Genomic DNA, 108,835 nt, shown 5'->3' with positions numbered 1-108,835 from the left:
AAAGTCACCTCGGTAGTTGTCACGGCGTCGTCGTCCGAATGAGAGACGCGGACAGCGTGTCGCGCGACAGATCCAGGTTGTTTCCGCCTCGCGCGAGGAGACGCTTGTCACCGCAGTCGCCGCCAGTCTCTCTTTCTCTCTCTCTCTCCGAGTTCCTCTCGTTAACTGTTTACGCGCTCCTCTGCTCGGGCCTCAATCTCATCCAAGGTGAGGCGAGTGAGGTTTTATGGCGCGATCCTACCCGCATTTCACTTCTCCCCCCACCACCTCCGCACCTGTTTTTGTGTGCATCGTCGCGGTGGTATTTTTTTTCTTCTATGCGCTGCGGGAAGATGGATCTACGCTCTACGGCCTACTGAGAAATGGTTGGCCGGGCGGCTTCGAAGGGAGCGGAGGAGGTGGAGGAGATAGTATGGCGAATTAACCCACTGGCCCCGACTCGAGCGGCGTGCTAAGAACGGTGCCAGCGGTGGTGTGGGGGAGCGCCGGCGCGCGCGCGGTGCGGCCGCTGAGGAGCATGGGAATTACTTAGCGGCGGCGCGGCGGTGGGATGAAGGCGGCAAAGGTGCGCGGCTATGGAGGGGAAAGGGTGAAAGGCAAAACGTGCGGGAACTTCCACGTTGATGCGGGCGGGGAATGGGGAGGAGGGGGCAAGCGTGCTTTGAACGAGTGCATGTGACTAATGGGCAGAGATGGGAGGTGTACACGCATGTCGGACTTGGAAACGTCATTTGTGCGATAAGTGTCTTCCTAGACATTTTAGTGATCATTATCCTTTTATCTCAGGGTAATTTTACTCGCTCGGTACCCTGAGGAACATTTGTAGCATGGAATAGAGTGTAGCTACCGTACCATTAGTCTTCTTGGTGTCTCCTCTACGAGAACACTCATTTTCCCCTGCGCATGCATTTCTTAAGGCTGCTCCATTCGCTACATTTATGCCCGAAAGCAAAAAAGGAAATCTTGAGTGAGGGAAAACATACCGCTTAAAACGGCCGAAAGTATATAGGCTCGAGCGATGGACGACGCGACTGAAGTCGTAGGAACTTAAGTTCCGTTTATACGTCATTTATTTCGTTTGCAGATATGTAATAAATCGTTTACCGTGTAAAACAGACTTGAGAGAATGAGTTCTTGGGAAACTGAAATAAAATAGTACACCTTCTATACCGAAAACGTGAACAATCAAAGGAAAATAAGCTTTTCTTGAATCATTCTGCTTTAATTGCATCGTTAGCAATTGAAACGATAACTTAATTGTGAAATAATATATATTAAAGAGGTAGACCTACGTTTTCATGAAGTTAGATTCATCCCTGGGGTGGGGGAAGGACGAATATGACGGGCATACAAATATATGGATGTCTTTGAAAATGTTTCCCTCCTATTGAAAGTGAAAACGGTCTCTTTTGATCGAATATTAGCAATAAACCATTGCATATTTTTTACATGAAAATTTTTAATTCTCCTTCAAAATATCTATCTGGATATATAAAACGATAATTATTAAAGTATTGAATTGCTTCTTAATATAAGAGTCGTGATGAGAAAACACTGAAGGATATTTCATATGAATACATTTGTTTTGAGTTGTGCAGTCTAAGTGGAACCTCTTCCTCCATACCCGTGAGTGTTCAATATTATTTTTTTATTATCATTATCATTACATTGTTATAAGTAGGCCATTGGCTTGGAGGTAATATGAGCTTACGACGCAAAAGGAAATTGAAAACATCATAACGAAACTCTTGGTCACTACCTCTTCAACCGCTTTTTAAAAATGTCAATTTTTTGGGAAGGGCTCAAATTACTCTTATCTTTGCCAAGTAGGTATACATACTCTATAATGTCGTTTTCGCGTAATCACTGCAATTATTAGCAATTTTTGTATTTGAATTGTTATTGTTGTTGTTGACGATATGATTCTGAAGTCAACTGAGGTCTGTTTACTTTGAAATGTTAACATTGTGTGCACATTCAGGAGTGGCCACAGATAAGGTCCTGTGGGAGAGTGCCGAATTCTCTCCCGATTGAAATTTAGTGGCAGCGGGTGGCGCCATTACGGAAGGGAGCGGTCGTGACCCTTTCTTGTGGTTTCTCCACCCGCGCATCATCCTCCCAATCCCCCCTCCTCCCGTTAACTCTCGTCTTTTCAAAAGGTTACCAAATAGAGTCGCGGCGGGGAGCGGAAGCGAGTCTTGGGGCGGCGCAAAGGTTACGCGGCAAAGGGCACTTTGGGCGCCCACCGAATGTCGTTTTCGCGTACGCGGCCTTCTCCTCAAAAATTGCCGAGCAATCGCCTTGGAATTTCCTGCCTGGCGGATGAAAGAATTACTACGCAGGGATGACCTTGACGAAATAGCAGATCGTACAATATGCATGAGCTCTCACTCTTCTTCGTGTCGTTATTCAACCAAGTCTCGCACGAATTAGCGCTTCTGACTTGGAGGTAAGGTATAAGAACTGAGCAAAGAATGCGTTGAGTGCTCTTGATCATGGATAAACGTGACACCACATTCGTTACACGTTCTTCTGAGACTCTTGGATGGGATGGGTAGTGTCATCCTGCTTGTCCAAGCTGGTTGAGGAAGAATATTAGGTGTAAACTGCCATTATCTAAGGAATGGGATATTTAATGGAAGGGATGAGAGTATCTTTAGCAGCTTTCAGCTTATTCATAACAAAAAATGGCAAGAAAAGTGCGTTTCAAGTTCGATTTTGAAATGAATTTGCAATTCTTTTTAAGGAGCATAATACTTAAGATTACCTATATTTTCTTTGAATACGCTCATTCTCATTTCCTAACAATAAGTTCAGCTGGATTTAGAACTCGGATCTTACAGTGTATTCTTATAACCTTAGCACTTACACGTATGGGTAGGAAGCACTGAAGTCACCTCGTGAAACCAACCCGGTGGACCTTGCGCAACGGCCTCTCCTCTGTTTCCTACTTGAACATTACTCCCGTATACGTTCTTATACCAGCGTAGCTCGCAAGGAAAACAGGCGCATTCATGCAGCCTGTTCTACGCTTCGTAATTTCGCCCCACTCGCTATTTTCATTCCGCGTTTTGAATGCCAAGTGCTAATAACTGCTCACTTCATAGGCATCTCCCTTTTCATTTGTCGCGAAGTTAAAGTATGCTAAAATAATAGACAGAGAGTAAAACTAAAAAAATGGCAAACTATCCTGTCAGGAAATAACATAGCCAATATAATAGAAATTAAATGCATTTTCAGTGCTGTCAATGGATGCTGGTTTATCCTTCTGGCGTGCGCAAATTATGTTGTTTGACACTGAGTTTGGTTAATGGAAACAGTGTTCATGGACAAAAGGGAAGTGCCTCTCTTGAACCCCCGCTCTTGCTCTACTTCATGAGAAAAATTGCCTTCCTTAATGAAAACGTTCTTAAGTCTCCTATTTATGGCAGGCATTTTGCAACCTACCCTTTTCCCATTTGCTCTGTCACAGGCGGGTATAGCGCCTCGAGAGGATGCGGAGAACGTTTTTTTCTTTTTAATGGTTTGATTTCTCGCTAAGCGAGCTTAGTTTGTTCCCCACGGGGCATTTCCTCTCACGCCGCGGAGTGTGTAACTTGTGGGGGGTGGGGGGAGGAACGGAGAGGGAGGGGAGGTTGGCAACAGCGCTCGTATCCAAGCACTATATGCTCTTATGCACTCTCCCATCCGAACTTTTTTTTGTGTTCTCCCCCCGCGCGGTCGTCACGTGAATGCAATCCAAAGGCGAGCGCGATATATGCGCAACAATCAGGCCATTAGCGGAGGATGACGGGGAGGGCATTTCAATCGGAGCGGAGCGGGAAGAAAAGAGAAATAATGCATGCATGCGCATATATGCGAGGGGAGGACTGGTCGGAGACCGCCGGAGGCGAGCGTCGGCGCCGGGGAGACGCCGCGGCACATCCCCAGAGAGCGCGTGCCCGCTTCTCTCGTCCTTCCGCGTTCCCTCCGGAGTCAAGTGCACGGCGAGTGAAGGCAAAAGCGTGCCCCGAAGCGATGAAGGCTGGAATGGCTCGAAATGTGTCTCATGCCATTCCTCAGGGCATGAGGAACGCCTTATGAGCTCGTGTTTTGAGTGGAGACGCAACCATCCCTTAAGTTAAGACACCGACTGTTAGCGAGGTATTATCTCCACCCGCGATGAAATGGCGGTATCCAAAAGGCATATCTGCGCTGATAATTATGAGTTCAGTGCTAATAATTGGGACCTCTTTTCGATTAGCTGTAATGACCGCGTATGATTGGCATTTGAAAGGGTAAAGCTGCCAGTTCATCACTGTACGAAGTTCTCTCCTTAAAATGGGTTCATATTCATCATTTAGAACATCGAATTGAGTCGTTTTTGACTTTTCAGGATGAATATTAACCTAAATTTCATGAAATGCCAAGAAATACTGAGTATAGAGTAAGCCCCTTCTCTGTGACGGGAAAATATTAGACTTATGTTGTAAGTTACAACATAAGTCTAATATTGTAATAATAATACAACTTGTAACCCTCTATCGATGAAGTGATTCTCGCTCTTGATCCGCGTGTAGCTCAAAGGCAGGCTCTCCGATCTTACAATAAATTATTCCTGTCATATGAGAAATAAAAATAGCTTAAAGCGGTTCGTTGTATAGTGCACATTCCCCTCAGGTACACGAGCAAAATTAAAGCGAACCCTTTATATCAATGAGAATTCAATGCGCCTACTTAATTACTATCGTACTTGTGCGTATTGGTTTGGTTTTCTCTCAGATTTCGAAGTATACGGTTGATTAAGAACTTATATGAGTAGCACTTCATGAAATAACATAGATTGATGGAATTTCGTGTTAGTTTTCATCAGTCATTTTCCTGGGCATTCCTCGTCGACGAACGCATGTACGACGATTTGCGATGAGAAGTTATATCCACAAAAAAAGTAAAAATGCACACTTTAACTTGATCCTATTTTTACTTCGACTACAACTCCACGTCATATCCACGTATTCTGGAATATTCCGTAAATTTACTTTCGATAAATTTCGGCATTATGCCTGAAACAAGAGCCTTCCACGCGAGATTCGAACTTATAGCTTCAGAATCGTCTCCATTCCTTGATGCCGGAAAATTGAAAGAAAACATAGCGATGAAAATAGGGTTAATGGGGGTTGGGACCATAATTCTCGTCCACTCGAAGCGTGGATTGATTGCACTGTTCACGCTTTCAAATCCTTCCTTTGAAGTTGTGTTCAAAGTCGTTGGATCTCGATTTCCCTGTCTTTTCTCCGTCCTCACTCCCGACTAAATCCTTCTGCCTGCTTTCCTCATAAGAGACCGAGCCTTTCAATCCTCGTCAATCCACCACTCGGGAGTTGGAATGAGGACGTGTGCAAAGCCCTCTCTAGGCGCCATAGACTACTCGGTGCACTGCTGCGTGGGAGAGAGGAACGTTCAAAGAGGCCTCATTGCTTGCGGATGGCGATGTATGGCGACACAGCCACCGCTTGTGTTGTTGCGGGAGGAAGGGGGGCGGGGTGGAGGGGATCGAGAGGAGAGAGAGAGAATGTGTAAACCCTAAAGAGGTTGAATGGTAAGTGGCGGCAGGGAGGAGGGAAGGAGCCGAGAGACACCTTTCTCAACTGCTCGCGGGCCCCTCCGAACACTCTTCGGCGTAATCTTAGCGGACTAACTGAATGCGAAGGGAAGGGAGCGAGAGAGGCCCATGATACACAGCACAGTATTTAGGGCTAGCGGATTAATTTCATATTGTTTTTCTGTCTAACTGGGCACGAAGTGTTTATCGCCCATTTCGTGATGAAATCTTGGCATAAAATGAGAGGTAGTAAGTTTTCCAGAAGTGGAAAACATTACCAGCATTATCAGGTAATCAGGTCATTATCAGGTAATGAGGATGATAACGAAGGTTCTAAGGATTTCCAACCGCGTTGTAGTGTCTGTGGGCACCAACGTTTCGATGGCGTAGTCTGCCATCGCCATCATTGAAACAAAAAACACCGTTTCATTTTCGTCCTCATTATTTTCTTGATAACGATAACCGACTGAAACTATGGTGCCCACATACACTATTACCCGGTTGTAAACTCATGAAAATTTCATTTGCATCAAATTCCTGCTGATTTAAGTAATATCCAGATTTAAAATGCCTGGGGTATATTAACCAAGACAACATGATGACCGAGTTGAAGCCACTAGCCTCTAATTAATGCATCATAATATTGTAGCATTAGGCGCATTACGTGTTGGGCATGGATATTAGAGAGGGAGAGAATTCGAAAGGAGTATTTTGAGGAATGTTACGAGGAATGGCCGAGATAAGTAGTATCCTGAAGCTATGCAACTCATGCTGTCATTAAATGCCTCTGCGAAAGAACGAGTACCTGCACTATTGGTATGTTATGCCTCCGCTGCGTCTAGAAGCGTTATAGGAGACAAGCTCTCTCTGCTCTGGTACTCGTCTGTATATAAATAGAGAAGATTCTACATCATGTTCAGCCACTCGTACATTCGCTTAGGCGTCTAAAAGGTTTTCTATTCGTCTCCATTTCCTTGAAGCAAGCGTTTTTACTAAAGATTACTCAAAGATAAATTCATAAATGCCTTACAAGACCACCATCAGAGCTAGTCTTCCCACTAAACCTTTCACTTATCATTGTCTTGGGGGTCAAATATTATCATATGGTCTGCCCGCATGCTTATGAAATATCATGTTAATCACATTAATTTTCAACCATTTCACTACCTCGACTTCTACTTTCAGATTTTTCGAGTATTCATATAGCTCATGAAAAAAAATCCATTTTTTTGATTTACTTAAAAGTAAATAAGCTGAAGGTTGCGTGTTGTCTCTCAGTAGTTACGACAGGAATTGGCTTGTCTTTTTCACGGTCCAAAATAATCTTCTTGTTAGAAAGAGATAGATAACAATGAGATCATTTTTCTTCCAGTGATATTGCTCTTTTGAAAAGAGGCAATGTTGAAGACTTAGTGGTCATTCATTTTCTAGTTATCCCTCAAGCTATGAACTGTAAAGTATGATGTGTTTATGTAGCATTATACATTTTTTTAGAACCAATCACCTCCAAAATCACCGGTTATTTTCTTCTTGTATATTTGATTTATTTTTTAAGTAATGATTTTTAAATTCTTTAATTGTAAGTTTATCTTGTTATGTTAAAAAATAATTATTACACTCATTATAAATTTTCCACTGTAAGAAATAATTTTTATAAATAGGGGAACCCCGGGGCGGAACGAGGTGAGCTATTTTTAAGTGCAAAAAAAGGGGCAATGACTATAACTAGTCCAGATTAGTGTTGCTTTACTTATAAGCAACACCAATCTAGGCTAGATATTGCTATTGCCACTTGCGCAGCACCTTTTTTCGTACTTAAAAAAATCGCTTACCCCGTTCTGCCCCGGGTTCCCCTACCGATTCTTTGTTGCTTATTTTGATATTTGTTTTTGCATATTCCATGACAAGAACGTGCTAAGTTAAATTCCTAAGGTGAACACTGTTGCACTAATTGTATGATTGATGAACACTCCTCCACTAGCTATGGTGTTTTCACTATTATGTTGTCCATTGGGGAGAAAGAAGACTATTGGTTCTGATTTTGTTCCATTTATTTCCTTTACTTTAGACGCCTTCACAACACAAAGCAACAGTTACCAGCCTCGAGTTGCCACTCACGTTGAGATCCGAGTGGATCTTCATCAAGGTCAAATAGTTCAACCGGAAGAAAGTATTCTCATCAATCTCGAGTCCAGCCTCTGATTCCTAGGCGAACGTTATCGATTGCTGCATTTGCCAGCGACAAGTTATCCGGTCTCAATTGCTCCAACCTTCTTAAACGGGGCTGAGTTTCAGGTATGTACAGTGAAATGTGTTGTATCTTTTCATTCCCTGTAAAACAAGAGTTGACCTTGAACGTATAAATTCATCATATTGTGAGACCCTTGAAACTGAGTAATACGCCATTGTTCACATTCAAACCTCAGAACATCAAATCGCTGCAATATCAGCTGATCGCAAGCAGTACAAAAATTCATTTTGATTTTGGACCCGAAAGAAATCAATTCTTATTCTTAATAAAAGCTGTCTAAGCCTGTAGTTGGAAAAACTGTATGGTGCTGGTGAGATTCTATCATTTAAATTTCTATGAAAGCTGCAAGTGATTTTTGCGTTGTGTTTTTTGGGTAAACCTTCCTCAGCCGAAGTAGGAAGAGGGCTGTGATGAAAAGTGGTAGTTATCATTTTTTCATCCCATAATTTGTCTGTTGCTTAACGGAGCTATTGTTTATCAATGACTATGTGATTAATTCTTGGGAAGAAGGGCTGAAAGCATTCAGTATGTCACCCTCGGTATGGATTTTCATATCGTACGTTGTTGAATCGCAATTTTCTCTGTTATCTTGCACGCTCCAGCATCCAAAATAAATCCACATGACAGTGTTGTAAGCCAGAGATTGGGGCGGTTTATTTCGCTGCGGGTGTTCTTGTTTTAAAAATCGGTTCAGGCCCTCTTTCACTCGTCTGCCTGAACTCCTGTCCAATCATGGCTCTAGTTAGAAACATGGGCGTGTGGATAGAAGCGTATTCCGTCACTTTCGATGTACACCACCTCGCCCTTTACATTCCAATTTTGCACGACCTATCCTCAGATAGCCATTATCCTACGGCTTGACCACCGACCGGATTTGCCTATTGGTAGTATTTATTTGACCTCGACAGAACTCACGGGTGTAATTTCTCTGATTATCTCCGTTCCATTGGATGGGTCTTTAGAGTATAGGAGAAGCGAGTGATAGGAATTTATCATTGAAAAATTTTGCTCGGTAATACAAAAAACCACAAGAAGCGCTACATACAATTTATAGTCCATGGCGGACGCCCTTCCTTAAAGGCAAATGAGGCAATTAACCTCGCGAAAAAATTACTTTACTTGTTACGTAATTTCCATAATTGGTGTTAGTTTATTTAGTGTATCCAGAATTAGCTGCCATATTTGTTTACATTTCAACACATGCTAGTTACGGCAGCTTTATAATTAACGAACTATTTTAGATCGATTTAATTCACTTCGAAAATTTTAGGACAATGGTTTGGGTTTCGTTATGCTATTGCCATCGTTCCAAGGCCAAGCAAAAATTTACACGAAAATTCTTTTATCCCGCGTTTATTGTAAGAGGTTGATGTATAAGTAGGTATTTTCGCAATGTTCTCGGCATTTATTCACAGAATTGTCATATTGCATTTGTTTTTTTTATTGCCTTGAATCTTAAATCATCGCACGCCTTTCGCATATTCTGGTCAGAACGCCACCAACATTCTAGTACTAAACTGAACTTATGACCTACTATTGTAAATTGCTGCCCTAAGATTTACCCCTTCCAAAATTTGTGAGTTTTATAAATTTTATTGCCCAAATATTTTGATAGGAATTTTTTTTTGAACGACGCCCAGGCACGCAAGAGTACATTTACATGTTTTAAAAGTTCGAGGATATTCCCAAGGTTGGAGTGTTTACAATGGCTGTGACTCCGTCATCACTTTTTTTTGCCCCGCGCGCATCTCCCCCGAGGGAGTGGATTGCCAGGACTTGCTTGCTCTCGTCCTCGCCGAAGGGTTGCGCGAGCGGCGCGTGAAAAATGGAGCGTAGCCGTGTCCGCGTTCTCCCCTCCCCGCCCTCTTCTCGCTCGGCGCAGTGAAGGGGGAGGAGGGTGGGGCGCGTGGGTGGTAGGCAGTGTCTAGCACGTGGGCGAGGGAATGCAAATGCCGCTGCATGCACGCCGGGTCCTCGGCTGGAGGGCAGACGCCTGCACACCAACTGGCACTCTGGATTCGCAACGCCAAGCTCATAAGCTGCTCGCGACGCATCCGTTTTGATATTATATGATGCATATTGTACTTCCCCTTATCATCGGAATAAATAGAAATATATGCAATTGGAACGACGTAGCAAAAAATGGAAGCTACAGGGTTGTGAGACACAGTGGCGCAGCGAGGGGGGTGGGTTTTGGGGGATAAACCCCCCCCCCAAAGCTGAGAGAAACTTTCAAGTTTAATCTATTTTAGTTTATTTGATTAATATGCTTATAGAAGTGTGTAAGTATTAATAAAATATCCCTCAGAAAGCGATAAAACTCACCATTTTGAACCATTTATCTTAAAATTTTTCTAGCGGAGGGCCTCCGCACCTCCCGCTTATCCTGGCAGGTATACCACACACCCAAGGTCTAGTTGCGCCTAAAAGCCCCCCTAGCCTTAATTCCTAGCTGCGCCCCTGGTGAGACCTGAATTGAGCCATCAGCAGTTACTTTAAAAAATATGTCATTTTGGATGGCGTATAATGAAAGCAGTAAAAATTGCGCTATTTTTACATGAATAACTCAATTTAATTATTTGTTCAATGCTATTTTATGAATCGAGCTAGTTATTGACCGATGCCAGTCATTTCCTTGATGATTTATATTTTTATCATCATTCATTTTCAAGAGCCTAAAGATATTTTATGCGTACACAGCGGTCTATGCGTTATGGTCTATGCGTCTACAGCGGTTATGTGTAGACAGCGGTCTATGCATAAAATATCTTTAGGCTCATCTGCAATAAGCATACCCAGTTTCATTTTAATTTATATATTTTCATGCATGGTATTCAACTAAAATATATATTTTCACACTAATGAATCCTGAAAAGGCTATAATTTTTCAAACTTTTGTTGAATCAGTTATGCAATTGATGACCGTGCATTATCATTCAATGAATTAATCAGTAGTTTATGGGATAGGTTGGTAACAAACTCCATACTAAGTTAGGAAACACATTTTCAAAGTTCGTCTATATTTATATTTATTGTATAACCTGTATGTATATTTCTTGTATATTTGTTTAACTTCAAACTCCGTTCATTCGTTGGTTATTTCTCGCGGTAGACTTCATGGATGGTTTGAAATTTTAATCCTTCTTCACATATATATTTCGACCTTGCATTAAAATTTCGCGTTTAGGTGCCATAATTTTACTTTTTCACGCTTCCAACCGAACTAAATTATGACGCCGCCGCAGCGATTCGGGATGGTGTGTACGCATAACCACTTAGCGCATGACGTAATCGGATTATTAATTGTTGGGCGATTGGCGAGGACAGTTAGAGCTGTAGCTGTGAGGCCTATCAGCTTGAATTGTGACTGTATTTAGATGCCTTCCGGTGTAATAGACCCGGGTTCTTAGCTGGATAACGTGTTTGCCCACCGATTCTTCACATGAGAAGCTTGCTCCCCCGAACTACGCAGTTGTTCTTCTGAAGGGCATGGCCTTGGGTTTCTCCTTGCTGTGCAGATGTGACATTTTCAAATACCATTTCATCCACATTCCTCTGCTGGAAGGGAAAATGGAGGGTTATTATTATCGAGGTAGTTGGGCGTCGGGGAAGGGCGTACAGAAACGTGGCTCTCGCCAAAGTGGAAATTAATTAACTTAACTGCCGGACATAAAATGTCAACAACATGTAGTCAAGGATAATCATTAATGTAATGACTTCACTTTCTTCTCCTTGCTCTGGTATTTGAATTCACCGTGTGTTTGTTACTGGATAAAGGTAGACGTTGTACCTGTGTTGTAATTATTTGGGCCATAATACACATTCTTTCCTTGTAGTTAAATAATCACATTGGGTTTTTTTCTGACTTACTCGGCCCCTACCGTTCTCAGCCCCTTGAATCTCTGTTTTTGAGGTCATCATCTCACTGAGATAAAATGTGTGTAAGAATTAATTTCAATTTGTTACGGAAAATACAAGGGGAAATAGATTGTTTATATTGAAATGCCGCAGAAATAATTTGACATTGAAAAAGTAAGCTTATATGGCTATGGATTGTGTGATTTTTATCCAGAGTTTTCTTTTTTCAGACCATTAATTCTCTAAAGATTACATTCAAGATGGGTGGGTGTTAAATGGCCTAGGAGTCGGAATATATGAGGCCGAATTATAAGACCAGCGAAGCCGAACGAGTTACCAGGAGAGGTTGCCAAGTGGAGTAATTAAATTAAGAGCCAGGCGATGAGAAGCTTCATTGTAGTTTGTCGAGAAATAAAGAAAAAAGTGTGCTTCCGTAGGCTGGATTTGAATGATGATTATGAGATAGGTTGTTGCTTATTTTTTATTAATATTTATCTAATTAAAAGCTAAAACGAAAAAATTAAATCATAATCTATTTCAAATTTTAAACATTCTATCTGTAAATAAAATGAAATTAAAATACACAACCCTGGTAACTTTTCACTGGAAAACTATTTATTGGTACGACACGTTTCGACGCCGAGGCGTCATTCTCAAGTTCTCAAAAATTGCCCTTGTTGTGATTATTTAACTTCTATCGATTGACTTTTTTTGGAAGTCGTATTTTCTATATTTAATGGAGAAAAGGTTCTATCAAGGGATATGGCCTATCACTATCGCTAAAATTATTTTGTAGAGAAAGATAGCCTTATAGAGTACCTTCTGCCACGGATGCCTCCTCAGTGTGCCCGAAAATATTTCTAAACTCAACATTCCGCTGCTGAGGTATTTGGGTTGACGCTGTAGTTTCGGCAGGTGCCGAATTTTACGATGCCTTCGTTCTCAGCCCCTTCAACTCCTGTTTGAAGTCTGTTGCGCGTTCGTAAACAGAAGAGGTATCCATGATACTGTGGATGCGATACCTTGGGCTACATCGGCTCAATTTATTTCTTCCTGCACCTGGGATCGAGAAAAAGTTTTGCAACCACTGAGTGAGGACAGGTGAAGCAAATTTAGGTTTCAGCACAGATTTCAAAGATAGTTGACGTTTGCTTTGTTTTTATTCGTACAGGCGTAATTTTTTTCACCCGATCCTAGCTACTGTGTATCTCCATTGGACGATCTCCATCCTCAGTAGCAGATTTCCCATGAACACATGTCCGTTGGTAAGAAAGTAATAAAAATATTTCTTTTAGTTCTATTCTTTCTTCATTTCATGGAGGAGTCATCATCATGTCAAAGTCTTTAAGTCCCAAATTCTTACACGTGTCCTCGTTAGCATTGCTCATTCGAAACTAACAGGGAAGTTTATGGAATCCCTCCACGCAAACTAATTAATTAAATCCTAATTTAATTAATTTTAATTCCTAATTTAATTAATTAATTTTAATTAATTAAATCCTTCTTCTACTCTCTCTTATATCACACTATCCTATGGCTTATTAATTGAATCCCGAATGCCTATTGGGAAATAGTTTGGAAAGAGGGCGCCGTTAATATTTTTATGGACTTGCAGGACTCGTGAAGAAATAAAAGAAATTTCAATGAATAAGTGATTAAAAGTAACGGTTTATATCACTAAAAATATAGTTATTAATTGTGTACTACAGACCAAAATTTATGAAATTATCGTCATAAATAAAATTACAGGTGTACGATTACTTATAAATCGCAAAACATGAAGCAAGAATGTGGCGTTTGATTTTCGGGTTATTTGCTATTCAAATGTACTCTCTGCATTTAAAGTTAAGGTTGAGGTTTAGCAAACATCTTTGACCGTCGAGAAAGCCAGGAGGGTTGGCTTTCTAATTCACGTAGAGCAACGTAGTTCTTACTTACGTGCCGACATATTACGCTATCAAGCGCGATAAAAGCGCCGTGGAAATGAGGCGTAGCTCAGCTGCACCATCCCAGCTCCTCATTTCCCCGGTTAACCCTCCCTTCCATTTTCTTTCCCCACATCACAGCTCGCATTGCTCGGTCCGTCTTCCCGCCCTCGGCCGCCGAGTGTGAGGGACGCGTGTCCGTGACTCTCCGTCCGACATCCTCACAGTCCTCCCGCCACAAATCATCTCCACTCTCATGTTCTCCCACTTTCCCTAGAAGGAGAGGAAAGTCTCCTTTTCCCCCCTTACAATCCACCACCCCCCTACTCCCCGCCCCTGCCTCCCTCCACCCCCTCATGTGCACCACCTCCTACTCATCTCCTGGTCACCACATTCCCTCTCAGTCGCTGCGCGTGTCGCGCGGCGAAAATCGCAAGGTAACTGCAATCGCTTTTTTTTGGCTCGATTTCAGCTAATAGTGTTACATAAGCATTTTGAGGAAAAAATCAGTTGCATTTTTCCCACTAAAATCTTTGGGAGAGTGTAAGAGGTTGAATGTTCGTTAAATACTACAATATGATGACATATTAATTCCAGAAGTGGAAATATGTTAATATTATGTGAAATTCTCGCTAATTATACTTTAAATATACAAAATGATAGAAATTCCTACATTTATAAATCAATTATGCAATACTTTGCTCAGTAGGTGAACAAAAAATTTGATGTGTGGCCGTGCTCAAGAAGGGAAGAGTAAATTAAATATTTACTGTCTATCAAGACGCAGAAGGAGAATTACGAAGGAGTTTGTAAAGTTTTGTACGCGTTTGGTCGTGGAAATTCACATTGTAAAAGACCTGTGGCTACTATTCCGGAGTATCGCGTGCTTTTTTATCATCAAGATCATATTATGATATGTTTTATTTTAATTATCAGGAGGAATCCAAAATCTTTACTACTCGCTAAACTTTCAAAGAAATTCACGTGTTTCAAAACATAATTTTAATATGATACTCTATGTATTGGAGAGACAGCAGACAACATTGGATTTATATGGATGTACTTTGAAGTGAAGACAGCCGCCGTCACCAGGTGCCACTCCAACATACTGAAGTTCCATTACTCCAGGTTGAACACACATTTCTTCTTGATTAAGTTTCATCACAATCCGAATGATACACGAAATTAAAATATGAATATAACTTTGTGTTTTCCACTGGTCCATAATAAAATTCTACGAGTGGTTTCGGTTTTAACACCATCAAGTCTTAAGAGACTGAATGATGCTGTAAATTCTCTGATGACGGAGTAAAAACCGAAAACGGGCGTAGACTTTTTTGTTAGACCACTGGAAAACTCATAGTTGTTCTTATTTTGATATGGAAAGATCCCGCAAAGTTAGATCTACGTCGTAAGACTCACGGAGCATGACGCAGGAATACTGCCGATATTTTTCCCTGCAGTCACTACTCATCATACCCTCCCATCCCAGACCCGCCCAGCATCAGCCTCTCCCCACTCCCACTATATCCCCCTCAACTCTCATCATTTTCCTTTCGAAGCTGTGCCTCGTTCCCCTCTTCTCTCTCTGGTCCACCTCCTCTCCAATGAAGTCCCCTTCCTCCACTCCTGATCTCGGCGGGAAAATGAAGCGGGGGAGTTCCTTCACAGTTCTAGCATCCTCTACTCTTTATATGGCCAGGAGTTGGGATCGTGGAAAAAAAAAGAAGTGATCATCCCGTTTGCGAATGGAATTACGCTCCCTTCCTCGATTCTCTTTGTCTTCTGCGTCTTTTCTCCTCCCTCCCTTCTCACGCCCCCCACCCTTTGTCCCCCCACCAACCTCTTGCTTCCCTCCCCTTCGGTTGAAATAAAAGCGAAAGTGATTCTTTTCCACGCCCCTCCCCGCAGTCCTACAGCAAGGCAAAAGAAGAGCGTTTTGTGTCTCGCGTTCGCTAATTCCGCTTCGGTCTAAGTAGATATTCTCTATTTTCTCCTTGGCAAGATGGTTTCCCTCTCCCCCCGTTCACTCTCGGCGGGGGCCACGAAATAAATGGCTCGGAAGACCGCAGAATGTTAGCCGCTGCATCGGACCAAAAATATGCCAGTGTACGTCAAAGAAAACTATTCTCGGAACGAAGCTAATTTTACTGCCCGGAGTGGTGTATATATCTTCGTTTAAAAAAATTGCTTTAGTTGTTCTCGTGGCCGGAAACTGTGTCATAGCTGCGACTCGTAAAACTAGTGTATATATGCAATATATTTTTTCCAAGAAGACTCGTGCCCTATTCCTCGTGGTATCAGCTCTTCCGGCGTATTCATTTTGCTTCAATATCCCTATTTCTGCTGCCGATTACTCATGAGAAACATGGCAGGTCATCATACTGAACATGAGTACGGAATTATTTCACGGATGTAAAGATTGGGGGCTTACAATTTGTTGCAGAAATTTAAGATTTATTCGGTCCATGATAAATAATGGTCTCTCATTTTGCGATGAAATAACGAGTTTTATGAAATATAGTTTTTTTTCAATTACAAGTAGAATACAGTCAGTTTTCAATATAAAATCATGTCTGAGATATATGGAATGATTTTCGTGATTTGATGTAAGTTCAAAGTGCTTGTGAATATTGAATCTTTTCTCGACGGTGATAATCAGTTATTGAAATTGACCTGGCGCCTGACTTCATTCATTCGAATGAATAGAAATTAATTGAAAAAGAGGAAATCGTATTTTTTACCAATAATATTTAAATTTTCATCATTAGCGCACAGTAAAATTTACAATTATCAAACATACTCTGCAATCAAGTCCCTGTTTTAGTGTCCAGCTTCTTTATCATCTCATTTAGTACTGGCAGGTATTATTTACAGGATTAAAAAAAATATTTAAAAATTGAAGTTCATATTTAGGCCCCATTTGGTGCAATTAGGGTACATGAAGTAGATATCCGTATTAAAAGCACGTTTTATGACCAATGGGATTACGTTTAAGGTATAACATATGAATTTTATTGCCTTTTGTTCTCTCGTTTTCATTTCGAACATTTCAAATTCTACGAATATGCTGATCGTTATTTTTCTTGCTTGGAAGTGGCCCAGGCTCCGAGAGATGAATGGATGGCTGAAGCCTCCGGAAAGATTTACTTCGCATTCTCGAACATATTTCTTCCAGAGAGCCCATGCTTCTTGGCACGGAGGATGTGATCGAATAATAATATAGGCATTATTCGTGTTGAACTTGGTTGATATACGGAAGGTCCTCAGAATCGGCGGTTTATACTAAAATAAAATGAACACTTATGGAAAATGATAGGTTTGTTCTAGGATGTTTATCTATCCGGTAGGATACGCAATATCATCACGCAAGGAATTATTCTTACAATAAATAGAACTCTAAATTTAGATTTACAATGATCCACAATTAATTTATTTCTTATACCATGTTATTCAAAAGTGATTGAATTTTATGCTCTGCATCATTTCATTGGAGACCGCCCAGTTACCTTATTTCTTGATAAGACATGTTATTTATGTATGGTAGTATTTAAATGAAATGAATTGACTGTGGTTTTTTGTTTTGTTAATTTTTCTTTTTTGTTGGAACTAAATTTACAATGTTCTGACGCTCTAGCAAGAGATTGTAACGTAGTTAAACTGACCCATTTTATACGCATGTCTAACATATAGTAATTCCTGAATGATTTGAAGTAGTAATGAACGGAAATTTTGTGTCCGGTTTTTATTGTAGCAACTGTTTATGCCCATTTTTAGCTACTCTTTGCGGTGAAGGATTGATAGATATTACACATTCTTGGAGGCCAAGAAGCCATAGAGACCATTTATTTCTGAGTGGGTATTTAATTGATTGCTTTTAAGGCCGTTGGGAGAACGAATCCCTAAAGGGGAGAGTGATAGTGCGTGGCTAGTCCCGGTATACTTAAATTCGGAGAGTAATAGACTTAAGTCTCAATTAAAATGTCGTCTATCGCATCAGGGAAGGACCAATCTTGTAAAAGACTACTTGATCAGTTGAATTTTATCTCCCATGGGCTATTTTTTGTCGATACTGCTCTCGGAAAATGGGGCGTAAATCTTCAAAACTGGTGAATGAGTGCAAGAAACCTGTGCTTTTAAAACTGTTTCAACGGAAAACGAACGGCTGTTGAGAGTCTTCGATCCGCAGTATGAACCATTGGAGTCAGTCAAAGCCACCCATGGGAGCGATTGGATAGTCTTCATAGCGTTCTACATTTTCATCGCGTGCCAAAAAGTAGGGGTAGTTAATGTCGCCTATAATGTATCCCCTTCTCTTTCTCCTCCAAGAGTTGAAAAAAATCTTGGCTACTTGGATCCGAATTCCCCGAGACCAAAACCACTAATCCAGGTTAGACATCCACACGACTTGCTGCTCAAAAGCGACCGGTGCCCAACAAAGAGTATCGATAGAGATAAAAGTACGGGTAATGTTGTACCACCAAAAACACCTTCTGTTTGTAATTATATTCTTTCTTTTATTGAATGGAATAATATTTTATTGAGAATTTTATATATCGTAATGCATAAAATTTATGATATTACATGAATTTATTTATAAAATGTAATTTAATATATTTACCATATTTCAGTTAATCGGTGAATAAGAAGAAAATTTGAGGAAAGCATTCAAACAAATAATCTTCACTTTTATTTAGCTTTCGCTTGTGATATCCGTTTGTCTACAGTAAGATGCATGGATTTATTTATTTTCCCCCATTTACTACTCATATGTATAAATATTTCTACGGTCTACGACTATATTACTACCATATGTGGTTCTAAGACAGAAGGTGTAATACTTATAATACTGTGATCGAGTCAAGCCTCTTTTTATACATCCTGATGGTTGCACTCACTTTTGAGTCTTTATTGTTGTGCGACGTTACGTTTGAGTTATATAAATATGTAGTTATGCTATATCTCACCGACCCCGTGAGTAATTCCTGAGGTCGGTTTGTATAATGATAGCTCACCCCGAAATAGGGATCAGACTAGAGGGAACGATTCCTTTCCCTTGGCCTCCCACCTTGCACATTGAGGTTTCTGTTTGGGCGGGTGCGAAGGTTCATCCCGGAATTTGAACGCCTTATCTTTAGGTCAGATGCCAAGCGTCTTACCCATGAGGCCAGTGGCGGATCCATTAAGGGGGATATAGCCCCCCTTGGGTAGCCAATTTACACTGGATAGAATGGTATTTTTTTCCGACCCCCACTACTGCTGGAATTTTAACCCCCACTTAGCCCCCCCCCCCCCTTGTCCCTATCCTGGATCCGCCACTGCATGAGGCTACCACGATCATCAATACATGTGAGATCTAAATTATCCACAGTAGCAATTTCCCCGTCGGTCTTACCCGCCGCCCACAGCAGCCGACCCCTTAGCCAGGGTCATAACCACCACTCTTGTTGGACTCCTCTTTCCCGGAAGCTCGGTCGTGGTTCGATTGGAGAGCGGGTCACCTGGAGGGCGTGGGTGGCCATTTGAAAGCACTGGCCTCATTAAATACCCCCACTTGCAGTGCGAGGGATCCCAGCGGCCAACCCTCTGCTCTCAACCTACTTATCCCCCCGCCCCTCTCCCTTTGGTCGTATCAATTCTCATCCCCCGTGAGTGTCCGCAGAGGGTTGCAAAGCGGACGAAAAGCAGCACCCTCCCTCCCGCCCTCCTCGTGCGGTTAACCATTGCCACCACGCCCTCCAAACCGTGTCATCTCCGTTTTCTTCCCCTTCGTTGATTTAAATTCGCTGCTACCTCGGCTAACGAAGATAATTCATGGTTCCGGAATCTCATCCCGATATCTTCGTCGACCAGAACTTCAATTCAAACTATCTCCATTATTTATCGATACCGCATGCGATGCAGTACTCTCTAATTCTCGACTTATAGGTAAAGTGAACCACCATGTGCGGTAATGAATGTCAATCATTTTGGGCGATCAATAAAACAAACTAAAAACTGATAACATTTAGGTTTTAGAAAAAAAATGAAATGTAAACCCGAATATTCTTGCGAAACAGAGATTAATTTGTGCATTATCAAATAATTCAGTACAGGTTTCCAAATATAAAAAATGCTCATCAACCCCGGTTGTTATTTTGATGATGGCCTGAGGATGTGGAATTAAAAGTTCGGCTTGAAAAAAAGTTTTTTTTTATTTTGGGGGAAAATGAACTTAACTACAAAATTAGCAGATACACTTATACGTTAGTTTTCTGAATCTATTTGCGTCATTCATGAATGGAAGATTTATATAAAAAATCTTCCTTACCCCAAATATCAACGCTTGCTTCGGTTTCCATTGCATCATTGCATATCTTTGAGATCGATTGGGTCACATTTGGGATGGGGAATAAACTGACTATCCTAAGGGCCAGGGTTTCAATCTCGAATGTCACGTAGAATTTTCAGCTGTCTTTCTACCCTCACTTGAGGACTAGCATGTGGAGATCTTCTCTGTGGCAGTGCTCCATTCATTGCAAGAGATATTAAGGTGTGGCTTTACCTTTTTTTTCGTCCGATGATGGCGATTTATGGCATTTTTCTTATACCCCATCTCGAGTAACTAGTTAATCGTTTCCTGAAGAACCTACCTATATATCACTTGCCTTCACTCAAATCCCTTCTGGCACCATTACGGTTCTTTTCCTTTGCGTTATCGCTGGTGTTATCCATAGCGAGGCCTTACATTATCGCTTACTGGTTTCTCAAACTGTTCTAGGGGGATTCTAATTGGGAGCAAAGTAATTTAAAGTTGATGGAATTTGAGGAAAAGAACCCATGTTGAACACCAATCATAATTAATCTTTCCACTCACCTCGTCATCACTCCTCTTCTACGGTTTTAAAATTAAATTCGCTTAAAAGTTAAAAATTTAATTCACTTTTAAATCACTATTGATTTCATTAATCTCGGGAAACGATGGATGACAATAGAAGGGATAACTTGCGGAAAGCAGCCATAATGCGGCCATAGGTTTGTGCTTGAGGCTTTTGCAGTGCTGGATTGCAGTTCTCTCCATATTTTTCGGGTTGGCTGCGTCGAAGTTTTCTGGCAGATATCTGGAAATAAACTTCGACGCTGCTAACCCGAAAACTAACGAGAGAATCTACCTTAGTTTCCTGAATATTTGCAAGCCACGAAAGAAGATAAATTATAGTAGAAGTTGTCCGCGAATCCTTCTTGGACTTATCACCGAGTAAGTGTTTTAAGGATTTAATCGTCGCTAAACCTGAGAATCATTCACAAACATCATTCGCTGGGGAACACTACGATCTTGAAGAGAAGCTGTTTTTGAACATTGTTGGACTGAGATCCTACTTGTGATTTCTCTTTAATTAAGTAGTCAGCCGATTTTCTCTTCGGCTACATTTCCTGCTACGCACCGGGACTCCAAGTACGTACTAGATTGCTCTTCCGCGAGGGCCCGTAATTTATCCCACCCTCTTCCTTGCTTAGTCGCTGAAGTTTATCTCGCTCGTCTCCTTTATCTTCCTCGGCCAACTAACGCCCTCTCCTCCTCCTCCCATTCCCCCGCCTATTCTCGTCCTCTTTTGTCCTTACTTCGTCTCCTCTCTTCCGCGACGCCCTTCCCCATTCATTTTTTCCATCTCGCCAGTCTCCCATTCTCCATCCACGGCTGAAAGAGCTTTTGTCTCCCAACTGTCCTCCGACCGTTTCTTTTTTTATTTTGGACTCGGTAGAAGAATTCTGGGAGCTATTAAGTTCGTTTCTGGAATTTGATTTTGAATGCTTTCGGCTAATTCTGTCGCATTCCTCTGTCCTCGGTGGAAAACGTTGAAAAAAGCTGAATCAAAATCTTTTTTATGACACCATTTTTATATTTACGTTTAAAAATAAGCTAAAGCACTAAATAAGCCTTCCCTATCTGCGCTGGCTCTTGTTTTTTTCATGTTTTTATGTTTGAGGGAAGTCTTTTCTTGATCTCGTGGGATCGTGGCACCTAATAGGCATTAATCCAATTTAGAGTTGTGGATGAAACTAGAAAAATACTATCGAGGACACGATTGTGAAAAATCCACAACACAGACTACTTATGCCAAGTAAAATTTGACTGCGCGTTGAAAACTTTTGTGAATTATTCTCACGCTAAAAATTCCTAAATGTTTGGTCTTTGTTCAGTGAAACGAGTATCGTTCAATTAATTGAGTATTATAACTTATGTAGCCATGAGAAATATTTGGTAGGTTTTCTAATACTCCTCTAAATAAGTTTTTTAAGATCGTCAGAGCGTCAATTGCGCTCTTACACCTCTCCTTATTCCTTTTGAGTAAAGTTTTTGCTAGCCTTCCTTTTTCAACCCTAGCTCGTAACACCTGATATCGGGTTGTATAACGAGGAGACTTCTATTTTGAGGTTTATACTATACCTACCGATAAATTTTTTAAATATTTTCATGTACTCCTGAGGCCATTAGAACTCTTGAAGGTCACCATTTTTTCGTTCAGGGAATAATCTTCTTGACACGAAATTTTAGAACAGAGAACTCACCTTAAAGCTTTGCCCTCATTCTTTTTTTTCGAACTTTGCTCTCGGTGCCCCAGTTGTGAATGTAGGTGAAACGTCCTGCCCTGGTCGTTGGTTATTGTTTCAGAACCGCGCGACTTCCAAACGTTGTGTCGGTCGGGAGGGTGATTAATTTTTTCAGCCCGGAGATAAAGGGAGTAGAATTGGTCTCTTTCCACGAAGAGTAGGCAATAAAAAAAGACAGCCGTGTCGCTTCGCGCTATCTCGACGATAAACCCGTGAAGACGTAAATTTTCCTTTCGGCACGCGCGGAGGTCGTCCAATTGGATCGTCATTTGTTTTCCGCTCCGCGGCTTCGAGATCGTTGGGCCGAGTGACCTGAATTTTGTTGTCGGGTCACACTTTTCGGAGGATGCCTTGAACATGAGTCACCTGCGGCTGTCCTCTGCTATATTGTCTAATTAATATACACCTCAGCGACCTATTCTAAGAGAATGCACTCAAAAACCTTTTATCCTTTCCCTTGGTTCCATCTATGGTCATTCAGGGTGGTAAAGTCATAAATGTGGGCGGTCATTCAAGCATATGAGGTTACTTGGGAAAGATATTAAAGAAGTAAGGTGGGAGGACATTCCTGAATGGCTCACGAATTTAAACCTGTCGTTGGATCGCCGAGGATATCTAGACTTACTAACTACGCATAAATCAAGGATCGGAATTCCATTTTTTTAAATACCACCAGACCGCGAAGCATTCATCCACACCGGACTTGCTGGTGTAATACAGTTGGAACCTCTGTAAATATTAATGCCATTATCCTTTCAATGAGATTCTCTTCACTTCCTCATCTTCTCATCCCATGCGGAAGTTTCATAAGAAGGAAAAAGTGTACTACGGCCCGAGCGTAAAAACGCTGTATGAAGCCTTTGGAGAAGAATTCCATTAAGTGTCATCCTCATCCATCCTCTAAAAAGTTCACCAATATTCTCCTTCGATCCGCTCTCGACCCCGGGATCTCAGTCGCTACGCGGTGAGGTGCAACCGCTTGCCTACCCTTCCCTTTTTGCCAGCATCGCTCCATGGGCTCTAGCCTTCAGTTCCACCGAGAAGAGAAGAGAATTGTCATCTTCCAATGAATAAACACATATCTGCTTCCAATTTTTCTTTGCCAGCAATATTAAAATAACTGGGTTTTCCGTTTAAATGAAAATGGATCTAGTGTCAACACAAAGTGTGTGAAAAATTGTTGACCCATAAGACTTACCTGATTTTTTTCATTTTTTCTTAGGGGTACCGAAAAGTAACATGATAGTAGTATTTAAAATAAAATTTTTATCACCATAAACCGATCCCTATTCCATCGATATCGCTAGTAATTTATGGGTTTCATCCGTATTTCAACACGGCTGAAACATCTCCGAGAGAAATATTCATTAAATGTTTTTATTATTTTTTCCTTTTATTGATTTCGGTGATAAAATGGAACTCCAGCGACTCAAGCTTTACGTTATTTCTTATTTTGATGAATCAAGTACAATTTGTTTTTAAATGGCGCTGTTGTGGCCGAACCTTCTTAAGACTTCTTAACGTGTGGACCACGAGAGAAGGTCCACGTAGTGACTGAGCGACACTGAGCCCGTCCTTTAAGCTTCTTTCGCTCCAGCAATAACTCTGCGGGGCTATATCCAGGTCCTCCACCCACTCCGCCCTCTTGTCCGACTCTCCTGCGTCCTCACTCATCGCCGATGGACGATTGGACACGTTAATTGACGCGACAGAAGCGCTCCTTCCGTCCCCGGGGGGGAGGGAGTGAAAACGGGGGTGGTTATGCGGGAAGAAGGGTTTCGGGTGTCCCCTCGCGCTCATTTTTGACGTTCCTGGAGGTGACACCGGCGGGAGCGTGGGGGGGGGGGGCGTCAACTTCCTGGTCTATGAATAGTTGGGGCATCCTCCCCTTCCCCTCATTCTTCCCACGAACCCCACTCTTTCCTTCTCATCAGGCGGGCTTAATTGTTGCCCATCGCCCTTTGGAGGAATCAGCTGACGTTTGGCTTTCCCGTCGCGTTCTTCACGGACATCCCACCCCGCGTCTCGTTTGGGAGGTTAGATGAGAGGCGGTTGGGTTGAGTGTCGGTTTTCTGAAAAGCACGATGTATTCTTGGCGAGAATGTGGGGGATTTGGAGGGCTAATAAATTGGAAAAGCCACCCGAAAATGTGGTTTTAGGATGTCAAGGGGATGGGAGAATCACTGGAGAACTTCTTGTCGGTGGAGAATGGTGGGAGGGACATGAGTTGAGAGATGGGGGAGGAGGGAGGATGACAGCGACTGTGCAACGTCCGGCATCCTTTTTGAGTTATGTCCAAGTTTCCCAGCGACTCGATGTCAGGAGATATTAAGCTAATTATTTTTTTCGTGTGTGTGGAATATAAATAAGGAGAGGAAAATGATTGTAGAATTGACGCGAATTCGTAGTATTAGGTTTGGGGTTATGGGTGCGTCGACAGCTAAGGTCATTAGCACCACGCGCAATATAATTGTATCATAATCATATATTGCATTCCCAATTTAATCTGGCAGCAGTTGAAGATAGTAAAAATAAAAGTTTTACCAATTTAATGTCAATGATAAGGCCAGTTTTTTTCAAGGAATTGTATGACACGGCCTAGGAGATCAGGGTAATTTGACGCTAATTTTTTACCTCCTCATCGAGGTTATCATTCATAGACGAACTTTCGGCCAGGACTTAGGGCTGTCCGACATTCATTTCCGAGCCAATATGTTCTTTTGAACTCGATTTAATTACGGCTACTATATTTTTACTTCGTGCGCAAGTAACAGCTCTGCACTTGGTCGACGTATCTTCCCTGATGTTACAATGATAAAAATTCCAATTCCTTTCTCTTTAGAAAGACTCCTTTGTCCCGGTGAATGTCTGGCTAGCTTGCGAACTTGAGGTATGTGTCGCGAGGATTTCCATCGCTTTTTAATGTGAAAAACTTGGCCGTTAAATTGTGGAAAGTTGAATCGACGCTGACGACAGGAAATGAGGCAATGGGCTGAAAATTTAAGATTCTCAGTCGAGTTCTTTGGAACAAAGAGCCTTTGTCGGTGGAATATCCTCATTTATATAATTTAACCCGGTAATTTTTAAACAACGGAGATCAACGACAAGAGTTGCCTTTTTAATTTAAGACTGTTTTTGGAGATTCGAAACTCAGCTGAGGAAACACCACAGGTGTTTGTTCGGGGGACAAAGTGCTAAAAAATTTGAAAGCCCTCCAAGGGATTCTTGGCTTCGTCCACAAAGAGGAAGACGGGGAAGAGGAAGCTGTCAGTCGGACGAGGGAAAGAAGAGGGACGGAGTATATCAGGGGTATTTAGCCCTCTCCATCTCCCACCCCTATGGAGAGAATGCCCTGAGGCGACGGAACAGCTGAGGAACAGGCGGCCCATCATTCATAAAGCGATATCAAGTTCCTCGTCACGGAGAGGATAAGTCGTCAGCCGTTCGCGTGGTCACGGAGACTGAAATCACGGCAGCGGATGAGAAATTGGTTTGGATGCGAGAGCATCGGGATATGGTGCTTGTTGTCCTTTCGACGCCCCCCTCCCCTGTGAGTGAATGCGTGCTTTTTTAGACCTCTGCTCTCCTCTGCTCATTCGGTCATGAGGTTGTTTATTTTTTTCATTTCTTTTTGCTGGGAGATTTATGAAGCGAGACTCGACAAAAATTCCTTGGAAACCGCGAATGAATTACTGCGGTTATTAATATGCGGACCAATTCTTGTCACCTCTTGAAATAGATCTGCAAAAAATATTATGTATTTCATCTTAATTCCATTTTTCATGATTCATTCTTATTTTACTTCTTTAATCCTCACACATGTAAGCTATTCTTGTAATTTCGCTTACTAGCCACAGTTATTGCGAAGTGGTAAACAAAGAAATGTGTATTCCAAATTTGTGTGACAGTTGGCTTTTTATTAATTTTTTTCGTGGCCAAACATTCAATTTGATGGATAGCCCTTTCTTAAAATTTTTCATAATATTTTCTCACAACACAAAAATTTCATAATCATGATGGGAAAGCAGAGAACAAGAAGAAGGTTATTAGTGGTCAGTTCAATGCAATTAATACAAAGTCCCAACGGGTTATTAATTGCCCTCTTTCCTGTTTGTGTTTGCCATGCGTACGTTGACGTAACTGTGTCTGGAGGAGTAACTTTGTCTTCCTGTCCCTCGCCTGCTGAAAAGTCTCCAGGAATAATTGACTGAGGAGTCTAAGGATTCTCGAATTATGCTTATTTGCTTCGGTCGCTTGGGGAAGAGCGGAAACGTAATATATGAGCTGCCCGGGGCCTTGATATATATATTTCCTTGTATATTTATTTCCGCCTGACAGAAAAAAGCAATACTCCATTTCTCGGTCCTGATTTTTTTTTCGATCGTGACACACTTACATAAGGACGGTGATTGCACTCACGAAATTTAATGGAATGTGATGCGCGATCACTTGCGTCATCGGCGCCCAAGTTGGGATGAGACATGTCTGTGGTCCGGGGACAGAGTCCCACCCCCAAACCACTTCGGTAGGAGGGCGCAATGAAGAAAATCAACCTTCCCTCTCTCCCTCCGTAGAATACAACCGCTATTCCGCGCCGTAGCCATTACGGCTTGCGATGACTAGACGGCAAAAAGGAGAGGGCCGAAAAAGAAGGAGTTAAACTTTGGGTTTTCGAGTTTGTAAGTGGGGAGGAAGGGGGAAGGGGTTTCGCGTTTAGTGATCGGAATAGTGGTTTTGCCGTGATTTTCCCCCGTCTTTTGTTTCTAAGTGCGCCGGAGAGGTGATGTGGCAGTGAAGGCATTTAACGAGGAACCTCTGTGAAAATGAGAGAGTAAGACACGCCGAGAATCCTGGCAGAAGCCTCGACCTGTTCCATCCCTTTCCCGCCCTCTCTCCCTCCCCCTAACTCTCTCCCCTTCACCCGTCCGCGTATAATTCCGGGAAGTCACGCAGCATTACATGTTATCCAAAGGCTTTGATGGTGTTCATTCGAACACCTTGCCCCCGTCCTCGAGGGCATGTTTAATGTCATGGGGGTAATCTTTCCAGCGGCCCGCTAGAGGTGTGTTATTACTCGAAACCAGGATTTCCGTCGTGGCGCTTCCAAATTACACTCCCTTTTATGCGGGCGTCGTTCCATATCTTTTGCGAAGACATGGCAGGTGCTAGATTACTGTTTCAGTGCACATGGGATGAGTGTAGTCTTCATTCGTACTTACTAGCGATTTTGTTTCGCTGTTTCCTCATTAAGTTTCCCATAATTTGTCGCAAAAAATCCGCTGATATTAGCATAGATGTACTTGATCTCACCTGAAACGTTTTCTTTTCCTGGGAAATGATGATAGGGTTTATTAATACGAATTGTTGGAGACAAGCAGATACATTTCATGTCCTTGTTAAATTATAGCTTCTCGTGGACAGTGAAATTAGTAATTAATAAAATAGTACGAAAGTTATGTGGCCCAATAGTTTTTTTTTAGCTATGTGAAACTTTTGGCAGTATTTATTGACTCAACCGATACTACCTTAAAACAGTGTCCCATGGAGGTGCCTCCGATGTCTCTCATAACTTTATGAACCTTGTACAAATATTTACTGATTCAACCGATACCTTAAAACAATGTCTCATGGAATACATTTGATTCGGAATGAATTGTTTCTTATTTTTTCTACCTTGCCACCAAAAAAACAACTTTGCCAAAAAATATTGAACCGTTTCACATCCATGAAAATAAACAAATATTATTGATTACTTATGGATTTTAGCGTGCATTATTTAATTAATTTGTCATAAGACGAGGGAGCCGGCAAGGAAGAGTCGCGTGAAAAGTGATATCGAAAGGCAAAGAACTTGTTTTTGAAGTCTCATCGATTCAATGAATTATGGAAATTGACGCACTTCATATTTTAGGCGATGTTTTTGTCCGGTTCATTCGAATGACAAATGAACAGCCGAAGAGTTCACGTGTGACGAAAATAGGTTTACTCCTGCGAGCTTCATTCAGTGTTAGAACAGTCCTCAGCTTACGAGGACTCGAGGACGATCAGTTGGTGTAGAGGAATTATTTAAAGTTTCACTGCTACTCCCCACTGATAGCTGGCCTGCGGAGGGTTTCCTAATAGGATTCGACTCGGTAATGTAAGTATGTATATTTTTTAATTGGTTGTGTGCATTTCCAGTGAAGAATTTTTAGTAGATTTTTGGGTTAATTACATTGGACGTTATTTCTAGATTCATGTTTATACGCATTACCACCCTTCCATTGTTAAATGTGGTGTAACTATACCTAAAGGGAATAGGTTTACTTTGTTTTCGGAACAATATTTTTTGTTAAGCAATGTTGAAAACAAAACAATAATAAAGTCATTCTGAGACTATTGAATTCCATGCGTCACTGTTTTAAGGTATCAGTCGAATCAAGTCAATCTTTCACGAATGTTAACTTTCCCTCCGAGTAGGAACGGAGTAGGAACGTCAAAGTATCGTTGTCTAGCCTAATATATAGACATGCGTACCGTTATAATTCCTAAAATATTAAGGCAATGCCATCATCCTCTCGCGATGAGAAAGAATAGGCTGAAGGGAGTGGGTCGCATTCAACTGGTGGTCGTGGGGTAGCGAAGAGTGGGGAAACTTGTATGCGCGTGGATAAATGCTGCAGAAGATCCGAAAAAAGTAGGAATACCTGTTTTTTCCTCCCCTTTCGGAAGATCGGGCGAAATATTTCATTCGGGGGGGCTCTCTCGGAGACCCATCGCTCAGCCAGGCCATACTTGGAAGTCTGGCAGAAGAGGGAGCATTGATGCGCGAGCGAGTGGGTCGCTCGACTCCACTTGCCGGATTACATCAGGTATCGGTGGCGTCCCGAGGCGATGAGCCGTGGGGAACTGGGTCACGGCGTGGCAAGCCACGACCCCCGCCCCCCGAAAACCACGTCCACACATAACCGGCGTGCCATGGTTTGGGGAGGAGGAGTGGTATTGGAATGGGAGGGATGTCCCACCTGCCGCCTCGCCGAAAACATTTATTGTGAGCGTTGTTTGGTGGGTCAAACGTGTTGTCTTGTGGATGAACACAGGCCGGAAAGATTACTATTAAATCAAATGAAGGCTGTGAAAATCAAAGGGAACAATATAAAGAAAAACTATGACTAATGGTGTAAGTAGACCAAGTATTTTCTCAATACCTTGAGTAACACAGGAAATAATTTCAAATTAATGATTACAGTCTTTAATTTTTGAAGAGACATCGTCAAAACAGTTGTAAATTATGCAGTTCAACTTATGCAAAGTATTTTATAGTATCCCCATTGTTCTTTCTTGGAGTATCAGGTAATTTATTCCTTGTCTCATCACGAAGATTCACATACAAAGAAGATTCCGGTTTTGAATTTAAAACTTCATTTTGACCTCTTAAGTTCCCCGAGTTCAAGTGTCGATTCGCCCTTAAAAACTGAGTAGACAAGGTGCATTCAGATCTAGAACAGTCCGTAATGTTTCACCATAGATCATTCGTATTAGCGCAGGAAAATACAATGAATAAGTTTCATGCCAAGTGCTGTCGACTAAATATTTTCGGAATATTTTCATTAACCACATTAGTACAGATGTCCTTATCCGAGCGATATTCTAACAAGGCATGCAGAAGTTGCAAGCTTTATACATGATTTTGGCACAATTAGCGAGTAGCGGGATAGAAAAAGAAATTCTAATGAAATATCACTTTTTCCTATTCCCCCGGGGTAATGTGCGGAAGACAATGAAAAAGAGAACGGAGGAATAGAAAAAAATTCGCGTCGCTACCTTTTGCTGTTGGTTTGCGAGAGGGGAGGGCGTTCAGGAGACTACCGGTTCCTCTCCTCCCGGCCACGTTTTCGTCCGTCAGTCCGTGGGCGTCCACGCTCGACCTCCTCCTCACGATTCACACAACTAAATGCCGCCGCCTTGTCCCTCGTGGTTTGTTCAGCGCTCCCTGCGGCAGTGGGAAAAGTCCCTACTCCTCAGTCTCATTACTGCTCCTAACCTTTTTCCATCACCCGATCATCTCACGAACACGGCTTTATTTTATCTCCTGTACCAAATAGTTAGTTCCCGCAATTGGGCCTATATCGTCAATGGTCGTCGATATTTGACAACTGTCAGTGGTTGTCACTGAAGAGCATCTATGCGTGCGAGGGAAGCCCCTTAATTTTCGACGTTGGTTTTCGATTTTTGATCTTTGAAAGTTCAATATTTATTTTTTGATTCTTATTATTGAATTTAATTGTGGATTTGTTGATTGTTCATGTTTGAAGATAGCATTTTTAGGGTCGTTCACATTAACCTGTCGCAATGTATAGAAGCTATATAATTTTATGCTTGACATTTCAAATTTCATTTGGTTAAACGATCTTAAAATCAAACCCAAAACAAATGGCATTTCTTCATCGGAACCGCTGGAGTGGTGTTGAATGTCCTGTTAAGGCATATGTGATGTATTTATGGGTAAAAATACTCCATGCTAATTCAATGATTAAGATACGGGAGCGAGTGTGATAATGGGTCATTTTTTTGCATTCTAACAAGATCTTATTACATGAATAGGGTCTTGAGGAGTTCATTTATTATGCTGTCCGCCGGTATTTACGTGGTAATATTTCTTAGTTCATATTTACAACAAGGATCCTGTGGCAGTAACATTTTATGCTTCCGGATTTTTACATTGATTGCTAGGCTATTCTTGCTCCTCTCGCGGGCATATCGTCGCGTCGAGCTATATAATTCCACTAAGTCTTGAGTTGCGCCTCGGATCATCTAGTATTATATTGGTTAGGGAGGAGGACCCTTTGGCGTGACCTTTTGTACACAACCATCACCTCAAGGAGATTGTAGCGTACGCGAGGCGCTCCACCCCCGCCTCCACACATAATCGGATAACGGGGGAGAGGCGGAGGAGTTTGGGGGAGGATCGTGTGGCGGAAGAGAGAGGGGGGGGGGGGGGAGGGGAAGGCTGGGTCCGGAGGCTGCGAGTCTCCTCTTCTTCTAACTCGCTGGAGTTGTGGAGACGTCGATTGTGTTGCTACGGCCTTGCGGAGGGCTGGAAGAGTTGTCGCTCCCAGCCTCTGTCCCTCTGGGTCGAGATGGCCAGCGCTTTTGGCCCGCTGTCGATGTTTTTGAGGGGCAGCTAAGACACCGGCGTCTACGGTGACATAGACGGACCTTCATTGGACTGTGACTTGAGTTACAGTAGTGGCTCCTTACTGGGCGATGAATAAAAACCTTCCCAAAAATAATTTTTTTATGTGCCTCAAAAAACTGTTTTACTAAAGTCAGTTTGGTTTTAGCAATGGAATAGGCCCTAATGAAGGATACAAATGATAGGGGTAACGGTAGGGTTAGGGTAGTCCATACTTTATTTTATTTCCGGATGAGTGGTTTTACCTTATTTTATTTACGCTCTGACTTATTCTTGTGAAATTATTTATTCGAAAGAGAGTAAATGAAATTGAAATGAAGCATGAAGAAAAATGAAATTCTGGCGATTGACTAAAATTTTTTTCTCACATAATTACGTGTTGGGATTGATATTTGGAATAAAACGACACATGGTTCAAATACTAGCAACAATAAGTTTCTCTGCTAAAGCCTTGGTAAAGAGTGCATTACTCCTATATTCTTACGTATTTGCATATAATCACCGTGTAATATCGTATTTGAAGCGTATGCCTTGTTACATCTTTTAATATACCCCATTAGTTTTATTGGGCTATAGAACCTCTGGTCAGCTCCAATTCCCATAGTTTCCCGTAATGCCCCAGGGAGTAACGATGAGGAACCCTACTTGACAACCTTGTCAAGGTACGACCAGCCGTCATGAAAGTACCGGAAAATGCGAAACTTCTCACCGTTCCGAAAGGTACGCGGAGTATTTTTGAACGCAAACGGTACAATTTTACGGTTTCTTCGGTGCTGTCAGTTTGCCCTCGAAACCGTCTCGGAATTTGGATTGGGCACCGCAGTGTCCCCACATGTGCCCCTGCCCGAAGATGGCTTCTCAAGGTTACTTCTATCCTCGGATGACCATGCATTGCCTCAAGAATGCCACCGATCGAGCAAAGAAAGAAATGCGGAGCCGATGGCTTCCCTGTGATATCGGAGAAATTGAACCAACTGAAGTATCTGCCGCTCTGATCAAATAGCGGTGTGGCATTGGCAGGAGATCCGAAGACGATAGCTGGTCGCATCGCGCTCTCTGCTTCGTTGGCGAACACTACAATCAAAGTATCTATCCGTTCAGATCGATATAGTGAATGCTCTGCGGGAATCGTTACCGATTTAGGAAAATATTTTAGTTTAGGAACATGTGAATTCAAAATTTTCTATGGAATCCCACCGTCGATAAAATGTGAGATTTGAGAAGGCAATAAGTGCCTCGAGCAAAAATTGAATCCTGGTGATTTTAGGAAAAAACATCGAAGTCTTAGGAGCTCAATCATGTGGGGAATTACGAACTATGTATGTGTTATGAATGAAGAAGTATTATTTGTATGCTTAACGGGAAAGTTCGTTTACTCCTAAGTGTTGGTAAAGCAAAATGAGCGTGACGGTAGTGTAACTATTTTTTTGTAACAGTCATAATTGAAGAGATATTTAAATGTCGTATTTTGTAGATCACAACTATGGAAGAAATCACGTATGACTCTACTGTAATGTTTTCTCTGCTGGTGAGGTTATAACATCCAAAGTTGTCTGTATTGAGTCATTTTATTTATGGAGTTAATGGAAGGAGTTCCTAACCACGATGGAGGGAAGGATTTTGGATTAGCGAGGAATGTATTCAATTTCGAAAGGACAGACCACGATAATTATTTAAATTTCCTCACAATACCGGCTTCAACGGGAGCATTACGTTTTATTATATAAATAAAGCAATACCAGGTATACATTCTCGAAGCCAAGAAAATTCGCCAAAAAAACTGGCACTACTGTTGTCAAGGTGGGAGTCAAGATTCTTGACCGATTTGGAAGGTCTTCCTTAAACTTCGCATCGTCCATTCGCTCCGAATTCAGCCCAGGCGAAGGGTTAAGAGCAGAGCGTGTGTTGGGGGGTCTCGGAGGGTGCTCGAGGGATGGGGTCTTCCGAGAGAACGCGGAAAAACGTTGCGCTCGGATCGAGAGATCCGGGCCCCGGAGGAATTGCACGGCAGGAAAAGGTCTCCTCTCACCCTCCGGACGATGGGGGCAGCAGCGGGTATGCCCTCGGGTAATGTCGGGATTGCGAAATGGGACAAAGGCCTCGTCTCCGCCCCGTGATATTCCGGGGCGATAGCCATCTGTGCCCATTCCAACCCTTCCCTCCCCCCCCTCTTCCGTTCACTCTGTGACCCTCTTTCGCCCCTACGAAATACTCGGAGCCGAGGGCGCGCGAGAACTTGACGTCGAGTTCCCTTCCCTCCCCCCCTTCCTCCACTCACTGGGCCTTTTCTTTCTCTCTTTCGTCCAACCGGCCCTTCATCCCCCTCGGACACCTCCGAATATTGTGGACCCATTGCTTCATGATGGGTCTCTCTATGTCATGGCCCCTAAATGCTGGTGATTTGAATCCGGCTCGGTTTTGTTGCCATAACATTCCGACGACCCGATTTGGCCGATTACGCATTGTAAGCTCTTGAAAATATGAGCAAATTATTTTCGAAAACAAAATAAAACAGACATAAATCTGGTTCAGAGCGGGAGACTTATTTAGGGAAAAAAGAGTTTAGTAAAAGAAATTATGTAGACAGTTTTAATATTCAAGTGAAGAATTTTTGTACATCAACGGTACATTTTTACGGTTCCTTTGGTCCTGTCTGTCTTTTCTGGAATTTAGCATGGAATGTAGATTGAAAATCTCATTTTCCCGGTTTGGGACTGCACGAAGGTGGTTTGCCCAGAGGATTTTAACTATCTAGTTTAACGACGGAGGATGATGACGAGTAGTGCAGAAGAAATAATGAAAACAGACTAATACAGGGTGTTTATAAATGAATATCAGAGTTTTCACGCTTTATAATATTTATTACACTAAATTTACAGCTATAAATGATACATCAAATAAAAGAGCAACTCAAACAGTTTTGTTTGTTGGCAACAATGAGCATGTGCACTAGGCTGGCCCTTATTTTTCATAATTGCAAAAAGTTATGTTTTCCTGGTCTCAAAATGATCCAAATGGTGTTCATATTCATGTGTTAAAATTTGGTTACTTTAAAATAACGGCAACCCGTGCCCCAAGGGCCCTAAGTACTAAGGACCCTCAATTGAGTTTTTTGGGGCCGAAAAAGCACTATTTCTATGTAAAACGTAAAAGTAAAGCCCTTTAGGGCCGATTTTCTGTTTGTTTTGACCTATCTCTAAGCGTTTAGGAGATATCGTCCGTCGTAATGCAATCCCCCCCTTAGGGCGCCACCCTGCACCGCGGCGCCGCTGAGGTATGTCCCGCACCGCTTACTAGAGACTTCCCCTCAACCCCCTCCCCTACCTCGGCAAATACTTTGCACCTGATATCAAGATCTAGCCTCTGAAGAAATGTGCTTACCTTAGAAATAATTTAATTGCCATAACAATACTTCCAATCCAAGAGATCAATTTATTTTCACTCTATCCATGAATTTCGGCACATTAACCAAAATAAAATAGATTTTCATTGTGTTTCTAATTTTTCACTGACATCCTATATTTGGCAATGAAAGTGCCTTTCCGCACGTAAGGGTTGTATTGCGATGAAAAGTCACACTTATTGTTAGTAATAAATTTTGAAAGCTCTCCTCCTGCAACGTGACTGCCTAAAAATCTTGAATTAGTTTCACTCCTCTCGCTGCACAATCATTTCCCACTTGATGACCCCGAATAATTTGCAAATCGTTCTTGTATGTTCATCCCCTTCTCGTATGTTCACATCAAAGAAAGCAATGCATATTTACAATACATTAAATAGCTTTCTCGAATTAGTGGTGACAAAATTTGGTATAGATACCTTAGTCATGTCTTTACGTTTATAGAATGCCTTCTTCGGTGGATCATATTTTCCTACACAAGACCACATACGGTGTCTCACGTTTTTTTTCACACCTAGAAATGGATCCGTCAAAGAATGACAGGCCTACCAACTCCTCACTCATGTACCACAAGTGGTTTGAAAACCTCTTTTGTGCTGCTTTCGCTATGTCTAGGTTAACACTTTCGTAATTAACAAGTCTTTGTAGGAACTGTGGGTCACTGATGGGAGCTAATGCAACAAAAGGAGGGGAGAACCACATCTTTTCATTTCTTCTTGAATATATTGAAATCTATTCAACCAATAACCAACTAAATATTCCTCTTTATTTGCGTAAGAACTTTATTTCTTCAGCCCAAGCACATTTATCCGAGAGATTAACTGTACTTACCTCCTCGCGCGTCAGAAATTCAATGGTACCGCTCCTTGCAATGCCAAGCAAAACATCAAGTTTTGTTACGAAAGATTTTCTTCTCTTCATCTCCACTGTAGTTCGCGCTCTCTTTATGTCGTTGCACGTTCATCCATTCTTTGCGTCATTTTTCTAACTTTTCAATCGCCTTATTTTCCGTAACAACAGGAATTCTACTTTTATACTATGGATGAGACGCATTTCTCACGGTTTTTCTCGCACTAAGTCTTACAAATTTCGAACCCATTAGGTGATAGAGAAAACATATAGTACTTCTCTCACTGTCGGTAAATTTGAGCCGAGTTTTTCTTCACTTTCTTTTCCAACCAGTTCAATGCCTGGATTTATTCTTGATTACATGCCTTTCCTTGTTGGTCTATTCTTAAAATGAACGTCACGTTCATAATAAAGTATTTATTTCACCACTTTTCTCCTTGCATCCTAAAAACCTTAGCACTTCCTATCCTTTGCACACTGTACACAAGAACTATCTCTATCTATCCACAGTGATCTACATCCGTGAACTGACTGCCTCGTTTCTTCTTCCTTGAATATTTCTATCTACTGTTGGAGCCCTGGAAGCCCTGCTCATTCCCTTCATTCCTTTATTATTCATAGACACATTTCTATCACATGCTTTTAATATTTTGTACATAAAAAGCACTTTGAAACAAAGCCTGCTGGAATGGTTCTCGGCCGTTTGGCGGCAAAAAATCAAGGTTTAAGGGGTCGGTGCCCAGTACATAGGACGGCGTTGAAGGGTTAAAATTGACATTATAGGCTTTAACAACATTAATCATGACACAAGAGGAACAACCTATTCAATACTGTACCACTAGCATGTAAATCTTGCCATTAGGAGCAAAGTCTTTGCCAAGGGAGGGGAGGGGGTTGAGGGGAAGTCTCTAGTAAGTGGTGCGGGACATACCTCAGCGGCGCCGCGGTGCAGGGTGGCGCCCTAAGGGGGGGATTGCATTACGACGGACGATATCTCCTAAACGCTTAGAGATAGGTCAAAACAAACAGAAAATCGGCCCTAAAGGGCTTTACTTTTACGTTTTACATAGAAATAGTGCTTTTTCGGCCCCAAAAAACTCAATTGAGGGTCCTTAGTACTTAGGGCCCTTGGGGCACGGGTTGCCATTATTTTAAAGTAACCAAATTTTAACACGTGAATATGAACACCATTTGGATCATTTTGAGACCAGGAAAACATAACTTTTTGCAATTATGAAAAATAAGGGCCGGCCTAATGTGCACTCAGTTTTTCTGCCGCCATCCGTTAGAAAGCGCTAGTAGCGAAGATGGCGACCAATGAACAGTAAGATTTTTGTCTTCTACAGTTTGAAAGAATCTGTAGTTATTGTGCAACGTGTGTTCCATACTAAGTTCGGTTGTGATTCTTCAGGTGATAATAAAATCCGTTCCTCCACTGTAAGCTGACCATTCCAAATTAATGCAACCTGATTGAAGTAGCTGTTGCAACAATTACTCGAGAGACGTTTGGGAGGAACTCGCCTTTCGTCTTGATGTGTGCCATATGACGAACAGAGCAGACATTGAACATTTGTAGGCTATCATAGAAAACTGTTTGAGTAGCTCTTTCATTTGCTGTATGATGCATAGCTGTAAGTTAAGTGTTATAAATGTAAGAAAACGTTGAAACCCCGATATTCATTTAGAAACTCCCGGTATATTCGCCAGTAGGTTCTGGCGATGACTTTTATAAATTGAAGGCTTTGCGGAGGAAGTTATTTAGATAATTATCGGGTTTCTAACCTTGTTCTAAATGGGATCCTACGTATCTATCCCGGATTTAAACTCTATTAGCACATGTTCCATGATTTAGTAAGCTAAATGTTATTGAATAAGAAAACTATTGACGGTATCATAACGATAGCTTTTTATGTACCTAAGAATATCAAAATAGGCGCACTATTAATTTACAGATTACATTTGCAATTGATTGCCTTGAGACTTCATCTCGGCGTGAAGTCCATTCGTATAATGTTAGTTTACAGGTAAATTTCGCAACCCTTTAGTAGTTATATAGTCATCATGAAAGTAACTTTTATGGCAAAAATTAAAATTGGTAAATAATGGCTTCGCTAAAAAGTAGCCTGTTGTTTGAATCGTAATTTTGTTACCCCACAATTGTAAACCTTTCGAGGACTCTGTCAAGGAGAAATCAATGACTGAAAAAAAATCACCAAAATTGCCAAAAAAAAAGGAATTAAAATTTTGCGAATATGAAAAAAAAATATAAATTAAAACTTACAAAAAATTTAGAAGTACATTATTTTATACGCTTACATGCAAAAAAGATGTAAATTTCCCTCGGTCTGTGCTATTATTCTACGCACAATTGCTTTGTTATATTTATGAAGGGTTCTTCGGTCAAATCAGCTGGAAGAGATAATATTTCAGCGTACGTATGTGTTAGTGTGACAGCACTGGTAATTTTATTTTCAGAGGAGACTTTGAGCCATACATATTTTATTGAGTCATACATTTTAATTGCCTATATCTCATCTTATCTCCGGCATTTAAGTCGCAAATTTTACGCAAGTGGTTCAAGATCCTAAATAATTACCGCTTAACTAGTTTATATACCTTAGAAAACAAGTGACTGTGATATTTAATTCGCACGTGTTGCATGCATATCCGGTATTTTATTGATTGTTTGAAATGAGAGGTAAACAGCCATGGCGTTCGCGTGATATGCCATGAGCCTCAATGCAGGTGTCTTCATCTGATGCAATATTTAGGGTTTTCCTCACAGAAATATTAGCCAATGAAATCTGTTCGTGTCCTTTCCTTCGTGAGAAGCGGAATGTTGCACAACATGCCCTTTGCTAAAGCTCTTCCATATTACATGGATTATCTCATAGAATGGGCTTCCCTACATGATATCTTTGTGGTTTGGGGCACTGTGATTATTTCTCAGTCTTATCTGAGAATGATTGAGAGCTTGTACGCTTTAATTTGTCGAGTGCTTTCACAGATCTGCCTCAGCCAAGTGCATCAATTGCATCATTTTTTAGCCCACGTTGTAAATAATTGTTGGAGACTGCATTAATGGAATATAGTACACTAGGTACCTTGTTTCTGAAGGCCGTTTTACTCAACGAATTATTTAATTCAAGTGTCAATGCCAATGAAATTCAGGCCTTATGTAAATCTTCTGTTGGTGAAATTTGTCCATAATTTTTATTTTGTACATAGTTCGATTCATGAATGGTGTAAAACACTTGAAAACTTCAAATTGCCATTCGGCTGAATCACACAGGGGAAGCAATATATATGTCGTTCAGTTCATACTACGGAATAGATGTGCTAAACGAAATTAGACTGGCAAAATAATTGTCCACATCTCTATAACATTTTCATCACTATTTTGCGGTGGTCATAGCATTATGTGGAACTCAATAAATCAAAAAATGAATGTGATAGTGAACTTAAAACGTTTTTAAGTTTTATTGAATTACGTCATTTTTAAAGCTAAGCTCAACTAACTGGTGTGATGCGCGAGACTTTAATTTCTTTCTCACTCACGATTGCGTATCCATTATTATATAATAAATTAGCCAGAAGAAAGCATTATACCCACCTATACCCATTAATCATTAATTTACCCCCTTGAAGAGGGTGACAGCGGTCCTTCGGTCATTTTATCCTTTTTTCCAATGAGAAAGCTACTTCAGAGGAACCTTTTATGACACCAATGTCTCTCCTTTGTTCGTCAATCTTATTCATACCCATATTGCATTGGAATCAGCAGGATTTTTTGTTAGTTTTGCTCGAGAGGACCTTATAGATTTGAGAATGGACCGATTTTTTATCGAATTTACGGACATTAGAACAGTACTTCATTCAAATTATTTCAAGAGGATGCAAAAACCGGAAGTATTAGCACGGTTCGAAATCATTTTGCTCTTTGTTCTCCTTTCCCTCACTGTAGCCTGTCAAATAACATTTGTATTGACCCCTCGTGGACCGTGCGTGAGTGAATGAGGAGCGAATCAATGAGGACAATAGGGTGGTTTCCTATTATTTTTTTATTGCCTAAATCGAAAGCCTGGAGTACGTATTTCACGCTTTTAGATTTTTTAATGAAGACATCTATTTTTCGCGATTAAACGAAAAGTAAAAATTTTCAAGCGCGCGAAAACGCGACGGCTAAGTAGGAATGAAGGGAAAAGTCCGTGTGACGTCGTTCTGGTTCCCCCTGCCGCCTTGTGAGGTAACCTTGGGGCGAGGCTTGAGCGCTGATACGACGCAGGCTGCTAGCAGGTAGCTGAGTACCCTGCTGGCAGGTAGCGCTTGGCTTAAGTAAGGATTATTATAACCCTATCAAACGAAGGAAACTTTTCGAACTTAGGTATTTTTAATGTGTGATTATTAAGAGATATTTCCCTGAGCTCTGTTCCTCATGCATGAATTGGTAATCTCAGACGATGTAAAACTTTCGACTACTCGTATAGAATCTAGTTCCCTGTGACGTCACGTGGAGTGGCATGGCATCACATGGCCGCCAATCTGGCCTTTTTCAAATGAGGATAAAATTGACCATTGCCATTCGTCTAAACTGGGATTTCTAAAACCAAATAATTTGTATATTATGAATACACAAATGGTGGGTAAGGAATCGCAATCAATGTCTTTTGTTTTCTTTGATGAAGGAAACTACCCTATTCCATTAAAATTTCTTTACTTTTACCGTTATAACTCGAGCCAGACCTCAGTATTACGTCTAAAGTAGTTTTACGTTCTCTGGGGCGTAATATCGTATTATGCGTTTTTGAATGCTGTGTATCAGTTATATTTTCATCAAATTACACTTTTTTCGCCCCCCTTTCATACGTTAAACATAGATATATTGTTTTGAATGCTGTGTATGAGTTATATATTCATAAAATAACACTTTTTATTCGCCCTGAGGGTTAAACGTGTATTGTTGGGAGCTGAGCCTGCCCTTGCAATGCTTTTTTCAGGTCTATCCCCGTCTCTGCAACTCCAACTTTTCTGAGCCTCTTATCTTGTAAACTAAAGCTTTCCACATGCTTTGCATTGCTCACCGCTATCCCTCAAGCGCAGCAAAGCCGAAGGCGGCCTTCTTTTTGAAAGATTCCGCTCCCGTCTACCGCAATTGTAAAACAACCCCGCGGCTGTTGCTCCAACAACAAGAGAGGCGGTGCTGTCAGGAGTCGGCAAGCGGAAAACAGAAGGAAGTTAAATGCCAGTCATAGGGAGAGCGGAGGGAGGCGGCGGAGAGGAGGTTTATGGAAGAGTTCCTCCGTGAGGAAATCCATCTGCGAAAACATTTGAATACTCTGTTTTTTGCATCTGCGGTACCTTAAGCCGAGATCAAGGGTTTTCGCCCCAGAATTTTCGGAGGCTTTAGTCCAAATGCAGTCCTTCAAATATTCCCCCAGATTCTACCCTAAAAATATTTTCTAAATACGGTCTTGACGTGACGTGCAGAAAATTTGTGCCCATTTTTGTAACAATCCTATAAAATTCTACATATTTCTTCTTGCCACTGAATCACCAAATTTATAACTCAGTCACCAGCACGTACTGATTCAAGATGCAAACATATCTAATTTGTTTGATGTTGTATCATTCATTAAATTCCACAGTATTTAGAGCAAACGTCCGTTGTTTTTACGAATGTTCATGACTCCCAAATCCTTTAAACTCAATGCATTTGCTGAATTATGGTATGCATGACCTAAAGAGGGAAACTCATTCTTCTCCTTCCTCACCTAAGTGTCGATTCATGCATTTTGAATGGCGTGGATGAGTGTGCGTACGGATTCCGGAGGAGGGTTCGCTGGCGTCTCGTTTTCGAGTATTTCAGAATTTCAAGTCGGCGTGTGTGTGGCGGCGCATACCCGCGCTCCATACCCCGTTTCTCGAAATCCGGGTCGGACTGACCTCACCGACTGACTGACTGACTCCCTCCTCCTCCCCTTCCCCCTGCCACCTCCACCTCCCTCCTCTTGATGGCATTTGCCTGCCGTTCGGGTTTATCGCCAGTGCTGCTTCTCCTCTCCCGGCGGCGGACTCATGGGAGACGGAGATGCACAAGCCGGCCGGCCGGCGTTCGTACCAACGTAGTGCGTGGCGCTCACCAATCCATTGCATTAGAGTACTGCAAAGGCCCGTTTAGGCGGTACATTAGCTCGTATAAGTTAATGTCAAAATGTAATAACGCGATAATGAACGCCAAAATGCACCGTGTAACCAACCAACTTGGGCGAATGCATGAACTTAAAATAGAATCTGTTCGAATTCGATACATGCATTTGTACATGTTCCACTCCGGTCCACAAAAATCGTTCCTACGATAAGACATTAACTCGTACGCGTTAAGGCATTGCGTAAACAGGCCTTAATAAAAAGTATATTTGTCAGAAGTAAGTGCTGCTTATGAGTCACTGATACCTACCCTCACGTACTTCACGACAGTTATGAAAACACCCTTATACATAAAATAGAATAGAAAAAAACTAATCAGAGAACAGAATTAGCTACTTCGGCAGTCCTGAAGTTGATTTCAGTTTTCAATGGGAGCGATAAGATAAGCTAGGAGACATAAATTGAAAGTTTCAGGATCGCCTATGGGCAGTGGCTGATATTTGGAGGCTGGCGACGGGACCGCGACCGCATTATCATTTAAATCTTGGGGAAATAAAAACAAATGAAACAATTTGCCGGCCTCGGTGGCGGCGGGGTAAAGTCCTCGCCTGCCAAACATGCGGTCGCGGGTTCGAATCCCGCCTGGGTAAGTTTCACTTATCCAGGGCATTGTTGTTCGTGTACGTTTCATTGTTGAATTTGTGGAATACCCCGATTTAAAATGGCCTATGAGAGCTGTATTCGGAGGTTTTGTGAATAAAATAAAATAAAATAAATAATGACCGTGATTTTCCAACGGATGCATTTATTTTACCAGCTCAACATGCATTGGTCGTGCGTTCAGCGTGTGCGTTTCAAGTAAGTATATTAATTTTCCTCGTTATATGCACGCGAATCTTCGTTTGGTTTAGAGGTATTGCATACGACCCAGGCGCACCGAAAAGCAATGAACTTGCTCCCTTCCCGAAAACAGTGACCTTAACCCGACCCTGCCGATGAGCCGGCGGCGTCAAAAACTCCGTGTGGGTACTCGCGGTGGCAGTGTGACGAGGAGGCATTTGTGAGTTGTGCTGCCGGCGCCTCCGATGATGGATGGCAGTGGGTTTTTCACGACTCCGCGTCCGCGAGCCCGATGAAGGATGACGCTCGGCTCCCCGCCTCGCGATTGATCTCGGGGCGGGCGCGGCGACATGAAAGGGTGGGAGTGGTAGACCAAGGGGTGGTGATCCTCCAGAAGGAGAGATGCCGGTACGTATCGCTATAAATCAAGGAGAGGTCGGGGAACGGAAAAAATGCGACAAAACGCTAGAACGGGCTTACAAGAAATGTCACTTGAGGCGGAAAATGATAAAATCGTGCACGAAAAATGCGACCCAGTTTCCATTTACAAAAAAGTAGTGAGTGAATTCCTTTTGAAGATGCATTTATAAATTCTGCCTACATTGACTCAGACCTTTCCAGTGGATTGAGTTGGTTAAGGTCTCTTGGTTGGTTGGTTAAGGCTTCCAGTGACTCCAATGTTGACTTTGCGACGCTTAGTTTTGTTATCGATGGTCAAATTTAAAAGTGTCATAACGTCTACTCCGAAGAATCATAGCTATGTTTTTCACGAGGTTGACTAAAATTTTAAAGAATATTTCAACACATTATGTCAGAGAATGCGTGGATTTAAGCTGACGGATATTTGGTTAAGGATAAGTGGTTAATCTGAAATCTGAGGGGTATAATTAAGGTGTTTGTTCACGATTTCGTGAAGTTGTTCGGGTATCAATTCAGTATTTTTTCTTTTTTGATATCATGAATACAGTTGCTATAGAATGTAACTACTGTTAACAGGCCTTTTAAATTGGAATCAATACCTTGGTATAAATAGGTGAAATGCATTAAAAGGTGAATGAGCATTGCAGTTTTAAAAATGGAGTATTTATTCCCTCATTAAGTGGACTAATAACTAACGAGAAATGGAATTTATTCACGTAATAACTTCCTTGTTCAAAATATAAAATTTCACTCTACTTTATACATTCGATTGTTTTATAACAAAGCACAGCTCAGTGGAAAGAGTTGAAGCTGGAGCGAATTAGCTGCGACCTACGAGAGCCCTCTTAAGTGAGTGGAGCGAGGAAGGATAGGGGAGCACGACTTACCATAGGTTTTGGAGCAGCGGCAGATTACCCGGAGGCATCAGTTAAAGACCCCGTGTTTGGATTCTTCCTCTCCTGAGGAAGTTGAACCATTTACTGATGATGACATTAAATATCTCACGCGGGAAATGACCTCAGCTGCTGGGATATAAAAAAGTCTTAGGTACTTACAGGCCCTCCTTTGCGAAATGAGAGACCACAGCATGACTGGCGGCATTCTCACCCGGAAAAGTGTTTGCTTCGCGAATCATTTGACGAGATGGCTTGGAAGCAGATGGGATTCAGTTTTTTGCTCGCTGAGAAAGTAGGTTAAATTATAACTCCGTGATATATAACATTATCCATCCTAGAATAAGTTAGTCTATCTAGTTTTACACGGTTGAATAATAGAAATATTCTTGGAAAATTTTGTTGAATTTTAATGAGAATAAGCCTGAAAAAAAAAGTAAAGGAAGCTGTCAAACAAATGGCAGCGTCAAATATTTTTTTTGTTTTTATTGGTATTTGAATCGCAGAAAACAGTGACCGTTGTTTTAGAAAAATTTCAGCAATGAGTTTGTCCAAATTTTCCGTAGTATTTTTGAGTTCTCGAATTAATAATAGGTTTAACAAAGAGTTTCATGGATATTTGTTGCCTGTTATATTTAGTTGTTAAATCCGATTAACTTCGCTCCCGATTGAATAAGAATGTAATGAATTGAGAATGAATAAGGATATTTAAAATTGTGTGTCTTATTATTTAAACTTGATTTGATCGTCCTTTTGAATGGTGTTGTGACGGAGTCAATATTCTATTATTAGTGGAAACATTATATCAATCATCAATTTGGGTCCCACAGAATATAAAATATCCCCTAACTCTCATTTCCTTGATCAACTCCCCATGTACGTAATATTCCCGTCCTGAATTGTGATTCCTACGCCATTGGAAGCGCACCTAATGATTAAGCAGGATAATTTGAACCACGATAGTAATCAAACCCGCAAAAAACTGCAGAATCTTCGCTCGCACTTTTTTTTACAGAAAATGCCTTAATTTTTTATGAGCTCCATTCACGTTCGGAAAAATGCATCGCTGCTCGTTCAAATTCTTTTTTCCAGCCTTTATATCAACTCACCAACCTGTCTGTTTGTCTGTTTGTTTGTCTGTTTGTTTGTCTGTTTGTCTGGTACAAATCTTGTAACTCAAATTTGACTCACTTCCTGTGAAGCAAAAACGCTGAAATTTTGCACACTTCTTCATTTCCGATGACAATACATGAAAATATAACTTTTTCTCTCCAACCCCCCTTTAACCACCCCCCAGTCAACCTATAGCCCCCCAAAACATGTTTTTGATCTAAGAAGTTCCAAATGGTCGATTTTCGTGTTTTGCGACCACAGTAAAAGTTATCCACTTTAGGCATATCCACATAGTAGGCATTTAAAAGCATAGGGGTGGCATTTTGAAACATAGGGGGCTTACCATTCACTGAAAATTTAATAAATATAGTGACTTTTTTAATACGTCACTTTTGGTTTTTCGGGGTCACTGAGTTTTTTTGCTTTGTGTCATATATAAACGTTGCTCATCCCCTGTAATCTAAATATAAAGGCTGGTTTAAAAAAAAAAATTTTTATAAGAGCTTATTTATGATCACATCACGTGGACCATCTGGGAACTTTTTTCTGCGAAAGAAAGCGGTGGAGTTGGAATATGAACGGTGGATGAACGGATGGCAATATCATTTCAATCGGCTCTTGGGGGGCTCCATAATGGAACGATTCCGAAAATGAGGTGCAGTCGCCGGAGAGCGAACGGGTCTTCATTAGCGAGGGGGTGCCGCCACTGCCCTGCGGTTTTACCCCCCTCCACCACTGCCTCCCACCTACCTCCAACCCCAACCCCTCCCCCCTCCAGCCTCGTAAACACCACCACTTATCCGCCGCCGAAGCGCGCCCCCCCGCGGCCATGCCGGTTATATAACGAGGCTTCGTGCTCCCCGTGATCCAATGATCCACAGCCAAAGGTGCTGACCCATATTCGAAAACCTGATGAGTCACTATCACACACCGTCACCCAGTCACGTCAAATTTTCCCGCAAATCGCGCGCTCAAGCCGCGACCTTATTTCACGAAATTCCTCGTTCACCAATTTCAGTACTCAATGCCCATCTTCTTCAGCCCGTTTTACACGGGGCACGCACAACTTGCGCAATCTGACCTAAATGCGAGAGCGCATTTCAAATTGCAACGCGTAAAAGCGTTGAATTGCAAGAACGTTTGCGAGAATGCACGGACGCGATATGGCAGTGAAGGCCCTGTTCCGATTTCGTTCCTGCGCATTCGCGCAATTGCACGCCAGATTGAGAAAAGCATGCAGTTCTGAATTGAACAATTACGTGCTCCGGGTAAAATAGCCATTTCAGAGATGGGAGGGAGAGTATTGATTCTTGTTCATTTTTTTTACATTGGATATATTTATTGTGCATCGATATGATTCAGAATTCAAGTGCGTAGCACGAGTACCCTGACCGCCTGATAATAAATATTAAATCTCTGCTGACATTGACCCTCGAGATGCAGGTATGTAGTCCCGGTAAAATATCAAGGTAAATTTTTTTGCGACTAACGGAACCACGATTTTTAAGATTTCCTTTTCATATGAATTTTGGAACTTGCAGCTGGTATATCTATTTATGGCCATAGATAGCGCTATAGTCGGTATGCGAGGAAGAGAATCGGGGGCCTGTATGGCGGGGATAACGGTGTTTGTGTACGGCACCGGATGAAATTAGCTGCACAACAACGTTGGACGCCCAGTTTGTGTGTTTCGGAATGATTCAAAGGTCGCACCACCAATCCTAAACTCGAAGTCACAGAGGTATTTTCTCTTCATTTCCATCAACAGTTCAAGAATGGTGTGATCTTAGAAGATGGCGTTTAAAACTAAATGATTTAAATTATGTTTAGTTTACTTGCTCTTATTGTATAAGTTATTACTGTTCTACTACTTTATTTATTATTTTCTCGGCATATAAGCATGGTCAGCTATTGTAAACAAAGTCTAGAAGAGTGTATTCCGATTCTTCAGAAAAAAAATCGCAAAAATTCTTCTCTCTTTAAAGAAATATTGCCTTTAACTTTTTGATGGGATTTTCTCCTTTCAATCTCCATTCGTAAGATGGAAATGCCTTCGGTGGCCCCTTGGTTCGTATTCCTTCCCTCGTCTATGCCTACAAACATATTGCTCCTGCCACTGGTCGCTCCGTACACTGTGAGTTCATGCGCATTATCACCCTATGATATTCTCACTAGGAATGTTAGCGTTTAAGAGGCGTCCACAGTTTTCTGGGACGAGGGAAATTATTTGGAAAGATGGTTCAACCAGGCAAGGTGTTAGTTGGTAGCAATATATATATATATATTACGAGCCCATGGCTAGTGATCTATGGGGTCTTGAAATGAGTGGGGCGACTTGCCAGAGGCCTTGGAGCAGCAAACCATAGATCACCCGGAGGCATCAGTTAAAGACCCCGTGTTTGGGTTCTACCTCCACGGAAGAAGTTGAACATTTACAAATGGTGTCATCAAAGATCTCATGGGGTCATGCGCATATTCGAGCTCTTATATGTCTGCATTCATCTGTAGCTTTTTCTGGAAGAGTTCCATTGTGTGTCACGCCGAAATTCTTTGATAATACAGTAAACGAGAGTCCCTATTCTGTGGTAAATATTTCATTTTTAATGTATAAAAATAATTTTCCCAGTTATCGAGAGTTGCCATTTTTTTCACAATCAGGGTGATTATTTATTGATAATTCAATGGCATACATGCCCATTTTGTTCCGAAAGAATGATGAAATCCCTATACCTTTTGAGAGACGGTTCAAAGTGGTCTTCGCGCGCCAATCAATTATGCCCCAAAGGCGAGGAAGAATACTCGACACGGAAATCCAATTATCTTTTTGACGATTCAATTCTCCTCACTTAAACATCATCATGAGAATCAAAGCGGTGGAAATATATATGGATTTCCATCTTTTGAATCTCGATATTAAGATACGTTAAAACTGTTCATTCATAATGCTTCAACTTGATAAATCTGAGGGACGTTTTATTACCTAAATGGAATTTTTTGGAAGATGCTTAAGATGCTTATCTTTTCATCGACGTAAAGAAGCGTTGAGAAAGGAATTATGGATGAAAAATATACAATACAAAAAGTTAAAAAAATTTCATTCAATACTGAAGAGGCGCTAAATATACCGAAGAGGGGAGTTACATACCTTCAGGGGATTCCAGGGGATTCAGTTGGTTAGGGACTTTTCCAGGACTCCAAATTGTCTTTGCGACGCTTACGTTGTTATCTTTGCTTGAATGTGACGTAGTACCTGCTCCTAAGAATCGTAGTTGTGTTTTTCAGGCCACTATCTAATTTTTTAAAGGGATTTTCAACGTAGTAATTCAGAGAATTCGTGGATTCGAGTTGGATGGACATCATAAGAATAAGTGATTAGCCTGCAATCTGAGAGGTATAATTAAGGTATTTTTCACGATTTCGGGTATCGGTCGCTTCTTTACCCATTATTTTAGCTTTCTACCGAACCCGAGAAAACAGCATAACCCGAATGATAGCCGAAGTTATAGGGGAAATAATAGTATGGATAGTAATAGAGTGGTAAGTTCCACATAGATGAACGTTTCCAGCTGGAAGTCATCATTATATTTGCATTATTTTCTATTAATTCTGGATCGAAATTAAGGAGGTCTGAATCGAAAATTTTCAACTAGTCTTGTTCGGTGAAGGTCATTGTGGGTGCATGTCTCAAGTGGGAGGGGTCTTTAAAAAGACTCCTCAGCAAATAGCGTAGTAACGATTGGCGACGCCGTCCAAGAGCGAGAACGGCCTGCCCTTCTCTCCTTTAGCATTCCGAGTATTCCTAGAATCTCGGTCCGTCTCCAAATGCCTTTCGTTGCCCCTTGCTGGAGGAGTTGTTGCCAGTTGTCCTAGGCCGTTATTTTTGGATTGATGTGGGCAGAAGAAGCCTGTGCTATCGCAAATAAAGACCTCAACTTGACTTGTAAAAATCATGGTGACCGTTGAAAGGGCGTTGTGTGATCAAATTTATAAAAAAAGGAAAATGTTGTCAAATATTTACTGTTTTTAGACTGGGCAATGAAGTTTGGTGACAAATAAGTTTCGGCGATTGAGCCTGTTTGTGTCCGAAGATTAAATATTTCAAGCTAAAAATATCAATTGATTCCATTATTTATTTTTAAGATTAATATCGGTAACATCGATTCGTCTTGCTTTTTCAAAAAGGATGATTTGATAGTGTTTAATTTCATTCGATGGGGAAAAATAGAAACTATGAATGAAAGAATATGTGAACAGTCCAATAAGGAATCAGAATTGTTTCTTGAAATCAACGGATTATATGTTTTGAAGACTCGTATGGTCCCGTTTTTGTAATTTAAAAATATATTCACTTACTGCTTTTGCGTTGCCTGGGCCTGACAAAGCGGTTTAAAAGTCCCCGAGGAATCACATATCACGGGTCAATTTGTACGTATTTGAGCGTTGACGGACGGCATTAAGTGATTGAAGGGATATTGGATGATGGGAGCTCTTTGCATCCCTTAGCCTTCCTCCCAGTCCCTCAATCTTCACTGCGCTGTTATGATCCGTTCCCGCCCTCGCCAGCCGGGTAGATTTGTTGGTAATTCGCCCATTACCTTCTTTGGAGTGACAAACGAGAATCAGTCACGGAATGTTCTCGTTTAATGGCTCACTGCTCTTCCCGCCAGCCAGCCCTCCCGGCTTCTCTTTCTCATGCTCCCTCGAGTGAAAAATAATTAGGCTCAAATATGAAATTTCATGCCGACTCGAGCTTGATCGTTACGGATGATGACCCCCTAAATGTCTCAATTAGCGTTTGTTTTCTGCTTCTGTGCTGGAACTTCTATCTGATTTTTGTTTGCTTTTTTGACGTCTTCACCTCCCAAGGCTTTATTACTTGCTTATTTTTCCGCAATCATTTTGGTGCCCGGTAAAAATTGGTACGAGTCACTTATCAACCTGCTGTTCTCTCTTAAATGTTTTATATTACTTCCGAATTAAATTATTACTGCGTACGAATATTTTTTTTGCGCATATTTAAATAATTCTGGAAATTATAATTATTTCGCGGATAATATAGATAGTAAAAAATGGCTATTAATTTTCAAATCGGGGCTTCATGTTTAGAATTATTTATTTACTTTGACGTTTTGTTTCGAAAAATTAGATGATTGTGGAGAAACCATACACAATACTCCAAGTCATTGCTCACATAATTGGAATGCTCCATGCAAAAAATTATTAATTGAAATGGCATAAATCGCAGTATAAGGATGACAGGGATATTTTGTCAATTTCTTACAATGTGAACTCCTTTAATTTGGTTTAGTTTCTATTTGGGGCTTGGTTGAGATTAATTCGAGAAATATTAATGTAATAGGAACTATTTCACCATAATGATGTTCCAGCCTTGGCTTTTATATTGATTGTGAATTTAATATCCTACAATCGTAACATGTTAAATTTTGTCACAGTGCGTCCACCGTGTGGAATTCATGTTTCGAAATTTCTCTCTGTATTTTTTTACGTTGGAAAATTTCCAGATTTTGATATACCTCCATCCACGGATCACTCATTATGTGTTCCACGCAGTAAAGAATATTTAATTTATTGCTAATGCACTGCAAAACATTTTAGAAATGAAATACAGTGTCTTGTGGTACCATGGGTGGCAGTAATGGCCCACCGTCCGCTCATAAATCTTCTTCAACGCATTCCGACTTTGATTTATTTTTAACTATTCCTAAATGCATGTAAATCTCCCCTAGTGGTCGTAATGTTAACGTGTTTCTTTACTGCTCCACGTCAAAAACTGTGCACCCTTCTCTCTTCTCGCAAACACCTCAAGTAACCTCTATCCGCTCTAGGAATTCGAACTTGCATCGTATCTTTTCATGTTCTATTTAAATTAATGATTGGCCCCTTTTCTTGCCCATATTCCTCAACAATTTTCTCCTTCCTCAAGGATCTATAAATTATTTTTCTACCCCATGCTATTTTTTCTCCATTTCTTCTTTCTCGCCACTACTCGTAGCGATGAAGTTTTCGAAGCGAGGGTTTCCACCATTTAGGTCCACATCAATCAATATCCCTTGCTACTTCGACTTCGTGGAAGCCGGGAAAGTCATAATTTTATAAAACCTGTAATTTTGGTCTCTTGGATGGGGATTAGGCTACAAAAAGAACATTTTGGTGAGCATTTAGACTAACGGTGCGTTTTTTCCACTCGTAATATTTTCTATCTCTCATTATTTCGTCCGTTACTGAGATGGGAATTCCAAGGATATCTTGGTTCTTTCAGCCTCAAGGAAAATAATTATTTCCTCAAATTGTTGATTATATTTTAATTTCATTCATAAGTAGATACGCTGACAGTAATTTAACATTCGCCATCGTCGCATTGATTAAAAAAATCGGGAAGTGAAGTCTCATTTTGAAGTGAAATGGTGAATTTCAACTTGTTTGATTAGTTTTTATTTTTATACGAAGCTGTAACGAATGCTATTGAGCCTGTTTAGCAATAATGGCAGATAGCAGCTAATATTTTCCTTTAAATATGAATTAATGCTCTTTTCTGCTAATTAAAATTAAGATTCTTCCGATAAAAACCGAAGAACTTAGATCAGAAAAGCAACGATATGATTTGAGGGAATGAGGATAATTAATTTACATTGATATGATGAAGGAATCCAGAGAAACGATCAACTTTCAATCGCAATTGAAATCTCCGTGCATCTAATTTATGATATGAGAAGTGGTATATTGCAAAGGCTTTGGATTCATATTGTCGGGACGACGGAGAAATGCCAATACATTACGAAGTCTTCTGCACGTGAAACCGAACGAAATCAATCAATACTAATTCATTTTTCAAGGATTGCGTCCCGTTTTCGGCAGATAGCGTCGGTCGAAGGCATTATACCCTCTTTTCTGAAGCGGAAGGAAAAAAATATTGACCACCCGGCTGAAGCACTTGCGTTCAATCATTCAGATCGTCAGCGGAAATTCGAAAAAGAGACGGCGCAGCCCCCCCCCCCCCCACCCCCTGCGTTTGATACGGCTTAAGGCGGGGCGTGTGGGACTCGCTGTGCGATGGAGGTGCTTTCATTCCCTCTATCCGCGGAGGAAACTCAAGGTAGGTGAATCGGCGCAGCTCCTTTCGGGGGAAAAGGAGCGACTGGGAAATCCATCCCGAGGAAAAAATAAAATCGGGAGGAGAGTTGTGGACTCGCGTCGAAAAATTCCATTTCCTTAGCGGGAGCATTCTAAAAACGGGGGAAAAGGCGGGAAACAGCTGAGATCGGCGAAATGTACATATAAAAAAAAAACAGGCTAAGATTCGAAAAAAATGACGGTTGGGAAGCGAGTCTCGCGGAGGTAAAAGTCGTGATATGGAGATATCCGTGGCTGCGGGTGATGCAGTGGGAACCTATAGTTCCTGCCCCCGTTTCCCCGCATAACTTCCCTCTCTCCCCATTCGCCTCTCGTATCTGCGGCTGCGGACTTGGCCTTCCCCCGCTGGGTTTCTCGCCGTCCCGTTCGACTCGACTAAATTCACTCGCTCGCAGTGGTGTAGGAGTCGGTGGGAAGACGTCTTCTAACATTGGCATGGAACTTCAGCCGCGATGCTCGAGAGCGGCGACGACCCCAAACTGTCCTCTTAAGAGAGGTCTTAAGCATGGCATTCGGACGAGAGTGGGGTGGACGCGAGGGAGACCCGTGGGAATTATATCGAGCGTGATTGGTTGTCCGCGAGGTTCGCGAAATGTTGGCTGGGTTTCGTTTGTGAGTGTGAGCTGCAATCCGAGGCTAATTCCGCTCCAGCTGTGACAGTCCTGCCTAGCTAGGGCAAATTAAGAGGGACGTAATTGCTGGATTTAATTTAGCCATTGACGTGGTTTCCGATCTGGATTTTGTTTCACTATTCCAAAATGTGTTTTTTATGCCATCCAAGTATGCATGGGAGGATCTAAGCAAAGAGCGCTCCCTTTGATAGAATTGCATACCATCCAGGCGTCCCGAAAGAAAATAGTGAGCCCCCCTCTATCGTTATCAACGATTGCTCCTGACCTTAACCCCGGCCTAAAAGTTTATTAAATTAAAATTAAATTTTCTACAAGGAGATTTGAAAAGGTTTGAGAGATTTATTTTAATGATTAGCTCTCAGTCCAGTGTTTTTTCAGATGGACTTAATCCTTCTGTATCGTTTCCAAATACTAATTTTACACCTGGATCGACCTGTATATCCACCTTCGTGCCGTGATAATAGGTGCAGTTTATTTCAAATTTATTTTATGCGTTCAATTTTAATTCAAATCACAAAAAAAATTCTGTTTGCGATACTATTATTTGAGATGTATTTGACTTAAAATAGGTACTGTAATGTATGTTCAATAATATCAGTATCATCGGTAGAGAATTCTCTGCCATTAGCGAGAGATAATTTGACAGATTACGTTTTTATGATCTGTGTCAAATTCTTATTGGGCATCGCAAAATATTTTTTATGTATTCTTGATGACTAAAGAGTAAATAGATATAATGATTTAGTGAAAATCGTCCCTAGAATTCCCAAACTCCTTTTGTTGGTAAATTAATATCGAGGGTTTTCTAGCTCTTTCATGGTTATTAGGAGCATATATTGATTTCGGGTGCAACTGAGGAAATAGAGGCATCAACATATAGGTATCGAATCATGTTCTTTAAATGTTTACATATAAAATTATTTTCTTTTTGGATAAAGTCTCCTTACTCGATAAATATTGAGTGTGCTTTCTGTATGAATATTTAATATTCTTTCAGTGAGCCTATGGAAAGCCACGATCTCGGAATGAGTAATCTATTTAGATGCCAAACATTTCCCTTCCGCGGACCGGTAGGTCAGTTGCGTTTCATGCCAGGCAGCAAAAGGGAATTCCAATTGTTTACTCCAGGTGTTTCTGCATGGCAGAGTCTCGCGTGAGGCCTTTCCGATAGCGCTTCCTCGATGCACGCCTAGCGTTAGGCAATTAGGCCAAGTCTCGGCAAACAGTGTTACTCGTTACCAGCTGGGGAGAATTCTTCGAAAGAATGGAGAGGGCCTCCGGCTGCCCCAAGCTCTGCATACCAGTTCAACGGACAACTTGTGCTGTAAGTTCATGGCGCTTGTAATGAGCTTGCTAGGAAATGAGGAGAATGAGTGGGCTGTATTTTTCAACCTAATTCCATGTTTACTTTCGGAGACGCCATAGTCATTATCCTGTCAAATTAGCTCGTGGATTCGATGCCGATTCATTTATTTCTTGTATAAACCTGCGACGTTTTCTTCTCCTTTTCCGAAAAAAGAGTGATTCAGCTCCATAAATTTTCACGTAAATGACCCTATTACCATTGGAAGTGTGATTAAAAGAGCAGAATTTTGCAAGGGTGGGCCGCCAATATATTTCTTCTTCTTTTGAGATTTTTTTAAAGCCCACTCTGCTTTCAATATGTCGAAAGAAGCTATTTCCCTTTAGCTGCATAAATAACTTCAGAAAATTGTGCTTGCGCAGTTAAGTGTAGAATGAGCTTGAAAAAAGGCTTCGTGGTTGAATTCGCGATACGTTTAAAGATCCTCTAAGTAGAATTAGCTTGTGCAAAAGTCGAATTTGATACAAAATATAATATACTGAATTTGAAGGACAATCACATTAAGTGACATTTTGAGAGATTAAAAGTTACACGTATTTTTTCCTCCATGCCCTTTAGCCATGGTGCGCTGATTTTTTTTCCTATTTCCCCAATAGTTTTCATTCGAGGCCTTAGTTCGTGCCTCCACCAGGGTTATTTAGTTTCAGTTCCCCATCGAAGTCGGCATTCTTTCCATCATTCGTACGGAACACTGAACAGTGCTCCCCATGTAGAATTCATCTTTCTGCCTCTTATTGAAATGAAGACCGCAATAAAAGTTTCATAAAAAAACTAGTTTACCTTTTAAAAGAACGAACAGGAGTTTTCTGGTCGAGGAATAGAGTAAATCGATTATTTGCGAAGAGTATGAGATGAATATTTTTAGACTCGAGACTTTCATTTCTCAGTTCAGCATGGAATTTTCTTTTACCCGTAGAAATGGTTCTGTGCTCTGGATTGAAGAGTGTTGTTTTTCTCGTATTCCACCTCAATTCCGTTCGAGGCCCTTGTTCGCTTCAACACCGGGATCGTTAGGTTTAATTGGGACCGGAGCGAGATTTCTCCGCTTCCACGGGGAGAGGCAGAGGGAGAGAGAGGCAGGAAGATCCACGAAAATCCTCATCGTGGGTTTGCCCGCGAGGGAATGGCATTCTAGGGAAATGTCATGTCGCTGTGTTGGCGATTAAAAGAGGGAGGGGGAATTAGGTTGATTATAATTTTTCTGAGAGGGTCATGAAAGAAAGGTGGTTATATCATAGTGACGGCATTCCATTGATGGCTGGCCTGCGAAGTAATCAGGTACTTGCTCTCATATTCGCCGCAAGATGACATTTACGAGTGTTCATTTCTCTCAGTTGATTGAAAGCGGTTCCATTATTCACCTGTGAAAAGATCTACTGTACGTTCAGCTATGCCTTATCAGCAGCGCAGAATAATTTGTAAGTAATAATATGTGAAAAATTATGAAGCCTACTGCTCAAGGATTTCGAGTGAATTTTGTAAGAAATTGAACGATGTTTCATGATAATGAAAATTTTAAATTATTTAAAAAATAAAAGTTAGAGTAGGTTTTGAATTAGTGCACTATTTAAAGAATAGGGAGTGATGAAATTTTGAAGAGATAGTCCGTCATTTCGTCTGCCATATGGGACGTCATGACGTGGCCCCTCTGCCTTCTTCTTCTACCTCCCTTCAATCCACTCGACCCCCGTATGCTATATTTCTATACTCCTGTCCTCACGATCTTAGGTACCTACGATTTGCAGTTTGCTTTACTTTTATTTATTAAGTTATTCGTTTTATATTCTTGTAAAATTAAGATTTTTACAATTGAACTTTTGAGGGATGTAATCTTGAATTTGAAGTTCTTTTATGAAAGCAGTAAATTTATTGTTATTCCAAGCGCTCAGACTGCGCTGGATATTGAAAATCTCGACGTTCCTGCTGTTTATTCTAGGATTACAGAAACGAAATTTAAATATTCCTCATTCAGCTTCTGAATTTATTTTCTAGTTATTACAACTTGGCTACTCTAATCTAAAAGCAAATTCACAAATATTACCATTGAATAATATAATTAATAGTAAATACTGAATAATACAATTTAATTTCTTTACTCCACGAATTGGAAAAGTTCCGACATCCATTGTTCTCATTTTGTAGTACATACTGAATTGCTTTGCCATGTACTCATGTAAGGTGAATATAACGAAATTCGTATGTGAGGAGGAATCGTTGCTAAAGGTATTCCAAAACCTAACCTGATTTTGTCATATGTTGTGGATTATATAACTTTCTCAATCTAATGATGAAAAAGTTTTATCTCATTTCAAAATATAAGAAAAAAGTCACTCTAGTAATGATTTCAAGTATTTCATCCTTGAAAGTAATTTATTTCCATCTATAAGAAACGTCTACTGATATCACTTTGCTGAGCCAGTTACGAAACTTTATTGTTCCTAAACCAAATGCTTACTTATCAATTGGTAATTTAACCCTAAAAGCTTACAAACTTTTGTTTAAATTTTATCAAAAAAATCTATATATATTTATTTTTTAATTCAAAGGACGTCATAAAGGGTCGAATTATATTTTTCTTATGAATGCAGTTCTTCGAGTCGCAGGTTTAATCTTATGAGTGGTAGAATTGGGACAGATTTATCTCCTTCGTACTCCCAGAGGTGGATTCAGACATTAATTTGAGTGGGGACTTCGGGGGAGTTTAGGAATCATTCAGTACGTAAATGGGCGTTGAATGAAAATTTTAGGTCATCTAAGTAACAAACATTTTATTCTTAAAAATGAATTCACTATATTCTTAGATATGAACGACCTCTAACTGGGAATTGATTCGGCCGCTCGGAGTCAAAATGTCAAATTCCTCCAAAAGCTTCATCTTTGAGATTTGGGGAGGGGAGAGAATTCGTCTGGATCCGCCGCTGCTTGCTCCGAATAACCCAATACTCTCCCGCGCAAACTTAGACGCGATGGAGTAAATGACCTCGGTTGTCAGTGGCCTCTCGAACGGCCGAACAAGCGATGGAAACTGGGTGTCGGGCGTCTGAAGTGGAGGGGCGAATTGAAGGATCCGGGTCACGCGGACCCTGCCGCTTGACACGCGCCTCGCGGGACTTTGCGTGACCTCACCCCACCTCCTCCTCTGTTATTCATCCCACGCCCACCCCCCTCCCCCCAACGTGACTTCCCCTCGGCGTGCGTGCTCCACTGTCAACTCTCATCTCCCTCCAATCGGCCGCAGGAATTAAGCCTATGTTGAAAGGTGATGCCCCGCATCATGGACCTACCATTTAATCTCCCCGATGATTCGTTGTAAGCATTACATGTTGCAGTTCATTCTCTTTTAGCAACTTCCGATGCCACTCGTCTTTTTCATGTAACCCCGAGAATACTAATACGAATAATAATTGTACCACTTCTTACAAATATAATGGTACGTGCGTAGGTAGGTCACGCGTCCAGAAAATATTCGGGTAAATAATAATCTCAAGAAAATGAAAACGATACCCTTTCGCGTGCAGTAACTACCCTATTCGACGAATATTTTTCGTCGATGAAGAAAAAGATGACTTAATATAAACATTTTACAGTTTAAAATTCGAATTGTGTAGTGAATATACTATTTTAGATTTAGTGAAAATGTACAGTTAATATTTTTTCTTCGCAATCGTTATTAGCAGACCACATAATTGAATTTGACCACACTAGTTTTTTAATAACACGGTCTCAATGTCTTTATTAGAGTCCTTCGCAACCACTCATGCCCCAACAATTCATCTCCTTCCTGTGGGGTGTAAAGAGCTCGCAATGGCTGCCAATGGCGATGGACTCCGGGAGCTTGGCAGTCCAACTGCTGGGTCTTACCCCGGGCCAAGTATTGGTAATACTGACGTGCGCGCCCCAATAAATAATTAGTGGGCCTGTGCTTTTCGTCTCCCCTTCCCTCCACTCAGTGTGCCTGGGTCTGAGAAAGAGTGTTACGCTTGAAAAGCTGAAAAAATGCAAATGTGATTGTTTAGTGGCGAAGAGAAGGCTGAGGGGTAATGAGATGAAGATGCTTGGATGACCATTTGTTAAGGTTAAAGCAGCCGAGATAATGTTTGCCTGTATTGATCATATGTTCAAGGACGGATTCAGTGTAAAGGATCGAGAGAACTTTGAATCAGTATTTATTACTATATTTTTACTACACTAGGATTAATATGCTGTAGCCCTCAATTTCTCTCTGTTTCAAGCTGCTTCCTTCACTTCAGTGATGATTTTCTTTCTTTGGTCCTTCTTTATCTGCCCCATCCACCAGTCTATAGGTCTTTCTCTGGGGACTTTACTTTCAATTTTTTTCCTGCTTTATGTCCCTCATATAATTGTTATATCTTCTGACACGGCCTGTTCACTGGGTGTTTCTTTGGAGTATGATGTTCCATAGTTCCTCCGCTGTTCATATCAGTCTTTACCAACTCTAAGTAAGGTTGCCATGGATTCAGTTTATATAACTTTACTTCATAAGTAAATGAGTACGTAATTATTTACCATTTCATGGGTAGAGTTCGTTTGGATCTTCAGCCAAATGTTGCGCAATTAGGGATGGACGCCGTTTGGAATGGTCATTTCCATCGGCGTTATTTTGGTTCTGGGCCTGGCCCTTTCCGAAGAGGGTCCCATGGCGCATCGGTCATCGCCTTACTCTCCGCATGGACGTCACCTTCGACGGTCGCGAATACGCTCTCGGACATTCTGAGACGCCGAAGAAACGCGACCCAGTGTGCACTGTGCAATCCATATTAATGACTTTTGGATATAAACGGAGCGAGGGGCGCGGGACAGCGTGGCGGCGAGATGGCCGCGTGAATGAAGCCTGGCTTTCGCGGCTTGCTCCGCCACGTGCGTGGCGGACGGCAGATGGAGGACAAAATAAGAAGTGGAAAACGTGTGGGCTAATGAACGGCGTTGGGTGTGTGGCTTGAGGAAGAATTTCCGTAACTTTTTGTGCGAGGCTCCCCGAGCATGTACCATGTTTGTCCAAGATACGCGGGATTACCTTTTGGATTATCATGGACATACGTAGTTATAACGACAGCAAATAATATTTTATTCGCATAAAAGGAGGAAGAATTTGGCAATTCTTCCTTTTGTAATATTATTCATAGTATCATAACTGATAATAAATACTTTTCTTCAAATTTTAACGTACCTTGATTTTCATAAATTTAATTCCTAAATGGAGTTTCTGAAAGTTTAATCCCAGGTAATCAGGATAATTCCGCAAGACTTGCATTAATATGTATTGTAGGTTTGCAATAGGGAAGTGCACTAATTTTTTTTTATTGCTGAATTTGAAAGTTTAGCCTATAAAAGAAACATTAGTATAGTCACTTTTATTTTCTGCATCTGGGGTATGCACTTTAAAACGTTTTGAAAGTCGGAAAATTTCATGTTGCGCTGAAACACAGTGCCTCCATCTTGATTGAGATGTGACGTCACAAGGCAGTAGTCACCAGTGGAGTATCGCTGAATTCCGTCGCCTTCTTTAGCGCGGCGAGAGTTTCCGGGAATCGGTGGAGTTTGCTTCCTAAAAATGTCGTCTAGTACCGAAAACATGAATTCAAAATAGAATTATAAATGATTTTTTGTTCCAAATTTCATCTCGACGTCGAAACAAAAGCTTGGAGAAGATATTCATTCCCGTGCCTTAAGCACAAGCTATACGGAATAAATGGTTCAAGGCTGCTCCTGACTCTTACCTATCGATGATATTCTGTTTTGAAGATCATTTGAAGGTATTGTAAGATCAAATTGATATTTATATTATAATAATTTACTTAATAGGTACCTCAGTCACATCAGAAAGTGTGTTGAGTCAAAATATAGCATCTTCCGCGTAGACCTACGTAATTTATAAACAGAAAGTAGTTTGGTTAAAGAATTATGGCGCGACTTTTTTTACACGACCGGGCAAAATGCGTACTTTGCCCATGATATGTGCATATATGATAACAAACGATTTTTGTTAAAGTTAATCTTTATTTGTTGAAATTAGTACATTTATAGGTGATACAGATATTAAGGTACACGGCAGGTCGCGCGGCGTAATTTGTACTCCACTGGTGACGGGTTCATCTTGCTGATCCAAAAAATTAGCTACAATACCTCGAACTTTGAAAACTCGCAATATAGGCAGTCAAAGTACATTGTAAGAATACACGAGACCATTATAGCCCAGAATGTACGTACAATGTCGAAATCTTTGGTTTTCAAAGATTGACGTATTTTATACGCCAGCGCGCCCGGTCCAGGGTTATCAACTTTTATTTCATCCTATTTGTTAGTTGAAATTATATTTCAGAATGGTTCTTTTATCACTGCTACTGAGGTAAACTGGTAGGTACTGAGTACAAGGTACTGAGGTATGTACTGAGTAAGTAAACTCCCTTTGGAGTAATGTGAATTACGTGTTCGAGATATATGGCATTTTATATTCGCTTTGTGTTCTTATTAATTATGCCTGTACGCATATTGTTGCTTGCCGCGAGCCTTTAATGGTATGTGCTCTTGCAAGAGTGGTTTTCATTTTTAATGTGGAAGTTGGTCAGTATAAGCAAAGAAAAAATTAACATTTTAGCGCACACCAACCCTTGTAGTCATCGTATCTCTGCGTTTGTAATGACACTGCTAAAATACCTAAACGCCATAATGATGATAAAAAAATTGTCTTATGTCAATGATTGCTGCAATTATAATTATTGATAAACTTGATGCCGTATGATCACGATGAAGACAACAAAAAATAATGCCATGACGCAGTCTTGCACCACGGTCCTTCGGGAGAGGTCTATCCCATGAATCGTGCACGCTACCACTACCCCAACCGACCCATTAGAATGTAGTGGACATTTTAAATTTATATACATAACTTGTAAAAAGTAACGCATGAAAATTAATTAATTACAGCCTAACTAACGCCCTAATTGAAAAAGATGGAGCAAGGTACGCGGTCTCCCCTTGTTAGCCTTAACGTCTCGCATTTCTATGGAGCGTTGAACCTGTCCTCCTTATTCAGTAACCATAAATACATCAAAGTTTGGTATACCATTTATAAATCGTTGGAATTTTCCTTCTCCCAACCAAGATTATATTTTCTTGAACCCATCCTGGACAGCGAACCATTGCAACAACCAGCCAGCTCGGACATAAGGGCTAACATCCCATGATTCTAGTTGCGAAGGGCGAACGTTCCGGCCGGCGTGAATACATACGCAACGAATAAGTCTTGCAGCAAACGTCTGAAATAGGTTTATTAGTTTGACTCGGTTCTTACAAAAAAAGTTTTGGCATGATAAACGGCATTGTGTCAAAATATACCCAGCGAAAAATAAATGCCATCATGCATTTATTAAAGATTCAATGTGCTATTCGTACTACTCTTTCCAAACTTGAAGTTGACACGTAAATGAATATTAATATATTACGCAATGATGAAGTCGTTTACTCAAAAGAGAAGCAGCCACATATATATTCTGAAGATATTTTATGACAGCAAAAAACGGATACCCTCAAATTCTGTAATTTTTCTATGCAATAATAGTGGTAGAACTAAACGGTGTAGAAGCTGCCTTCTGCTACTGCCTTGTGACGTCACGGCCAATATTCAACATGGACACCCGTTTTCGCGGCCTTTGAATTTTTCCATATTTCAGACGGTCATCTTGAATAAAGTATTCACTATTAGGATTTAAACTGTGGTTTTACGACATTATGTTATTCTGAACTCTAATTTAAGAAATGTGTTTGGTGCATTTGAAACACTAGTGCACTTCCCTATTACGTTCAATATGTTCATTAATAATTAAGATCTATATTTACTGCATTAAATTTATCATTCTTTCTCTTAGTTGCAGATGAGCTTAAGTGCTATAAGAATTTATCTTGAAATATTTTCTCACTAATTAGCATAGCGGACACCTAGGATTGCCACGTCGGGTCCCAAGAGGTCCGTGGACCAGGGATACCAGAATGAATGGTGTGTGGTAATACCATAATGTGCCGTTAGGAATTCAAGTGTCACCGCGAAAAGGAACAATCGCAATGATAGAAATGCGAGAGTTGCAGTGAAAGATTTCTCCTCTGAAAAAATCATAAATCGAGGGCACATTGTTTCTTTGTCTTAAACTCTGCTCGAGGTCGAAGCGCAACTTTGTTTTCTGGAATTCGCATCAAAGTACTCCTAAATAATGCGCCTTCGTCGTGAGAGTGTCGGGCGAGGTCGCTGCGAGACTCCCATGGGAATGCACACTTGAAATGCAAAGCAGATTCAGGTCCCCGTCCGTCTCTCCGCGCGCGAGCTCTGCTTTCCGAAAAGGCTTCCCCGCGCGCAAGAGACGGATGAAGAATCGCGAGTGGATGAGACTTTCTCCAATGTTTAATTCTCTGGTTGAAGTTTCTCCCCGGGATGAGCTGAGGAGAAACGCGTCATGCGTGACTCGTGTCTTCGTTTGTCCCTCTCAAGACTCAGCTGTGTTGTTCGTTCCAAAAAATTCGTTTTTTTCTCATTGTCACAGTTTTTCTATCGGTGAATATGTGTCTACATCGAGCTAGGTACCATAATTTTACAAATAAACCGTACCTGCCCTCACGTAGACCTTTGCACTACCTCTTTCAGTTCTGGGTAGGGCCTTTTACCTTCCAACCAGCATTCCTCCCCTGAACACTTGTTTAACATCCTCTGTTTCTGTTTCTTTAGTTCACGTTCCATCCACCCCCGAAAATGCTTGCAAAATCAGGATAATTCCGCAAGACTTGCATTTTGCATCATAAGAAGTACCGTTTTCTTAAAATAAAAAGTTAGTTTCTGCGTAGGTTTCGATATCGCTTCTTTTAAGCCATAGCTGTCTCCATTTCTCTGAATATCGCGGTATTTTTTAATCAGCAGTTAACAACTGTTTCGCCAGGATGCCACCGGGCAACTTCTGGTCGAAATTTCACTAGAGAGGAACTGTGAATGTATGCAACGCATAGTATGCTACTATTACGAATATTAAATTAAGGTTTTATAAGGTTGTTCTTTTTGTTTCCGTTTCTTATTTCATCATTCTCCCCTATTTCAACGTAATCCTATTCATCAAAATCTCTTCAAATATATGTCATGCGCCACTTTTTCCCCATAGCAACTATTATTCTTCCTCTTATAATATTTATAACAGTTATCATTATTTTGGAGTCTTTCTTTCAAACCATGTAAGTCCTTCTTTCTGAAAATATTTATTTATTGTGCTGTCTATCATTGATACAACAATCATTTCTCCTCTGAAATTTATCGAGAAATATCCCAATGAAAATTAGGAAAAAATACTGCTAATATTATGTATCCTGGGTAAAAATACTCTGACGTAAAATCATTATGATACTTAAATATATCAGTAGGCCCAAAATATGGAAGTTGTCAGAGCGGCACAAAATAGAGCGGTTGTGAGTTAATTAAATGGGCTTCCTATACTAATTAAATATTAGACTTAGAACTAGAATGGCTAATATCAGCTGTGATGTATTTTCACCGCGTCTATTCTCGGTCCTCCTCTGAGGTTCTCTCACCATAGGGTAATTGACATCAGATATTCATTTGTTTCGATATTGTGCCATTCTTTTCACTTTCTCATTCATTAAATAGCGTGTCTCCTTTATTGGTTATCCAATTAACTCCACCCTCAGTTTATCCTCTGCCTTACGTATAATTCACAGCCGAAACTATGTAAAGATGCTTTTATTTTTTACAAGCATTGGCCGTTGCAACCTAAAATTGAAATTTGCTCCAAAATGTACATGAAGTTCGACGGAGAGGAAAATTAATTTGCATTTCTCTAGTATGAAATTCTCACCGATTCACACACAATAACCACTTGACTGTTAATCTTGGTATCTTAACTTGTCTCTACACTCGGTATAAATTCGAATGATCCTGGTTCGATTCCATACTTGAATCGTTCGTAATTAATTCCGATACGGAACCAAATACTAATACCCATGTAATAACGGTAATATCCTCAACCCTTATTACTTTGTTGTTGGGTGAGTCCTTGGTTACGCGATGGAATCAGTCTCGCACGATTCAAGCATACCCTTCTAGGTCTAGGAAAATGATTTTCCCTCCGTGGAATTTTCGCTCGTCGCGAAATCGTCGCGTCGCGAGGGAAGAAATCTCATCGTCCGACCCACATCCGTGCTCGGGGCGGCGATGCCCGCGGCGGCGGAGGAACGAGTCCGAGGCACGTGAAAGAGCGCACCCCTCGCGCTCATATTTACGCGCTCCTCGCATTCCTGTTGCGCGGCGCGCAGTCCCTCTCGCCGAAATGGAGAGAAGAGGCAGTAAATGAGGCGAGTAAGGGTCGATTGGAGCGGTGGTTTTGCCGACTCGTCGTCGACCGCGGGGCCCCCGGGCGCGCGCGTGCGAAGGCGCTGTCTGGCGAGGGCAAACAATGCTCCCTCGCAGCGTCGCCTGAGTAAACACAACATTAATTGGAAAAGTCCAAATGTGTTGAGGAAGACTCTTGAAGCCTTCCTTCCCCCCTCCCCGCGTTCCGCCTCGTGTTTGTTCTTATATCTGGCCTCTTTTTCCGCCTCCTCGAACCTGAGGCAACCGAGGAAACCTTATGGCAGACCGAGATTCTTCTGGAGAGGATAGGAGCTAGTTTGCATGCACGATTACTTGATTGTTTTTCTTTGTGTTCGCGCGGCTGACCTCAGAAATACCATAGTACCATATCATACTGATTGTGGAAGGATACGAAGATTGCTTTCATATAATATTCTCTCTCCTTATATAATTACCAGATTTGAATCATAAAATTAGTAGATTATAGCATAAAATTTCCTTTATCGCACGGGACTGAATTTTTCTTCCGAGAAATGTTTCTTTGTTGTTCGAAATTAGGAACGAGTTAAATTATATCGCCTATATTTTACCGAGTAGACATGGATTTGTGTTCAATTTATGATTGGTAATGATATCTGTTTAAATAATATTATCAATCAGTCAATCTTAAAAGAAGCTGTCATAAAAATGAAAAAAAACCACCACGCTAACTATCACAAGAGCAAGTAAAAGATATTTTGGGGTGAGCATTCCAATTACATTTATAAAAATCATGTGAGGCCTTAAAAAAAGATCTGATTAAATTATCTAACTGTCCCCAATAATCAACTTGTCTCCACCAGTTGGGCTCATGATATACTCCGGCAGCCTTTTCACCCTTTCAGCGAAGATGTTCCCGGAGTGGGGCGATGGGTTTGTTTCCTCATCGAGATTTTTATTATCTCGGAGGGTCGGATGCTTGCCTCCCTTCGAGAGTGTTCAAGAGGTTTTGCGATGGGAATGTTTCCACACAAGAGCCGTGACCTTTTTCTCTTTCTCGGATAGAGGAAAGAAATAAATGTCGCAGTTCCCAGAGACTATCTCGCTGTTATTGGTGGCGAGCCAAAGGTGGAGGGGAGGGGGCAAATATGATATTGTGCGGCCGCCGAGCTTCGTGTTGTCGTCTCGCGGGTCAAGGGGTCGCTTTCGGAGGCGACGGGTCATCCCTCTCCACCCTTCTCCTTTCTCTTCTCTCCGTCTGAACGAGCCAGTGTGTCTGGACAAAGACGAATGTCCGAGCTCCAGTTGCATGTACCACGGAGTGGGGAGGTCGACAATGAAAATAACTTCACTGGGATTGTTGTTATTTAATGCATGTTTCAAATAGTATTTCTGTTCATTATTAACTTATAATTTCTCAGACGCTGTTCTTATGGCTTTTAAGGGTGAGGATGTGTGATGGAAATGGGCTAAAATGCATTTTCAATTTCGAAAAAGTAGCATTTTTGGTTAATTATTCTGTTTATTCCGAGTTGTCAATGAAATGATCATATTGAACAGAAAAAGTAAATTTCGTTGATTTTAAGTGTTTCGAAATCAACATGTATGTATTTTATAAGTGTAATCGTTTACAGTGTTGACTATTACGATGAGAAAGTAAAGATTGAAGAATTGAAAACTCATCGATCAATTCCCGAGTATGAGAAAATAATCTGGCAAAACGCTGAGTACCATACAAAATAACTGACATTGTTTTTAGATCCGAATGATTTATGGAGTTCATGCATTTAAAGGATTTGAAAACAGCTTAACGTTCCTTGAAAAACAGTAAATGAGGGTTTCTGGAAAACTATTTTTTCGTAATAAACGGATTAGTGGGAGTGGTGACATGCAATGCGGACCTCAAACTTGCTATTCAATGCGAAAAACTCTCCTTTTCTCCGCAGCGGTTTTTTTCCGCGTGCTCCCCATAATGCGTTCTTGGATAAATTCCAAGAAGGGGGATGGAAAACATTATTGCTTGGATTCCCTCGGCCCAAAAACCATTCCTTTCTTCGGGAACGATCGCCAGAAATGGGAATGAGTGATGAGCTGTGGAAATGTACAGCCGCACGTATACAGTTGGAATGCAAATCAGGAATATTTTATCCATTGGAGAGTTCAAAAATGAGACAAACTTAGTGAAAGTCCCTTACTGATGATGGACCCGCCTGATAGGATTTAATCTGCACAAAATCTGCCTCGCCGTAAAATGTCCGCAATTGGCACATAAATGTGAAAGATATAATGAATTTGGAAACAATCTAACAGATGGACATTGATGTACAGTGATGAATACACGGCAGCATGCGAAATAATAGCCTTAGTGTGGAGATACGTATCGATTAACTTCCTTCTGGAGTGCCTTTCTCGACATTGTATGCCACCTCTCGGTCTATTCCAAATAGGGAACAAAAGATTGATAATACCTATCGAACGGATGAAGGATTAGATCATCAGAGCACTTAACTACAACCAATTAAAAGCCCTGGTTCATAAGTCCCGCCGGTTGAGGCAGAGTGGGATCGATATTTCCTAAGAGATTTTCACTGAAGATTGTATATTACTATTATTATTTATTATTATTATTGTAAATTATTATTTATTACATTGTTTTTACATATTTTCTAGGGAAAACCTATGTGTTCTAATGAAACGATAAAACGTTGTTATATTTTTAAGGTAGTTAAGAAAAATAAATTCCTTCTCTGTTTTGAAAAGAAATGGCGCAAGATATAAAATTATGGACAAAGCTCATGGGAATGTGAATAAACATTTTTCTTGCGTTTCCCGGCATTTTATTCAAGATTTAAACCTCATAAGTGACGGAGGGGCTGGAGATATTTTAAGATTTGTAATCATTTAGATTTTATTTTATTTTGAATAAAAGGAATACTATGACTGGCAAATCTCTGGTTTCATTGAAATGCGTCCTTGAGCCAAATTTAGAGACGGGAGCTGCAGTTAGGTAACCTGCGCAACTCAGAATTGGCACATCCCTCTCCGCTTCTAATTATCATTTCCAGCCTCTCCACAGCACGACAATAAACCCGAAAAGTGTGAATGTATCCATCATTGTTTCTGTCGTTGGGCCGAGAGAGCTCTGGCGGTTGTCTTGGCCTATTTCGAGTTTATTCCCCCGTTCGCGTCGCCAAGCGGTCGGTGCTCCAGTTCAAATAAGAAATCTGTCCGCCGCAGCATCGAAGAATTTCACCCCTTGCCACCACGACGGCGTATATAGCAGTGCTCGTAGGAGCGCGGCCCGAAGACAGCGCAGCCGAGTGGAGTGGACGGTCGGAGAGGGTGTTGTCGAGGGCCGTCGCTCGCGAAACCAGGGGCGTGCCCTCGTCGCCGAGTGGAGTGGACGAGCTGGCTGCCTCTCTCCCTCCTCTCAAACAAAGGGCGAATATGTAGTACGTGCGACGTAAGTGGTGTCCTGTTGGGTGGCTATCCGGGTGGTCGGGGCGAATGGGACCCGCCCTGGTCCACCCGCAGGGTAGGGTGTGGAGGGGAATGGGTTTTGCTGAGGACGGAGAAGAGAGGAAGGAAGAGGAGAAGGGGTGGGCTCTTTAAATTTTTAAGTGTTAGTCGTTAAATGGGACCACATTATTTAAAAGAAAGGAATGTGATATAAAATGAGGAATAGATTTAATCAATATATCGTACCGATACCTCAACTTGTTGTCAGCGTTGAAAAAAACGAAAAATAATAATATTTTTAAAAAATTATCAATTTCCACGCCATCGATATCAAATTTGTGCAAAAAAAAGAGCTAGCATAGCCAATTTAACGGTACATTACGGACACATACTACATGAAATACAACGCAAAAAATAACTAGCAACTTGTTTGAAAAAAAACATCTTAAATATGCATGCGACGGTTGTGTACAATGATGAAAATAATTTGTATGCAAGTATGATTTGTTAAAATATGTTGATACTGTATTTTTTATGTGTTCAATGGCAATTATCGCCTTTAAACTGGAGTTTTTCATCTAAAGGCAATTGAAGTAATAGGTCACACACCATAGTCGTCAACATTGTTTAGTTTCTGATATAATGAGAGGGTTTAAACTCATAAATATGAAAGGAAACCACCTCGATGAATTTTGAGTAATTAGGGGAGAATAAATTATTATTTTGAAGGGAAAGCATGCGGGTGCAAAAGGGGTTGGAGTTGGAGCAAAAGTGGAAGGAGCTGTGGAAAAAAAGAAAGAGAATTGAGTGGAGAGGGTGTTTGCGGATGCGTTTTAAAAATGGATGGCTCTTTAAAGTGGATTGGGGCGTTGGGGGATAATGGCGAAACCGCATCGGGGAATGATATTGGGCCGGCGAATTTATGCAAGAGGCGCGCCACGGAGTTAATCGAAAACCGCGTGATAAAATTTTAAAAATTGTGAGCTCAAGGGCGGATGGCGATAGTGTTTTACGACGCAAAATAAAAACACTACGCGGGATACTAAGTACTCTGGTCGGGTATCCACGGGGAAATTTTTCGAGAGATATCTTGACTGTGTTAAAAATCTTTGCGTTTAGCCAGCGAAAAATCACGAGACTTTCTCTTTTCTGGTCGATGAAGAGTTCCACTGTGGTTAATTTAAAATGAAACAGCAGATATATTTGCAACTTAATGCACTAGATCAAGCAATATGCATTTATGCCGACTATAGCACTCCACTACTAGCATTTTCAGACGCAATGATGGCGGTTGTACTGTTTTATAGCCTGCTTAACATGTAGAACCATATTGTAACAGATGTCCTTTTGCTCCATATTATATAGTATTGGAAGAATATTATGTGAGATTAATTTTGGAAATCGATTTAGAGCATCTATTTTTTCATCGATACTCTCCTTCATTTGTGAAACTAGCAAGAAAAATTAAACATGAAAGTATTGGAGGGAAGTTTTAATTATCCTTTAAAATTCTAGTTTCAAATTTACTCCCTCTATGTTCATGCTATCTTAGCCTTCGGATGGTCGCATGTGCCTGTCACGCTTTTCTAAAGGCTGAGAGGTGATCTTGACTCCTTTAGCAAAAAGTGTTGCTATGTCCTTCAATTGCATTCGGGAGGGCTTATTTTTAGTGTCCGGTCCTTCGGATAGCCTAAGAATTTCTATCTTGAGTGAAAAATAGACGCCCAACGGCATGCGACTAGTTCGTAAGCTGGAAAGTGTGTTCTACACGAATTGTGAGCACTTCAAAAGTTTTACTCTCAAGTCCGTTCTTGTATTCAAGCTGAGGTGAGGTCATTGACTCGCAAGTGGGGGCCTTGTGATGTTCTTCTTTTTATTTTAGTGGTCACGCCGTTCGCCCGCAGCAATTTAAACGTTACTCGGCGGAAGGCTTTGGTTCCGCATCTTCATGATGAAAAGTATTTAAGAACCTGTAATGGAATAGCTCTATGATGAACAAAAGATGCATTTTCGCCGTGAAAATTGTTCAGATGTTAAATTTTAACACTTTCCTTAATCCAATAGCGAGTCATTCATTAAAATAAAATTTTATAAAGTGTAATTTTTTCCCGCTTTGGAGGTTCTCTGACTTAGTTAGTGTGCCAGTAAAATACTTCAAACTGTATATATCGTTATGCATTACTGACAGAGTGCATTAGATTGTATATCATTTAATATCTCCTTGATAACTTTCATAATGTAGTGTACATTCGTCGAGTAATTGGAAAATGTCCAGCTAGCAAATACGTTAGGCACCTTTTCCTTGACGTGTAGTACAAGATGAATCCTAATGATATTTGGGACATTGGAAACTTCTCGCGAATTTTAAATAGATCAAGCTTCAGATTTCCTTCTTCTTATGGCATTTAAACTAGTCTTTCCCTTTTCTTTTCAAAGGTTCACTATACTTTCTTTTACCGTGGATGTCTGTCCGAGTACTTTAATTAGAAATTTATTTGGTGTAATTTGAAATAAAACCTTTGAAGTAACAAATTTAATTGTTTTTATCTCTATTATATCGTATTAGGACAATATTATTAATTATAGGGATGGTTACTGTAATTCGTAGTAAAATTAAATGAGGATATCCCCCATTTGTATGCTCTCTTTGAATTATATTTCTCGCATTGGTTTCAAATGATTTCATTTTATTGCAAGCTTTATTGGGATGTAGTATTATCCTCCTTTTCGTTCAAGCCTCATCAACAACCACAATGGAGTTCCTTTGTGCAATAATAAAGTTGTCGCGAATGAAACTGCTAGTTCATGCGAAAGCCCGTCTCTCTTTTTTTTATAATTGCCGGTTATAATGAAATGCCTCTCCTTGGTTCAACGTTTTGCGCGTGCTGCCCCCAGGGAAGAGAGGCATTGGGATGGGTTAACGCCTCCGTGTGCACCGCCATCATCGGCAGAGACTCCCACAAGAGCTTTAACTTAACGATTTTTCGGACGGCGATCCGGTCGTGCACAAAAGTAAGCGTTTTCGTTCCTCCGTCGGCGGCGCGCCTCCATATTTATGGCATTAGTGGCGACATTAAGGGGGTGGGGCGGGGGCAGAGAATGCTCATTTCCGTGCACCAGGGGGTGGCTTGGGGTTGTAATGGAGAGGGCAGGGGACCTACTCCTTCCTTTGTCCCTCTCTGTACCGTGATCCACTTCTCTCGTGTTTCCTCGACATGAGCGCTGGTCCCTGCTTCCTTCCCTTGTGAGGGACCCTTTGGTAAGCTGTGGCTTTGTCAGGCCTGGATTTTGAGTGTTAGAACCCTCGGGGTGTAAACTGTACGAAAAGCTTCAACTTTAAGAATATATTTCCGCCAATTTACTGTTCAAAATGAACTTCGGGAATAAGGATGTTTTTATATACGTACGTGTTTTCCATAGACAAGCACACGTGCAGGCATAGAGAGCACCTGTTTTTCACACCAATTAGAATATTGTCTTTCTATAGAGACACAGCTTTGGAATCCGCTATGAAAATCTTTCTGTTAATTATGATAAGCCTCCCCCTTCCAGAGACGAGTTTTGGTTACACTTATGTGCTCAGAATATTCGAAGTCATATGTACATAAGTCATGATGCACTGGAGATACTCAATTTATTGAGTCCAATTAATTCTTTAATATTTTCTCTTCTTCTCTGCACACCTACTCGTTATTAGCCCTTTTAATAGAATATTATGTGAATGTTGTGTTATGAAACGTTGACAAGGTGCAGGGAAGTTTATATATGTTTAATTTATATTTCCATTATCGTGGAATAAGTAAGTGCTGTATACCCTGGGAGTCTCTGAAAAACGCGCAGCTTGAGACAAGATTTGCAAAAGGATCCCTCTCCACAGGGCGATATTAAAATTTGAAAATTAGGGGATATACGACTACAAACTTGTCCGAAAGGCGCTTAAGATTCCATGCTGAGATGAATGGAGCAAGGAAACCTAAAAACCACGTCATCGAACCCCAAAATCTAAACGTAGAATTTCTGGAATTCGTGTGAGTGCTAATTATTACTAATTAAAGCGAGGTTGGATGACTGTCGTTCAATGTCACCAGGGCTTCAAATAGACATTAGTGTATGACCCTACTTCGGGAGCATGGATATTTGTGTTTCACCAAGAACAAACTCTTCGATGGACTGGTGCGATGTAGCCTTCAAGACACTCGAGGTCCGAAATGGTAAAATTTTATCAGCCCTTTTTTCGGGTGGGTGCAGTGTGTGTTGTACAAGACCCAGCCCTTCCGTGAATGTTTCCCGGCGGACGGACGTGGATGGACCTCAAACTCGTGGAGAACGAAGCAAGGAAGAAAGAAAGAGAGATAAAGAAAGAAGACGAGAGGGAGGAGGAGACAACAACCACTTGAGCCACGAGGAGAGGGCCACAATCGCCTCGGATAGAGCATAAATATGTGCCCGGTCTCCGCCCACCGGTGTAACGGGACCGCCCCAGTCGGGATGAAACCCCCCCCCCTCCCCTACTCCACCTCCCTCTCCCTCCCCTACCCCCTTTTAAATCCCACCGCCCACGCCCCCTCTCCGTGTGCTCCACTTTTATGCACCCCTCCCTAAATTCCCCCACCTCCTTCACCCTTCCTCCTCCCTCTCTCATCTCCCTATTCTCCTGGACCACCGCTGCATCCCAATCCCCCCTCCCACCTTTCTGCTCCCGAGCGCTATGTGATGTAAGGCCAAGGTCGGGCCACAACCTCCTCCCCCTGCTTCAGTCTCCCAGCTTCACACACGGGTCCACGCTCGCTCACCCCTCGTCCCCTTCTTCAACTTGGTCCTCGAGCCGCCCCCTCGCGTGCTCTGCTCGGGACCCCGCTAATGGAAATGCTCGTCTTAAAGGTGGAGGCAGGGCCGGGGGGGGGCAAAGGGTTGAGCTTACTTCGAGCGGGGGTGGGAGGAGGACGAAGATGCTGGTGTGGGTGGATACGGAATAGAAAATATAGATTTGTATTTCTAGGATAGAATTCCGTGTGAGAAGTCCAGTCGATTCAAATTTGAATCGTAACAGATTTTTAGCATTCAATAAGTAATCAGGAATACTTCTGTTACTCTTCGTAATGAATTATGATTGAGTTATTTGTGAAAGCCACCCGCAAGTTCTTCGGAATTCTGATACATTAAGTCGGAACGCGGGTATTTTGGCTGCAATGTAACCATAGTGAATTCAACAATATCCGATGGATACACCTGGCATTGAGGATGGTAATTATCGAGAAGTATCTTACCCGCTCGGCCACTAAGTTACCCGGTGAATCAATAGTGAACTCAGCTACTTACTTCTTCGGGCACTGGAAGATTCTGAAGTTGAGAATATCCTGAAAAAGTTGGAGCGGCTTTAAAAAATGTGGAATGTGTTAAGAATGTGACGCGAGGGAGCGATTTAATTAGCGAAGAAATGTTATAAAAGACGAGGAGAGAGCCGGGGATGGTGTTGTGCGGGCTGGGAAGTTCGGGGGCTGAATGAGCGACCTCCTCTCCGCACCCCCCCCCCACCGCCCTCATACTTCTCGTCCACACGAACGTACCCCTAGAGTTTCATCTGCCAGCGAGACCCCCTTTCCACCCTCGAATTCACGCCAACACTTTATGAGGGCCCGGCGAAATCCTGTGACCCTTTTTCCGACGAGACAATTCTTTTATTTATTTTTTTGGCGTTTATAAGCCAAGCCATTAAAATTAAGCTTTGTTAACATAAAAGCTATATTTTATGGACCGATATTATTTTCTGCGCCGCTACCTAAATGTAATAAAATTCAATGCTCAAAAAGAAATATTAGAACATGAAATTTTTTAAAATGAAAATAGCGATTTCTTAAGTCTTTTTTTGTGAAGCAAAGTGAAGAATTGAAGTTTGAAGTGGAAAATAATGAAAGTTTATCCGAATTTTTACATATTTCATTCGTCTTGCTTTCACCTATGAGATGAATATTTTCCAAGTTACAGTTTCAATTCTACATTACTTCTTATAGATGCTCATTACCGGGGTTCTATAAAAAAAATGTAGAGAATCATCTCCAAGTAATGGGTTGACGGATTTTTAAATTTGGCTAATTTTTGGCATCTGATGTATTTAACATACCAAGGCACACAATAGCAAAGATTTATTACTCTGGAGAATTGAAAATCCTACCGCATTCTTTACGAAGCGTTGGCGATGAAGATGAATCGTGAGATCACTGAGTTCCTAATTCAGTATGCCAGATATACATATATTACTCCCCTCTGGTGTCCGCCTTTTTATGTCGTGTCGCGTTTGTCGGCGTCTCTCCCGGCCCCCACGCAATCCATAGCTCGTTAGGGTGACCCAGAGATCAGTGCCGGGAATGCGTTCATCTTCATATTTTTCCCGGAGCAAAAATACGCATTAGTGTCTTGGGAGGTTGGTCGTGACTAATCGCGCGTGCCACGCAGCTGCTAAGTGGCAAAAGATGACGGATGCACGCTTCGGAAAAGCCACGCTCCTCGCTCGATCTAAACTCGACACTCAAAAACTGTTTCCTCGCCATCCTTCACACTCTCCTTTCGCTGCACCATTTCTTTTTTTCCTTATCTTTCCGTGTGTCGGCGGATTGGCTATTTCAGGAAGTGACCGACCACTAAGACGCCCTGGTTTAACGCCAAACCTAAACGCCAAGTAATACATTTCAAACCTTTCAATTAGTAAATATTGAATTGAAAGCATTGAAATCGATGCATTGCAATCAATATACCTTGTCTCGATTCGTTGTAAATAAAGTTCGTACGCTTGGGACTTTTGAAATGCCGGCAAGTAATTTTTCTCTAATTTTCGATTAATTATTTTTTGCAGACCAAGAACTGAAATCTATGCTTGTCGATGAAGAACTCTCCAATCGGGGTGAATAAATTGCCTATGTGACTACTTAACCAAGGATTTTCGAGTCTATTGCGAATTTTGAATAGAAGTTACATCCATATTAATTTGAGCGTTTTTCAGAAGATTTAATTTTGGAAGTGACTGAAATAATTGGACCTAATTTAGGTGATCAAACATTGGGATCCTTTAGGTTTCCTTGGTGTAAAATAGATCTCGCTCTTGCTAAAATATCCCTGTTTTCCTCGCAAGAGCAAATGGGTATCAAGGCCCTTCCCCATTTTTCTCTCCTCACAGACGGCTTGGGTAAGCATCGACTCTATCATTTCAGATAAAATCTTTACCTGAGGAAAAAAATGGATTTACCAATTATTCACCATTAATGTTGCAGTCCCTTTGAATCTTTGCACCCATTCAATATGGAGTATTTTAAACTTCTACGTTTATTTGCGAAACACTTTACGAGCCACTCTGTAAGCGATAGGCCGATGAATTCTGAGGAACTGGAAGGTCAGTTATAGAGCTTGCAATTTCCACACTTCTATATATAACTCTACTACTGACCATGGTTTCGACACTATGTGATTTTCAAGAATAGAGTGTCGAAACTATGGTCAGTAATGGAGTTATGTATTAATATATTATCATATAATACGGCCTCGGTGGCGATGGGGTAAAGTGCTCGCCTGCTAAACCGAAAGTCGCAGGTTTGAATCCCGCCTGGGTGGATGGTCCATATACAGGGCATGGGTGTTTGTGTGGTGCTTTGTTAATTCCTCCGTTGTAAAGATGTCTATGTGCTGTTTACGGGGAGGTTGGAAATAAATTTAAATTTGAAGTGTGGAAATTTATCATTTGCTGTATATTTTTTATCATGGCTATATTACATTTCAACCACGTCAGGCCAAAAACGATTTTGTACGTTAGTACTTGTAATGACCCGATCTTATATTGAGCCTGGCCTGGGCTCAAGCTATCGGCCTCTGAATGGCAGTCTATTATTCTAGCTTCCTCACTATCCCTATTCTCCTCTCTTCTTTTTCGGTCTCACACTCTCCCACGCTCTTCCTCGTGTTTTTCCCCGTCTTCCCTTCATCCGTCCCTCATTTCCTCTCTCATGCCGCCGCCTCCCACGCCACAACCTCGTTTCTTCTCCTCCCTCTCGTCGTCCTCCGCCCGTGGACCCATTGTTTCTCCGAATCTTCGCCCGCCCCCACCTCGGCAATCCAATCCTCCGCCCGTGCCCCGTCATCACCGGACCGCACACCCGTGACGCCCCCGTGCGACCACTCCGTCTCGCTCCTTGCCGTGACACGGCGACATTTCACCCTTCAAACCGTTTCGGAGGGTGATGCATTCACGCCACTCTTTTATCACACACGTTGTCCTTAAAGTCGCCCCTTTTCTTCACACGAAATGAATGGTTAGGTATTGCCTCTGAGTACCTACTGTTCAGATGGACAAAAAATAATATTTTTTAGCTTTAGTTTTAATTATCATGAAAATACCTATATATCATTGGATATTTTTCTAAATTCTGTTTTGACTCAGCTTTGGATGGATGTTTGCTTCTAAAGAATATGTACCTCACTATGGGGATGGGCGCCTCCCTCCCTATGGATCACTATTTTATGCTACAATTTTACCCATAGAGGAGTTTCAGAGGGCATAAACGACATTAGAAAATGGAGTTTTAATGTACGCCACGGCTCTATGTGGTTGACTGAGGGAATTAGTTCTTTTTGATGCTCTGAGTCGGTGTAATACGGCACGTTATCCTATCAGCGTGCAAGTAATCACCAATGTGTTATTGTTAATTTCCATAAACCACTGCCATATCATACCAAAAAAGAAAAAAATGAAAATAGGTATAATTACCTACACCTTATAGTTAAAGCATTAGCCCGGCTAGCTCAGTCGGTAGAGCATGAGACTTAATCTCAGGGTCGTGGGTTCGAGCCCCACGTTGGGCGACATTTTTTCGGAGTCATTTCATGACAGCACATTCGGGTTTTAATCTAAATTATTAAATCGAGTCCCATTGTGATCGGCTTGTACTGTATTTTGGTTCGGTATTTTAGTTCGCTTCACCAAGCGTTGGTTCTTCTCAAGAAAGTTATGTCGTATAAGGTTACAAATATTAAGTTCGTCTGCCAATATGTTGCAAAGTGTGGTTTTCCTATGACCAAGTTGTAAGGGGGTGATATTTTGTCATTTGGAAACTGAAAACTGCTCCTACTTTATCCGTGACTCGAAGAAAATATTACGTTCTTCACTTCTTTAAGATAAATAGGTGGTGTCATTGGTTGTGATTAAAATGAGACTACCAAATTTTTTCCGAGGGTTCAGAATTGTTCCACGGGGTAGCGATTCTTCAAAGATGTGGTAGAAATTAGTGCATCGTTATATTTATCTTTAATTTATTCGGATATTTTATTTTATGCTGTATGTTTTCCATAAAATAAGGAAAATGCGCCTACATTTGGTAGGCGCACTCCTGGTACCCTTGAAAATGTTTCGCACGGTTGCGGTTTCCTCAACATCAACCGATTCCCTGAGTTATTTTCAATTTGCATCCTGTGCATTTTCACCATATTCCTCACCGACAAGATAGAACCGCCGAAGGATATGTTAAATGAATAAACACTTGGGTTTCATAGAAGTTCTCAAAGGCCATTTGATATCCTCTGTACTGTGTACTCATTTTGATGCTCATCGGTAGCGGATGGTAAGCATGAGCATGAATAGCACATATGAAATTCGAGAGTTAGAATCCACTATCCGTACAACAGCCCGGCTAGCTCAGTCGGTAGAGCATGAGACTCTTAATCTCAGGGTCGTGGGTTCGAGCCCCACGTTGGGCGAAATTTTTTCTCGAGTCCAACCTCTCATGGTAATTCACTCTGTTTGTGTTCGTTGACAAATTTAGTTTTAGCCAATCCACCATGTTTATGGTTAAATCAGATTGTTAGCGCGAAAGAAATAATAGCAGTTACGTTCATGCACAGCTATTAACGACTTACCTACATAAATTTTTAAGAAATTAATTTCCAGAGATTTCTATTGGAAGTTACTGTAGCAGTCATAAAAAAAACAATTCTGGTTGACGTAAATTTAAAAATGAACTCATAAATTGGATAATACTCCACTCTGTAATGAAGCAATCATTCCAATTTAACACGAAACTAAAAAATGACCGGTAATTCTTCCAAAAATAACTTTGCCCTTTCTCCTCATGTAACTGTCTTTTTGTAACTGCATTTTCATCTTGAAACTTCCAGAATGTATAGAGCTGACTTTTGCGTACATTGTCCTATATTTGTAGTACAATAAGTTTACATCTGAAAAAAATACCAAGTCATGGGAGGCGTGGAGACTTATAAATAAGTAGAGTGAAATCTATTATTATAAAAGCTGGCAGGAATGAAATACATCGATAGGTCTTCATTTATTTCTCCGAACATAATATATATCAACCGGTGTAAAAAAACATGTACTTACTTTATTTTTATCTTTGTTTACGTACGCTACTTACGTACGTACGTTATTTGGATTCAACCATAGAGCTTATGTAATGTAGGCGATGTAGCCTCTATGGATTCAACGTTGCGCTTAACGACAGTCAATTAATATCAGGAGCCGCGCCGCTACGTCGATTGCATCTGTGGAGGGAATCTCCAGTCACCCATCACTCGCGGCATATGGTTCCCGTCGCATGTTCACGTTGATGTTTTCCAAACTTAAATTTTTAACTAGTCACAAAAAAGACTTGTCTAGATGGAGTTATACAACCTCTCAATGCATAATATTCTCATATCGGGGAAAATTAGACACGTCAGATATGGGAGAAAATGTACACGTTTTGCTATCCTCGAATCTTACATTCCTTACCGTTTTCCTTGTTCAACCAACCGTTCCGCGAGTATTTTCTCGAAGACAGTTTCCTTTTTTCTCGAATTACCGAAGATATTTTCGATTTTTGGGAGCAAATCGACTTGGCTTCCGAGTAGAGTTGAGATAAACCAATCACGCGACCCTCAGCGGGTCACTGTCTCCTCGGCCGTCCCTTCGCCCAGGAAACCCCCTCCCCTTATCAATCGCCTTCCCTTTTCTGTCTTCGACTCCTCGGAAATGCTGTTACATTATGATCCCGTAATAGCTTCTACTCTTCGATTTCAACAGACGCTGATTAGGCAAGAATGCTTCCCCCAAGAGAGAAAATCATACCAAATCTAATACAAAAATGTGAAAGCATAAACTCTTCAACGGAACGTTTTTCTAATTCATGAAATCTCAGGTAGGGAAAGGAATGAGGGCCACGTTCAAGTTTATTTTTCCTTATTATCGTAGTAAATATATGTCCACCGCTATGATCGAATATGATTCAGGTGGAATAAGACATAACAGCAAGGCTACATGTATTGATCTCGTAAACTTTTACGCGGCGTAACATGTATATTTAAAAACGCTGAGATTTACCTGCCCCCGCCACCAAAGCATTTTACCCGTAAACGCGACACCAGTAAAGCCTCAAGTACACTTTTGGTATTCCGGGAGATGTACTTGCAGATGATACACCGGGAAACCCTCAAGTTCTTATATGTATTTAATCGGAGAGGAGTATTATAGTATCGATTTAAGGTCGTAAGGAAAAGGGAATGTGGATTTTCTTCCTCTCCATCCGAATTATTCAATTGTCTCATTTGAAATAGAGTAAATCCGCTAAAACTACTGTTTTCTTGAATTGAATGTTCTTATTATAGTCTCGGTTGACTGCACGTGTGGTGCTCGATGACCTGTTTTCCTGAAGCGGCCTTTCTAAAACTGATCTCGTATCTCAAGAACATCGCCATATATGTTGCATGATCAGCACTGATGAGCGGTGCGAGAGGAACGCATTGTACCTACCTACGGTGGCCCATTCGATGCCAAAGGTCTTATCTCTAATTATCGATCACGGGCAAGTGTGCCGCACTAATGAAGAGAGGAAGGTGGACGGAGACAAAGGAGCAGCGATGAACGGGAAATGAAGGCTGAAATGGGGTCGCAATGTTCGAGGCGAGGGACCGAGATGTGCGTGTGACAGCAACACGTTATCCTAATGGCATCTCGCGAAGCAAACGTCGCGGGGTTCAATCGGGTGGGAAATATCGGAATATCATGCGAGACCGTACTTTTGAGGGTCAAAGGTGTCTTTATCGAAAGTCGTAATTTTGGATGAGATACCGTGGATACGGTGGGTTGATGGTTGGATTAGAGATATTTTGAGGTTCTGGTACGATTTCATATGCAAGTTATCGCGAACAAATTTAAAGAAAAATTTTATGTTCATTACTGCTGCAAGGGTTTGCGAAATGTTCAGTTCGTTATCACTTAAATACATTGACCAGCTCGGTTGTTGTCCTAACACCACACGCCACACGCGTACCAAGAGGGCTTGTGAGATTGAGTGTAGATCTATATTTTTTGGAAAATGCGATACTTTCTTGGGTCAGAACACCTACTTATACAATTAATTCTTTATTTTTTATTGCATGAGTGTCAGAAACAGCAATGATTTCTCTGTTACTTCATCTTAGTATCTTATCTTACCTTTATTTCTAATTTTATCCAGCCATTTTAGTTTTTTCACGCATGCTTTCCGGCCATTACACACATTACACACGTATACTGTCTAATGATATCGAAACCGTCCCGGCCGACGTTTTGAGTAGGTATGCCTTTGACCAGTTGCGGATCCAGGATAGGGACAAGGGGAGGCTAAATAGGGGTTAAACTCCCAGAAGTATTGCGGGTCTGAACAAAAATACCATTCTATCTAGTGTAAATTGAATGTCCAAGGGGGGGATGTTAGCGATAGGGAGGGGCTAAGGGGGCTATGATCCGCTACTGTGCCATTCGAAAATGTATTTTACGACGCTAAAAATTCATTCTCTTTCAAAACTGACTCCCAAAAGCTCTTAGCAACTCATTATGCTCCACAAGTTTAAGGTATCTCTCTGCACACAGAGGTTTAAATAATGATAAAAAATAGTTAATCTGTGGAGAGTTGAACATTCACCTCCGTTATGTATATTGTACTTTCTGGCCACTATGTGTTGCAATTATCTACTTGGAATGGCTATCCATCTTGGCTCTCAAGGAAGTCGGTGAAAAATTCACACTACAATGAAAATTGCAACGGGACGCGCTCCTTTGGCGAGGGAGGAGGGAACAGGAAAATATGTACTTTGGTGGCGTAGAGGCCTAGGAACGAGAGCTTGGGGCCAAATCAACGCTATATTCGTGGAAAGCAATGTGACATCGTACGGTAAATAATAAGCTACGCCTCCGGACGAGCGTCGAGGATTATTCCTTGGTGTTTCCATTTTATCCGATCCTTATCAACTTCTTTGTATGTTTTTGATGTAGATTTTAGATTCAGTATTTAGTTAAGTACTATATTTCAATTTATTGTGTCCATTTCGAAAATTATTAACGATGAAATTGATCAGTTCAATGCAGCCAGAGGCGATTTAATCGCTGCTCCAAAGCAACTAATATGAATACAAAATTATTTCCATTTGATAGTATTAGTAACTCATAGTAATGAGTTTTTTAAAGATCAAATATGTGAAACGCATAAATTTAATTTTACTGTTGAAAAATAAAATTAAGCGAACATTTTTTCCTGCCCTTTCTTGGCGTGAGTTGTGTCGAGGGAAATTGGTATCACCAAATTTGGCTTTTTTCCATATGCCAAATATGGTTGGAAAATCCTATTGGAATCAGTATCTAGGCCGCAGTATTTGTTGCGTAATCCTAAAAAAAATTGGAGGTCCTCTGAGGGATGGAGAGACGGTGGGCAAAAAAGCAGTAGGATTGAGTGATTCGACCTCATTCTCGGAGCATTGTCTCGCACAACGAGAGGGCAAGAAGCTAAGCGGACCAGAAACGAAATTGTGGCAAGAGCCGCTCCCCCCCCCCCCCCCCCCCCACGAGAAGAATTGTCGCAATGGATTATTCTGCGGCGAGCTGTGATACATGGTGGAAAATTCATTCCTATGGTTTTCGGTGATCATCGCAAAATAAAGGATGAGATTGTACACTTAGGTTTTCATCTGATTTCACTATCACCTTTTGCGGCCAGTCGGATTAATCGTGCTAATGGTCATTGGCCACCATCAGTGCCATTACTTGTTATGTTGTGAGTAATAAGCACATCGTCAAAGGGAAATATCATTTCGTTATTGAAGTGGCCGAGTCTATCTGCTTTATTTTCAATTTACTCGTCTCAACACATTCTAACGAATATCATAGTAATTATGTTGTCGTAGCTACTGAAAATATGTTGTACGAATTTGAAAATTTTAGAGAACAAGGGTAAGCCGTCAATATTTCAATCTCGCGAGCTTGTAAACATTTTTAGCGTATTTTTATTTAAAAAAATAGAGTTAAAAAATAAAAAAGTTTTAAAAATAGAGTCAAATTAAAGGAATTTTCGACTGGAAACCGTGCATAATTTACGGAGACGAAAGTAGAAAACTTTGAACGTATTCCTCATGAGGCACGCTTGCATTTACGATGGCTCCTACGAGAATAGAAATATAAATTGCTTAAAATGTCGCAAGAAGACCTTCGTAATGGCTCCAACCGACTGTCTTTATAAAAATGGTCTCTTCATACAATACATTTTTTAATTTGAATTAAGACATACGTAAATTTCTTAGACCTTTTATGGAAATATTAACCTAAGAGTGGTAGGAACGCAGATCAAGAGTATAACACAGATATGGTTTTGATAATATTAAGCTACCAGTAAGGTGTATAAAAGTATATAGATTTTCATGAAATTAAAGCTGTGTATCCGTATTCTAATGACATAGTGATAATTACAGTAAGTAAATGTTACAATATGGAAGAAGTATGCAATTAGCGCTACAGTGTTATGTGGCGAAAAGGTGGTCCATTAAATACATGCATGAGCTATGCCACGCATTAAACAATTTTATTTGTTTCTTAATATGCAAGTATGTTTCTCACGAAGCAGAAATATTTAAATGATATGCACGAAAATGTCTGATTTAGTATTTTGAAACACGAAGTCGGTTGGTACATTATCTTTAAGCCTCCTTTCCACCGTGAATGGACCTAACCACACTGCATCTCAATGACTATTTAAAGGCGCATGCGACCGCATATATAAGCCTACTCGAAATATTTTCTTTCTAACCCTCGTATTTCTTTCTTACAGGGACCAGCCCAGCCACAAGCAACCACACTTAACAGAGCCAACCATCCGACCAACCTTCTCTCCCGTCTCTTCTCTTTACATTCCACCGCTCCTCTCTCCCACCCGCTCCCGACAAGAGGTGGTTTTATGCATGTAAAAAAAAATCGCCGAGGAGCTTAGCTGCCGCGCCCACTTCAACTCTGACCCGAGGAGAGCGGCCACGATTTGCGACCTGGGAGAGCCTCGCCGAAGCACGTCGTCCGGCGCTCTTGAGTGGTGAGAAGAGAATCCAGCGGTGGGAGATAGATAGAACTGGGCCAGCCCGGAAACAGAGAGGATGATGGAGACGCAGATGGGAGATAGGCGAGCCGAGGGGACGAATCAAGGACCCCAAGGGAGGGAGCAATCCCTCGGCCCGGGAAACGGTAGTTACGACCCACGTGTCATTAATCAACTCCCCTTTCTTTCTTTCTTTCTTTCTCTCTTTATTTCTCCTCCTCTTTCTTCGCATCCTTCCGGCCGTTCCCCACACCCCTTTCATTCTCTCTCTCTCTCCCCCCCTCCCCGTCCCACTTCTCCACCGCATACACACTCACTCACTCACACGCTTACCCCCTTTTCTTCTGTTCACCCTTTCTGGCTCCAATCCTCCTGTCTCCTTATCCCGCCGCCGTTTTATTGATTTTCTCGTGTCAAATGTTTTTTTCATCGCGCGTTTGAGGTCGCTCCCTTCTTTTCGTTTGTTCTCCCTCTCCGCATGTGTGTGCGCTGATCGAGTCCTTCCGCGTCGTAAGAGAGAGAAAGTAAAGAAAACATTGTCCTCGCTTGGACATCTTCTATGGGATCCATCTCCTTTGCCTCCCTCGCCGGTTTGTTTACGCACTTCGGAAAGACCAGGAGGAGGACACGAATGGAAAACTGCCGATCTATCGTTCTATTCAGAATTTAACTGGAATTTATCTTCTACAAACCTAATTACTTATAAAGTAATTTTTTCGACCTTTCTGTAACCTTTGACCGTCATTAGGGACGGACTACTGTCATTTTTTGGGGAGGAGTGAAGGGGGATTCATTGCGTTACGTAGAATCGCTCCTGGAGGGTATGCTTCACCTCTCAACAAAGTTGGCCTTCTGTGGGGTTTTATTGAAAAATATGAGATAGAGAACGCATGCACAAAAATATGAGCTATATGTAATGGAAAATTGTAGAAAAAAATATAGACGGAAAAGCTCTTTAATAATTACCGATCATCATCATCATCATTAATCAATGCTAGAACGACGTGCACATGTCTAGCAAAACAACTTTAGAGATTAAATTCATTGAAATGAAAAAAGAACCTATTTAGATTGATTTATTATGCTCAAATTAGAATTTTCAAGATTTTTCTAAGGTGTGAATTGTCATCTATTTCAAGTATTTTTTTCCTCATTGTAGTGTATGTTTGGAGTGATTCAGAAGGAAATATTGATGTTACCTTTCTTCACCTTCATAAAATGAGTTTCATTACAAATATCTGTGCTTTTCGGTCATTTTAAAATTACCTTTAGGCATAACATCACTGTCTACTTAGCAAATCGGATGAATGCCATTACCAGGTCACCTTCATTTTGTCATGGGAAGGAGTATTTGTTTACGAGTGGCATACGGATGACGAATTCGGTTTTGGCTTACTTTCAGAAATTTTGCCGCTCCTCGTAGAATATCAAACGGAGATAGTTCTTTCCTTTTGCCGTAGGTAGCAGCACGCCATGCGGAGATCTAGCTCTCTGAAACATAGCCACGAATTTCAAATAACAAGTCAATTATTTGAAATTACTACAAGAATATGAGACTTCGCAGTCACGCGCTTGGTTACAAAGACCTTGAAAGCAAAGGAAAAAAAAATCGCAGAGACAAAATATTGGTTCCTAATCCAATCAAATAATTTTCCATTGTGAACTTATCCGTTGATGTTCATATCAATTGATTTGGTTGTATTCAGGTTAAAGAAGAGTGATTACGTATTAATTCGGTTTATGACACTATGAAACGTATGAATATTACTTATCCCAATATGATATTTATTTAAGAAAATAATAATTTCAGTGTTTAATTAACATCAAAACTTGCGTAGTACCTTCTACGAATAATTTGACATTGACTAATGAAAACCGTAAATTTTCTGTCCCGTCTCCTGGAAAGTGATACATCAACAGTCTCCTTTGGCAATTTTTAAAAATTATCTTCATTTTAATGATTTTTTGTGTGTTTGGAGTTACAGCTGGCGAACTTGCAAAGCCATTGTCTGCCAGTGTATATTTATGGTTTCAATTTGATCAATAATGGGTATCCTGAAAGTTTTAATCTTGCCAAAGTCATTCTACTGCTTTAAATTTTGGTCCTGGGTTCGATTTTAAAGAAGTGGGTCACCGCCAAAAATGGGCCCCTTAAAGGGATAGTACTTGATTCTCGATACGCAGAACAAGTGGGTCAGCCATCAAAGACTTAATATTGATCACCGAACGCTACTCGATTGTCACGTTTCCCCTATTTATAATTTTCCTGACAAGTACTCGAAGCTGAAGCCACGCATCAGCCATAGCTACTTCAACAACCAAACGTAAGCAAGCATTTGAAGACTTATGACCCCTATATTGCTTAGGTTACGAAACCCCCGGATACCCCTTAGGTTTTTCCTTATACACTTTTGATACTTTTGGATTACCTAATTATGATATGCCCACAAATAAATGTACCGCGTTTTTTTCACGCCTCTGGTTTTCATTACGTCAATATTGCTGTACATTGAAACATTATAAATTAATTAATCCACACATAAAGCTATCAAGCTATGTATTAAATTTTTCCTCCATCATGATGATCAACATCGGACTTGCCACTGAGAAAGAGAGCTTCGCTATAGAATATCAGTAACATCAAAAATAAATCTGGAAACACATATAAATAAATACATTAAAAATTCTTATTCCTCTAGTAAGCGTAAATTAAGTTTCACTGATTCTGTTTGCACGTTTTCCCAAATCTTAAGTTCCATTTTATTTGGGTGACCTTAGTCACTTCATGCCAAACGAGTTCTAACATTCACTTATTTGGAATAATGGAAACATTCACGTCCTACGTAAGACACAATCAAAATATTGCGATACCCGTGTGTATTTTTTAAATTTTAAATTTTTTAAATCAAATTATCGCATTTTTCGAGTTGTGGTTGAAATATGTTTTCTTAAACATTTTGAGAGGTCGTTCGGTTCAAAAAATTGTATCTCTCTTCCCACAAATTATTAGGGAAATCGCCTTCTCAATCGTCAGAGAGACCTCGAGTATATTTCCTTATAAGATAAATTATTTATCTATATCCCTTTTTACAGACCTTTAGATTTTTAAAAATCAAATGATAATCGCTATCCCTTTGATACTTGTTGCAGAGCATTGTGATGATATAACTTAATCGCATAACCACTTAATCGCATTGAAATACAGCGTGGTGTATTCTAAAGATTATTATTTCATAAATTAGGGTTTCACTAATGCATTCGTCATCAAGATGCCAAAAGAGATGAGTCGCATGTATATTTGCCGTCAGGGCCTGGAAGGATAGGAAGAGGCAAAACATTAAGGGGAGGAGATGAATCCAAGATCATTAGTGATGTATCTTTGAGAGCAAAAGGTCTCACCGATCTCTCAACCACCCTCTCTTTTCAAGTTGCGCCTTCTCCCACACTTCCAGATGTGTATACGCACGAGTATGGGCGTACCCTGCGAGGGGCAAGAGGGGGCAGCTACCCAACCAAACCCCCCCCCCCCCTAGAAGCAAAAATCGCAAATGTCTCTGAGGAAAATAGTATTTTTAAGCAAATAATTTTAAAAACTAATAAATAGCTGTTACAGTTTCCTTACAATGTTGATTTCATTCAACTTTTCCATGCTTAATTCTTACCTACAACTTGAACAACCACGGCTTGCCCCCTCCCCCTCTAGGATCCTGGGTACGCCCTTGCTCACGAGGCATCTTATGGTACCAAACTAATTAAGGCATGATTTGAAACGTATCGGTCATATTAAATTCTAACCATTTTAAAAATTTTATTGGAATTCCAGCGTCACGCTCCCATTTCATCTATATAATATCAGCATTAGCAAACTACTGCCACTTCTTCCTGTGGTCAATCTTCCATCTTCGAGCGGTCAGGTTGATTGCGAGTCAGCGTGGCAGCAGTACCCGTTTTGGCATTTCGCCTGGGGCATGGGCCTGAGAATCTGTGAATGGGAGTAGAAAATTTGGACAGGCAGGGATCGTATAATGGCAGATGGATGGGAAGAAGGGCAAGGGACGGTTCCTAAGAGTAACATGGAACAGGTTATAAAGGATGTAATAAATGCGTCGCTATGAAAAGGTTAGCGGATATGAGAGCGGGATGGTGAGCTGCGTCAAACCAATCTTCGGATTGATGACTTATGACGATGATGATGATGATGACGGATCAATAGGAATGGAGGAAGGGTGAGGAAAGAATCCCGGCGAAGTTATTTGCCTTCTAACGAAAGGCACCGAAGGGATACCAGTTGAACTTCTAATCCGACGGAATAGTACTTCTCTTGAATTGCTCTCTCGGTATTATGGCTAAACTGGGGCTTCATTTCCCGTGACTAAACTCTCATGTTGTCAAGATTCCTTCAGCGATCCTTGGCAGGTGGCCTCATCATCACTGGTCAACAATCCTAGGATTGGTTTGACGCAGCTCTCCACTCAGTTCTCCTATCAGCTAATCTTTTCATACCTACGTATTTCTTCTCTTTCACATCTCTCTTTACTTGTTCCATATATTTTGTTCGAGGTCTTCCTTTTCCATTCTTGCCTTCCACTTGTCCTTCGACGATTGTCTTCATCAGGCCATCATGTCTCAATATGTGGCCTATACGGTTGTTCCGTCTTCTTATATGACATTTTTTTTCGCTGATGAGTGAAATGCATGGTAAGAGTAGTTGAGGCATAAAGGCTTTTGAGGCATAAAGATGAGGTCACCAGTGGTGTTCTTACAAACCTCACGTGAAATGTATTTGTAAATATAAGCTATATTCCAACGGTTTACATGGGAACGAAATTTTAAATGTATTTTTTATAACAGAATAAAACACTGCAGATACTTTGGTGCCTACTGCCGATTTGGGTTTATGCGAGGATGATATCATACGAGACCCGTATTTCGCGTCCGCCCAGAGGAGAGAATTTTCTGAGAAAGGACCTGATGTTTTCAGGGCGAATGGCCGTATTATCTTGGCAGTTTGAAGAGAGACAATCATGTAATCATATTATAAACAAAGATTTGGTTCTTTACTTCCCGCGGAGTTGATTTCTTGATCTCTGCTTTTATTTTAGGCTTTTACTACGTAAGGTTTCCTTAGAGACGGCTTGACCTCTTATGGCTGTGTTCAAAGCTGTCTCTCAATCAAATACTTTAGAATTGAAGGTTGAAATAGTAGAGAAATCGTCTCCTCTGAGAACCATGAAGGCGACGAAAATGCGATTTTAGTATACATACCCAAATGGCTTAAGAAATATACACCAATTCAATAACGTTTTGCGGAAACATACTCGTGGAACAAATTTTTCGGTGGAATTTAGTTTAAAAAATTGAGGGTGACCATCAGGTTCAGATTTCAAGTCCCTCAATGGCCTGCGTTTTCGTTGATTTCGGCAGATGAACCCCTCCACGCCATCCTTTCTTGTGGCGCCTATTCTCTAATAGTAGACCCCGTCCTCACACCACAAACCTCCCCACACCACCCCGTCATTACTTCCTCCCCAACAATACGTCGCCGTCCTGCTCCCCCCCTCTCCCTCTCCGCCGCCGCCCATCTCTCTACTATCCACCCACCCACTCCCGCGCCGCTATCAGCTGAAAAACGGGGATGTCGTGGAGGAAGGGAGACGAGAGAGGTTTGAAGACTTCGTCACCGTTCAACAGGTTATGGGACCGAGTTCACAGCTGGAGGAGAAGAGGCAGCGTTTGGATCGAGCGGGTCGGTGAGGTGGAAACGAGGGGGGAGGAGGAGGGTGGGGGTGATAGTCATGGGAGGGTGGAATGGGGCAGGGAGGGCAAAGAAAGAGTCCGGGCCCACGCGGCCGCCTTCGCTTCTGGCACCGGGATGCAAAATGATCAAAAAGTGCTGCCACCAACGCAAACTGGTCTCGAGGCGGACCGTTATCTGTTCCTCCGCGCATAAAACGTGTGTGAGGGGGGGGGGGGGAGGAATGGAAGGGGGGAGGGAGTGAGTGGTGTGAGGGCTCTCTCTTTCTATCGGCCACCTCTTCCTCTGCTGTGCGTGCCGCGTGTCTGTTTGCTCAGGGATGGGGGTGGTGTAGGGGGCGGGGGCACGCGGACGTGTATGAACGCCCTCGTGCGGGGAAACACGCGTGGGAGCCTCCGAGCGAATGGGTCGCTAAATAACTCGATGGGAATAGCACAAGCGAATCAATTAAATCGTTCAGCTAATTGTATTTTTCAGATAGCCTTTTCTGATACGTAAAACAATAAGGGACCTCGATACTTGCCCACAGAGAAATGTAGTCATGTAAGTAGGAAAGTTTTAGTGAGAAGGAAGTTTTTCTTACCCATAATTTTAAATTTTAATGAATAAAGCTGCCAATTTATTGTATTATTTGATATTACCCATTGACTTCACTACTTATCCTCACTCTCCTCTGGTAGTTTTAATTAATTTTAAAAATGCCTCCATATTTTGTAATTCGATATTTTGCTTATTTTTCGAGTTGCGTGGTAACCTGAATGAGTAAACCTCATATAGAACTCTCTCCAATTCTCCCTCATATGCATTGACCGTCTTCTGAGTCTTATTACCATGAGTTATATGGAAGTGATGTCAAAAATTGATTTAATAAACTAATCTCAGGGGGATAAGTAGTATCAGTAATTCGATCCTTACGTCTAATTTCCTTTTATAGGCAAGTTGAGTTTCCAAACGGTTTATTCAAAGCGAAATTTAGCCAATCTCAACCAGAAAAAAAATCTGGATGCGGTCTTTTCATCAGACACCGAAGAATTCGCCTTTCTGGAGTAATCTGAGCATGACAAATGATATTCGAATCCTTTTACGGTTGATCTTCATCGAGAGATGATAGAAATGTTCCCCTCCCTCTCTCCTCCATGCTGGATCCTCCCGCCCCACCTCCCCTCCACTTCGCGCGCGGCGGGAAGGGAGTCCAGCGACTCCGGACTCTCTCCCCGACCTGTGCCAATGGACGCTGCGTCTCATTTGCAAGCATGCGTCCTCGACAAGAGGGAGGAAGAGGGGAGACGGCTTGGAGTGGCGCTCCTGTCTCTTGCCCTGCTCACCCAAAGTCGTCACCCATTTGGCAGCCGACGACCTGGAAGACTCTCCTCTTGGACAGATAAATGTCGCGATGACTGAGCGAGACGCTGCGCTATGCCTTGCATCCGAGCGCCCAACAGATCGTTTTTGGGCGACGAAAACTAATTCCTCCGTTTTTATAGGAAATGCTGTTTGGATTAGACACCGGGTCACATTCTTCATTACCGCCAACCGTGATGACCTTGTCGTCAGGGTATGAGTATTCATAACCATCCCTATTAACAGTTCTTGATATAAAAAAACTGAAAAATCTTAGACCTTTCTTTTGTCCTTACTAACGTAATTACTGCGATTTAGTCTTAATAAGGGTGGAAAAGTCTTCCGAATTAACATAATCGCTTTTTAGTACGTGGTACCACGTGAAGGACGGGCGTCACATTCAAGAAATTTCTAAATGAATTTGAGATTCTATGTTGGAGATAACCGGTATGATGAATCTCTGTTTTATGTTTTCCAACCTAATTCGGAATGGCGTTGCCGCTTACTTAGTCGTAACACCACGATAATCCTTGGCTGAAAAATTTTGAAAAATGAGTCAATTTTGAAGGATGAATGTGTAGAAATAGCTTCCACAATTATTAAATATATATTATTTACCCGAATTAATTTTATCTTGGTAATACTGTATAGCAAAGTACGAGGCGTGTCCGTAAAATAAGTTCCACGAATTTTTTCACATTAAAAAAACTGGTTTAATTGCAAAGAAAAGTACATTTTTGGAAAGTTCAGTCTTTCTTTTATTTTTCTACATAATCGCCGTTGCGTTGTATGCACTTCTGTATTCGAGGCACCCACTTCTTCAAACTAGAGTCATAGAACTCTGCCGCCTGTCCGTGTAGAAAACTAACAACCGCGTTTTGCACCTCTTCATCTGTCTGGAATTCAGGATTTCTTTTGCTCTGGGCGAAGAAGGGTGCTTCCACTGCTTCGATTGCTCCTTTGTTTCCGGTGTGGTGTAGTGTACCCAGGTCTCGTCACAATTAGCAATAGAGTCCAAAAATTCCTCTTCGGTTGTTCCGTGAAAAGCGAGAAATTCTTGGGCCGCTTCAACCCGCTGCCGCTGGTGGTCTGCAGTGAGCATTTTTGGTACCCATCGGGCACAGACAGCGGTAGCCCGTGGAACTTATTTTACGGACAAGCCTCGTATTTGATCTCAATTTCCTTGGTACCATATTCTACTCATCTGTTTTGTGCAAACAGAGTTAGAATTTAATTAGCTTTCTTTTCCACGACATCAATGTGATTTGAATTGAGCGATCCATTAGTCATGGACGGATTGTTCTTTTTATATGTTTATTTATCGCACGTATCATTTTTCATCAATAGCTATACTTGCTGGACGTAAAAATGTAGTGTTTGCCTTAGATCGCTTGTTAAAATCTACCGTCGTTAACTGCACAGCGAAGAAGTATCCACCTAACGATGAAAACGGTTGAGTGAGCTTATATTTCCGAAGGGCAGGAGACTATAAGCGCTTCCTCTTCAACCTGCTCACCGGTAATATAACACTGGTGTTAGCCCCTTGTGATTAATGTCCCTGCGACTCGCAAGTACCGTACGTAGATAAGTCACTTCCTTGAAAAATGGACCATGGAACGATCACGCAGCGGATTTCTCGTGCCAGCTAACGTGGGCATTTTTTCCCCCGCAGGACCAGCGTTTTAAAAATTTCATCCTCCCCACGGCATGCCCATAAATTTCTTTCATGATCGGAGATACACCTCTGCCAAGTGATTGTTTCGCCTTGCACTGGGTGCCAACCACTCCAGTTACATTTCATTCGTCCTCACGGTTGAATCTCGAGTCGTGGATCGTCTGTAAGAGAGAATATAGAGGCTTTAGCGAACCTTTCGAGGACGTAGAGGGGGATTTGAGGAAGAGACTTCGATGCCCGGGAGAAAAAAATCCCCTCAACCTTTTTCCTTAACGCCTGGCTGCTTTCGGTGCGGGGATTTAGGATTTTAATCGAGGTCGGGCACTCCGGGAACAGTGGAGCATCTCACCATGATCATCACTTAGATGGCAGCGAAGGAAAGGGGAGAGAGAAAAAAATCCGGCCGATCGAGTCACGATTCAGAAATTCCGGGCGCAGCTCTGCGAGTTGGCTCGGATTCTACGCGTGTTGAGCGGCCACTTGGACAATGCACGGACTCAGGCGGTGAAGCAGACCGCTTGCCACCTGAAGTACCTACTCCTACTACCTCTGGCACTCGGCCGCGGCGGATGAATCTGAAAACATCGTCTGCAATCGTATTTTTTCAGGGGTAAATCATCCGGGAAATTTTAAGTATTAATTTCAGGATGTTTATAAACTCGACCTCAGTGTCATCTGGTTACATCAATGGTCAAGAGGGAAAACGGTTTTACGTCGTCCTTGTTTATGTGGCCTGGAGTTAAACAGTAACTGAAAAAAGTCAACTTGTTTCAATTCGGAAAATGTTTGGAATGCTTTTTGGTGACAGTAGATGAAATTCTATCTTACTTTAATAACTTTAACTGTTGTGTTCTCAATAGTCCCTTTTAAAATACACGAATAGTGAAGGTAACCATTTTATATTCAATAATTTTACTCTTATTTATTTCCTCAATTTTGAAAGATAAAAATGTCGAATGGATAGTCATTAATACGTGTTTGAACTATTGACTTGAGGTCGTAAAGGTATCGTTTCTATCAGTTTCGTGTTGTTTATTTAATTTCAATTAATAATATTTCCTGCATTTTTGACCTCAATTTGACCAATCTATTCCAAAAAAAGTATCTCATGTTGAAATCAAGGAAGAAATGTTCCTCGATACAATTAACACAGCTGTGTGAAGACGTGATATAAAACCTTGACTACTCGGCTGTAACCAGAAAAAATGTGATAATAGCTTTGACTTAGGAGCCTCGAGAATTGAGCCACGCAACGGGCGTTGAGGGGAGAAACGTTTTGGCACTTTTAAGAAGCTATTCGTAGCACGGCGAAGAATTGCCGGGCAGGGAGGAAGTAGGAATGAAAATGATACGTCAATTGGAGGGGGAGAAGACCTCGTCTTTGGGAATTCGAAGAAGTCAGAAAAAAAGGAATGCTGGGAAGCCTGAAGTGGCTGATAGTAGAATGATGATTTAAATGATGGAGTATTATCTCTCAAGAAAATAAAAACCGAGTCGTTTTAAGAATGCGACGAAAATCTTATATCTCGAATGTTGAACCCAAGGAAAATGTTAATGCATGTGCAAAATTATTTTTTTACGAGACCCTTACCATGAAGAGCGACACTATTAGCTCGGCGAATAAATTTCACGACTGAAAATGCTTTTCCAGAAAAAATTGCTCGTCGCGGAGGGTATACATATACTAGAAGCTACTACGATGTCGCTTAGGATTCGGATCGATGGAGTAAGTTCGATTGAGATGGAGGTGAACGGAAATGAATTAAATACGGCCGAGGAGGATCAGAAGTTGACGGGGGGTATAAACGAATGAGGTAGAGAAATTGGTCGGAAGGCGCACTGAGGGATAACGGGTCGTTGAAAAGGCCGAAATGAGTGGGAGAGAGCTGTTGAATAGGTGGACGAGTAAGAAATGCCTAAGAGTTGAGAACGTCGTGATAGTGTAGGGGAATATTAAAAACCTCAAGATGTTGAGGAGGCGAGCAACACCGATAGACTGCTCGTGACTGGGGGCATTGAAAGGGGTACTTTTTTGGGGGCAGAAAGCACGTATCCTTCTCCGAGACGGCGTCGTCGTCGCTATGCGGAAGTGCTTCAGAATCGAAAGACAGAGTGTAATAATTTCACGGGGTCCGTCCGAAACCAGCCTCCAATCGTCTCGCCAACTGCTTAGGAAATAATCTAATAGTCTCTGCACGGTGGTGCTCTCAGCGGATATGACGAGGGGGGTCGCTCACTTCCTCCCATCGAAATCCCCGGCGGTGGTGGTTGCATCCCTGTGGCTGTGCGTATGTGATATTCCCCCTCCTCCCCGTGGGAAGGAGTGGGGTGGGTTGGGAGGTCTTCCTCTCGGCTCACGTAGGCACTTTTGATGACCGACTGAGGGCACACGGGTCCGATGAGGGGACTTCCTCCCCAGCAACGGGGCTAACAATGGAGTGGGAGCGTGACAACCATGTGAAGGACGGGGTTGTCTCATCTCACCTGCAGAATCAGAGCTTATCACGTGAAATGTTTACCGCATTTTATTTAAAAAATAAGGGGTTAAGGTGGCCCAGATTGGTATTATCAATAGTTAGACGAAATGCAATAGTGAGAATTCCTGAAAGGTGATTGGAAAATGATTATTATAATGAAAGAAGGAAGTTTTGACCTAAATACATTAGGAACTTAGGCTTTTAAAGAGTGCGAAAGAATATTTGCTCTCCAGTGCGGTACGTAATTCAAATGCTATTGAGTATGAAGAATTACTTCTTGCGAAATACACACAATAATGTGCGACACTTTTGGCTTGAAAAGTGCTGTTAAAAATCAGAATAAAAAGTCATCAATACGAATGCTTGATTGACGCAGCTCTCGACTCAATTTTCCCATCAGCTAGTCTCTTAACACTTGCGTAATTCCTCTGTCTCACACCCGTCATGACCTGCTCTATGTATCTCCTCCACAGTCTTCCCCTGCCGTTATCCCCTTCCACCTGTCCTACACCGATTGTTCTCATCGGGCCATAGTGTCTAAAAATGTGGCCGATTAAGTTGTTTTGCCGACTTCTTAAGGTTTTCAAAAATCTTCTCCTCTACTCTTCTTAAATTTTCTAAATTACTAACATAATTAATCAATTAAACTCATTTAATCTTCATCATTTTCTCTAACAACATATTTCGAAAGCTAATTCCTTGTCCCGGCTAATCCGATGTCAGAAATTACTTACCAACAACGTGCTGGTGCAATCTGTTTTCGAGGGCTTTCTTTAACTTCACTTTAAATTTTTTAAATTAGGGATGCCGTTATATCAAAAAACATTAAGAACTTGTATTCATGAAGTGGGACGAATTGTATGACTGCTGAATTAGAATTAAGTAGAAAACTATTTTGTAAATCATCGTGTCAATGATAGGCAAATAGTATTTCGATTAAAGCCTCTCTGAACCATGTTTTCCTTCATTATGGACAATAAATCGCGTAGCATTCGCACAAAATTGCAGCTTTAAATGTCTCATTCAAGTGTCAATATACCATCCCATCGAGAATAAAGTGGTTTCCACAGGAAAAATATCATCAAAGGTTAAAAACCGTCCAATTAATTTTATTTTACGGCTCGTGCATCACTTCAGCACGATATTTTTATTTACGTATTTTTCAACCTGAGGTAGTACATATTTAATGTTACTTCATAGCCTAATTTTAATGAACAGCTACATAATTTAGCTTGGAGAAATAGAATCACTGCTAGTCCTCATTGTTTTGGGAATTTTATTGTGCAAGAAGTATTTTTTGGGAGACATAGATGAAAAAAGTTCTGATTTTTTCCTCATACATCATGATGATTTCATTTCTGACTAATAAAAAAAATTGAGGGGTGTAGAAGGGCTCCGGAGGACTAGGTTAGTGATTTGGCTGCTTGGCGAGCGGATGCGGGTGATAACTGAAAATATTCTTTGCAGCAATGGTTGCGGAAGTATGTGAGTGATGTGGCAGTAGATCCTCATCCGTGAAAGCCTATTTAAAGCAAGGGCAAAAAGTTACGGCATTCGGTTGAACTGACCCAGCCCATATTTTACATCGTTATTGCTGGAGACGTTTCTAAATGTTTGTCATTGGGAGTATGGAATACCCTATACAGAAACAGAGGAAGCTGGGGCCTGGTCTCAAACCATTTTATCTTATGTATACAGTGGGAGGCAACGAATAATGATAAAGCTGGTACACACACCTCCGTTGAAAAAGCCGAGAAAAATGAATAATGGTATATAGTTTAATAATCAACTTATTCCTGAATATGGGATCCTGAGTAACTATGGATAGAAACATCGGCCGATCATTGTCTTCGAAGCGTATAGCATCTCATGTTGCTTGTCATTACCCACTGAATAAGACGACCGATTACAGACCGCGTAAAATAAAATGTACCATTATACGGTAATACGGGATCGGTACTTTATCGCTTTTAGATACTCGTCGATAAGATAACCGGTACATTTTTGCTTACCACCCATGCTTAACTCAACTCGCTGTGCCTGCGTAATTTACCGAGCTATTGGGTGTGGATGGAGATGACGCGGCGCGGAAGAAGGTGTCAGGATGCGAGGGAGGGTGGTGGGCGTGGAAGCAACGGGGGTTGAAATATGGAGACAAAGGAAACTGGGGAAGGAGGTATAAATGGGAGGATGACGAAGACTCGAGATCGCGGGGCGGGGGGGGTGGAGGGCGGGGGTTGAACGAGAGGGAAGGCGGGGGTGGGGGAGAGTATAGGGGAGAGGGGAGGCGGAGAGGGGAGGGGGAAATTAGAGTTCATCGACCCCGGACCATCTTAAGTCTCCTGCTCCTCCTCGACCTTCATGGCGTGCGGAGCAAAAAACGAGCCAGCCCCGAAAGAAAAACGGGGGAAGGAGTCGGATGGGAGAGACGACAAAAAAGAGTGAAATAATGGTCAGTCAGCCTCCCTCTCACGTATTACCTGCCCTAAAGCGGCAGACAACCCAATGGCTGTGTGGCCAGACCACGGTGAACCAGTTGGTTCAGTCTTGCGCGTAAAGATGCTCGCTTCGGTTTTGTGGGGAAGTGGGCTGCTGCTCTCTGCGGGGAGGCGAGAAGGACGTGCGGAGGCGAGCGATTGCGGCGGCGGCGGATATCTGGGTGGTGCTAGGGTGGGGGTGCGGCAAGAGGAGGGGGAGGGTGAGTGGAGCAGGCGATGGGGTCTTCCCCACCTCACGGGGTGAGCAGACGGCTCCTCCATCGCCGCTCACCTCTGCCTCCGCTCGGACACCCCCATTCGCAGCTCTATGTGACATCGAGCGACACCCTATGGCGAAAACATTCTACTGCCTTTCTTACATTCAAGGCTTCCCTTCATTTTGCTGATAATTTTTCTGCCTATCCTGGAATTTCAATCTATTTCTATTTTTTCTATTTTTTTAAAAGAACATTTGTCCGAAGTCAGTTTTTTTTACTGGAGTAAGTCTAGAGGTTGTTGAAAAAGGAGAAAGGGAGGACGCACACAAACGACAAATCTGTAATAATTTTTTAGTTTAAGAAAAGGCGACAGAAGTATTAAACACATAATCCACTTGGAAAAGAGTCACCACACCATTCCTAATTCCTATTCCTTAGTGGACCTAGATTCGGAGTCGTGAGCGCTGCTAATAATTCTTCTCCCCTTTGCAAAGATATAATTTTCTCTTCGATTTACCAGCAGGCTTCTTGTAGCCAATAATTTAGAGTGTCAAAGATGCTGATAGCTTGAGATGGAAATGGTCAGCGCATCAAATTCTTCATTTGTGATTGTAAATGGTCGGTTGATTCTCAATTATGTTTTTATTTTCACTGGTAAACTGACTTTCAATCCTCAACTGATAATCCTTTCTCGACTGATGATTTAAGTAGTTAGTGATCTGTGAATAAGTTTGTGGGAATTGGATGGTATTATATGTGGTGAAACATTCTCATCGATTTCTTTTCTCAGGACGTATTTTTTTCAATTTTTATTTTATCTTTCAATATTTATTTTGGAGTAATATGCTGCAAGTGATACTGAACTTGCGTTTCCACGGGTAAATAAATAACCGCCTAGTTTGGGAAAAGACCAGAGGAAGACCATCTTCAATTGGATATCCTTGATGACGCCTTGGCTTAGCTAAATGGGAGTGGTGATCCGAAATGGGTTCCTGATTGAGATCTTACTAAATGTTTAATCAGTTGAGGAAGAAATTTGAGATTCCTTTTTAAATAACTACTTTATTTTTTTACATCGATAAGTATTCATTGAGATTATTTCGATCTTATTTCAAAGTGCTGTGCATTGATCTTGAGAAAATAATTTTTCGAAACCAAATCCTCTCCGGAATTGTTTCTAACTTATTATAGTGGAGAAAAGGACGTGAAGAATCGATGGTCTTCAAGTAACGTCGCGTCGGCCATCCGTTCACCATTAATTGGGTTTCTTTATGCCTATCACCGTAATCCGAGTCCAATATTCTTCGTCTTTAATGCATTAATTGACATACTAATATTTAAACGAAACATAACTACTTTGAGAAAATTAAAACTAAAACATTCCTTAATTTAGCCAGAGAGTGAGTTGACATTCATACCTAATTGTCCTAAAAATGAAAAACAGCCTCTAGATTCAACCACCCATTAGTGTTTAGTGTTATGCACAGCATATAAATTGGAGTCATCTCTCCTCTGTGGAGTTAGTGCTGAGAGCGACTTCTCCAATGTGTGTTAATCGCAATCGCCTCGGTTATGCGGCTGTATAACTCACAATCGCCTTTTTGATTAGGGCGGATTTACGGTTTCGAGGCTTGAATATGGCCAAGCTAGGAGCAGCAGCATCTTTTACGTAGCAAATCTTACACCCAGGTCGTTTGCACATGTGGGCGTGGCAGAGGGCAGTAGTCTGCCGGGAAAGAAATTCATGCATTAACGCGACCAGAATCGTTTTATTATCCCTTATCAGTTAATAGCTTTTTACTCAAGAGGTTAACCTGTACTCCCTGGACTATTTTATTAGTGGCATGCTGAAGCAGCAATAAGAGAGAGCTTTGAAGAAGTTTCCTTGCCGAGAACTCGTTTCCTGATTATGATAGCAATACAGAGGTGTGAAATTAAGTCCATTTGGAGGAATGGGTTCTTAACCGATACCCCTTATTTGCTGCCCATTGCCTACATAATTGCTGTTATTTAATCCAAGGTTATCCACCCACCCATTCTTCCCAACCACCCTTCAAACTTGACGGCTTGATCTAATCCGAAAACTTCATAATTTCCTCCCCCCCCCCCCCGCCCTCGGCACACATGTTTGCACACACTAGAGATTATATGCTGCAATTCAAGAATTTTTTGGCAATAGCTCAATCTCACTTCATGCATCTTTCTCTATGCTAGAAATAATACAGGTTACCTCTCTTCGCCCGTTCTGCTGGCATGTTTAAAGTATTCATTATTTTTTTACTCTTATAATAGATATTCGCGACCCTTCCCCCAACCTAATTTTAATTTTGAACCCTGTACTGTCAGCCCTGTCCTCCATGACGAAAAATCTGTTGCTTTTCCTGCGAGTTAACTGGATAAAGTTCTCTCGTATTGATAGAACGCATCTGGTTCAACGTTTCGGGGTCCTTCACGTTCCTCGTCCTCAGGGAATGATGATCTTCGAAACTTTGGACAAAATGGATTCTCTCACCCGGCTGCAAACCCGAGGGAACTTCATCCCCTTTCCACTGCGGGCACCCCTTCCGAATTATGCCGTGGCAGCGGGCTCTCTGTGCTAGAATTCGCTTATAGCTACTAATGTGTCCGTAAACATTTTCCTGATCATTATGGATGGATGTGCTGCTTATGCAATAAAATTACCCTTTTGCCAAATGACCTTTTATCTTTAGTATCATGCATTGCCTCTCCATTTACGCCAGTGGGCCAATAGCGGTGACTCTTTGTTAAGCCTTTACGGTATCAAAGAATGTAAGGACCAAAATAAAGAATACAGTTAGTCAAGGAATTTTTTTCCTTTGTGAAGAATGTTCCTGCAGAAAGTTAGGAAAAGGGAGGATTAGAAAATTGTAAAGTGGATAGAACTCTTGTTTCAAAAACGTAGTTTACGTAGCCGAAACTTGGTAATTAAATTTCATGATAGAATTTGGTGTTGGAGTGCATGACGAAATTCGGAACGAGCTAAATTTGTCAAGAGGAACATATAGAGGCCAACTGAATGGATGTGGAGAGATTGAATACTTCACAAGGAATTCATGGATTTTGATTCCTAAAATAATACGAATTACTTTTATTTTATGTTTCGTATATCTTAATCGCTTCCCTATAGGCTGAAAAAACTTTTCTGCGTTTATTTTTGTATGAGTATATTTCCTCTCGTCAAAACGTTTTAGCCAAGTTTACATGCAGCATAATGATGCAGTTCCTTTTCACATGTATCCGAAAGTAAGATTACACACTTTCACAGTTAAACTTTTAATCTATATTTTATAGCTAATTATTTTCATTTGTTGATGGGGCTATATCCGTTTCGCGTAGCAATAAATTCATCAGTTGAAATATCATTTTACGGAATTGATTTAATCGCTTTTTAACAGTGTAATCTTTTGTCTGATCGCTGAATTAGAAAATGCAATTAAACTGTTGTAAGATTTTTTGTCGGTGGATTGTTACGATTTCTTTATTACCACGTGCAGTAACTACGATGCGAATGTGATATTCCGTATTGAAAACAAAAGTGAAGTAGCTGGAGTAAACCCGCGATGGCCTCGTTTGCAATGCATTAAACTTTCCCTTCGTTTGATTCTCGGCGCAAGATTTTTTAACTCGAGAGGTGAATGACATCCATCACACAGTTTCACTCTCGGATGACTTCCGCGTGTGAGAGAGCGGCCGACCTCGAAGGTAACGCTTTTTTGTGCCCCCAAGCATTTGTGGAAAACTGTTCTGTGGAAAGGATTTGAAAAAAAACAGTGGTCTGAAATTCAGAAATTTCGTCACTGGCTTTGGTTATTTTCCATCCTTCCCTGAAACAGATATTCGCGTGATACGCGGTTTCAAATAAGGTAAAAGCGTTGCCTAGAAGGAGAGAGATTGGAAGGTTATTTAAACGATTATACGTAAGGATCTCTCTAAATCGAATATTATTTCACGTGGAACTGATAGCCTTCTCATTATTCTGAATACTTATCCTGGAAACAATTTGTCTTCTTTGTAGCTATCATGGAATTAATGCATGATATACACGGGATATTACACATTCGCAGTGTTATCGATAGGAAAATATGAAGTTATTTCCGACTGAATTGCAATTATTATTTCTCAAAAAGGTTTAATTAGTCTCAAGTCTATTACTTAGGTTCTTAGCTTCTGTACCTCGTAATTCTAATCGATAGCTTGTCCAAATATATACCATGCCATCACCACAGAACTAGCATGCCATTTGACTCCTTTAATGAACTTTTAAAAGTTCTTTGCACACCGTTAAAACACTTGGTTATGCGTGTATTATAATTTCATCAAGGATACTTCAATACTTGCACGTCATTATGCCTTTGATTCATAGAAGACATCCCATTTTTTCTCAGCGAATCTTTTCTTGGGAAGGTGTAATCCTTACGTCTAACTTGCAGCTGCCAGTGATCTGATGGTGAATAAGCTAGGAAGTGCTCTGTAAAATATTTTTCCCAAGAATACCGCGACCTTCGTATCCCAGATTATATTTCAATCTCCAAATTAATATCGCTGATTTTTTCCGCGGCGGTTGCGGCTCTTTCTAATCATTGGCTACTCGGTTTATCGAGTTGCGGTCGGCCGTAAGGATGTTACTTGGAGAAATGGATGCTTCCCTCCCTTGGACGAAATGAAATTACAAGGGTAGTGATCTCGTAAAAGGTTCATGAAACTATTAGAAGAAAACAATTAGTTCCCTCCAGGGGCTAATTGTTTTGTTCCAGGAGTAATTGAAATGAGTCAGTCGTAATTTAAACTACGAACATCTTTGAAGACAGTTAAAGTTATATCCGACTCCGAATATTTATTTTGCTTCAAATACTTGTCTTACCACGCGTGGAACATTAGGTTGTTAATTTTTCCACACGGAATTGTAGTAATTTTAGTCTTTGAGTGCCAACCAAATTAATGGGAATGATGCTAAAAATTTGAAGACATTGTTTGCTTATTTTGCAACAATTTAGAAAAATCTCGGAGTAAAACGTTTTTGTTAACTTTAATTGCCAGTTAATATTATTCATTGAGTATGCTTGCGTATGTGATACATCATCTTTGGTAAACTTTTAAAAGCCTTTTTGTACACCATGAAAATAATTGGGTGTGCGTATAAATTGGTTTAATAAAGGATAAATATTTGCTTTTTATTATTTGCTGATTTTGTCATAAAATAGTCTCGTGAAAAATGTTTTGCCCCAAACATATACTTTTAAGAAAGAGGAGGGTGCTTTGATGTAATATGAGTGCTATCGCTCCTCCTGAAACTTTAGGGGATGAACTTTTCCTATGATGTTGCGATTTGCAAATTTACTCTTAAGTGATTTGAACATTATCATTGAAGCGATAAAGCTTTTCCCGTAAATTCCATCGAAAATATAATTATCCCGGATCAAGACATCGTCCTTTGAATTTTTCTGGCTGCCGAATTCCTTATTTGTTTTTCACGTGGAGCGCACACAAGGAATTCGGCAATGAATCGTTCTCTCATGAATGACGACTACATTACTGGAAAATTCTCTTCCCTATCAGGGCTACCTTGAACTCTATTGGATTTTTCCTTATAGCGAGAAATTCAAGATAAATTATATGAAAGCATGAGATAATAGTAATACAATGTATGAATAAGTTACTATAATTATATTTATGGTGAATACAATTTGACCGACACTAGACAATGGAGAAATACCCTGCATTCCCCCTTTACCATATCCTCAATTTCGTGCTGACTTAGGAGGAAAAAGAAAGCTTGGAATCAAGCGGTAAGATTGTAGAAAGTTAGTGAATGAAGCTGGAGATTTTGAATTGACTTGCTATCTTCGACTCAAAAGAATACGTAATTGTGTGACACCTGGCCTAGATAGATTGCCTGTTTTTATTCGAAAAGGATCCCTCCGAAAGCTGCGAAAATCAGGCCGTAAAGTTAGTCTTGGGGGGATCACCGAACCCTTTTCTTTATCTTTGCATCCTCGTCCGACTACAAAGCTTTTCACTCAGGGGGCTTGCGTGTGCTGTGGAGGTGGACGTAGGAAGGAGCATTTTAGGGATTCAACGCGTGAGGGACAGGCGCTAAGGTTGAATGGACGATCTCGAGGTACGTCTGAAGGCATTGGCGGATTTAGGGGGGGGGGGGGGGTGCTCTCTCTCATCCTCCAGACGCTTAAAAAAATAGACAATTATTTTAAATGCGGTCTCGTGGTCGTTACGTTCTTTTTGTTTTGTGTAATCAGTAACAGAGTTAAATATAGAGGGTACTTTAAACACTTTTATTTCGCACGTAAATTTAGGTATCAAAAGTTATGTCCCTAGTTAAATTAAAAAAAGAAGGTGGCGATCCAAGATGTTATGACGCGATAGTCAGAAAATCATTAAGGCGACAGAGAGACATGCAGAGATGAAAATAATCCGTAATGATTTATCCGCTCTTGATCGCGAGTTACCTAATAATAAAAAATATAAGTTGTCTTAAGGATAAAGAAAAGAAAACTATCGTGATTATATACGTAACTTATTAATATATTTATATTAATAATTTTTATATCAAAATAAAAAATATATTTAGTAGGTACAGTAATTGTTGTATATTGTTCTTACTCCGAAACATGAGAAGACCGTTTGCACGTCAGACCATTAATTGTGCCATTGAAAGGTTGGGTAATTATTAAATTACATAAAATTTCAAATTTTTCCTGTTTTGGGTCTATTACAAATAAGTAAATCAGTTTTTTATTCAAAAAAATATTTAGTTAAAAATAAGTGTATATGGGCATGCCAAAAGGCCATGGAAATTACTTGCTGGTATTAAATTTTTTGCTATCACCTAAATTTTGAAGGATTGCTGTGCATAAAATAGTTACTTAATTGTTTCTATCATTAATTTATTAAGGGTAAGTGATATCACTCACTGAAAGATAATCAGATGACTGTTGTCAAATTCATGCCAGTTAAAAATATCACTGTTGGCGAAAATTCTTTGTCTTATAATGAGAGCTATGCGAAAAATGACAATTTCATTGCTAAACTAACCAATGAATGTCTGTATCTTCAAATGTAAAAAATCCATTCTTTAATGCAAATGCTTTTTTTTCAGAACTAAGTGCTGTGCCACTACAATGCGTCAAAATAGAGAGAAATTACCACAACCTGGAAGGGATAAAATGGGTCAATGTCTCTGAAGATATGGATTATGATTTTAAATCAGCAAATCTGTTCCTTGGAAAAAAATTCTTTGCTGTGAGCATTAGACAGCTTTGAATGTTTGAAGGTAATTATTGAGATATTCAATAGATATGTACCTTCAGTAATTAAAGCTGTGCTATTGAGTAATATAATAGGCATAAGATAGAACTTCATCTTTTTAATGTCACATAATTTTATAGTTTCTCAACCAATCTTTTGCTAATCTTAACTCTAGATTGGGATGCCTGGTAAAGGTTCATTCAAACAGTGGCGCAGCGAGGGGGGGTTTTGGTGGATAACCCCCCCCCCCCCCCCCCCCAAGAGCTCAGAGAAATTTTAAGTTTAATCCATTTTATTTAATTGGATTGATATTACTAATAGAATAGTGTAAGGATTAATAAAATATCCCTCAGAAAGCCGTAAAACTCACCCTTTTGAACCATTTATCTTAAAATTCCGCAATTTATTGTTCTCGCGCCTGCCGCTTATCCTGGTGGGTATTCCATACCCCAACTCACCCTGGTATTAGTTGCACCAAAACCCCCCCCAACTGTGATTCCTAGCTGCGCCCCTGCATTCAAAAACCCTCAAGCCTCCAATAGCAGAGATGAATAAGGGCTAGTCATGGATAAACTGAGAAGTCAAAATCAATCTTAGAGCAAATCATGGAAGCCTAAATGAGATATGATTTAAAATTTATAACCCACTGTTAACCTGGGAGATAATGATATTTTGTAGAATGTTATGACAGGCAACATAATCGCTGACAAATGTTTGTATGGTCACCACACTTAAATAAAAGACCCTGGCTTTTACAAACTACATATGTCCATATTATGACCTTGTTTGACGAAGCCTGGGTTGTTTTATAAAAATCTGTGGACCATACAAATGTTTGTCTATGATTATGTAGCATATTAGTTGATACGTTTTCTATTTACATCCCTCTTACTTCTTGCATTGGTTCGAGCAAGAAATTCCAATGGTATTTCGATAAAATGAAAATTATTGAAACATTTGGAAAATATTTCCGTAATATCTTTTTTGGAATTCCAGTCATCACATCATAATAATGACACTATATTTCTTTTTGGAGAGCTTCAAGAAAATTGGTTTAAATCTGTTTGTTTCCTTAACCAGCCAACATTTTTAAACAAAATCTTTAGTAGCAATGTTTCAATATTACTTGATATTTTATTTAGTAAATATTTAATACTACTTCATCATTTTTATTATAATTTTTTGAATTCTATACATTAGATCCCTCAGTGATTGCCAACATAACTGAAAAATCCTCCTAATTTCATCCCACGCCCCCAACTTACCTTCGGCGGATAAGCATAAAAATATGTTAAAGAAAATATCATTCTGCATTTATATCAACATGCTGTTTTTACTATATTTTTACTTTTATCAAATATTGTATTTATTGCTTGATTATATAATCCATCTTGAATTACCATACAAAAGTTGCTGCATATAATTTTTAAATCAATTTGTTAGTCAATGAATGGATGTTGAAAAGATATTTATCAATTGATAGGAGACAATGTTCATAAGTTCTATGGCTGATGGCTGGCCTGAGGTGTTATTGTGTGGACCAATGTTCTAGAAAATAAAATTTTTAAATTTAAAACAACTTAAATTTAACTTTAAAATTATGCGATTTGTTAATACTGCCATTTTATTGACATTGCCTTTAATTTTACTTTTTAGGTGACCAATCTACCATCACCTGTGAGAGATACAAATTTCCCTACATTTTATGGTATTGATGAAGATATTATACCTACTTGATGAAGAAATCCACAGGAATTAAAAATTTATTAAAAAAATGATGTTGTCCTAAGAGAAATGGTAATGTGAGATATGAATGATCAGCTTTGATTTATCCAACCGTACCATAGGATTTTTGCATAAGCTGATTGAAATGTACACTAATAAAGAAGAATATTGATTTCTTTGCACCAAATATGATGTTGGGATTGCATTTTTGCACTCTCAGCAACAATGAGAGAAACTCAGCATTTATTTGACCCACCGAGCTTGCTCTATATTGCTTTTGACGTAGAGTGATTCAAGAAACTGGCAACTGTGTTAATGATGTGAAACTAGTATTTTGTGACCCAAAGTAATGGTGCACAGTGAATTGCTAATTGCAAAATTGCAAACATGCATTTGTGATAAGTATGGCCTTGATACATGTTTTGCCACATCAATTATGATCTTCATTACAATTAATACAAAGTTATAGAAGGTAGTCACTCATCTCAGGAGAAAAGGCATCCCTTTTATCATAGTAATTTATTTTGATTTGAAGTTTGTGAAGACACCCAGATGTATTTATTCAGGTGTTACGAGAAAGACAGTAAATGATTGTGATAATGATAGTTCACTAACAAGAGTGGAGTAGAGAGTGATAGTCAATCACTTGGCAAATCATGTGCATTGATTGTTTTGTTCATTAGTTTTTATGAGACACTTATGTGGTATGTTTGATTTATCAAAGCAAGGAATTGACTCATGACAATTAGGGTAACTTTTTATCTATTAGACATTGATCCAAAGCTAGCGAAGAACAGCAACTGTAGTAATGAATCTAATCCTGGTGATTGAAGATTAATCCAGTAAATATCACACCATATTATTAAAACTAAACAAAATCTGCCGCTGTAAGAAAATTTTCCTAAAATTTTATTTGATTTCATTAACTTTTTGGTTTTTAATGCAAACGATAATAAATATTTTTGAATCATCATTAGAGAAAAGGTCCCTACTACTTGATTATCATTGATACAAAGTAATAATATATATTTGATTGCATTGCATTACTAATGACATACATCCATAGAGAGGTAACTTTTACAAAATATGGTTAAGGCTGAGACTGAGGGAAAATTGGGTAAATCTGTATACTAATTGGCTTTGCCTTCAGGATTTTGCCTTTTAATTCAGACTTTTTCCCCCTCATGAAGTCTTTTCCAACTAAGTGATTATTCCTGTGTATCAGCAGCTTTTAAATGCCCCTTAAAGACTTAAGTAACAGCTGACAATATATAAGACAAAAACTGACAAACAATGACTTACATGACGATGGTGTTCCAGAACATTGCATTAAAAATGTTTTGTAATCTAAACTTAGCCTCTTCATGGAAGTATGGGACATAAATATTACTCTGGACAATTTTTCACGTGACTGACTTAGAAATAGTAACATCTGAGACATGGTTTGAAAATAGCCATCTACCACAGAGGTGCAAAACCACATGAAAGTTCCTAAATGCACAGCACACTGCTTACTCAGTGCAAAGGAATATACAGATATGCATGCCTGTGATTGTAAATAAATGAACCATGTTTTTTTATGAACTACATTTGTAGTATAGTTATGATTAAAAAATAAATGGCATTTTTGCGAAATGTGAGCCTTTGGCTATTTATTCTTTTGTGCCTAAGATGCTGCTTTTCCAGGTCAATGAAATAGGTATTAGGTCTTTGTAGCCTTTTATGTGACCTATTTTCATCTGGCTGTGCTGGGTAGAAGAGGTTGACCAGTCACAAACCATGGCAAGAAGAGCAAGATCTGTACTCATCTTTCATTACTACCTGTTTACTATTATCCATTGAAATCTCATATTTCTCTAAAATTTAAAATGGATTCATAGCAATATTACCATAACCTATTTGAAATTAATTAAAATAATTATATTTACCAATTGAGCTAGGATCGATTCAGCTAATTCAGTCTGGGTTGGTAATAAAGTGATCCGATCAGACTTGTTTGTAGGCCACTTTGAAAACCATTCTGAAATTTCAGCTCAGATAGACAGGGACCAGTCTGAGTGGCAAATGCATCAAGCTGATCCAGCTCAGTTAAGCATTACATTTCTTCTTTGTCATCATATGGCCACTTTTTTTCTCAAAGGCACTAGTGTTTGTGCAGTATTGCATATGGCACGCAGTTTTGGCCCTAAAATGAGGCATAAATGTTCAAATTTAGCCTTCATTACACTGGACGGCAAAAAATAATTTTTCTCGAGCCCTGATACCATTCCTACTGATTCATAGGTAAAATGACCTCCTGAATCTGAATACGAAATCCGTTTTCCTCCATCACCCACCATTTTCAAGGGGAAGCCCCCCTCTAATTTTCATCACTTTTGCAATAATTTGGAGGAATGAAAAGGATTATATTAACATTTATATTTCTTATTAGGTTTTTGAGAGGTGAAAAGTTCTAAAACATGATAATTAATGTTAAGGATGTAGATTTGGGGGGATTAGTTTCCGTTACTGATTAAAAAAACAGTAAAA

General features: G+C 40.8%; 1 long non-coding RNA gene and 1 other non-coding gene across 2 annotated transcripts; both read left to right on the top strand.

The window, feature by feature from the left end:
- The first annotated feature begins 4,118 nt into the window (after window positions 1–4,118).
- On the top strand, window positions 4,119–107,946 carry LOC124169716. Its single transcript, XR_006867215.1, has 5 exons — window positions 4,119–4,143; window positions 7,650–7,876; window positions 83,097–83,500; window positions 104,433–104,606; window positions 106,238–107,946. It is a non-coding gene; the product is annotated as an uncharacterized LOC124169716 (long non-coding RNA).
- Trnak-cuu lies at window positions 77,655–77,727 on the top strand. Its single transcript has one exon. It is a non-coding gene; the product is annotated as a tRNA-Lys (tRNA).
- Window positions 107,947–108,835: the final 889 nt, after the last annotated feature.

The sequence above is a fragment of the Ischnura elegans genome, chromosome 1 (genome assembly GCF_921293095.1).
Source record: "Ischnura elegans chromosome 1, ioIscEleg1.1, whole genome shotgun sequence".
Classification (NCBI taxonomy): domain Eukaryota; kingdom Metazoa; phylum Arthropoda; class Insecta; order Odonata; family Coenagrionidae; genus Ischnura; species Ischnura elegans.
This window is presented reverse-complemented; position numbering and strand designations above follow the sequence as displayed.